At 41.1% G+C, this 129,938-nt stretch overlaps 3 protein-coding genes and 1 long non-coding RNA gene across 6 annotated transcripts; 3 read left to right on the forward strand and 1 right to left on the reverse strand.

Annotated features, from left to right (window-relative positions):
• Positions 1-9,272: 9,272 nt before the first annotated feature.
• On the reverse strand, positions 9,273-13,156 carry RPRML (reprimo like). The gene has a single exon (XM_042471510.1). The coding sequence runs from the start codon at positions 12,750-12,752 to the stop codon at positions 12,414-12,416; it is 339 nt and encodes a 112-aa protein (XP_042327444.1). The 5' UTR covers positions 12,753-13,156; the 3' UTR covers positions 9,273-12,413.
• Positions 13,157-22,262: 9,106 nt separating this feature from the next.
• Positions 22,263-80,658, forward strand: ITGB3 (integrin subunit beta 3). Of its 2 annotated transcripts, XM_042475539.1 has the most exons (15): positions 22,272-22,428; positions 33,779-33,864; positions 46,726-46,915; positions 48,955-49,207; positions 54,488-54,659; positions 54,962-55,123; positions 56,845-56,940; positions 57,548-57,637; positions 58,940-59,074; positions 59,691-60,120; positions 64,431-64,659; positions 66,423-66,523; positions 69,222-69,341; positions 76,042-76,208; positions 78,056-80,658. In XM_042475539.1, the coding sequence occupies exons 1-15, from the start codon at positions 22,371-22,373 to the stop codon at positions 78,122-78,124; spliced, it is 2,358 nt and encodes a 785-aa protein (XP_042331473.1). In that variant the 5' UTR covers positions 22,272-22,370; the 3' UTR covers positions 78,125-80,658. The 2 variants fall into 2 exon arrangements, with proteins under 2 accessions (XP_042331474.1, XP_042331473.1); XM_042475540.1 differs by lacking the exon at positions 33,779-33,864 and having other exon boundaries at positions 22,263-22,428.
• A 2,922-nt stretch (positions 80,659-83,580) lies between these two features.
• LOC121934634 lies at positions 83,581-110,042 on the forward strand. Of its 2 annotated transcripts, XM_042475280.1 has the most exons (14): positions 83,581-83,728; positions 84,703-84,843; positions 85,509-86,015; positions 87,291-87,497; positions 89,226-89,301; positions 91,751-91,858; positions 93,690-93,850; positions 95,611-95,652; positions 98,972-99,066; positions 102,017-102,178; positions 104,577-104,648; positions 105,508-105,651; positions 106,688-106,759; positions 109,201-110,042. In XM_042475280.1, exons 2-14 carry the CDS (start codon positions 84,815-84,817, stop codon positions 109,638-109,640), a joined length of 2,115 nt encoding a protein of 704 aa, XP_042331214.1. In that variant the 5' UTR covers positions 83,581-83,728; positions 84,703-84,814; the 3' UTR covers positions 109,641-110,042. The 2 variants fall into 2 exon arrangements, with proteins under 2 accessions (XP_042331214.1, XP_042331216.1); XM_042475282.1 differs by lacking the exon at positions 83,581-83,728 and having other exon boundaries at positions 84,370-84,843.
• Positions 110,043-113,957: 3,915 nt separating this feature from the next.
• On the forward strand, positions 113,958-115,350 carry LOC121934145. The gene is made up of 3 exons (XR_006104578.1): positions 113,958-114,033; positions 114,190-114,269; positions 115,290-115,350. It is a non-coding gene; the product is annotated as an uncharacterized LOC121934145 (long non-coding RNA).
• Positions 115,351-129,938: the final 14,588 nt, after the last annotated feature.

The following is a 129,938-nucleotide window of genomic DNA, read 5'->3' on the forward strand; positions in this document are numbered from 1 at the left end:
TGACTTGAAGGTCTCTTATTCACAGGGTCACCATAAATCGGAATTGACTTGACTGCAGTTAACTTGCAGTTAACAAGTTTCCACAACAGAATTGTTCAAGGTTAAAGCTGCCTTGTTTAGATGTGGAAAGGACATATGTATCTTTAAGGCACTGGCCAGAAGCAATGAAAAGTTATTTCTACTGCATATGGTCGAATGTTTCCTCTTTGTGCAAGTCTTACAACACTATATATTACAAAATTCCATCATAGATGGCTTGATATTTTAAAATGTTGTATGTAGGTCATTGACAGTTGCGTATCATGGAGAAAATAAAAAGGCAAAGCACATCCAATTAATTCATCTCTATTCCAGGAGAAAACTGATTATTAATTTCAGTCCTCTTGTAATTGTTAAAATGTACAGTCCTCTCCTGTGATTAAGAATTTGACAATTGTGTTTGATTTGGGTTATTAGAAAACGAACCTTTGGTGTTATTTTTCATTATTCAGGTTAACAAACAACAGGTTGGGAGACAGAACTGTTTTATAATTAGCTCTTTAGAAGAAAGCATAGAGATAGAGTAGAGGAACTGTACACCATTTTTATATCATGAAATAATTAACACTGGGGAGGAGGGAAGAAATCAAGCCATGAGCCTGGGTTTGTGAGACCTGAGAACTAGTGACACGCACACAAAAATATATATGGGAACAACAGCATAAATTTTCATGAATGGTAGCCCACTTCATTAAACGCATGGAATATTTCCTGAGTAGGTAGGCATTTGGACACAGGGTCCGATGGGATTGATCCACAGGGGAATAAAAATGCAAAAAGTACAAACAATTTATTATTACGTCAACTGTGGTCATTTTATAAACAGTTGTCAGGAGGTGAGCGAGATATCTTAGTACATATAGAAAGATTTACATGTGTAGTAATAAAAAGCCTTTTTCCAGTTCCAGAATTAGAGACAGTTTCACCAAGGTGCCTCACATTGTACTTGAAATAATCATATAAACCTATCATGAGTCAAATGTTTTAAAGCTTTTGAACAACGGCACAGCAGTAATTTTCTTTTACAATTCAGAGCACCTCATACTTTAAATAAAACAAGCTTAAAACCCTACGTGAGAAAAACAACAATAATGCAGAGCACTCCAGATATTAGTCTGAAGTATAAAGAAGCAAAGAGGTCTTCAAGGTCCAAAATAGACTGCAGAAATAATCCACTTTGAGACCGCTTTATCTGCCCTGGCTCAATGCTAGAGAATTCTGGGAACTGTAGTGTTTGTGAGACATTGAGCCTTCTCTGTCAGAGCGCTCTGGGGCCACAATAAACTACAGTTCCCATGATTCCCTAGCATTGAGCCAGGACAGTTAAAGCAGACTCAAACTGTATTATTACTGCAGTGTGGATGCAACCTGTGAAAAGTTAAATTGCAGTGGCACACTTTCAAAGCACTAGCCAGTGTTGGAAATACCAACGCCTTGATCTACTTATTCAACCCTGTCTAGAGCTGGGGTCTAGGGAGCTGTGTGATGAACCCTAATGTTTTAAAATACAGCTCTCATCTTGCTTTTGGTTAAGATTATTGCTGTGTTACTACCTTTAAACAGCATCTTATTAATTATAATTGCTATGGCAATGATGAGCCAAGCTAGATTGCTATGGTAACTGTTTCTTTTCTTTTTTTTAAAGTTTTTAATTGGATATATATTTTTCCCCTTGTAATTTACTCCTCCTCCTTTTCCATTATGCTTCATTCTGGCCTCAAATTTAGCAACAGAGAGGTCCATTTCTCAATAAATAAGACCAAATGACTTGCAGTGGAAGAGAGGTGGGATTGAATGACACCACCATTTTGAACACATACGTTACTGTGTCATCCTTTCACCAACCTGTCACTGCTGTTATTGCACCAATATTATAAATGGGAGATTGCAGCAGAGGGATGATGGTGAATTGCCATGGACATCTCTTTGAGTTCATAGAGAGTTGGAACATCTTGAATGATAGCTCAGTCCCTTAATAACTATGAAGCCACTAAGGGCAACTCTGTTGATTTAGCAATCACTCATCTTTATGCCTTTTGGAAAACCTTTGTTGTGTTGTATCCTTCAAAGTTCTTCAATTGCAGTGGTGGTCGGTGGCCTCCATGTCAATGAAGTATTGAATCCACTCTCAATTTCAGTTGGAACTTTAAATGAGTTATCCAAAATGCTGACAGATGACACCTCTTGGATAAGTCATTTCAGATTTGGACTAAAACCAGAGGTGGACTCACCATTTGGCCATAAACCTTACTAAGTACCATTGGACCAGTTATACCATCTTTCAGCCTGATCTACTCAAAATGATGTTGGAAGTGAAAACATGAGGAAGCGGACAATGTATATTGCATTGCTTTGAGTTCTTGGGAGGAAAGATATACAGAATGAATAAATAAATTTATTTTTGTGAATTCTAATTACACTGACCTGATCTGTACCTCCAGAATTAATGTGTGGATTGCAAAGTAATTACCCCTGAGTATTCCAGCTTGGTTCTTTGCTCAAAGATGTATATAAAAAATACATTTTAAGATATGAATTCTGAGACAAAGATTTAGAAATATGCATTTTGAGAGACAGTGCATCCAAAATTAAGGTATATTTAGAACTGCCAACTCAATGCAGATACAGGAAGGAGCTAATTTGTAGATAAAAACTTAGAATGACATGGATCAGAAAGAGGTGGATTAGTGAGTCACCTAGTCGAAATGGAAAGCAAAGGGAATGGAGCAGAGCTGGGAAACTTGCAGTCCTCTATATGCTGAGCTCCTGTTTCCAACAACCCAGGATGACATAGATGGCAGCAGCAGTTTAGCAAGATCTGGAGGGCCAAACGTTCCCTAGTCCTGTATGGTGACCTGGCCAGGCAGGATGAGTTAACCTTGCCCTTTTTAATTCCCCGATGACTATAGCACAGGTACCAGAACATCGGGATATTGTCACCCTAAATATCCATTTTTGCACATCCTCCAACTACTGTATCTTGATTTGTCAAGGGCAGTCCTGATTAATTTTCAGCTGCTTTTACAATATCCTGGTTGTTTTTTATGGGTTTTCCTGGCTATCTGGCCACCTTCTAGAAGAGCTTGTTCATGCCGTTTTGCTAGCATCCGTGGTTGGCATCTTCTGAAGATGGCATCTCTGAAGATGCCAGCCACAGATGCTGATGAAACGACAGGAACAAACTCTTCTAGAACATGGCCACATAGCCTGGAAAACCCACACAAAACTGTGGATGCCAGCCATGAAAGCCTTCAACTTAACAATGTCCTGGTTCCTTTTGCCTTCCCCCACTTTTCCCTTTGATCCTTGGCTTACTTCAGTTGGTGCAAACTGAGTTCAAAGTGCAGAAGTAATTTGCATTCATTTTGTCATTGCTGCTGCTACTACCAACACCAACACTACACCAGTAACATGCTTTACACCCCTGCTATTAATCTCCATAACAATCCTATAAAACAGATTTGCAGACTAATAACGATGGCCCAAGGTTTGTAGAGTGGTAGTAATGGTATGTATTCATCTTAAAAAGTAACTTTTCAAGTTTGTGAGATGTGGCCCACCAATATGGCTTTAAAATACATTAATATTTATTATGAGAGCCAATGTGGTGTAATGGTTAACACATTGAACTAAGGAGCTGGACAGCAAGGTTTGAATTCCAGCTCAGCCATGTAAACCCACTGGGCGACCTTGGGCAAGTCAACCTTCGAGAATTGTGTCTGAGAGAAAAAGGCTGTGTGGGATAGTAGCTACTGGCTGAGTTTCCTGCCAATAGGGCCCTCTCCCTCACCTTTCAATCCAAATATGCATACATTACCCATGTTAAACCACAGTAGAATATGCTAACTTCCAGTATAATGTACTGTACTATTACACTGCATTTAATATTAGTGCATATATTAAAACAGCTTGGTCATTCAGTATCAGCACTGTTACCAATAATAGTACAGTAGTACGTTTTTCAGGTATAGGTCCTCATCATGACTGTCTCTGTGGGGACACCCACAAGAGGACTAAAAAAAGATGCAGGCAGTTGAATTGATATATATTAAAACACACACACATATCCTTAGTAATTTGCATCTCCATCAGAAATAAGATTATTATTTTTTTTTGTAAAAATAAATGGCTTTGCTGACTCAAGGCTAGGCCATCTCAAAATATTTGGGTTTATATAGGAATAGTGTATGCTGATATATTCTTGCTGGGACAAAACAATTTCATTTCCAAATTACTGTGGGGATTGCAGCTACATTCAGAAGGAAACGAGGACCCCAAAGAGGGTGGCAGATGATATCATAATCCCTGCTAATCCAAAAGTGCTGGGGCTTTGACCTTTGTGAGCCCTGGCTCCATTATTTCTCACTACTGGGAAAGACCATGGTCTCTACTAAGGTTACTGGAGCCTTTCCAGACAAAGGGCACCTCATTCTAACAGTACAACTGTTCTGCTTTTTCTTCTTAATAAAATTATAACCATGAGCAAAAGTAGATAATAGTAGTAGTAACTGTAGTAGAAAAACAGGACAAAGTTAAAAGTAGAGGATGATGTTATCTTAACCTCCTCATCCCCAATATTTAGTGAATGCAACAGAACAGAACAATCAGAACAGTCGTGATGAAATCTTCATACACAATACTACAAGTTTCATGTTTTTTTATGGGATCACTAGGGGAAGAATTAGAATCTCACAGAAAAAAGGTGAGAATCAACAGGCTGGTTGTTTTTTGCTTTGCCATTCGCTCTATCCTGGGTATATCAGGTAGAGTCTATTCCCAAACAAAACTAGGGTCTTCCTCTCAATAACATAATACATTTTCTGCCCTCATCAGGTACTACTGTCCCTTGCTTATGTCTCACTATATTCTGTTCTATTTAACCTTTTAGTCCCCAGGTTCTTGAGGGCATGAGTCCTGGAGACGTTGTTCCACTATTAGACAGAGTGAGAACCAAATGAGACAACACATCTAGCCCTTTTGGGTTAATACCGTAGTGCACAATTTTCCTTGCATATGTGACTTGTATTTAGCATACCTTTTTGCCACTGATCTTTTCCACTTAACTCTGAGGCAACCATCTCAGTCAGATTTCCTAGTGAGTCATGAAAGGGCCACAAATTATTGTCGGTTGCATTTTTGCTGTTGTTGAGCCCTCCCTAGAATGATCAAGTCTGCTTGCAAGCTATCCTATGTGTGCTTACTTAGGAGTAAGCTGCACTGAACACATAGAGGGTACTTTTAGGTTAGTGATTCCCACAGTTTGGTCCTTCAGGTGTTTTGGACTTCAGCTCCCAGAAGTTCCAGCCATCTTGGCTAATGATCAAGGATTCTGGGAACTCCAGTCCAAAACACCTGCAAGACCAGAGTTTGGGGAATTTGGGGATCACTGTTCTTGGTAGACACTGCACTTGTACAAGCCTTCATATTTAAGCATTTTAAAATGTTAATTGATGTTGAAAGGTAATTTGTCTTCCCCTGCAAGTACTTGCAAGTGTGCAACATTAAGAACAACCTGCATATCAAAGTGGAGCCGCCCCTCCTCTAAAATGGAGTCCTTAGTGGTAGATTTGCTTCTTGTTCTCATCCAACTTAATGTCTTGTGCTGTCCTGTCAGATGTGCTCACACGTTTTCCCTGCTCCCTTGTGTTAGTGTCACAGCATAAACACAGCCCTGCTGTGAGAGCTTCTTTTTTAAAAAATTATTGCATGAATGTAAAAATAACATTTGAATTTTATGATCCTGGTGCTTTTTCAGTTTTGCCTTGCTGTAGAAATATAATTTGTCTATTGACCTGCCAAAGTCATCTCTGTGCAAATTATTTAATGGAACTTACTCAAATACCCATCTCGACATGGTGACTTCATTAAGGCCTTTTGTTATACCTGGATGCCTGCTTCCCCATGCCCCTGCCAACCTCTGTCTTGTCATTGTAGTGATAAAGAAAGGGAGAAAAGCCAATTATAACATCCTCTAACAATCTACCTCTGGTTACAAGCACGAGAGACTCGTCTTTCTTGCTTGCTTGGTTCCATTTTATTGAACTTGTTTAAGTTATGTGCCTGGCATCAGGTGTCCAGAACCAGCTGCCTTCCACCACTTACCCACCTCCTTGCTCCAGGGAGATTTTGTGTCCTTTATTCTCTCTCACATGCCAGCATTTGGCTGTGAAAATATCTCATTGCTTTTGAATACTTCCAATGCACTTAGGGCTAAGCTTATACCAATGCTCAAGATAGTGAACACTTTTCTTCTGGTTTTAATTTATTGAATTATTTACTAAGTGTTTGCAGGAAGCTGCTGATTTCAAGATAGGAAATCATGGGTGAGGAATGTTTTACATCTTTCTCATCCTCTCAATTGTCTACTCAAAATTGCTGAGATGTTTGACCTTACCACCCTTATCTTTTAAGCTTTTTATTTGAAACAAAAGCGGTTTACTCTTCATTCCCCAGATGAAGCAATGTTCAGATCAGTCTTTTCAGGGTTAGCTTCTTTATAGCATTGGAAGTACATGGGTGCAGGAAACTACTGTAGCAGAGAAATGAGGCAATGCAGGTTCAGAAACAGATACCTCCCACCAGCAGGAGGAAAAGTCATGGATAGGGATGGCTGTCGCAGATATTCTCCTCTCAGTATATTTGAATTAGTCCTTCCTGGTATCAACTTGAATGCAGTAGAAAAGAAAAGAACAAGGATAAGGGATTTGCAGAAAAAATGTTTGTACACTTCTACAAATACAAACTTAAAAGCAGTATGCCTCATGGTGAACCCAGTGGTGATCCTCTAGCATATGGCTGAGGGATCATAATTACCATACCCTCCAAATGTCCAGATTTGGCAAGGCCAGTCCTAATTAATTCTCTGTCATCCCACCTTTTCGGCTGCTTTTAAAATATCCCAGTTTCTCTCTCCTTTGCCTACTTGCCTCCTTCATTTGCATCTTATTTCAGTTCTTGCAAATTGAATTCAATGTGCACAAGTAGTTTGCACTCCATTAGCTCAGTGGGGGCAAAATCTTACTCTTCCCAGAGGGTCAGGCAAAACCATACTGCTTTTGCCTTCCCTGGCTTGCATGTTCGTCCTCATTAATACCTTTTGCCATCTTGACCACAATCTGATGTTGCTTGGCCACACATGTCCCGTTTTTTACATGTGCAGTGTTGGAGGGTATGCCTCGCTGTATGACAATGGGGAGAGTGTTAAATTTTGAAAGCAACTAATGGCACAGCGAAAGAACTATGCTTTGTTCTCAGAAGAATACTGACAATTTACTATATGTAAATAACTGAATGGCCAAACAGAGAGCAAAATACAACAAAATCCAAAGTAAACCACACAGTGATACTAAATACTATTTTAAATGACACAAATATATGATAGTTCCTTGCTAGGAAATGGTTTCCACCTTTGATCTTCAGCTTCTCTATGCGTGACACTCAGAAGAAAAATTATAAAACAGCAGAAACAGCAGTAGCAGTATTTGATGGTGCAAAATAAAATAATTTATTAAAATATCCTATATTTCTATAATTTCTACAGTTTGCAGAATCTAGCTTCTTTTGGGACAAATCTTGGACTGCTTGTACTCAGGTATATAGATCTATTTATGGACCCTTTCTGAGAGCAATGAATACAAACTGATATGGAAAAACCCGCATGCAAAAACCTCTTGCAAAGGTAGTGCTAATACCGATATGGCTGTTAATATACCAGTGTTAATGCTGATGACTCTTTCTCTCCCTTTCAAGCTGGAAACACAACATGACAACCCTGAATTTGCAATCAGTGCTGTAGACTAGATAAGAATTACATATGTCCTTTCATATTTATTACTCTGTCATCCTAGAAATCCAATCCAGTGGCAATGCTTTTTTCTTTTCTTTTTTAAAAAATAGAGAGTGTCAAATGGAAAGAGTCTTTAGGCAATGCTAGGACACCAGATCTTGTTATTTTAGAACTTAATTTCTTAACAATGACTTCTAAATTGGCTTGTATTTTGCCTTCTTTACCTTCATTAACATATGTTCACCCTTTTCAGTGCATCTTAGTATAAAATTGGCCCGTTCCAAATATAGAAAGAAAACCCAAGCCTCTGAATCAATGTTCTCTAACTGGAAACAAAGAACTGAAAGGGCTTTCCCCCCATAATGTGTGTGTGTGTGTGTGTGTGTGTGTGTGTGTTTTTCTTCAAACAGGAAACAGGCCCATATGACCTATATGAGCTGGATATATATTTACTCTGTCTCATGGAACAAGGAACTCCATTCATTTGAGGAAGTAGACCTACATCTTTCACACAGTCTCAAAGGTACTGCAAGATCCCTTTCCAAGTATCAAAGAATAGTGTTCTAGCTTCGTGGGGATTTTTTTTCCAGCTAGGCGAGCTGCTTCTCAGTTACCAATAGTCATATTTACAGCAGACTTGCTATAATAAACAGAGATTACATTACTCACACCTATGACTAAATTTGGAGCCAAACCAATCCCCTGAGTGATTTGCCCTGTGTCATATTTTCTCTGAAGTGATAAAAACATAAGAAGAGGCATGTTGAATCATACCAAGGGTTTATCTAGTCTATAGGCCTATTCACACAGTGGCCAACCAGTGGTTTATGGGAAACCTACCAGCAACACTTGAATGCAATAGATCGAACCCTCCTTTTCATGTTCTTTAGCAACAGTTATACAGAGACCTATAGCACCTGTTACTGGAGGAATATATATCTAGCATGATTAGTAGCCAATGACAGCTCTAGCTTCCATTAATTTATCTAGTCTTTCATTTTAAGCTGTCCAGTTTGGTGATCATTACTATATCCTTTTGCAGTGAATTCTACAGTGATACTATATCCCGTGTGAAGAAACATACAGCTCACAGCACAGTCCTATACATGGAGCATGGTTCTATATACAGTCCTTCTTAGAATGGGGGGAATGACGGGGTCCAGTCTAAAGAAACTTAGCATATGGCAGCACTGGGACAGAGTTTGGCTTTGCTTAGTAATAGCTGGTGGCTTCAGTGCTAATGGGTGTGTGAATTCACTTCAGGTTTTATGAGCTATGCAAGGTCCTAAGCCTATTTTGAGGATGGAGTTCTACCCCTTGATATCTCCTTTAAAGTTCTGACTGAAACTCCATCTCCACAGACACGGAAATTGTAAGACACCATGATTGTCTCTTGTCTAATGACTGTTGGATGGAGTATTTGTATGCACAAATAAGTCCCACTAGGTTCAATTTACTTATTTTATTTAGGAACTGATACGCTGATATTCAAAACAGGAATTTTCTCAAGACAGCTTATAGTAAACGTGACGCAATTTAAAAACAATATCTACAAACATCTTAAAGCCACAGCATAAAACAATTGCCCAGTCAGAACAGTAAAAATCATATTACAATTTAAGAGCAGAGAGAACAATGACAGTTTAAAAGTTCAGCTCATTCATTACAGTAAAAAGTGGATTGAAACAATTTTTTTTAAAAAAATAGTCTTAAGATCTAACCCCTTTGAAACTAACAAGGAGGGAGCTAACTTTATTTCCTTCAGTAGAGAGTTCTATAGATGTGGGGCACTTATGGAAAAGGCCACTGTCTTTTATGCTTGCTGACTCAACTCATCCTAATGGTAAGACCACTCATCTTCTCAATGGCTCATTTTCATGTGGTTTTGCAAGGTGCAGCAGTTATTCCTTGTTAAGTATGTATACGATTGCAACTTCAGACTGGGATTCTCACTTCCAGATTTCTAACTCAGGGTTAGACTTCTTGCGAGCTGCTACACTGAACAAAGTCTACAACATAGGTTGTTCCACCTCTTTTTGTTGCATGCCTGGAGAAGGAAAAAGCTGGGCTTATTAAGCACCTAACAGCACATGGTGCATGGTGATAGCAGTACTTGGTAAAGTCCCTTTTCTGGACTACAGCTCCCTGAATCCCTCGCCAACATGGCCAGTGGCTGAGTGACTCTGGGACTTTATAGTCTCCCAAAATAGTTTTTACAAACGCTGATCTTTCTCTTTAGAAATGCGATGACCAAATGGGTTAAGGGAGGTATAGATTGACAGTGTTTGAGAAGAGTTTTTAAACTGGAAAATTATAATGTTTTCTTTTAAATAGCTGCAGCAACCGAATGTTGGATTTCCACTGAGGAGGGCCTGGGTGAGAATTCCAGTCTAAAGTTGCAATCACATACATAGGACAAGCAATAACTGCTAGCAACATGGCAAAACCACATGAAAATGAGCTATTGGTAATCTTGGGCAAACAAGGTGCTGTTTATGTCTCAGCCTGCCCTACCTCATGGGATGTCATGAGGACAAAATGGACATTACTAACAGGCTATTATTATTATTATTATTATTATTATTATTATTATTATTATTTTCTTATATCCCGCCTTTCTCCCTATATAGGGACTGTGCTCTGTAGTTGGCAGAGTAACTTTCCACTTGCTTGCTGATGCTTAAATTTCAGCATAGCATTTTTTTTAAAAATAGGAACAACTTCTAAGTTAACAATTCTTAAAGTAGAATAAAATTTTAGTATTTTCCCCATGTCTAGGAGTTCTACAAGGATACAAAACAAATGGTGAAACAAATCAAATATTTGCATAATTTCATACAATTTGCAAATTTACAAATTTATATATACAGATCAATGTTAATTTCTACTGTATTATAGCTGTTTAGGGAACCCCGACCCCTACTACATCCTGCCATCATCTCTGGTCACAGGTTGTGGTAGCTGGGGCTGGTAGAAGCTTTAATCTCAAACATCTAGAGGGTATCATGTTGAGGAAGACTATGGTTTCAATATTCTCCCCCTTTTTAGCTGCCATCACATTAATGAAAAAGAATATACAGTAAAAGAAACAGGAACTGAGTAGTTTATTTTCTGTGCCCATATTAATGGAGATAATTTTACTGAGCAAAGAGAGGCCAAGACCCTTCCTCTGTTAATTTTTCTTCAGATTGGATTCTGGATTTTTACATCTTATAAGGTTAGAAGGTAAAACGAATATCAATTTGCAGGCAGTAAAGCAGACTAATCCCTTTCAGAGATACCTTTGCAGGTTCTTCTGTGAATCCCTAGGTCTTTGCAATTTGACAGAGCAGCCTTCCACTTACTTGCTGTTGCTTAAATTTTAGCATAGCATTTTTAAAAACAGGAACAACTTCTGATTTAACCATTCTTAAAACATCTGAACAAGAGTAACGTATTACTCGACTTGTAGGGTAGAGATTCAAAAATAGAGGAACTCCCACCTTGCTATCCCCTTTGCCATTATTTATAACAACATTTCCAAAGAATTAACGTATTATTACACTGTATTGGGGGGGGGGGAATCTCTGTGTACATTTTATTACAAAAATACTTCAAATAATTCCAGATAGAGGGCTCTTAGCATTATGAATCAAAAAGCATTGTGTAGCTATCCCCTCTTTAATGAATTTTTGTTTGTGTGGTAAGCAAAAAAGATGGACAAAATGGGAAAAATATGGAAAGGTTCTAAATGGAAGACAAGCATAACTGGGCACCTACCCTTCAGGAACAATCCCAAGAATAAGACAAGCACAATAAAAACTTTGTCTGAAAACATCTCCATTTGAGATTAGGTGTAAGCACATATGCAGGCACATGCACACACTCACACACTGAAACTAAGACCCCTCATTTGTGGCACAAAATTTCATCCATGAGCTCTGCCAATTTACAGAACTTTCCCACCCTGCATTCCATACACATGTACAAAGAAATATACAAAGACCTCAAATTTTTGCATCATATTAGTATGTATCACAATCACTTTAAGATACTTAACAGGCATCTTTCCTCTGCACAGAATCACAGGAGTTTGGGTTAGGCATCTGAATGTGAACACCTGTCTCATGTAACAAAAGCTTTGTGTGTCCAGTCACCGGTATCCAAGGGAAACAGAATAAAAAGACTAGTACATCTTCACTTTTTTCTTTTCCTCGCACATAGACTGTTCATGCAAAACATATCACATTTCTACATGCAGCATTAGACAGAAATTTAACTTTGCACAGAACTTGATACACAGATTTCTCTCTCTCTCTCTCTTTTTGTTTTAAACACAAGGACTTTACCACTTATGATGCACACATACATACGCTAAATCTTTCCCTTTCACTCCCTCCCTCCCTTCTTTTAGTTTCTTCTTTCCTTCTTTTTCTTTCGTTCTTCTCTTTTTCCCCCCTTCTCATTTCTTCCCTTTTAATGTTACTCCATCCAGCAGCATGATGCTACCAGTCTCTTCTTCTTCTTCCAAACTCTGCAATGGAATTCCATACTTGCAACAACACTCCACATGCCAGTCACATATTGAGAAATGCTCCAAGTTATTTTCTTAATACAGTCCCATGATTGAAATACCAACGTCTTTTGACGGCCGCCGATCTTTGACCAAAAAGTTGATCATGCTCTCTGATTTAATGAGCAGATTGCAGCCCAGAAAGAAGACCCCAAAGACCACAGTCAAGGATAGGATGCAAAGAACTGCAATCTGGACCACCCGGGTGATGAAAAGGTTCCTTTCATCAGGGATCAGGACTGAGGCTCCCCCATCGCTGGCCACCACTGTTCCTGTCCCATTGCAGCAGCCAATCAAAGTGCTGCCCAGATCTTGGGATCGGTTGGAATACACACCTTCTTCTACTAATGTCTGATTAAACAATGTACCATTCATTTTTATATTCAAATCCACCAGATTTTCCAGAAAATAAGAGGTAAGCAAAGAAACCTCTTTTTATAGATGGCCCTTTATATATATAATATGAAGACTCCTCAGCAAGCAGTTGGTCTGTCTCACTCCTTGATTCCTTTTCACAAAAACAACTCCAAAAAGATGAAGAGATGGAAATGATAAACCAATACAAGGAAGGACCCTCTGATCAGCACTGTTCTGCCAAATCTTTAAGGAAAACAAGTCAATTCAGGAACAAAAATTTCCAGGCACTGGAAAGAATGTGCAGTCAGTCAGACTAAGAACTCAGGAGATGCACGTTGTAAAGTCTCTTAAGCAGCACGATTAAAAAAAAAAACCTCTCTCACACAAAAACTCCACCCCAACTGCTCCTAAGCACCACCTTCATCCACCACCACAGGCTAAGAGTTGTCAGCTCAGATTCTTCTTTCACTGGAGAGAGAGCCTATTCAATTTAAATAGCTGATGGGCTAAGAAGAAGAAGATGCCTAGCACTACTACCAAAACATATCAGAAGTTCTCTCCTGAAGAGTGAGGATTGGGTGAAAGATGTTATCCCAGACCAGAGCTACTCAGCTTCAGTGAGGCTAGACCAAAGCTTAGAAAAGTTCTTGTTTTAGATAACAGCTCCCATGCTGGCTAGGGATTCTGGGAACTGTTGTCCAAAACAGCACCAGCATGGACATCCCAACAAAGTATCATTTTAGAAATGTACTAAGCAAGGAGGAGATGGCTGTCACCCCACCATGTGCTGTGAAGTGCCTATTGCTCTATCATGAACTACCTACACAAACATTTCCAAGCTCTTGGCTAAGTATCTCATCCAGTAGTTAGTTGCTTGTAATGCATGCTGTCCATTTGCTGTTCCCTCTGAGGTCTGTAAATAAGTTTTCCTCTGATGGGGTTCTGATCATCTTTGAGTCATACTGGTCTAGTGTATGGTTTTTGTTCTTGAGAAGTTGTTTTCTAATGCACTGAGTACTTCTGAATAAGACTTATCCTTCACTAACCCTGCCTCAAACATAGAATTGTATTTGTGAGGAGTGAATGTGCGTTTTCAGACAATGCTGTCTTCCATTTATAACTCTCCTGCCTTTCCCACTACTGCTTCTCTTTTCTCTACAAATAAAAATCCATTCAGGACAGAATAGCTGCCCAGTGCCTTTGTATGCTCAACACTAGAAGCCCACCATTAGGAAAGCATTTTTAGAGGCTTGATCGCCATAACAGTATTTAGAAAATATTAACTGGTACGCTTTGGTTTCAGTTTGCCTCAGTGTCATAGCTCACCATAGGCATTTGCTTACCAGTTGATTGACTTATTGCTCAAAGAATGTGTGGCCATTACTCTGTTGCTACAAAGATTTCCACGTGTGTCTGTTCTGACAGAACCCAGAGACATTGTATGTGTTCCCACAGTTCCATTACAGAATACCTACCCCTATCTGTACAAGTGTCACAGAAAGGTGGATGGGGTCAAGTCACACATACTTCTAATATGGTTGGAAACAAGAGGTCACAACTTTATCATTTACAGCTGCTGGCCTGGTTTAAGGCATAAATTCAGAAATTGGATAATCCACCTATCATCTCCACAAGTATCGATACTTTATTGGGCAAACTCCAAACCATAAAATACATTATGTAAGCTTTCAAAACTTTACTGGCTTCTCCTTCAGACAAAGATGTTAAAAATCATACAGGAGAAAAATTATAGTGATGTTAGAGTAGGAGTGCCATATTCCAGTCCTTCATATCTGGCATATATTTTGTATATGATGCAAATTATTATAATTACACATATTAATAATTTGCATTCTGATTATACAAATTCAACACATTAATCATTGCCAGCCAGGATATATTTTAGTCCCTTCAAGCCTAGGTTTTCCAGGTTTTCCAGAACAAATGGTAACCCTATGTTAGAGTCACAGAGCTACATTCTTTCTGAGATGTTGTCAGTAAAGATGACATTGAGGGATTTCAATGCAGGCAGAAGCCACTCCCTTATTGGCTCCCCTTATTACTGTGTGGTTCCCCATCACCTGGGAGTAAACCAGGTCTGACTCCCATTGAGCCAGGTCTGAGCCTGGTCATCTGCACCCTTTTAGGGGACACCCAATCGGGGAAGGAGAGGAAATGGATGGAAGGTATGCAGAGCCTGTTCACTTGCCCCCCCCAATTGGATCTGTCCTCATGCTGCACTGCCAAAGTTATGACAAGTAAATAATTACATAAATCAAAATTGTGAACTTACACAAGGCAATTCTGAGGGTGGAAGGGTGGGAAGGCAGGCTAAACCTGAATTCTGGGGAAGTGTCAATGGGGCTTTAATATATTCACCCCGCATAGAACACAGTGAAGCTTTCCTCTCCACCTGAGTGAAGTCCCAGCAAGCCAGCCAGCCCTCTGATTATCTGAGCCCCCAAAGAAAAGCACGTAGGTCCTTGGAAGGAGGACTGGCATGAAGAGGAAAATGGTGTCTCCCTGCCACACCGCTCTGCAAACTTCAAATGAGCAATTAAATGTAGAGAGATCTTGTAGCACCTTTGACATGATGCCATGCTACAATTTTGCCCCATTTGCTTCTGGTACTCCCCCCACTTCCATTGCTGCTGAGGGGAAATGTGGTTGTTTCTGATGCCGCTGGGGAAAGGGCAGAGAGCTACTGGGGAATGAGGTTGGGGGGGGGGGTACCAGGATAGAAGCAAAGTTGCATTCCACACCAGACCGATTCAGAGTGAAACTGAAGTGAGCTTAGAAGCAATTCTTGTGAATTCGCTTGTTACCGAAATCACCAAAATGAGGAGTCACTCCAGCTTCACTTTGGATCTGGCTCGGAACTACCCCCCCATAGAAAGCAATCAGGTGTGATAATACATCACGTTATTACGTGAATTTGCATGGCTGGACCAGGAGTGACTCCGGATCTGAGCTGCAAAACCCCTTGTGTGATAAGGGCCTACAACTGAAAGAAAGAAGTCGGCAGCAAGAGCTTTTGTAGACTTAAGGGGTTGTACAGACAGCCCAGTAAGGGGCGGTTCTATGCTGCCCCTGGAAGCCTTGGGTTGGGGATGTGGCAACTGCACACCACACCCCAACACGGTATAAAAAGGAGCCGCGAAACACAGCTCCTATTTGCACCATGAAAGGAGGGCCATAAATGCCTCAGTGCGGTATTATGATGCCACTCATGTGCGGTGCCCTTTGGGAGCTGTGCACAAGAGACATCATCATGGCATGCACCATCTGGATGGGTGCATGCCAAGATGGTGCCCGGGCTGCGCAAATAGGGCTTTGAGTGTGTGAATACTCAGCCCTACCTGAGCACTAGTTCGCTTGCAGGCCGGCCCAAAGTGCTAGTCTGTATAGGCTCTTAAGTCTATGAAAGCTCATACTGCCAACTTTTTTCTTCCAGTTAGTCTCAAAGGTACAAGATCTTTCTACATACTGATTTTATAGGCTAACTTAGCTATATCTTTGAATGAACAATTTAAGTAAATCTCCTGTCCAGATATTGATTCATATTCTTAAAATGACCAAATACACCTTAAACATTGAGCAGAAGTATAATAAAACAATAATTAAGGGCATATTATCAATATAAAAACATCAGGAAAGAATTAAAGCAAGTAACTAACAATTATATTGCACAAAACATTAAAAACAAGGTATGGAAGGGTAGGAAAGTTTTCACTTGGTGCTGAAAGAAATCAGTAAGCAAGCCTTTCTGGAGAAGGCATCCCACAACCAGAGTGGTAGCACCAACAAGATCAGCCACACTCTGAGAGTGAAACAGTTTAATTCACTGGTGAGGGTACCTATAGTAGTAATGGGAAAGGGAAGGTGATCCCAGAGCATGAAGTTAAAACGGTCCCCACACACTCATGCTATTATCCCAGCAGAACCTGCTCTTTTAAAAAGAGCAGCTGTTACAGCCGGCAGTGGTTCAGGACAGATGAATAGTACGGTAAGTGTAGCAACCTTCAAGTCACCTATCAACTTATGACAACCCCATTAATTTCATAGGCCAGGTATTCCTTGGCAATCTCTCTTCCAAGTATCAACCACATCAGACTCCACTTAGCTTCAAAGGATCTGGTGTCTTTAGGCTATTTAGTACTGTACCTGGACATAGTAAATCACAATATCTTGTGTGAAATGTAGATCTGGGCACAAGAGGGCAGTAAAGGAGAAGTGTGGAAAGGAGGGATGTTATGGAAGAGAAGCTGAAAACAAAACTTTAAAGTTAATATTAATGCATTTGACTTGCTATTTGAAAAAATGCTACTAATTATATAAACAGCATATTTCTCTCCTCCCATTTTCTTCCTATTCAGAAAGGTGCAGATCTCTAGTGTCCTGTGATGTTTTTGGTGATGTATATCTAATTTATTGTTGTGTTCCTTCAAGTCGACTTAGGACAACCCTAAGGGGATCCTATCTTAGGGTTTTCTTGGCATGTTTCTTTAGAGGGGGGTTGCCATTGTCATCCTCTGATGCTGAAAGAGTGTGACTTGCCCAAGTTCACCCAGTGGTTTCAATGACAGAGCCAAGATTCGAGCCCTGGTCTCCCAGTGTTCTAGTCCAACATTCCTAAATTGCAAGCACCAGGCATTCTTACATCAATTAAACTTTTCTGACTAAAGCTTTGCAAACAAAGGCTAATTTGGGATAGCTTCTACAAAACTGGGTGGCATATTGCCTCTTCAATATAGTCTATGTAATCTTCTTGGTAGCATACTGCATTGAGCATTCTAATGAAGCAGACAATTGCCTTGTAATCAAAATGAGGACTGCAGTCAAGAAATCAGAACAAGACTAGGACTTGGAAGGACAACAATGAATGAAGCAGAGTAGATCTCAATGTAAAGATATATAATTGAATACCAAAGGCAGATTTGCCATGCTATTTTCAATTTTTATATATGGTTGTGAAAGATGGACTATGAAGAAAGTTGACAGGAAGAAAATCATCAAATTTGAGATTGATGCTGGAGGAGAATTCTGTGGATACTTTGGACTGCCCAAAAGAAAAATAGATGGGTCCTAAAACAAATCAAGCCTGAACGTTCCCTAGAAGCCAACTTCATTAAAATGAGGCTGTCCTACTTTGGCCATATCATAAGACATGACTCACTAGAAAAACAATAATGCTTGGTAAGGTAGAAGGCACTAGGAAAAAAAGAAGACAGCATTACAAATGGATAGACTCAATCAAGTAAGCCACAGTCATGAATTTGCAAGACCTGAGTAGGGCTGTTGATGATAAGGCAACCTGAAAGTCTCTCATTCATATGGTCACCTTAAATGTAAGTTGCTGATGACAGCAGTTAACCACAAAAATAAATAGGCTTGTGTGTATACTGTAGTAGTATTCTGAAAGAAAGCAGACTAGACTAGTACATCTAGAGTCCAGTATCTCAGCTCCCATTTTCTAACAGCAAGCTTCTAGTCCTTATGGGCAGAAAATATTTGGAAGTGTGTGTGGAGTGAAAATTGAATTCTCAGAAACCAGACAAGTGGCTGTGGGTGAAGCATTAGCAGGCTGCTAAAGTTCATGCTGCTCCCCAGATCTAACAAAAGCAGAATAAATTACGTAAATCAGCAAAAACTGGCAGGACAAAAAGTTAGCCAATTTGCAAAATTTATGCAAGTAGTAGAATTCAGCTTTCCCTGGTAATAATGCAGACAGCTTAACTACACAATTTTTTAACAGTTGATATTTTGACAGTTGATACAGAAAATTAGACTTACATTGTCCAACTCCAGCTTTCAGAAATGATATGGTAACATTTCTTCTTGAGCCTAGTGTTATTTTATGGAGCCAGTTATGAATCTGAATTAGCAGTACATCAGTTACTCTTTCAGTTTGTTCCTCTGTATCAGTGCTCAATCTCATTTGAAAGACATCTGGGCAGAATTTGTAACTATGGGGGGATACAAATGGGCAAAAAGGGGCAGCAAGATGGAGGCTGCAGCAGACAAGGCCTAAAAAGGTTCCCGGCGGGTTCTTTTTGCACTGTGCACCGGTCGCCATTGGCATCCTCGCGTGCAATGATGACGTCTGTGCGGCGTAGCATTGTAAGAGTATATTTTAATGGGAGGATACAACAGAGTACAAAATACACCAAAGAGTGATATTTTTATTGGCCAACCATAATTTTAAAAATGCATCATTAATGCTTTCGAAGCTTCACTGGCTTCTTCATTAGGCAAAAATGTTAAAAATCATACAGGGGAGGGGAGTAAATATGTTAACTGGGCATTTCCCATCCAAATACTAACCATGCTGAACACACTTAGATTCTGAGATCAGAGAAGACTGGACATGTTCAAGATGAGGTAGGGCCATACTTTTAAAAAGCATCAGATTTACAGAATTGTGTGAACTAAGAAGACCTCAGCCTTGCGTTGCTGCAGTGAAAAAGAGCATCTCTCAATGTGAAGGCTGCCATCTGGAGTGCTCAGAAAGATAAGCTTTGGGTATATCTGCCTCTTTGTAGTGCTGGGGCAGGAGTTCTCTTTTAAATGAATTACAGGCCTCATTTCCACTACTTTTTAAATAGGATCGCAAATCGGTTTGAACTGGTTTAAGTGACCACTAAAGCAATTCGGAGAGGAGGGGCCACATGCTACACCCATTTAACCTGCGTCTTTTTGATGCTGATTTTTTTCTGCATCTTTTTGGATAAATTGATTCTGCGCAAGTGTGAACCAGATGCGCATCGGAATCAATTTAAATTTGCACTTTGGCTGGCTGGAGCGGGTCCATTTTGAATCAGTTTATTTGTCAATGTGATCCACAAGTGGTTTATTTTATTTTATTTTGCAGCAAGAAAATGCGATCGGGGCAAATGTAGTGTGAACCACACTCTGCTGCCGAACTGAACCATCGATTCGGATCGCAAAGCGATTTATTTGTAAGTCGGAATGCGGCCACAGTCTTCCACATCTACTATAAATATTGCTAGGCCAAAAGATAATAGTTTTCACCTGTAGAGAGTATATGTGGAATTGGGCAAAAATATGAATATCTTTTTTTTTTTGCATTCATCTCAGAACAGCCCTGTGGGGGTTTGCCATAGTTGCTGCTCCCATTTTACAGCTGGGCTGTGATGCTTATTAAAAGATTGCACAAGGTTACTTCCATGGCTGATTTAAAATCAGAAGCCTCAAAACCACCTAGCAGGGATGGCCCAAGACATTTTGCTGCCTGAGGCAACAGATAAATTGCTTAAACCCCCTCTTCTCCAGCTTCAGAAACTGGTATCTTAGCATACTAGAAAGCACTGAGCAAGTACAGGGGATGTGGGACAGGCCACATGTCATCCTCCAACTGCTTGAAGCAGCTGTCTCATTACTTAACAGAAAGGTTGGCCAGCCCTGCTGGTTTTTGGTTGCATCTCCACTGCAGAAATAATCCAGTTTGATACTACTTTAAGGGCCATGGATCGATGCTATAGAATTCTGCGAACTGTAGTTTTGTGAGACATTTAGCCTTCTCTATCAGAGAGCCCTAGTGCCACAACAAACTACCGTTCCCAGAATTCCACAGCGTTGAACTATTGGAGTTAAAGGCTGCAATTTGTGCTTCAGAACTAATGCAGTTTGACACATGTTGCTATGGCTCAGTGCTATGGAATTCTGGGATTTGTAGCTTTGTGAGATATTTAGCCTTCACTGTCAGAGTGCTTTGGTACCACAACAAACTATATGTCCCGGGATTCCATAGCATCGAGCCATGTCAGTTATAGCGGTGTCAACGTTCCTTAATTCTGCAGCCAAAGTGATGTCAAACTGGATTATTTCTGCAGCGTGGATGTAGCCTTCATGGCAAGATTGTCCCTCCCTTTTCTTCAAACAAGAGTGCTCTGTCCTGAATCCCAGAAAGGGGAGCAAAGCCAAAAAAGTTTAAATGGGGATGAGGAAGAGTTGTAATATTTCTTACTTAACTATCAACACGAGACTTGAACAAAACACTGTCTCCTTGTTCAGAAGGGGAAGAGAAAAGCCCTCTCCTTTCCTGCTTGTTTCTAGCCCAGAGCATGAGGGAAGGGGTTAGAAGTCATCGTCTTGCCTTTGGAAAGAAATTGTTGTTGTTGCTGCTTGTGCCTTCAAGTTGTTTCTGACTTACAGTGACCCTAAGGCGAACCTATCTTGGGGCCTGAAAAATCAGTCTGCAAAGAGATCTTGTAGCACCTTTGAGACTAACTGAAAGAAAGAAGCTGGGAGCATGAACTTTTCTCGGGGTGATCAGACGCCCTAAGCACAATGGAGGACAAGGCACCACAAAATGTAGGACATTCAAGAAAAATGTGGCACATTCCAAAATAAAAGCTGAAAACACTAACATCCCATGTAAATTTGTGCTTCTTAGTCATGCTCAAAATGGAGGACATTTTGGAATTCCACCTGGACAGAGGGTCAAAATGGAGGACATGTCCTGGAAAAGGAGGAGGCCTGCTCACTTTGGCATTCATACACTCGAGCCTACTTCCTCAGATGCAATAGTCTCCAGTCTATGAAAGTTCATGCTAGAAGGTTCTCTCTTTCAGTTAATCTCAAAGGTGCTACAAGATCCGTTTCCATGCTATTATGGGATTTTCTTGGCAAGATTTGTTTGCTGGGGGGTGCCTTTGCCATACTCTGAGGCTGAGAGAGTGTGACCAGTAATTTTTCACCCATAGCCATTTTTCAAACCCTGGTTTCCAGAGTCACAGGCTGCATTCACACTGCAGAAATAATCGGTTTTGACATCACTTTAATTGCCATGGGATTGCAGCCTTTAACTGCAATGGCTCAACGCTATGGAATTCGAGGAACTGTAGTTTGTTGTGACACCAGAGCTCTCTGACAGAGAAAGCAAAATGTCTCACAAAAGTACAGTTCCCAGTATTCCCTAGCATTGAGTCAGGGCAGGTAAAGTGGTGTCAAACTGGATTATTTCTGCAGTGTGGATACAGCCATAGTCTGCAGAGTCATAAACTGTGTCCACACTGGAAAAATAATCTGGTTTGGCACCACTTTGAAGTGCCATGGCTCCATGCTAGGGAATTCTGAGAATGGTAGTGTTCTCAGAATTCCCTAGCATGGAGCCATGGCACTTCAAAGTGGTGCCAAAGCGGATTATTTCTCCAGTGTGGACTCAGCTGCAGTCCACCAACGTTGAAAGCACACCACACAACGCTGGCTCTCTTTGGAAAGAAAATAAAAGCCAAAAACAAATAACAGGGGGCAGTCTGTGGCAAAGGGAAAAGACTCTCTAGCAGTGAGGGGGGAAAGTCTGCCCCAGAGGTCATATGAAGGAGCTGGTCTTTCTTTCTTTCTTTCTTTCTTTCTTTCTTTCTTTCTTTCCTAATTCCTTCCTTCCCATGGAGCTCCAGGGAGGGGAGGCGACCAGGGCTGAGCTTTTGGAGAGAGGCAGGCACAGACACGCCAGGAGGAGGGCTCCTTCCCCTCACAGCTGGTTTCTCACAACCACAACCACACACCCCTCTTTCTGTCAGAGGGAAAGCCCAGCCACTCGACTCTCTGTGCGCATAAGCTAAGGAAACTTTCCTCAAAGCCCGAGGCCAGGGCTCCTCTGGGCAAGAAAACATGGGCACTCTCTCCTCCTTCCCTCTCTCTTTGCTCCTCTTTGCTGCCAGCTGTTGGGGTAAGTGGTGCTCCACTTTAATGGCTCCACAAAACACACTGCAGAAATAATCCAGTTTGAGACCACTTGAACTGCCCAGGCTCAATGCAAGGGAATCCTGAGAACTGTAGTGTTTGTGAGACACTTTAGCCTCCTCTGTCAGAAAGCTCTGGGGCCACAATAAACTGCAATTCCCAGAATTCCCTAGCATTCAGCGATAGCAGTTAAAAGCAGTCTCAGACTGGATTATTTCTGCAGTGTGTTTTGGACCTTGCACACAGTTGTGTTCTTCTGCACAGCGATGCCTCCCTTGGTTACTTTTCTTTCTTTCTTGATTTGTATTTTATTGATTTATTATTATTATTATTAACATTTATTCATAGAGCGCTGTAAAGTTTGCACTTTACCTTTTTCTAGATGGATCCTTTTTCTAGATGGTTTATCTAGTTTCATTATGCCGCTGGATGTTAACTGTAATAAACACAAGCAGCTAATGAGTTTAATAAGGTTTTGTGTCAATGGTCCAAAACACACACTAGAGAAATAATCCAGTTTGAGACTGCTTTAACTGCCTTGGCTCAGTGCTAGGGAATCCTGGGAACTGGGGGCCCAAACAGACAAGCCAAAATAAAGCTGCTTCGAGTCACTTTGGAGGTATGATGTCTAAATGACACACAGTAAGAATTCAGAAGCTGTGCCAAAGCTGTGCTCCGTTCCTTAGGACTGGAGCATGGCTTTGGCATGGCTTCTGGCCTCTTAGGATGCATACATGTTGTGTGCCTTCAAGTCTTTCCCGACTTATGGAGACTGTAAGGTGAACATGTTGGACTATGACTCTGGAGACCAGAGTTCATATCCCTGCTTAGCCATGAAACCCACTGAGTGACCTTGGGCAAGTCACAGTCTCTCAGCCTCAGAGGATGTCTGTGGCAAACCCTTTCTGAACAAATCTTGCCAAGAAAACCCCATGATAGGCCTTAGGGTCGCCATAAGTCAGAAATGACTTGAAGGCACGCAACAACAACAACTAAGGTGAACTTTGCAGGATAAAAAAAAACTAACCAGGAAAGTCTGGTACCTGTGAATTCTTATTTAACATTGATTCAAAAGTGAGGTCGAAGGCTTTCATGGCCGGAATGCATAGCTTTTTGTGGGTTTTTCGGGCTATGAGGCTGTGTTCTAGAAACGTTTATTCCTGACATTCCTAGAACATGGCCTCATAGCCTGAAAAGCCCACAAAAAACTATTGATGCAAAAACACATTAAACTCATACACTGCATGTGCTTATTACAATGATACAATTTAAACATCCAGTGGAATAATGAAACTCTATAAATCATCTAGAAAATGATCATGCAGCAAAGATATTGAAAAGTAGCAATGACGTAAGATATTCCGTCTCTAAAACTAAAAGAAATTGTCAAGGGAACAATCAGAAATTGATAAGAGAATGTCCATAATTCAAATACATGTCCATTTAAAGAAGATAGAAAGTTTCTTGGTTAGCCTTTTTGGTTAGTCCAGGCTTTCCTGGTCAGTCTTTCTCACTTAGTTTAGAGACCTTCTGTGTGTAAGGGTATATTGCCTTGTATTTCCCTTTTGAACTTAGCATGATGCCACTATCCTTCATCTTTGTAGAATTTCAGCTTGATTTTTTTTGTCTTTAAGAATGGTGTTTCTAGACCTCATTCCAATGTTTATGCTAAATTGGTTTCCTGCGCTGCTGTTGTTGTGTTTATATGCTAAATTGTTTCCCTAACTGATCTGTTGTTGTGGATCTTCAAGTCATTTCTGACTTTTGGCCCTATCAGGGTTTTTTCTTGGCATGGGTTTGCCATTGCCATCCTATGAGGCTGAGAGAGTGTGACTTGCCTAAGGCCACTATGAGGTTCCATGGCTGAGCTGGGATTCGAATGCTGGTCTCAATGGTCATCCTCCAGTATTCCCTGAATTTTGGCCTACCATGTTACTCAGAACTTTAACATTTAGATGGAGGGGAGAGTACCTGCATTTTCCTGTCACTCAACACTGAAAACATTGGCAGTGCAACCGTGTTTCCAGTTAGGAGAAAGTGGATTAGCATTCTCTATTTTCCCCCCTTTGGTTAGAAGGAAAATTAAAAAATAATAAAAACAAGTACCGACCAGAGATTTGAGGAAAGCGGGTGGAAATCTTAGGCAGCGAGTGTGAGAAAGTGTGTTACTGGACCATAGTGAGATCAGTAGCAAAGCAAATTGAGTAGGATTGCAGCACTACTGTGTATTTACCCAGGGTCTGTTCTTATCACTTGAAACAAAGCCAGTCTTTAAAAAAACCATCTTCGTATAGGAAGGGTGTGTTTTCAAAGTACAATTAAAAAGTCTTTGGAATATAGGTAACTCTGTATTGCTGGAAAGACTATTAATTTAGCCCTGCGTTAGGTTTCCAGACCATAAATGGCAGAGAAGCCAGCTCAAGCAGAACAGCACCAGGGTTTTTTCCTGGGTTATGGCTCCTGCTGGGATATTAGAAGACTTCAGTGGGAACAGAGGTATCCAGATGGCAAAGAATGAGGTGAGATCCTTAGAGAAAGCATTGTTTCAGGACATCCAACTATTACTAGGAACAGTGTTTTAAATCCAGCAGAAGCGCATTGTAAATTGCTGGTTGGTTTTTTTTTTTTTTTTTTTTTTTTGCATCTGATAAAAAATGATAGGGAAGGGGTAGTTATAAGATACTGAAAGGAATAGGCTATGGCAGAACTATCAACAAGTAATTAGGGCTAATCAATAATGAGAATTGTAGAGCAGCAAAAACTAAAAAGCAACCAATACTATATGGATATGTTGCATTAATCCACTGTGAAGACCTGTTGATCAAAACCTAGGATGCAACTCTAATAGAATATAATAAATACACTAGGCTCAGTTTATGAAGGAGCTCCATGCCTTCCAACTTGGCTGCGGTTTTGAAATTGAGTATGTTTATGCAGATAGTCCCACTCCCGCTTCCAAATTTGGTTCTCTTTCTTCTGAAACTTGGGTGTGACTTTCCATTTTTTTGGATCGCATCTCCCATACTCTGTCACTATCAGACTATTCTGCCTAGGCCTGTAGACTTCTTTACCTTCCATTAATTGTTTCATTCAATTGTCGCATTGTAGATTGGACACAAGACACTTTTAGCCCAACATCCTCCCTCTAAAAAGGCCAGCTACAGCTGGATATGAGAGCAATGTCCTTCTCCTTATTTTGTTTTGTAGTGGTTTGAATGCCCACTCGGCCATGAGAACCCACTGGGCGACCTCCATTGAAATGTCAAGTACTGGAGGTACTTTTAGCTACAGATGAGGGCATTGCCTCCCCCGCAAGAACTTTGCCAACCCATAGGAAATTTTCTTTTAGTCCTCAGATTTCTAGCTCACTGCTCACCACTCTTGATGCTTCCTTGTGAACTGTGAGGAGCATATAAATTCCTGCTGTCTCTCGCTGAAAAGTGTGCTGGGTGGCTGCTGTCATGAGGAGCATCAGGGATGCAACAAGAGGCTGACCTGTCCTTTTGTCATCACTCTCCAGTGCTATGCTGTAGTGTTGACAGAGGCACTAAGGGCAATGTAAAGGGGCAGCACCTTCCTTTTCTACAGTCTCATGACATGAGCTTCTGTGCCATTGCCACCTGCTCTAACCAAGCACCAGTATTGCTGAGTTGTGGCTAATCCCAGGTTGGTGGGTTTGTGAGTCTGCTACAGACTTCAAAGGAGCTGAATCTCCAAATCAGTTCAGCACTTTGGATGTTTCCTTTAATATTCAGATTGAAACTCGGAAAGGATTTGTTACTACAATGATAGCGACTACTGACACTGCTAATACCAAGTGCTATTTGTGCAACTGCAGTTATTTGTCATCTTGCCTGGCAGTGCCTCCCCAAGCAGTGGGTGAGATGGCACACCTCTCATTTGACATGTGGAAGCTAAATGGGATGCCAGTTAACCTTACCTTACTGAAAATAGTATTAGGATCCTCCACAACAACTGAGGGTAGTGGGCCAGATTAGGGTAGTAGCAATAGGGAGACTGCCCTTGTTGCCTGACCAGGAACCACACACTGGCATTGAACCATGGGTGAAACATCATCTTATTAGTGGGGAGTTTACCTAGCATTCTGCCTAAGGCACTTCAAATCTGGATTCAGATCAGTTTTAGTGGATAAACACAAGTAACAAAAGAAACTGCCTTGTTCCAGGTCAGATTGTCCCTCTTATCCAGCATGTTCACTGTGTGGCTGTAGCTCTCCTTTCATGTCACTTGCCACTGGATCCTTTTAACTGGAGGCACCAGACACTGAACCAAGGACATTCTGCATGCAACACACGTGGTCTACCACTAAGTTACAGCCATTCCTCTATAGTACTCTTGCCCTGAAAGATTGCATGTAAAGGATTTCCCAAATTACTCACACGTCCTGCCCCTGTTTCAATCAAATTCAGAGCCCCCTTCATGACTGCTCTGAAGGAACTCAGCAATAATAGAAATGGTAGTGGCTGACACTTTATATGTCTCTTACATTATGACTGGCTTATATGTGTTTGTGCAAACAAATCATTGTACAGAAACATATGGTGAACAAGAAACATTCCATTCTGTTAAAGGCTTCTGCTCTGAATTACAGTACAAATAGAACCTGCAACAAAATGATCTTCCAGACAGGGACGTAGCCAAGGGGGGGGGGTTCTTGGAGTCCGGGCCCCCCTTCCATTTGAAAAATGAATGGTGCATGCTGCTGCACCGCTGCGCCCAAGCCCCATTATAATGGTGGCACTTAGTCTGGACCCCCCCCTTCCTAAAATCCTGGCTACGTCCCTGCTCCAGAGCTTCTTTTCAAAGTGCCAGACAGCTGTGCCTGACTGCTACAAGCTGAGTTACCCAATTCTTGGGGGTGGGCTGGGAGATGCGGGTTCAGCCCTCCTCTTTTGCATGTTCATATTACCATGAAAACAAGATCTGCTCTATATGTGGATGGGGTGGACAGTTGAATCACAGCTCTGTCTCATCTGGTTTGACTCCAGATGTGCAGCTCTTGCTTTGAATAATCATTCTTTCCTTTACTGTTCAGTCAAATGGCATAATTCATTTTGGTTGTTCTATTCACTGCAGAGCTAGTAAATCCATCCCAGGGTTGTTTCACTGACACGAGGTGGCTAATGCATTTAAATGTTCCTTGATTTAAATGAATAAAATAACATTGCCTACACATTTTTTTTAAAAAAAACCTGTAAACAGCTAAGCAAGAACCTTTTCTGTTTTCTAATTTTCTATGGGTAAGGATTCTTTTTAAATATATATATATAAACACAAGTTCTCCCTCTGTAGTTTTATATCTATGTGAAATCAGATGTATCTTACAGCCTAATATACCTCACAGGATTGTTGTTGACAGAATACAATGAAATACAGGAAACATAATGCCACACTAAAATCCTATGGAAAGGTGGTATCAAAATATGCTAAATAATTGTATTTCATAGTGAAGGAGGTAATGTGGTTTGTCAGCATCAATTACGTGTAGTGTCACCTGTGTACAGAACATAAGGGTTCAGTATCTACCCTCAAAGGGCTTACAGTCTCCTTTGGATAGACAAGTTTGGGAAAGGAGGAAGATGTCAGGCAATGGTATAGTCCAGCAATATCCAAACTTTGGTCCTCCAGGTATTTTGGACTTCAGCTCCCAGAAGCCCCAGCCAGCTAGGCCAACAGTCAGGAATTCTGGGAAATGAAGTCCAAAACATCTGAAGGACCAAAGTTTGGATCACTGGCCTAGTCAAACCAGGCAGGGGCATCACTAGGGGGTGTGGGGAATAGACCGTACTGGGTGACACCTCAGAGAGGGATGAACATCCTTTGGGGCAATCACTCACCATCCATCCCAAGATCACCTGGCCAGCCTCTTCCACCAGCACAAATGGTTGCACAAATGGACAGCAGAGGTGCCCTGGCTGGTGGAGGAGAGTAGCTGGTGTGTGTGCCAAGAGAGCAGCACAGGAATCAAGAAGGGTAGAGCAGATGGCAAACACGTCTCCCTGCCTACTGTTGCACTCTCTCCCCGTCCCATTCTCCCCCCCCTGACACTGCCTGCAGGAGGCAGTTTTAGGACATCAGGCTGGGTGGAGCTGCTGCAGTGGTGATGGCAGCATTCTCTTCTTCCACCACTTCCTCCCCTTTTCTATAAGATTGGGTGGGGGGTAACCCTGGGGTCCCTGGTCCAGATCCCCTTGCACCCCACCCCATCTTTTCTCCATGGGCAGAGGAAGGTAAACGACTGAATCCTTCCTTCTACCAGCAGCTCCCACTCACTGGAAATGTAGGATGGCTGCTTGCCTGGGAGTGACAACATGGGGTGCCACACTGGGGTGACACGAGCCCTAGCCACTGGGAGCAGATAAAAGTGTTGAAAGGCATCACACAACTCCAATGGAACAGCAGAGAAAGGGAGGTCAAGTGGGTCAGGGAAGATTGCTCACCAAAACAAAGTTGGGAGAAAGAGCCAAAACATTTGACATTTTGGGAGCCTAGATTTGTTGGTGATAGTTTCCACATAGGGACTTATGGTAATGTGACTTTTATGAAAAAACATTAATAATGCAACCCACCCACACACTTCTCACAGAAAACCAGGAAGAAAGATTCCAAATTAGCCTTTTTGGCTAATTACACATTAATTTCCGACATCAGGGTATTTTGATATTTTGTTTTGGTTGGAATGAGTGATTTGGAAGAATATGATTCTTGTGTGTTTTCACCACCAGGTGACTGGAAAATGTCACTTCATATTACAGAGAAAAGGGAAGCAGGGAAATACCCGATGTGGATCTAGCTGGATTTCTGCTCAATTAGGACATGGACTAGCGGAGCGCAGAGTTCACCTTATTTTTCAAATATTTCCACCTTGATGGTGCTGTAACTCAGTCTGTGGCAATAACTGGAGCTGTTTTGCATTTGAGAACTCCAGGCAAAATCTTCTCTCTGGTGTAGAAGTTATATTTCTGGAGACTCCTCCCTTTCCATTCCTTTTCTCTCCTTTCTCACAGTTTTGAAACCTAATGGGGTGGTTATGGAGCTTTTTAGGTAGCATTTATCTGGATGAGCGGAGATTATGTTACCCTCTGTAGCAATGGTACAGTCTGGTACAGTCTTCTCTCTCTCTCTCTCTCTCTCTCTCTCACACACACACACACACACACACACACACACAATTGCCTTTGACTTCGGTGGGAAGTGGATTATGCCCACAATCTTATAGTGCTTGTGGATTATAACATCTAAAATCTACAAAACAGTGCTACCTTTATTGGGCCAACCAAAATGAACAAAATACAGCTTGCAAGCTTTTGAAGCTCCACTGGCTTCTTCTGCCTAACAAAGTAGCTTGTAGCTTCACAAAGTTTGGAGTCAACTGGGATCTCATGAGCACCATCTCTTCTAATGGAACTTAAATTTTATCTCCTGGAGTACCCACATGGACAGAAGGAGGAAGGACTGCATGAATGTCCCTCTGATACCTCTTGAACTGGGGACAGCTACATTTTGATAAAATTCAGCTTGTGACTAACATTGTCATATTTTTTTTTCTCTTGTGTGATTAACACCTTTGCCTAATGAAGAAGCCTGCAGAGTCTCAAAAGCTTGCAACTTGTATTTTGTGCCCAATAAAGATATCATTGTTTTGTGGATTTTGGATGTTATTATACTTTGCTAAATGGCCAACATGGCTACCTTTGGATATGTCTTATGGACTACTGTATAAGAGAAGCGTTACTGTCTCCTTATGGCTGCCTCTTCCCACTCTATCCCTTGTTTCTTGACTATCTCCTGTTTCCACCCCCATCTAGATGTCTTCCTTACCACTTTTTTATCTTTTAAATTGTTTCCTGTCATCATATTTGTGACTAAAACAAGAAAAAGGAAAACGGATCCCATGCTATCTCCTGATAAGAAAAAGAGACACACACACCCATTTATCATGTCTTCAGCTATGGGAAAGGAGATTGGGAGTGGGGTGGGATGAGAATGCAGGAGACAGATCTCTGCAGAAACTAGTGGCCAACCTTTCTGAAAACCACATATCAGGAAAAAACGGAAACACCGCAGAGAACAGGGGAAAGCAGGCTTCCACTGACAAGACTGTATAGAGTTAATAATAACCCAGGGCATTTAAACAACAGTTTCTCAGAGATGCGTAATCCTCAGCCTGTAGGACCTGCAGAAGCCACAGCCTGTGAGTCAGCAGACGGATATGGTTATTAGAGAGGGGGTGCAATTGCATGCATCAGAAAGAAAGAAATTACAGAGAGGGAATAAGGGCCTACCTAAGACTTGTGAGTGCTGTGTGCTTCATCCACCTTGAATTAAGACTGTCTGAAACCTGTTGTGCTAATCCTTATAGGCATTATTTAGGCCCAACCCTGGCATAAGCAGTGTGAGGCAGCCGCTTCAGGTGGAAGGAGCAGCACAGAGGTGTTGGAGAACGCAGATGGTTTATTATCCTTACATGGGACAGAGGATACAGCCACCACTGTATCTATCAGTTTAGTTAGTTTCTGTATATAAAATGAGAGTAAATATCCCTTTATTGTTTACCTCAGGTAGAAAAATCTGTTGGGTCAACCTTGACAGTGTATGGTCACTGGCTGCAAAATTGATCCACAAAAGATTGGTCCGTTTACTTTACAAATTTAGAGTCACAACTTGTACAACAGGAGTGCTCTAGCTTTTTTCTTGTGCCAGTTATTTCAGTGCTGTATCGATGCTGCAGAATATGCCCGATTCCCACAGGTACTTTAAAAAAAGCAGATAGGTCAGCTATACAAATTTCTAAACACTAAACAGAAAAATCAAATAAAAAAAAGGGAGGGGGCAAACACAAAGCATTCTTTGTTACCTATGCCATGTGTCAGTGACAGTTTCTCTCTAGGAATCATTAACTCTTACATAAGCAGCAGTTCATTTATGTCTTAGTTCTTTACTAACAGGACAATCCAATGCCTCATGCACCAGTGTAAATCCCAATCTAGTGACACATCAGTTTATGAGTTGTTCCTACTGCCTCATCAAAGTTGTACTGCCAAAAATGGAACAGTACCTCTCCAAAACTGGGGTTTTTCTGGTTTCACTAAGATTGTCTGATAAACGCTTTCATTTAGATGCTTAATAAACAATGTATAAGAAAAATGCACATTTATTGTGTCCAAATGCTTCCCCAAACAAAACTAAACCCTCAAATCCTGTCCACAGAAGTGCACATCACTAGTGATCCAGCAAAATAAAAACTACAGACCCAAGGGGTCCAACCTAGATTGAAGCTATAGTGAGGGGGACGGGTTAAAGTTATCGCAGAATAGTGATCTCTTAAACAAAAGATGTCATAGTTTTAAACCAAGTACACCAGTGAGACAAAAAAAATGTAATTTCCAGTTATGTCTTCAAAGTCATGTCTAGCTTGGCCCCTCCTTTGGCTAATGCTCCTTTCTTACCTGTGAACTGTGCCGACTGTAGTGAGTGACTTCATGAATTTATTGGTTTGACAGTCAAACAAAGAGGTAAAACCAGCCATATCACACTGCTTCCTACATCAGTGCTTCCCAGGCTTCTGAGATGAGATAATGTGTATATTAAGAAAGCACACATTCAATATAAATTTAGGCAAGACTCTAGTCACTGTATAATCAGTTGTATACAGTGGGTCCCTGCCATGTAATGTGTCAGGTTGCTCAAAGTTAGTGTCTTTTTTCTTTAGCTGAAGGGCATCATTAAGATAAGAAATATTTGGCTATGTGAATACATTGCTTGCTTTCTGCATTGCTGTCCAGATATTGCTGATAATCCCCTGAGGAATGCATAGTTTCAGCTATACTGGAATCTGGCCATGTAAACTTTCAGTACACAGTATTTAGTTTGTGCTTTTTAAACGCCTAGGTATGTTTACAGATCAGTCTTGTAAAATTAAAAGCATGTAAAGGTTTCACTATAATTTACAGCTCGGGTTATTTTTATTCTGGATCAGGAATTAATATTTAAAGTGCTTGCTTCCACTTAAGATTTGGAGACGGGGTGAGAAAAAGTAGGCTCTTTTGAGCTGTTACCAAATTAAAGCTGTTGTTGAATTATTACCAAACAACACGCTTGTCTAAAAAAATTATTCTGAAATCTGTCATCTTTATCATACTATGCAACCATACTTTAGGTTTGTTTAATGTTTAATGACAGGAATTATATTACATGTGAAAATAATTATCACTAGCATTTGAATATGGACATGCGCACACATTAAACCCATTCCTTAGTGAGGAAATCTGTTCACATCATAGAACCCAGATATCACATGTTTAGAGCCTGAATTTTAAAATTTGAAATGCAGGTTGATGCATGGACACTTAGGATTGAATCCAGTTGCTAATCCTGGTTAGAGTAACCCATTAAATCAATAGGCTTTATATAAATGTTTTACCATCCAGCAGTCAATTCAGTGGGTCTTTATTAATTTGGGGTGCATCAACACTGTAGATATAAAGCCATTTGACACCACTTTAGCTGCTATAACTTCATCCCACAGAATCCTGTGATTTGTAGTTTTGTGAAGCACCAACACTCTTTGGCAGAGAAGGCTGAAGACCTTGTAAAGCCACAAAATCCCAGGATTCCATAGGCTAGAACTACAGCACCTAAAATGGTATAAAACTGCATTATTTCTACAGTATAGATACACCCTTAAACTAGCAGTTGGAGTTAGGCTTCAGCATCTAGGAATATGAACATAATTGAGTTTTCATTTCTAAAATGTTTTTAAGATCTTAATTTTGCTCTAGATATCATGGGGAAGTTAGGCTTCACGTTGGTACTGTGCTCCTAAACAGCCTATTGCATTAGGATAAGGATGAGACACACACAAAAACTAAATGAATTGCTATGCCATCTTTGCACATTGTCTACCTGTGTATGAAAATGCATGGTTTCTTGTTAAATGCTTTAACATGTTTAGAAAACCATCTTTATCCTCCCCAGATCTGGCAATGGTTGATAAATCTAGGATCCCTTACATTGGAGAAAGTGTGGAAAACTAGATGCTCTTGAGTATGATGACTGTGAGGGCAGGGTTTTTATGAAAATGAAGTGCATTCTTAATTACTGTTGAAGGAGCTCAGGAAGAAAGTGGCAGAATACTAACAGACAGAACCAGTATGGATTGCCACTTATTTCAAAGGCCACCTACTTCAAATGGGTGTGTGTGTGTGTGTTACAGGGCAGCACTCTTTGTCACCAGTGTGCTTTGCCACCAGTGTCGTCCATGAAAGAGCCATGTGGGGTGGTGATCCAATGCTGTTCTGTTCTTTGTGTTTCAGGTGGTAATATCTGTACTACACGAGGAGTGAATTCATGCCAACAGTGCTTAACTGTGAATCCACAATGTGCGTGGTGTTCCCAGGAGGTGAGGCAAAATTGAGTCTAAATTATACCATGTTCACATTCACTTTAGCTATTGGGTCACATCTGTGTTTTTGTTCCACATGAGCTACAAAGAGGTCAGTTTCTGTTTTGCATTAATCAGCTTATCATTCCTCTGCGGTAAGTCCCCTGTTTTATTTACTGATTTTTCAAAGCACTTATTTTTCACCCTTACATTTCTGACTAAAACACCCTAGAGAGTCACATCAACCAATAATTATATTTTTAAAAAATGTCAAGGCAGGATTGGTGGACACTCCAGTCAGGAAGCTGACAAGAACTTTATCGCTTCTTTCTAACCTGAACAAACACCAAACAGAAACTCCTAACTCTTGATACAGCCAAGTTCAGTGCCACCAGTGGCAGCTGGTGATTCCTGTGTCAGTCAGATGGTAAATCCGCATTTTGGACTGAACATTAAAGGAACTAATCAGTGTTGAACCAATTTTTAATACACAGTTCAGCACCATGGATAACTCCTTTAAAATGCAGACTAAACCCCACAGCAGAGGGGCAAGAAGGAGCAACCTCTGGCTGCTAAGGCCACCATTGAGCAGTGTTCAGACCAGGGCTGCAGCAACTGTATGGCCTGCTCCCAAAGCAGGCTACCACCTGCGTGCCCAAGCCACACTGGCCAGCAATTGGTTTAAACCGACTTCTTTTTGCAACAGCTTCTGGCTCAGTTTCACAGCGTCAGAGCAGCTTCCAGCACTTTGGGGGCATGCATCATGCGAAGTCCACACACCCCAACGCGGCCAGAAGCCACTTTTATCAACCCATGTATTTTGGGCTCTGGCCTCTGAACCACTGTTATCTGCACCATTTCATAACTAAATTATATAATTAGAAAGAAAATTAAAAAGAACAAATTAAAAGCCAATACTGAAGAGTGAGCTAACAGTAATCCATTCAAATGAAAGCTGGATTCTCCTTCTGTAATAAAAAAAAGTGTTCAAGTGATATTGAAATTTCATCAGAGCAGGGACCAGCCAGATCTTCTGGGACAGGAGATTGGCTAAATTACTGTAAAATCACAAAAAGTTCATATTGTAAATGCTGACAAACCACAGAATGTTGAACATCTGCACAGCTTCTCTAAAAAGAAAGATATATTATTTAGGAGGTGAACATAATGATTCCTCTTCCCATTCCAGCATTGTAAGCAAATTAACCTATCATCAGTTGGCATAATTTCACTATGACATTTATGGAGGTTGACATTTTATAGCCCTGTTTCTTTTTTATATCACTCTTTCAATTATTGCTAGAACCTTCTTCCATGCATCAAAAAATCAAAATGTTAGGGGAAAAGCCCCTAGATTAAATGTTGCAAGTGAAATAAATTATTTTTGTAAAACAAACCAACTATCTTTCTGGTCACCCTTATTTTAGCAACTTTTTCTCCCTGTAACTTAAAACACACCTTGTTTAAAACACCTCCTACCTAAAAACACATCCAGAACATTTGATAAATAGTTGGTAAGATGCAGTGTACCTCCCTGTTCTCCACCAATATATCTTCCTCATACCCATTAGTGCGGTTGGATTGTAGCAGATTATGCATACAGGAAAAAAAGAAATCAGTCAATCACAATTCCTTTCATAGTTTTACAGCAAAAGATTAATGTTTGGGAAGGGCTAGGACCTATCCTTCTAGAAGCATCCCAAGAAAGACATGGTAAGGAGAGAAGGAAGTGCTAAAGTAATCTGAAGAATGTCCTTCCTTTAAATAAGAGAAATCCAGTTAAAAGTGGAATCCTTTTGAAGTATTGCAAGAATATTTTTCATGGCTATTAAAATCCCAAATAGTAGGATTGCTGGGTCCAGGAAGAAGTCTACATCCTGCTTATTTTTCTAGAACCTTTGGAATATTCCACAAAGTGTTTTTAATTAACTGATGATGCATCAGATTCAGAGTAATTGGTTCTCAGCAAGGAGAGGCTCACCAGATGTATCCATCTGTCTTCCCATCAAAAGATGCTGCTTTGTTGAAGCAGTTGTTAGCAAGTTTATGAACTAAGTAATTTGGCTTCTGTTGGCTGGAATAGATTATAGAGTCACACACCCTGACATCGTTTGGTCACTTAATGAAGCAGGTATTGGAAGTTTCCTTTCTGGCCCTTAGGCTGGGGGACAGCTTTATCGCCTCCCCTTCATCCTCATGAACAAGAAAAAAAGAAGATAAACCAGGCAGGAAACCCCACAGTTTCCAGTCAGGACTAATGGACGTTCTTTCACATACCTCTGCAAAAAGGGAGGAGTTTGCCTTTATAGTTCTGCAGGTCTGGGTTTTGCCCATGAGCTGAAGAATCTTTTCCTCTGTTGTATTGCAGTTGGACAGTTAAAAATTCAGTAATGTATGCCCTTACTTGAAATTTGCCTCCAGAATGAAATGCTTGGGACCAGAAGTGTTTTTTATTTTGAGATTTTGTTTTTATTTGGGGTTTTTTTTTGTTATGTTTTGTTTTGGATTTTGGAATATTTGTATACACATATGGAGATATCTTGGAGATGGGACCCAAGTGTAAACATGATATTCATTTGTATACACCTTACACACATAGCCTGAAGGCAATTTTATCCATAATGGTTTTAATAATGTTGTGCATGAAACAAGGTTTGTGTAAACTGAGCCATCAGAAAGCAAAGGTGTAACTATCTCAGCAATTCATGTGAACAATTTTGGATTTTGAAGTATTTCAGATTTCAGAATTCTGGATAAGGTATTTGTTGTTGTTGTTGTTGTTGTTAACTGCTTTTAAGTTGACTTCGACCTATGGCAACCCTATGAATGAGAGACCTCCAAGTCATCCTTTCCTCAAGTACCCTGTTCACCACTTGCAGACTCATGCCAGAGGCTCTTCTGATTTAATCTATCCATCTCATATGCAGTATTTCTCTTTTCATATTGCCATCAACTTTTCCAAGCATTATAGTATTTTCTAGTGAGTCCTTTGTTCTCATGATACAGATAAAATATGACAACTTCATACTTCAGTCATCTTTGTTTCTAGGGAGAGTTCAGGGCTGGTTTGTTTTAGAACCCATTTACAGTGGTACCCCGGGATACGAATGCGCCGCCTTACGAAATTTCCAGGTTACAAAAAAAATCAATTGAAAAAAACTGTTCCGGGTTACGAAGGTTATTTCGGGTTACGAAAGAAATTTTGGTGCTTTTCGGCGCTTTTTCGCACCAAATCGCGGCTTTTCCCCATTAGCGCCTATGGGTTTTCGGCTTGCGAAAGCTTTTTGGGTTACGAACGCGGCGGCAGAACGAATTAAATTCGTAACCCGGGGTACCACTGTATTAGTCTTTTAAGCAGAACGTAGTAGTTGCAGAATGCTTCGCCAGCACCACATCTCAAATGATTTGTTTTTCTTCCTATCAGCTTTTTTCACTGTCCAGCTCTCACAGCCATTCATAGAAATGGTGAGAACTGTGGTGTGGACCATCCTAACTTTAATATTCAATTATATATATTTGACAGTTCAGGATCTTGTCTAATTTCTTATAGCTGCCCTTCCAAGTTCAGGTCTTCTGATTAAAATTCTGGTTCCCATTAAATTTACCTTAGTCCCCAAATTTGTAGCATTGCAAAAATGTAAAGTTTCAGTTAACTATTTAAAAAATACAATACGGTCATCTAAAGAAAAGGGGCAGACAAAGTTTCCAAGGTATGCAAACACAGCAAATGCAAAGATTTTAGGGATGAATGTTTTGTAAAGTCTCACTCTCCGGTGCTAGAAATTTGGGGACTGAAGGAAAATGTCATTGTGGGGCATAATTCTCATGGGGCAGTGCCTTCATTTTGCCCCTTCCGAGCAACAATATTGTTGCTACACTTTAATCCTGCTCCCTGCTCTTCAGAGAAACTTGAACTCAGAAGTCTTAGTTCAAAGCTTTCTTCGTAATTTCAAGTTTTCCGTGGATTTTTGTTTCTATAACAGGACTGCAAATCACATGAACCACCAGCAGTTTGCAGCGTATAGCCCAGACATGGTTTTCCATCTCAGTGGGAAATAGCCCTGTGAGAATCTTGCATGTAATTAATAAATACTGCTTTTTGCAAGAGCTCCACATTCCTTGTCCAGCCAGGAATGGGGTTAGAGGGAATGTAAATAAATAGAGGAGATTAACTAGAAAACTCAGGATTGCTCTTGGTGCATGTCTGACTGATCTGAAGCATTTGCCTCCGTTTTGTATGGCAGGGCTTAGGTCTGATACAGCTCATCAGACATCCTGGCTCTTGATTACACAGGAAGAATATTTGTGGGCGTGTGACGACGGAACCACAAGGCCCCATGCCAGAAATACTTGCCAGTTTTGTGTATAATATGATGGGGAGACGTCTTTAAAAAATTGGCTAGTTTAGGCTAATACGTCACCATTCCCTCCCTCTCCCACAGCTGTCTCAGTGTTTGGCCTTCCATGTTCCTAGACAGCAGCTATGGCTACAGAGCTGTTTTGCCTACCCATGACAAGAGTTTCCAAAAATGGCAATATTTTCTCTGCTGGGCCTCCAGGCTCTGTTTACTGAAGAGATGTAACAATTAGCGATGGAGCCGTCTCTCCTGCGTCTTGCCAAAAGCCACTCCGCCTCCCGCTCGGGTGTAAAACTTGCTAGAAGAGCAACTTCCTAGCATGTTGTATTAATTTAGTCAATTATATTTTTCGCTCCCTGGGGTCCTCAGGCCGCCTCCTTGACTCATTTCAGAACAAAGAGCCTTCCTTTTGCTTGTACCTCTTTTTCTGCATGGAATCACTCTGTCTGCATGTATTATGCTGAATTAAGTATTGCCAGAAGGAGACATTTCTTTTCATTTTCTTTTTTAAAGAGCAAGAAGATAACCAGGACTGCTGTTACACTTGAGAATTAATGGAGTTTGAAACCAGTTTTAACTGTCATGGCTACATGCTATGGAAGCCTGGGATTTGTAGTTCAGTGTGGCACCAGAGCTCTCCGAGAGAGAAGGATAACTATCTCACAAAATGACAGATCTCAGAATTCCATAGCAGTGGGCCAGGGTCAATTAAAGTGGTGCAAAAGTGCATTAATTCTGCAGTACAGAAGCAGCCCAGGTTTCCCCTTTCCTCTTTCCTTGATATTTGCAAAATAAACTCCCCTCAGTGGTAGAAGAGAAGTCAAGGATAGTAAAAGATTTTGGAGACAGTAATTGGATAATTAATATTCAAGTCCTGTCTTTGTTATCTGAAATTAAGAGAGAGGGGTGAAAAAAACTGTGCACTAAAAAAGAACTAGAGATCCAGGAGGTAATTGTGGATTTGCCACCAGAATCAGTCATTTTCCTTCTTTTCCACTTTGTATTGTTGTAACCATGTACCAGAGCTATATTGGAAGGGTAAATTCTCTGCATCACACATACAAATATCAACATACAATATCCAGCCAGAGAGCATTAAGTGTCATCTTGGAATAGTGGGGAAAGGGTGGCCAGGCTTTAAAGCAGGGGTGCACAACTGCAGAGGGGATGGGGGCATTTCTCTACCACACCCAGCTGGCAGTCTGCACCACTATATTGTGAATGGTTTTCTCTTTTGGGGTTTTTGGATTTTATTTATTTATTAGCAGGGTCGAGGAAGTAGAACACCACATATACAGGCAGTTTGGGGGCCAAAAATTCACCTGAAAATTAGTTGTCCAAAAGATTAAATTTAGGGGAATTGGGAGACGTCAGGGGTCACATATGGGGTCCCAAGTGCTACATGGAGCCCATGGACCGCATTCTGCCCACCTCTGCTTTAAAATTAACTCACAGACAAAAAACAGACTTACTCACTCTGAGGTTTGCCTCCCTGCCCATAGATCTGGCTTGGTACAGCTGTTCCCTGAGACTTCGGGACCACCTATGTACCCATATCACTATTTCTTTACAACATCCAGGTGCAGTCAAGTGTATTTCTGAATACACCTGCCCAGGGAAATGCAATGTAAAACAAGCCTCAGAATTATTTGACATGCCCAGTGCAAAGGTTCCCTAAAGGAACAGTCATATTTTTTTAAAAAAAATTGGTGGATAAGGGAATTAATTCATATTACTATGAGAAGAGAAAACAGTGAAGCTGTAGATCTCATCACTGATAATATGGCATTTATCACACGGGAGAAAAACTGCCAAATCCCATGCAAAAACGGGGTTTAAATCCGGGGAAATCCTGCAAAAGTGGGATTGTTTTCAGACGACATCACACACATTGAGCATTAACGTGACATTAACCTGTGCAGAAAGTGGGCAAAATCGACTGCTTTTTACTTTCAGGAAAATCCCAAAAGTAAAAAAGGGGCTGATTTTGCCTACTTTCTGCATGGGCTAATTTTGGGTTAATTAGCCCGTGTCTGAAAACAATCCCACTTTTGTGGGATTTTCCTGGGATTTAAATCCACTTTATCCATGCAATTTAGACACTTTGCCTCTCGTGTGATAAGGCCCTATGATTATGCAGAAATTTCCTTTGCAGGAGGGAGGGATATTTCTGGTCTATATAGACCTAATCTGCCAACATCCCCAATCCCCAAATCTCCATTGTGGAGATTTATCAATAGTCCCTTCCTCTACCCAAGACCTTGCCCCCCTGAAAAGGGAGACAGGGCAGGAGAGAAATGGGGAAAGCATTGGTTGTGTGTACCCAGTTTCACTACCCTCTCATGTTGCTTGCGAAAAGCTATTATTTTAGAAGACAGCTGAGTCAGGACCAACTGAGTGCACTTGGTTTCATGCTCTGTCTAGTTGCATTTAGGTTTTGGTGCCAATGATGTCAGAAGGCTTAGTGAGTTCCTGCAGGGATGCTGTGAATATTAATAATTTGCTGTTGTAGTTAAGTGACTCAAATTAAGCAACAGGTTTTGCAAATAACTTCTGCAAATTCTGTTTGCAGAGGCCTGGATATCACTTAGTACTGCATTTGAAGAAGTGGTAAAATAAAAACAAGTTAGTCTTAAAGGTGCTGCTACATTCCTTCTCCCTCTCACCCTTCCTGCTTTTTATGCTGCAAGAGACTATCATGGCTACTGCTTTGAAAACATATGCTAATTCTGCCTCTTTCCCACACACAGTGGCACCAACTGAACCCTAAAAGGGGGTGACATTGCTCCTCAAACATCTGTGTTTTGGCAGAAACAGGATGTGGCATTTGCCTGTTTCCCTTTAAATTTTGCTGCCATGTTTTACACCATTTGAAGTTTCTGGACTTGATACAGAGGTAGCCCAATGTGCAACACTCTAGGAAAGGGTGCAAGGTGGGATATCAACTGAAGCTGATAGTTACCACTCCTAGCCATTCTCATATCTATCTGGGCTGTTATTTGCCATAACGGATCCAGAAGCACCCGCAAGCTGTGGACACCATTATTGAGGGTGATCTAACTTTGAGCATCTGAGGAAGTAGGCTCCAGTCTCAAAGGTGCTGTAAGATCCCTTTGCATACTAATTTCAGGAGGAGTATAACCCTATCCAGGCCTGGTTGATACTCCTTTCACCTCAGGTTAGGATGCTTAACAACAAGCAACTCAGACTTGTCTGATTCAGTTTGTTTTTCCCCATCCAACCCGTTACCTCCTTCAGGCATTCATGCAGATGGTCTTATTTTTGAAGGCATGGAAAAGTGTATTTTGGTGTCATCAGCATACTGATACCACCCTGCCCCATGCCTCCAGATGATCTCACCTAGTGGTGTCATACAGATGTTAAACAGCATTAAGGCTAGAAGGGCACCTTGTATAGCAATAATATCTATATTTCTATACCACTTATCAATGAACTCAGCACTCTAAGCAGTTTACAATATGTAAACTAATTGCCCCCAACAAGCTGGATAACCATTTTACCCACTTAAGAAAGGATGGAAGGTTGAGTGACCCTTGGAGCCCTCCTCTAGGATCGAACTTACAACATTGTGGCTGTGGTACCAGCATTTGACCACTGCACCACCAGGGCTCCTTGGTATGTTGTAGTATACCATATAACAGCTCCTTTTTTGAGAAGCAGCTATCCCTAATGGAATCTACCCAATTCCCAGTTCTCATGAGGAACTGCCACAGGGAAACAGATCTTGTGATGAACCACCACCACTGCAGGGAAGCAGGGCCGGTGTGCTCATGCCTCCTCCCGCAACAGGAAGAGGACCCAGCCAGGTGTCACCCCTCATTTGGGGTGTCACCCAGTGTGGGCAAGACCACTGCACCCTCTAGTGATGCCACTGGGTTGTACCATTTCTTTTAAACAAGATCTAAAACATCACTCCCTGAGAATTGCATTAAATAATACATTATAGCTGAGATCTAATTGTATTTCCTTGGACAACCAGCCAAGAAAGACAAGGATTGAGGGGACAGGTTGTCCTCCTTGCTCATCCTAGCAGTTTGTCCATATCTGTTTTACTCACCAACTGAAACCGATCCAGTGTAAACCGACTCTCAGAGTTAGACACTCCATTGTCAGGTTCTGATATAGTGACAGACTCTAAAGCTGCACCCACACGGCAGAAATAATCAAGTTTCACACCAATTTAACTGCCATAGCTCAATGCTATGAAATTCTAGGATTTGTAGTTTTGTGAGACATTTAGCCTTCTTTGTCAGAAAGCTCTGGTGTCACAACAAACTGCAGTTTCCAGGATTCCATAGCGTTAAGCCATAGCAGTTAAGTGTGGTCAAACTAGATTATTTCTGCAGTGCAGATGCAGGCTAAGAGGGCTCTTACTCAAGAGTTTCTATTTAGGGACTAACTAAGGAAAAATATTACTGGTTAGGAAGTAATACTACTAGTGGTAAGGCTTGCAACAAGATAATTAATGTGAAATGTTTTCAACGGGATATAGGTATTGTATAGATGTATTTACACTAATATAAAAGGAAATGGTTCACATTTCCTTGAGTCCCTGCCCTTTACTTTTAAAGCCCAAGATACAGGGCTGACTCTACCAATAGTCAGACAATGAGGCAGCCATCTCAAGTTTTGAGTATTCAGTGGGTTAATGTTACTTTTTTTACTGTCAGAGAGAAGGAGAAGAAGTGTGTTTGTGGGATTTTTTTGCCTTGTGCATGAAAATAACTTGCTTGGTTTTAGGCATTAGTATGCACACTTGGTACATTTGCTGCTTCGCTTCAGGCAGTGAAATATCTTGGTACAATCCTGCCTAGATAGTTGAGAATAGGAAGGTAGTGCCTTTTCACATGGCCAGCCTGAAGAGAGCCAACCAGATACAAGCAGCTTCAGGAAGGAATTATTAGGGGGAAGTCAGTTCTCTTATCAGCCCTGTTACTCAGAAAGGAAGAACAGCACAACAGTGGCTGTTCCAAAGAAAGAGGGGAAGGGTGGCCCTGCCTTTGGAACAAATTTGGTTTTACGCATGTCTTCCTGTCTCAGGCCTGCCTTCTTGACAAATAAAGCTATGAGTCCAACATTTTTCTCCCAAGAATACCTTCAGCTCAATTTGGTGTTAATCTGAGGAGGTAATAGAACTGTGTAGAGTGGCCCTGATTCACACTTAAACAATTTGCTAATCAAAATATTCTGGAGGACTTTATAAAAATGCTGTGTTGAAAGCCAAATAAATGACATTCACAGCATTCTCATCATCTACTAAACTAGTGACCTGAGTAGAACTATAGATTCTATCTCTGTAGCTTGGAGCAGCTCTGTTGATAAGCCATTTGTCCATGATTATTTATTTGTCCCAAGTGTTCTAAGTGCAGCTTCTCCTTCACTAAATCTGGAGGTTTGTCATCATATACAAACCATGGCCCCCGCCATGTGCAAACACATTTTACACAGCTTCCAGATTATGTGGAAGCCATGTGGGGAGAACAACAATGCCCATGCACCGCACTGCCACATGCACACACCCCATTATTTCCTATGGGGCTTGAGAATAGGCGGATTTTTCCTTATGTGGGGGGATCCATAACGGATCCCCCTGTGTAAGGAGAGGGCCCACTATAGTTCTCTCTTTAATTAATCTATCTTTTTTCCTCTCTTTATATACTTCTTCAGAGTATTGTTTCCATCATCTTTTTATTTCTACTTGGTCATGTAATGTGTTCCCCTGATTGTTTGCAATATCCCTACTCTTGATTTATGTCTCCCTTTGATTTCTCAGATCTTGTGGAAGAGTTTCCTTGTTCTTCCTTTTTGTTGTCACCTTCTAATCCTCTGCACTTATTATAATAGTTCTCCTTGTCCCTGCACACAAGTTGTTGTACAGTTGCATTCAGGGTTCTGTATCTATTTCTGTAACTGTTTACTTTTGCTTCTTGTCTGTCTTTAACTGCTTTAAGAGTTTCAGTGGATGACAGAAGAAATTTAGGGACTATACAGACCACCCCAAGGGGCTGTCTGCAGCCACCTCTTTACTGGCTGTAATGGGGCCGCAGCAATCTCATGCTGCAGCCCCAATCCGGCCTCTGTAGAGCGCAAAAAGCAGCTCCTTTTTGCACCCTCCAAGGGTCACCATAGCTGCGGCAGCATGACTTTATGATGCCCCTTCGGTGCTGCATCATGTGGATGCAGCACCGAAGGGGCGTCATGATGGTGCACACTGTGTAGACCGGCACGTGTCAGAATGGTGCCCTAGGGAGAGGGTTAGGGCATCCAGCATGCAGACGCTGCGCCCTAACTCCGTCCACAGGCCTGCACAAAGTGCTAGTCTGTATAGGGCCTTACCTTTCTTTTTGGCTGCAGTTAGTGCCTTTTTGCATTCCTCCTGACAACATCCCTGGTTTCAGCCTAGAGTCCTTCTGGCTGCTAATCAGTTGGGTTAATAGTGCAAATCTATTCTTTACATTATAGTATCTTTAAATTCTGTGGAGATGTTCTTCAAATTGTATTTTGGCATGACGGTTGGTTTAACTTTACTCTTTGATATTCTACTGGTTTTAACAGAAAGAATGAAGCTTCTCCTTCTTCTGCTTCCCAATATGAAGTCTATTTGATTTCTGTATTGGCTATCAGGTGATGTCCACGTATACAGTCACCTCTTGGGTTGCTTGAACAACGAGTTTACGATGAACAAAATTAAATCAGTTGCTCTCTGATTCATTTCTTTATCCTAGGCAAAAAAATTTCCTACAATGTTTGATTCTGCTCTGTTTACTACTTTTACATTCCAAATGCCTATAATTAACAAGTAACCCTGTTTCCTTCTGTCTTCCTCGCCTAGCGTTCCCACCATGCTGCATGATCACTCTTACTCCTTTTTTGGTTCTCCCCCCTTCTTCACCAACCTAATTTGTTTGTGGCTAGTGAAAATTAACCCAGGGGTTTATCACACTGTTCTTAAATAGTGGAATAGAAGCAGGATAGGCAGTAACTATTCTGTAGTCAATTTTTGCATCTGCTGCTGCTTTTAATGAATGGGAAAATCCTGTGAATAAGCTGTCAGTCATGATGTTATTGAAGTGTGTGATTTGATAGGTCATTCTACTGTAATTCAGAGAGAAGGGGATTTGAACAGGTTTCACTGTGCACACACCCATTCCCAATGAAGGCAAGACCTCTTACTCATGAGGCGGCAATCTTTTATCTTTGGCAGGAGAAAGGGGTTTAAACTAGTTTCACTGCACACACTCCGCTCCCAGTGAAGGCTAGACTGCTTACTTAATCTCGCATAGCTGATGAGTAAATGGAATGGTAGTGTGATAAGATACATCACCAACCTGTTATCAATTTGCAATTGTGTGGTAATGTGAAAAGAATTGTTGCTGTTTTGGGTGTTTAAAAAAGCTGTGACTGTATCAGGAGCAAAGCTTTGTGCGATAATCTCCCCAGATTCATGTTAACCTGATTCTTGGCCTAAACAGAAGTTCCAGACTGATTCAGACTTTAAAGCACTACACAGTTTGGGTCCTCAGTATCTCAGGGAGTGGCTTCTGAATAAACTACTCCTTCCTGTGCCTGGTTTTATGTATTGCCAACGAGGCCCTGCTGCAGGGACCATGATTCTTAGAGATTTATTTGTTCTTCACCAAGCTCTGAACCTGTTCTGTGATAAACCAGGGGCCCTTTCATACTAAACAGTTTTATAGTGCTATAGTGCTGCGGTTCCACTTTAACTACTGGCAGAAACAGTGTAAATATGGGAAGCCATGCTTGAAAAATGAAGACACAAGTATTAATTGCTTGCTGCTGCTGATGATGATGATGATGCTGATGCTGATGATGATGATGATGATGATGATGATGATGATGATGCTTTTGGCTGGCCTTGAAAGATGCCAGTTGTAGAGCCCTTTCACACTGCAGTTATAACATTATGGTTCCACTTGGACTGTCATAGGTATTTCAAGGAGGTACTTAGGATGTTCAGCCAGAGAGTTCTGGTGCCTCATCCTATTATAAAACCCAGGATTCCATGGAATGCAGCCATGAGGGTTAAAGTGGAACTGTAGTACTATAACTGTGTGGTGTGAAAGGGCCTTTGGGTATTCTTTATCATTAAACTAGAATAACATTTCTTGACTTCTTTCAAAGCCAATTGAAAATATATCTGTTTCAGAGTCTATCTTTTTAATAATAGGGGTTAATGATTTTTTAAAATACAGTAACAGTGTCCAGTCATTTCACTTACTTTTTAAGTGCAGGGAGCAATCATTTCTTGTACAGCGTACCTCTAACAAAGAAGCTCCTTAATTTGGCATTAGGAGCAGAATTGCTGTAGAGATGTGTTTTCTGGGAAGGTAGAGAGCCCTGTGACGCCTCTCAATTTAGAAAGTAATTACAGTATTGGCTTCATATTAGCACAAGGACCAAGGTAACTGCATTGTTGACCTTCCCTTGGAAAACTTTTCATCTTATTGCTGGTTTTCACGTTTATTTCTCCATCTAACAGGGCCTGCCACAAGGATTCTCTCGCTGTGATCTGAAGGACAATCTTCTTCAAAATGGCTGTACAAATGATTTTATTGAATATCCAGTCAGCAGCACCCACATCCTAGAGAATAGACCCCTGAGCAGTAAAGGCTCAGGGAGTGGAATTACCCAAATGGCTCCACAGAAGATCGAGCTCATCTTGCGGCCAGGTAAAGCAAGATATGATTTGATTATTTAGCTCACTGGCATGCTATCTCCTGAATCTTTTTCTGCTTTTACGGACCTTGGGTTCTTTGCATCTTGATACTTCCTTCCATACAAAGATGGTAAGGAGAGATATCAGCTCACCAAATGTTCTTTTTCTGCAGATGCCCTGGGTTCACTTCCCAATGGCCTGTTACAGACTGCCAAAATAAAGCTGCTTCGGGTCTTCAAAGGTACGCTATTTAAATGATGCATGGGCCCTAAGAGTCCGGAGGTCGCGTCAAAGCCACACTCCATTCCTAAGCACTGGAGTGCAGCTTTGGTGCAGCTTCCGGATTCTTAGGATGCATGCATCATTTAAACAGCATACCTCCAAAGAGACTCAAAGCAGCTTTATTTTGGCAGTCTGTAACAGGCCAATATGTCCAATTAAAACATGGTTCTCCAGTAGAAGGGCTGGGTAAACAGCCTGAGCCTAAGGACATTACCATACGAGACATGTTCTTACAGCTTTATGTCGTTTTTTTAAAAAAAATGGAAATATATCAGCTTCAGAGCAGCCATTATCAGACATCTTCACAGTTGCATGACTGGGGCTGCTTCTGCCATCATGCTCTTCCTAACTCCTATTAACCCTGCCATCCTTTTCTTGGTCTAATAGTGGTTTTAAAGCCACATGCAGTAATCTCCGGAGAGTCTGGAAGACTGCTTCAGTGAAAAATAGATCATTTGGGGCTGTAGGGAAAAATAGTCTGAAACAAGTTGAGGCTCCTCATACCTATTTTTTAGCAGTATATCCACTGTATATTTTGAAAACTTTTTACTCACCACATTTCAGGAATACAGCTAAATTCAAAGTGGATCAGAGGTTGTTATTTCCAGTGTTATCACAATAGCAATAGCAAGTACATTTCTACACTGCTTATCAATGAACTAAGCACTCCCTAAGAAGTGGCTTACAATCTGTAAGCTAATTGCCCCCATCAAAAGGATGGAAGGCTGAGTAAACCTTGAAGCCCCTGGGATCGAACTCACAACCTTGTGGCTGCAGTACAGACATTTAACCACTGCTCCACAACATATTATTTTTTGGAAACAGAGGGCATAAAGGCATTCCTTTTGAAAAATAATGCAATGACTGTTTTGTGTGGGTTTGTGTGTGTGTGTGTGTGTGTGTGTGTGTGAAATGTACTTAACTTTTTAAAATTATAGACCCCACTGAAAATCTAATGAAAGCTATGGAATTGCTTTCCAGAAAAATACATATAAACTCAAAAAATTGCATACAATTTATTTTATGGTGTTGGAAATTGGATTTTTTCCAGTCTGGAAAGAAAAAAAGTGCATGAACATTTGGAAAGACCTTATGTTTAACCTTACAATTTACTATGAATGAAAAAATCAAAGTAACTGGAAGGAAAATGAAGTGTTTTTTTTTAAGGGTTAACGTCACAATTCATCCTGAGTGGAAAAATTGAAAGCAACAGGAAGAGAAATAGAAGGGGGGGGGATTTCCCCTTTCACAGATCCCACCTTGATACCACTACTCCATCTCTATCAACCCCATGTTAGAAATCCCTGGTCTAATCAGTATTGTTAAAAACTACTTGTTTATCAAAGTATGGGGGAGTTGTTTTCCTTTGAGGGGCATTTTGAATTTTTTAAAAAGCTTTTACACCATTTAAACCCTTTTTAAAAAAAATTCAAAGACAGTGAAAAGCAGCAGAAAGTAATAAATAATTTGGCAAGCTGCTAAAAAGAATGCAAGTGCATACCAACTGTTAACATTTACGAGTTACTGTAGGAATGGGAGATTGCAACCAATTATAAGCTCTAAAGCATGAATCCCAGTATCATCTCTGGTATTAACCATCAGTGGTCAGAAATTCCCATGAGAAAGAAGATTGTACATTTTTGTATGTGTGTAGACCATTGCTAGGTGGGCAGGCATGGCTGGTCAAGCATTTGGAAAGAAGGAAGGTGATCGAGAATTTCTCAGACATAACTTTATCTCTTCACTTTGTCAATGCTTTTAACATTTCAGACGATTCCCAAACCTTCACAGTGAAAGTGCGTCAGGTGGAAGATTACCCTGTAGACATCTACTATCTGATGGATCTGTCCAATTCCATGAAGGATGATCTCCGTACCATCCAAAATCTAGGTACCAACCTAGCCTTGAGAATGCGTAAAGTGACCAGCAACCTAAGGATTGGCTTTGGAGCCTTTGTGGACAAGCCTCTGTCCCCTTACATGTACATTTCACCTCCAGAAGCCATAGAAAATCCATGCTATGAGTAAGTTATCTACTGAAGCATAGTTAATTGCTGTGTGTCTATTTGTAAAAACATATCTTCTAGAATATAGAGAGTTGTCAAATTCATATTCTTGTCGTCCCCCCCCCCCCCCTTTGAGGCAGTATGGATACTGTGGGCCTTTCTAAACTAAATTTAAAGAGCCAATGATTGTGGTGGACATGTGCTGTCCCTCCTCTCACAAGCATTCTGTCTTCATAAGCATTAGTTATTAAAATCTCTCAGCTGTTTCTTTTTCTGAATCCTACCTTCATTTTCACCCTATCCTTGCTTCATATTAAATAAGGAGTCATCATATATCTCAAAAGGGACTTTAGGTATGTGGTTCTTTTTCATTGAAAAGGTTTGTATTTTTGTATGCATATTCCCCATTGGTGAAAGACGTGTTGATATATGGCCCAAGACAGATGAGCCAAAAGGAGTGTGGCAGAACACACAGCAACCGCACGGTCCGGAACCCTAGTGTGTAATGGTGGCGGCCTGATGGCGGCCTTCCATCCACATGGCTGCTGCCATCTTGAGATAAGGGATGCGCAGCATCCGCACATCGCTGTGTTGCTTACATCACAAGTGTGCCAGTGGTGCACTCGCGATGTAACCCGAACACTGCAAAAAGAACCTGGAAGAACTGGGTTCTTTTTTCTCCAGAGGAATATCATGCTGTTTGTCAGCTGCAATGTCCCTCTGGAGTTAAAACAGTCACCTGCAGACTGCTGTTTTTGGGCAGTCTGTCTCGGCCCATATATTTTTAAATTGTTTCTACAACTTTGCCTGCCTGCTTATTTAAAATGTAGACACAGTATTCTGTGTATTTTATTTCTCCCAAACATGCTGCAGGCCTTGCACATCTGGAGATGTTGCAGGTAAGGTACCCTTCATGTTTCAGTATGTCATAAGAGGTGGAAAGTGGATATTTTCAGTAACATTTTTGTATCTGGTGAATTTTTTTTCCTATCGTATGTTAAACAATGCAGCAGCACTAATACTGAGTGCTGTTAATGATGTTCAGGTAACCCAGTGAACCAGAATTCTTATTCCAAGATCCCATACATTTTAGTGTGGCATAAACATGATAGTGTGGTTAAACTGTATCCTATAGCTGTGCAACTTGAGCTCTCGCATTGTGTAATGGTTGATCAGCTCTCCACCTAGTAGGTCAAAAGTGTGAGAGAGGGTTGCATGTCTGCTTGCAATGGAATAACTACACTAGGGACCAGCCTTACACAAGTCTCAGAAAGTGCAACTCCTAGCATAACTATTTGTATGCTAGAATAGTGCCTTAACAGGATTCTGCCCTCAATTAGCTACTTAAAAAGAAACCTGTTGAACCTTATTCATGTTTAATGTTACTGAAGACAAGAGAAAGTGTACCTTTTAACTGCTATGGAGGGAATATTTCACTGTTGAAATAAATGTGGCTGGCCAGAGAGACTGCTGTAAGAGTGCCTTTCTGATGGAGGGCTCCTAGTACAGCCAGTTAGAAAACACTAGGCACCATCAGTTACTGTGTTTCAGACATTAAAGGTTTCCCCCCCAGTAAAACAAGAGGAAAAACCAGTGGTAAAACAGACATGAATTACAAATGGAAGACTCATTCCCCCTCTTTCTTTCCTAAAACTCTGTGAATGAGACAGAACAATTTCACATCAAAACCTTATCTGTCAACTTCATGGACTTTGTTCACCATCTGTACACCTTTCAGCATTGCTGTGTTTTGTTTTGTTGTTAATTCAGCTATATGGGGACAGCTCCTCAGGGCACTCGCTTTGTGTGAAATCATTGCTTTCTCCAAGGTCTTCACAGTTTTCCACAGGCTACCTCCCTTTTTGTGGTTTTGTAATGGCACAATGAACATTTCCAAGTAGTTCTTCAGGCAGTCACACAGTGTACGGCTAAACTGCCCTCACAAAACTGCATTTTAAAACAGTCTGTGTGTCTGTGCAGTATAATTTAATGTAAACAAATAATTGGAAATAATTGTTACATAAACAAATGGCAAAAATATAATTTCTGTAGGAGAACTGTACAAATACTGAAAGACTGTCAGGATTTGTGAAAATTGTGTAGCGGACAATAGGGATTTTCCCTCAAGGTTATCCTTTTATTTAATTACATTACTTGTGCACCAGTTAGGCAGCTTATATTTACATAGGAATAAATCCTTCAAAACATATAGGAGTCCCTTTTTCAAAGATTTCTGACAGTGTCAAAAGTCAGAGGAGAGTGTGATACTGATTTAATGTAAGCGCCTCCATGATCTTTTTCAAATGAAGAGTAGGGTGAAAGCACTTGAAATCAGAGGTGTGCAACTGCAAACACAGCAAGGGTCATTTTTTCTTCCTGTGTGTACTTGATCAGCCACAGCAGCATGCTTCACTGTGCCCAAAGTGACATGATGGACCCTATCGCATGGGGTTTAAACCCAGGCTTACCTTTTCCAACTTCTAAAAATGGGATGGACTCGGGTAGCGGTTTTGGTGGCGATTTCTATGCGATAGCACCCAGCTGCCTCCTGAATTAGCACTGAATTCAGGAGAGGTAAGCCAGGGTTTTAACTCCATGCGATAGGGTCCGATGTCATGTCTGGCTACCATTTTTCCATTTTTGTATTTATTTATTTTTTCCTGTTTTGGGGACATGGGAGGGTTTAGAGGAACAAACTGTTGGACAGTTTGGAGGCATAAAAAATAATCCCCAAATCAATCCAAAACTGTAAATTGGGGTGGTGGTGAGGGGCTTCTGGGAGGTCCCACAAACCACTTTTGGGGTTCCCAAGGGCTGCATGTGGTCTGTGATCCGTACTTTGACCATCCTTGCTTTATATAAATTACAAGAGGCAACAGGGTTTAACTCTGCAGCTTGTGATCAATTTGTGATTTGATTGCTTAGAACCAGCATTATCTTCAGTCTCAGTTGACTTTGTCCTTAATAATGTCATCATGCAGCCAAATCCAATGGGATGATACATGATCTCACATTTCCTGCATGAACCATGCTTGAGATTGCTCCAGGAAGGAAAATAAAAACCCTGAGTAGTGAAAACAAAGAAACTGAAATGGGGGAAAGAGTATCAATCACGGGTGAAAAGGATGAATATTAATACTCCTCCAGGCATATTTTATCCTTCTCCAATGCACTATTTCTTTCTCACAAAACTAAAAAGGGCAGACATTTAGAAAGTCCTAGTAGTACAGTATTTCAGCTTTGGCTATTTTACACTAGGATTGACTTTATATTCTGACTGTATAATATCACTCCTGGTTTATTCTCATCCCTCTGTTGCCATTACATTTCTGGCTATAGGCCTTGGCATAAGAATAAACCAGAGTAGAATTCTTACACCATGATGTTTTCATACAAGAAGATTAAATTAACTTGAACTTTTCTCCTGGCATATATATATAGCCCAAAATGTGGGCTAGATAATACAATTCTTAGGTGGATTTTTAATTGGTTGACCAGCCAAACCCAAAGGGTGCTCAGCAATGGCTCCTCTTCATCTTGGAGAGAAGTGACCAGAGTGGTGCCACAGGGTTCTGTCCCGGGCCCAGTGCTATTCAACATCTTTATCAATGACTTGGATGAAAGAATAGAGGGCATGCTTATCAAATTTGCAGATGACACCAAGTTGAGAGAAGTTGCTAATACCACAGAATACAGGATCAAAATTCAAAATGACCTTAATAGATTAGAAAGCTGGGCCAAAACTAACAAAATGAACTTCAACCAGGAGAAATGTATGATGCTGCACTTAGGTAGAAAAAAATGAAATGCATAGATATAGAATGGGGGACACCTGGCCTAAGGAGACTACATGTGAAAGGGATCTAGGAGTCCTAGTAGATCACAAGTTGAACATGAGTCAACAGTGTGATACAGCAGCTAAAAAGGCCAATGCAATTTTAGGCTGCATCAATAAAAGTATAGTGTCTAGATCAAGAGAAGTAATAGTGCCACACTATTCTGCCTTGGTCAGGCCTCATCTGGAATACTGTGTCCAGTTCTGGGCACCACAATTCAAAAGGGATGTTGACAAGCTGGAGCGTGTCCAAAGGAGGGCCACCAAAATGGTGAAGGGCCTGGAAACCATGCTCTATGAGGAAAGAACTAGGGAGCTGGGAATGTTTAGCCTGACGAAGAGACGGTTAAGAGGTGATATGATAGCCCTGTTTAATTATTTGAAGGGTTGTCCCATTGAGGATGGAGCAAGCTTGTTTTCTGCTGCTCCAGAGACTAGAATACAGAACAATTGATGCAAGCTACAGAAAAAGATATTTCACCTCAACATTAGGAGGAACTTCCTGACAGTAAGCAGGAAGTCAACTGTGAAACACACTTCCTCAGAGTGTGGTGGAGTGTCCTTCCTTGGAGGTCTTTAAACAGAGGCTAGATAGCCATCTTCAGGGGTGCTTTGATTGTGAGTTCCTGCATGACAGGGGGCTGGACTGAATGGCCCTTGTGGTCACTTCCAACTCTATGATTCTGTGTTTCTATATGCGTTTTCTTTTATTTGGAGCTGTAGTTCAAAATTCTAATTTTTCTAACCTCACTTTTGCTGAGCTCCAGTATATGCTATATATACTCGTATAAAAGTATAGAAGTTTTAGTAAAAAAAAATTGACCCCCGTGTCGACTTATCCACGAGTCAATCAAGTATTGCACTTTAACTCTTATCAGAAAAGGAAGCATTATCCTCTTCTCTCAATCGAGTGGCAAAATGCAAGAGCTTACTCCATCCCTAAAGGACCTACAGAAAGCACTGACTCTTTCTACTCTGCTGCTGCTCCATTTCTGGCCTTGTAAATACCTGAGTGAGCAAATAGTGGTGTTCTTTGGCATTATTTGCTTCTTCCTTTACATTATTTGTTACATAATGTTATTCTCGACTTATCCATGGGTCATATCAAAATCCATAATTTTAGCCCCAAAACCTGCCCTCGATTTATACATGGGATCGACTTAAACACAAATATATATGGTATATATGTATTGACTGGAGATGTTTAACTTGTATGTTTGTTTGTTTGTTGTTTGTTGTTCTGTTTTTTTAAATATTGCATTGGATTTAATACTTTTTTAAGGAGGGGAGGGTACCAGCCGGCTGTTTGGTTTTTTGTCTGTGTCAGCTCAGAAACAAGCAACTGTTGTGTGCTGTTAGGGGAAGAGGGTGGCCCTTAATATTAGTAACTATGGTAATTTCAGTTATGCCCTCAGGCATCCAGTTCGCTTTCCTTGTCCTAAATTCATTATGTTGCTTTATAGCTTGAAACCACCTGATGATTACTGCCTGCCAATGTTTGGCTATAAACATGTCCTGGCACTTACAGATGAAGTACAGCGTTTCAATGAGGAGGTGAAGAAGCAGAGTGTGTCAAGGAATCGTGATGCACCTGAAGGAGGATTTGATGCCATCATCCAAGCTACTGTCTGTGGAGTAAGAGCCCTGCTCAATCCTCATGGGTCAATAGATGGGTTAAGAAGAACTTCCAAGTGGTTCATGTATGTCATAGGTAGAATATAGATAGATGTAGTAGCCATTGGATTTTCTAGAGGCACCCAAAATATATTGGACCCGCCTTGCATTAAAAAATTATCTACCAACCTGACAGTAAAGTTAGAAGTGATAACTATTTTATGTCAATTGATGTTAAATCTGTGCCACTGCTTACTTTTTTCTAGACCCTGCTTTTCTGTGTGGATCATGGAAACTATGCTTTCATTCTTGTTTTGCAACAGGAGAAGATTGGCTGGAGACCAGATGCCTCCCACTTACTGGTCTTCACTACAGATGCTAAAACACACATTGCTCTAGATGGGAGACTGGCAGGGATTGTGACACCCAATGATGGGGATTGCCACTTGGACAGCAACAACGTCTATGAAGCTTCAACCAGACTGGTAAGAATTTTGTTTTGTAACTAACGGGGCTAAGACTGAAAGCATTATAAGGATTATTCTACCATATTAGATGGTATATTTGCACAATTAGCATAAAATGTGTAGTATTATATAGGGTTTTTTTTAGCTTCTAAAAAATAGGCCTCATGAATGTAACACTAGAATAATATCTAACATTTAGGATGAATCCAGATTATCCCAATAAGACTTAAGCAGGAGGAAAGGTTTTATACTATCATTTTACCTAACAGTTTTTTTCCCCACTTGAAAACCTACAAGATTTCACAGATGGTAAATTCCTAGATTTAATATAGGGCGGGGATCCTATTGCTTTAATACTTATCCTGATTAGAAAAGCTTTCTTTCAAGTTCCATCACAAAAAACTACAACACCTGTCTTCCACCATCTCTCAACCCACTTTTTGGCTGGTGCAGCCCAGTGAGCCCACTCCCAACATGGCTATTTACTGGGCAGTGGCAAGCAGTGATGACAGTAAAGAACCAGCCTGCTCAATTTGTGTAGCTGGAGGTGCAGACACAGCACTCTCTGTGACTGTTTATGGATTTTTAGGAGGTCCCCAAAGATGATATAATTGCTGAGTATCAATGGCAGCACCAGGCTTGGTGACACTTGGTGCAAGCGGCTGCCAAGATGGGTGAAGTAGCAGTGGCCTACTTTACCCCTCCCACCCTCCTCTCTCTTCTCCTCTCCTCCCACTGCCGTGCTCACCTGCCACCCTCCATCACCACTGCTGCCACCTTGGCTCCCCCAATCCCTCAGGAGAGAGCCAGGCCGGCAACAAAGCCACAGGGGGCACACTCACCCCTCCACTACCCTCACCGCCTGGGGAGAGAGCTGGGCCAGCAACGAAGCCACAAGTGGTGCTCTTAGCCCTCCACCACCTCAGCTCCCTCTCTGAGTGACAAAACCACAATGGGTACACTCATTCCTCTAATGCAGTGGAAGGGGTCCCAACTGGGTGTCACACCTCCTGACACAGCGGAAGGGGCCCCAACTGGCTATCCCCATGCATGAACCTGCTGATGCACCTGCAGTGTATGAAACAGAGCATGATACTTCCTCTCCCTTCTTTCCACTAAAGAGACTATCTGCAAGACCTATTTCTCTATATGCACCTATTTCTCTATGGAAGTCTTAGATTCCTCAAGGGAGGGCTTTCTTTTGGTCCCAACACTATCATAGGCCTGTCTGGAGAGGACAAAGGAGAGAGCTTTCCTTTTCCATGGCTGCTCCTAGGCTGTAGAATCCCCTCCCCCAGGAGGTTAGACTGGCTTTTTCTCCTTTCACCAGAAAGCAAAGACATTTTTTATTTAGACAGGCATTTGATGATTAAGCAGTAGTGATGAGTCTTTTTATGGTGTGTGCGTGTGTGTGCGTGTGTGCCCGCGTGTGTGCATGAAGTATTCTTATCTTTAAGTAATGACATTTTAATATGAATGTGAATTTATTTAATTGTGTTTTAACCTTTTTATCATCAAGTTTTGTTAATGTTATCTTGTTTTAGTCTTGTAAGCTGCTTTGAAAGACATGATATAAAATAAAATAGTATTCAAGGTGTAACTCTAACAAATGGGCTCCACCATTTATTGAGTCAACCAACATATGCCCCTTTCTCCCCATCCCTATAATTCCCAGGTTTTGTTGTTTCCCCAGTGAGAGGCATAAGTGACATAATTTATCTTTCTTGCTCTTTCCCAAGGATTACCCATCCCTTGGTCTGCTGACAGATAAACTCTCCCAGAAAAACATTAACTTGATTTTTGCCGTGACTCATGGCATTGTAGGACTTTACCAGGTAAGTGGACTTACAGATTTTCTGTTTGCTCTGAGATTATTGGACTGTGACCATGGGAGACATCAGCATGAAAGAATAAGGATAAAATTGAGTGAATAAAAGGTTTTTGTAGGTTCTAAGGACAAGCCTCTTTAGTGACGTGCACTAGGTTAGCAAACATTCAGAGTCCCTATTGTTTAACAATGACAACCTCTCACAGAGTTGACCTCACTTCATAAAACTGCTCAAGGGGGGGGGGGATCTTTGGTTACCCCAGAAGTGGATTTCTTGTGTGGAGGTATTGTGAGCTCCATTCATTTGTGGTACTCAGAACAATTTTTTGATTCAGAATTCTGTAATTTATTCTCTTCTAACATGCTTTGATAAGTGAATTTTGAGATTTTAATTAAAAAAACATCTCATAAACCTGAAGTCTGCCTGTCTTTTCAAATGCTTAAGTACTTCCTGTTTTCTGCTGTTCCTTGCAGAAAATTATTAAATTGACATTCTTTGAAGATCTGTTTTATTTGGTACAAGTATTTCATCTATAGATGGCAAGCATTCTCGTTTAGTTTTCCTTAGCTTTTGCTTCTCTGCTTACTACAACCATCTACCATTTTTGTTTCAGAACTATAGTGAGTTGCTCCCAGGCACTACGGTAGGGACTTTGACAAGTGACTCCAGCAATATTCTGCAGATTATTTTGGATTCTTATGGGGTGAGTATACCAACAGTGTAATGCAGAAGATTCACTGTGTTATCAGCATGGCTGATTCAACCATAGAAGCAAACTAGGCAACCACCAAGAGCTCCATAGCAAAGCAAGTATTTTTTGGGGGGAAACCACTGCCTGTGCTTCTGGATGAAGTACATAGATTAATCTTAGTATCTCGATTAGCCTTGTATGGATGGGCCAAAAGGGCCTGTTCTGACAGCCCAAACTCTGGCTCTGGTGTGGGCAGTCTGGATGACATCTGGCATGTCCCATGCCAGAACTGGGGCATAACAAGATTAAGATGAATTTTAAAAAATTATCTGTTGCTCCAGATCTTCCAGGAAGAGCTGGAGCTGTCCATTTCTGCACCATCTCTCTTCATGGGCATCCCACTGAGCTGCCTGGTTCATCCACCACCTCCATAGGGTCACTCATTTTGAGGTCAGAACAAGGGGCCCAGCATGTGACCATTGATGGACACTTCATTCAGACCTCAGAAACAAACAACCCACTTTGGTTGTGGACACAGCCAGCAGGAATGGAGGGCCAGGTAATGGGTGAAACCGGTGTAGCTGCAGGGCTGCCCCTGGAGATTCCTGGGCAGTATGCACAAGGCCTTAGTAGCTAAGTAATATTCCCTGCATTCCAGTAGATATGCCCAGACCCTTCAAATCTCCATCAACTACTTGGCATAGACACAAGTGTAAAATAGATGACATTAGAACTGATAAATTTGAAAACAGTGTAGCAGCCTAACCAACTCCAGATTTCAGGCAATTTGGAAGCAGTTTTTAATTTATTTCATAGAGCACAAATGCATCACTAGTCTGCTCCATACAGATGGGTAAAGTCCTGTCAAGCTTCTGGAGGACATTTGTTTCTTTAATTAAAAGCTTTCTGTTTACTTTGCCCCTTTTAGTGTTTTTTCTAGAGTACAACATCAGTGTTACAATGCAACATTTTGCAGGGGCAACCTTTATGCTTTGCCACTGAGCTATGGTTGTGTTCAGTGAAGAACCTATGATTTACCTAAGGCCACATAAGGAGCTTCATGGCTGAGTAATTTGGATCTTTTTTGATCCAAGCTTATTTACTTTATTTAATAGTTGTAACCCTTTGACTTGTCTCCTGTTTTGATTGACTTGAAAGACAGAGATATGGGAGGTGGAGGCTGGAGTTAACAGTAGAGGTTTGAAAAAATTGTGTTTGGATCTTCTAAATGTCAAAATGGGAAGATATATTGGATTTTTAGTGAAGGTTTTACTCTGCCTCCTGCTTGGCTCAGACATTCTTTCCTCTTTTTAGAAAATCCGTTCCAAGATCGAACTGGAAGTGCGGGATCTGCCAGAAGAGTTGTCCCTCTCATTCAATGCCACCTGCCTGGATAATGAAGTAATTCCAGGAGTTAAGTCCTGTGTTGGTCTTAAGATTGGTGACACGGTGAGTTGCAAAGGGCTGGTGTAGGACAGCTATTTCTTCGTATCTTCACAGCAAATATGCCTATAATCTAGGGGTTAAAATTTTAGAAATTATATTTTTGCTAAGCTTTTACTGTAGAGCCTGGTCTTTATGTTTTTCTTGAGTAGAAAATAAGTTTTTCAGCTACTGCTCAGTGTTTCGGTCTCCCTTTATTCCTACATCCTAGTTCACATTTGGAGTAAACTTGATGCAGTTGTGGAAAAGCATAAGGTAGTTGTGTGTTATCCCATGTCCAGTTAGCTGTGTGTATGCACACATGTCTAATACCCCAAGTCCCAGTATCAGCCATCCGAATATCAGTCCACAGATGTAAATTTGGTGCTCCATAGTTGTGAAAAGTTTGTCTATGCCGCAGCACTAAAATTAATGTCAGAAAAACAGGGGCAGCTGGAATAAAGCTGCATATGATGTCATGCAGCAAGGAAATTGATTTTATAGTTAAGAAATAACATAGATAAATACAAAGACACAAAAACACAGAGAGAGTGAGAGATTAACAGAAATACAGATCTGGTTAGTTTTTGAGTGTTCCCTTGAGATGGAGTATAAACAGTTCTGCTTGTGTTGCCCTTCCCAGGTGAGTTTCAGCATTGAGGCCAAGGTGCGAGGATGTCCCCAAGAAAAGCAGAAGTCTTTCACTATCAAGCCAGTGGGCTTCAAGGATAACCTGACAGTACTGGTGAGCTTTGACTGCAATTGCGTATGCCAGCAATATGCCGAGCATGATAGTGAGACTTGTACTCATGGAAATGGGACCTTTGAATGTGGCATGTGCCGCTGCCACCCGGGGCGGCTGGGCTCCCACTGTGAGTGTTCTGAAGAGGAGTATAGTCCCTCACAGCAGGACAATTGCAGCCCCCGTCCAGGAGAACCCCTCTGTAGCCAGCGGGGTGAATGTATCTGTGGTCAATGCGTTTGCTACAGCAGCGACTTTGGCAAGATCTCCGGCAAGTACTGCGAATGTGATGACTTCTCCTGTGTCCGTTTCAAGGGGGAGCTGTGCTCTGGTGAGTGGAATCTGGCTGATGGGGTGGGGAGAGGTGGGTGGCTTGGGAAAGCATTCAAGAATCAAAAACAATTCTAAAGAGGTATCACCGTTTGATAATGGCAAGACCTATCACTCATCCCATTTACACTTCTGGTCAAGTAGGTTTTGTTGATTTTTTTAAAATTTTATTATTATTGTTTTTTGTAATATTCAAAGTAAACACACTGTAAAACCTAATTGACCAGAGGCAACAGTGAGACAGGAGCACGTGTCTGCATTCTGTAGGAAGCAGTGGCTGTCTCATATCAGTTTTGCTCCTCTCAAAACCTGCTATGTATCTCAAGCCTCAGACACTGAAAAAATTTGGCTTGCCATTCAGAGAGATATTTCAGACTTAATTAGTGGCAGAAGACAGAGTATCAGGAGATTTTTAGTTCTTGTTCTTTATCATATACTAAACACTAAATAGTATATGTGTGTGTGTGTGTATTATATTCTATATAAGATATATGATATCAAACATTCTGCTATCTTTAAGAATCTGTTTTGTAGTTATTTTTTAATTCCATGAATAATTTTGGCAATGTTATGTAAAACTCTCTAGATCTTTTAAGCACATGTATTTTGGAGTTTGGCACACATAAATAAGACAGTCAGATAGTTTCTGTTAATACAGTGTGGACAAAGCCAGCTGGTTAAGCCAAAGTACAGTATAGATGTTCCTGAGCAATAATCATATATGAACCTAAATGTGGGGGAAAGGCCAGACAGGGCTCTTTTTCCTTCATTAAATCAGGGGCAAGCAAAGTATGGTCATCAGGACATGTATGCCCCCAAGGCCCTTTTCTGGGTCCTCTAGCTTTTCTGAACTCTTTCTCACCTGAGAAGGAGTGGTGAATCAAAGCTACATATTCCCTCCACCACCATATGACCTTAAAATGACTATTTTTCAAAACTAGAAATGGACATCTGTCCACTTTTGGGGAGCAGGGCATGCTGGGGATTCTGTGTGTCTCCCAAAAGGTCCCAGGGGCAGAAAATTGCCCCACACTTGCCGTCAATGGTGTCCTTCTCCTCTCATCAAGGTATGTATTGAAAATATGTGGCTAACCAGATGGTGTTGAAGTATAACTTCAATTATCCTTCATCATTGTTGCATCGCACAGGGCTCAAGGGAGTTACAGTTCAACATACCTATCTAAGATTAAGTCTATAAATGATAAGCATTTAACTATAGATGGACTTTGTCATAGTAGTTTGGAACTTTTTACACAATACCTGTACAAAACTCTTCAGGCAGAAACAGAATCTGTTAATTTTTTTAAAAGAATAATTTTGGGTAGATTAAATGCTTGCTATTCATGCAAAGGTGAGAGAGTACCAATTCAACAGTGTTTACAGCAGTGTGTGTGTCTGTGTGTTTACTTTTGGGTCCAAGTTCATGTTATGGTGAGGGAATGAACTGTTTAATTTTGGCTGTTTGTGCAGCTTTACAGGGCTGGATGCCTCCATGAGTGATTCCGGATGATAATGGGAAAAGGAGCCATTTGTGTGGTTCTCTGAGCTAGAGGATTCAGCCTTCCCCTTCATAGAGAACCACAGCACATTCCATTCCATGCGAGTTTCTGTGTAGGCTGTAAAATACAATTAGCATTGTGCAATGTGGCAGTTCATGGTGTTTATCAAACATTGATAAAACAGGCAAGCTATTCATTGCACAACTTGGCCATTGTGATTCTTTTAGTGGGGGAAACACTGAGCTTTTATTATTCTGCTAGCCCCATTCAGTAGATATCAGAAAGATAGAAGATCTAGTATCTTTCCTAAAACGACTTGTTGGACCCTAAATCTGCCACTGAATTGGAAAATGATGCTGTTGTGGGTTGGGTTAAACAGTAACTACATACTACACTAAATGTATAGTGTGGCACTGAGAGGAGGTAGAGGCTCCTGTTGCTTTGTCTCTGTTGGGGATAAAAGAAGGAGGAGGCATCCATTACTATTCTCAGAAACAATTGCTTATTCTTGAATGTATACGATGTCACACAACAAGCAAAGGAAGCCACCATGTAGCTGATCTCTTTCAAATCTGATGGGATCAGATCATACATTTCAAAGTGCAGAAAGGGCTTTTGTAAGGGGCCTGGAGAACATAGGGTGCTAAGGTGACCATATAAATAGGACAAATTTTAAAAGAAATGTCAAAAACATGAATTCTGAACAGGGCTGCCAGTATTTTCAGTGTGCTTGCTCCTCCTGAACCAGCAGCATGGCACTCAATTTAAAAAGACTGTCTATTACATTACATTTTGGGGGTTTATCAAGACTATGGTTAAGATATAGGAGAAAGACCAGTTAAAAAATCCCTAAATGTAATGTTTTGATGTGGATGGCAAGATGCAAATATAAAAATCTATATTTTTTAATGGTTCTTCAAACTATTTCTGTTCTTGCTGTTCATCCTCCTCACACCTCCCCTTCAGTAACATTTGACTAAGCCAAATAATCCCCAGGTTCATTCCATCCGAGTAATTATTTCTCAGGCGTGTGACCAACCCACAACCTATTCTTGAGTATATATCTATTTTTTCCAGCGTCACTAGAGATATATTCCAAGCAGCTGCTGTTTAGTCTCTCTTGCAGTGATTCACTTGAGCTTCTCATTAACCAGCCTTTCATTATTATTCCGCCCCTGCAGAGGAGGTTGCTGCCCCATGTCCAGTGGGTGGGCAGAAAGACAATAGAGGCAAAAAACCCACCTTGGAGCAAACATTTCCTCTCAGATAGTTTTGTGGAGGTATTTTGTGTGAGGCCCATGACCCTTTTCTTGACTGCAACATGTATGTTCCAACACGAATGGCTTAACTGCATCAGTAGCTTAGAAGGGTCAGTGCCCAGATGAATAGGATTTAAATTAATGCAGAGACAGGCCTTGGTGTTTAGCACCAGTAGAGGTAAAATATTAAGCGTACACCCTTTGTTGGTTTTGGCCTTCCCAAAAATAGACAAACCTTGTCTTTAACTAGTTAGAAATGTTAGTTAATTGCCATGTCTATATCTTTGCCCTTCTTCTGAGAAGTTCAAAGCAGCAGATGTAAAACTTAACCAGTTATCATCACAAAAAACCCAGGGAGCGTCAGGATGGGATTCAAAGCTGGGAAAGGTTGTGAGGCTTTTTCGCATCAGGCTTACATGCCTGCTGGATGTTCCTGACTCTATCATCTCTAGGACTTGCCTCTGGGCCTGTTGCCACACTGCAGAATTAATGCAGTTTGACACTGCTTTAACTGCCATGCCTCCATCCTATGGAGTCGTAGTTTGTTGTGGAGCCAGTGCTCTGACAGAGGCTAGCAATCTCACAAAAGTACAGATCCTAGAATTCCATAGCACTGAGCAGTCAAAACTGGTGTCAAGCTGCATTAATTCTGCAGTGTAGATACAGTCAGAGACAGTGTAGTAGCCAGAATTGCATGGGAAAGTTAGTTTTTCAGATAACAACTCCCAGAAACACCCAGCCAGCATGGTCACTGGATTCCGGGAGTTATTACTCAAAAGTGGTAACTTTTCCAAGCCCTATTGTGTCTTGAAAGAGAGGAAAGAGCAGGCAAGTTTACTATGGAGCAGTTTGGAAGCAATATATTAAAGTTATGATGATACATGGGACCGGCTAGGGACATGTTTTTAATATAATTAATAACATTACTGTTAACATTGGGTTTGTTGTTGTTGTTGTTGCTGCTGCTGCTGCTGCTGCTGTTGTAACAAGAAATGTTTGGTCTTATTTCTTACATTATTTATTTATTGTTTTGTTACATTGTTGTTTTGTTACATTGCTGTTTGTTATTTAGAGGATTTAGGGCCATTTTCCTCTTTTAATGATATTTTTAAAATCAAAATGCCCACATTAACCCATTAGGGTTTTTGTTTTTAAAGTCTCCTGATCTCTGGAAACCTTATTCAGCCCTGTTGTGGGGTTTCAAGAAAGCATTTCTTGCGTACTTTCAATCATACTTTTGTTGCCACAAGGACTAAAAACCTTGAGGTCTTTGAAGGAAAGGCAGAGAAAAATGTAATAATGAATAAATATATATATATTTAAATTACAGTAGGCTAAATTTGGAATCCATAACCCTGTCTTACACGTTCTATGTGTTCCAGCAGAATGGTGGCATATGTATGCTCAGTTCAGGTGATTATTTCCATGTCACTAATGAGGGTCTGAAAGTGAGAGAACCATTGTTACCAATCAGTTTTGGGAGCACTGGTCTAGATGGATCTGATGGCAGAATAGTTTAACTCAAACTAAGGCAGTTTTCTATATTCTTGCAGGCCATGGGAAATGTGACTGTGGTGATTGCAACTGTGATCCTGACTGGACAGGGACCTACTGCAATTGTACCACCCGGACTGACACCTGCATGTCTAGCAATGGACTGGTTTGCAGTGGGCAAGGGCGTGGGTATTGTGCCTGTGGGAAATGCGTCTGTACCCAGCCTGGCTCTTATGGAGACACTTGTGAGAAATGTCCCACCTGCCCTGATGCTTGCACCATCAAAAAGTAAGTGAGAAAGGACTGGTTTCAGAACTGTGGCTTGACTGTATGGGAAAGGTCTCTGGTCCTCACAATTTGACTGAAAACGTCAGAGCTAGACTTTTTTGTCAAGGTCTCCATGGGGAGGGCAGCAGGTGAATGGCTAGAAGCAAAAGGGCAGGCCATTCCTCCATTTAGCTTTTGCAGTACTATTAATAACTCCACCACGCCACAGGCATGGCCATGCTCTCCTGCTGACCAAATAGGTACCATCCAAAGTGCCCCCACCTCCAGATTTTATCAGAAAATCACACCTGAGCTCCCAAACTCAGTGTCTGAAACTCAGCATGTGTGATGAACCTGGCCATGAGTACTTCCATAATACTTATGCCCTTGGCAATGAACTGTGTTTTGTTTCTTCCTGTCTAGATAAGGTTCCATGATTTCATGTCATCTGATAAAAACATTCAGTTCAGATTCAGGTCTTGAAAGCCCTTTTTTAAAACTACGACTTCTAGAATCTTCCAGCCCCCATGGCCATTGGCCATATGAGCTGGGTGATTCTGAGTGATTTACTCCAAATAAAATGGTTTCAAGTTCTGGACCTCTAGCAAGAGCAATCTGTCCCAACCCCCAGGACCCGCACTGGATGAGGGGGAGAGAGACTTGTCAGTTGTTGGAAGATTTGGGATGTGGACATGGCACAATTCTTACTCCATCCTGGATATAACATTCCACAGAATCCACATATCAGGCCCTTCTGCATGGTAAACTGAAATGCTTCTGTACCTTTTGTCCATGTGATTGTTGATACAGCCTCCATTTTGCTTGGGTGGTTAGCAGGAGGGTGAAGGAATATGGAAGTGTACTGCCAGCTGTCCCAAAGCTAAAACTTTGCAATTTGAGTTTTGGAGCAGGAGAGTGTCTGAGAAGTAACAGAGGTAGTAGCTGTGACTTTGTGGCACCTGGCAGTTTTGTAGCAGCAGGAGAAGAATGTGACCTTGTGGGTCAGGGAAAGAGCCTGACTGTGTCTGATGCTTTACGGGTGGAGACTGGTAGGCTTAGCAAAAACTCTAATTAAGCAAGCAGGAACTAGCCTGTACTTGTACTTCTGGCCATTCACCCTGGAATTTTACAGTTTCCTATACAGAGCCTGAACCTAAAACCCTGAAATCATCACCATCATCCTTTCCCCTCTTTTCTGACTGTTATAGCTTGTTCTTTATATCTATAAAGTATTGTAAACTTTATACAAACATTTTTTTAACAAATGCAGTTTCTGCCCTTCTATAGGCTTTAGATGTCATGATACAAAAGAAAAAAGGATGAGGAATGAACCAGAAAACAAGTTAATGCAGGCAACAGTATAGTTGTTTTGGAATGACCATCTGGAATAGAGATGGTTTAGGGGGGCAGAGGAGCCAAGTGGCAGGTAGTCTGTCAGCCAGGTTGATTGAATAGCCATACTGTCTCCTCTAGTCTAGCCAGGTGGAATGGTTGCTGACAGATGACAGTTCAGGGAGAGGAGGTATTAAATAGCCATTGATTCAAGCTAATGTAAGGGGCCATGCTGTATCACTTCATTCTTAGCAACTGTCTAGGACAAAAACTGAGACATGGGAACCTTTAAAATATGATATATTGTGGGAGGGATACGTCGCTTGGCTGAATGGAGTCAAGGCTTCCAGTGCTGGTAAAGTCACTCTTCCCCATCCCATTTTCTACAAAGCAGTTTTGAAGTGGCTTTTTTCATGTTCTCACTGCACCTGCCTTTTCTTCCTTCTATACAGAGAATGTGTGGAATGTAAAAAGTTTGAGCGGGGGGTCCTGATGGAGCAAGATGCCTGTAACCGCAACTGTCGGGATGTGATTGAGTTGGTGCAGGAACTTGGTAAGAAAATGGGGTCTCCCTGTGAGAACTGCAGATTATTTGTTATTACTGTACTGCTATTAATTATGCATGTGCTTGATTTGATTTCTATGTGGGTTTTCTCCTGTATCTTCAAAGAGGTCAGGTATCTTCCATGTGAAAAAGAAGATAGAAACCTGGTTGGGGTATAATTTTCTAGAATCAGTTTCTGGAAATTGCCATGCAGATATGAATAGAACTACTGTTATGGCTATTATAGGGATACTAAAAAGTAATTTTTTCCCCACTGTAATTCCCCATCCTCCAGCCAGCATAGCCAAGCTGGCTAGGGGAATTGGGAACTGTATTCTAAAAACATTTCTGAGTGCCATCCTGCCAGGTCCAACTCACAGAGCATATACAGAAGGATACCATAGTCAATGGTGTCCAAGGATACTGAAAGGTTCACTCTGGCCATCCATCTCTTAGCAAAGGTCAGGAAAATAAAGGTCATTTCTATGCCAAACCAGGCCTGAAACCAGATTGGAATGGATGGAGATAACCAATCTGATTTTGGAGAACCCACTTAAGGACCTTCCCCAAGAAGCAGATACTTATGACTATCTGCTCATTCTTAAATTCATCAGGGTCCAAGGGGGCTTTCTCAAGGAGTGGTCTTGCAACTACCTCTTTCAATGTGCAACCTTTATTGTATGGAGGCATTAATTATCTTATCTATAGAACTGAATCACTCAGTCCCCATTGCTAAATGCCATCAGACATGGAGAGCAGAATGCAAACTAAAAACTATTCCACAAAACAGGACCAGACAGTGCTCTGCACACATTCCCAGGTCAAACAGATATTGCTGCAGCATGTAGGCTTCTTCAGAGAATAAGGAATTTGTACTAGAAGAGTTTAGCAAACATGTGGAGGTAAAATAATGTTTTTTCTTTTTCTCCATAGAATATGCTTAGTAATGAGCTGTTATTTGAATTTGATTATATTTATTACATGTTTTAAGACAGTGGTCCCCAAAATGTGCCCTTTAAGAGATTTTGGACTTCAGCTCCCAGAAACCTCAGCCATGTTGGCCAGTTGTCTGAGATTATGGGATGTGAAATCCAAAATCCCTTAAAGAGAACAGTCTGGAGACCACTAGATGTCTTAAAACATTGGAAATTATTGCACATGCCTTATCCCATGGTTTTCCCAATGGGATACACACATGTTTAACTGTCAAAGATTGGGTCTTACTGCATTCTCCTGTGGCTGGGTGTATGCAGCCCGTATGCAGCCCGTATGCAACCTGGGCTTATCCTGCAGCTTTTAAGGATGGGGTTTTCCCATCCTTGAAAAGCCACAGGATAAGCCTGGGATGCATATGGGCTGCATACATCCAGCCGTTGGATAATACAGTAAGACCCATCTTTGAAGTTAAATGCGTGTGTATCCCATTACTAAAATGACAAGATAAGGTGCGTACGATAATCTCCATCATCTAGCCTGCTCCTTTGGCCCCAATTTTTTTCAAAGAGCAAGAGAAGTAGCCAAGCTGTTCACAGGAGGAGAGGTGGCTTATAAGGTCAGGCCTGTCATTAGGCATACTAAGGAAATTGCATAAGGCAGAAGGTGTTCAGGGGCTAGCAGAGCCAATCCCCATCTGTTTTGGCTGAGTCCTCTAGACATTCTCCTCTATTGAGGGTCAAGCATGCCATATGACCTATCCAGCTGCACCTCCTTCCATTAGCAGTCTGTCTCAAGTACAGTGGAAAATACTAAATCAGTACCGGTCCACTCTCCATCCACTTGGCTTTTCTACATGGACTAGGAGGGAGTGTCTTCTTGTATTTTGCTTCAGTCACCATGAAGTCCTGAGTTAATGCTGGTTGCTTAGGAACAATCATGTCAGCTGCCAAAGTGATCTCTGAATTCTATGGAGAGGCTAAGATTTTCGATATGAGCCAGAACTTCCTCAATGTTTTCTGGAGTTGTTCAGTACCCATTATCCACCTTATAGGTCCACCATTCTTGTGGAGATAAGGGATGGCTAGAAGCCTAAGGATAGCTTACACTAGGATGTTCTGACAAAAGAGTTAGAATTAAGCCCTCTGCATCTAGAACCCTGTCCTTCTCACCAACTGAGAACACCAGATCCAGAGTATGTCTTACTATGTGTGTTGGACAACTGAAGTCTGTGCAAGAGACCATCATGGCAGCCATGAAATTTTTAGTAACCATGACAAGGCACTTTGTACGTGAAAACTGCAGCTCCACAGGAATACATTCCTAGGAGTCTTCAACATCAATTATGAAATCACTTCCATTGACTCATACAGGGAGACTACGAGGCAATGGGGTGGCTAGTTACTTTGAGAAAATCTCTGTTCTTCAGCTAAAGCTCAACACCATCCACATGGACACTAAAAATCAAGTGGTCAAGAATCCTGGAGAGGGAGCGAGAGAGATGGAGTGGTTGTAGACTACAGCAGCCCTTTTCCCCAAACCATAGGTTTGTTTTGGTGGTGGTGCTGAACTGAAAACCCTAGCTTGCAAATTGAAAGCAAGCATGGTCCTGCTCACCTCAAAGTTACTTACAAGCTCTCAAGTTGGGACAGTTGTTTTTTGTGTGCTTGTGACATTTCAGGTGTTGCTTGTATGTTTCTCAAGCGCGTCTGGATGACCAGTGGTGGATACGCAGTACTGGATTAAATGCTCTTCCCTCTGCCCTCTCTTGTAGGAGACAAGGGGGAAAATGCTGTGAATTGTACTTACAAGGATGAATATGACTGTGTGGTACGTTTCCAGTACTATGAAGACTCCAGTGGAAAGTCTATCCTCTATGTCATTGAGGAACCAGGTGAGAGCTAAAAGCCACTGATATGAAGCTTAATCTTTGGTGATCATATATATGAGGATTGAGTATGAATTCCCAGTAATGGATGAAAGACACTACCAAAGTGGAGAAGAATTGCTTTTTTGAACTACAACTTTAAAGCTGTAGTTCAAGAAAGCAGCTATTCCCTATCTTGTTTCATAATCAGAGTTGCTTTAATTTCTAGCCAACCTGTGTGTAATTTGCACCTAGGACATGTCATGGAGGACATCAGTTACAGAGCTTCAGAACTGCTTCTAAAACCTGAATTTCTAGGGTGAGGGGAGAGAGCCAGTGTGTTGTAGTGGTTTGAGTGTTGGACTAGGACTCTGAAAGACCAGGGTTCAAATCTCTGCTCAATCATGGGAACCCACTGGGGGACCTTGGGCAAGTCTCATATTCTCAGCTTCAGAGGATGGCAATGGAAAATTCCCTCTGAACAAATCCAAGAAAACTCCATGTTAGGTTTACCTTAGTGCTGCCATGACAGAAGTGACTTGAAGGCATGCGACAATACAATTGGTTGAGGAGAGACAACAGAAGTAGGGAGAAGTAAGAAACTTGTGAAGATAAAAATTAGTAATATGTGCAGATGTAACAACCTGCATTCAAACTTTGTTTCTGTTGGATGAGGACAGAGAAACATTGACTCTGGGCATAATTCTTTACCATTTGTCATGTTACCATGGTGCTTCTGAGAGTTGGTTGAAATGTAACAATGCATTCACACCTGCATAAAAATTCAATTCCTCTGTGCATTATCCTTACCAACTTTGTCTTCTCTTAGCATTGTATACATCTATTATAATCTGAACAGTATATTGACAACAACATATTCCCCTCACTAGAAGTCACATTGGGACAAAAGTGAGTGTCCTTCCATGTCCATGTGATTGCTGCATTGGAATGCTGTGGATGTAGCATAAGGCCTTTGACAAGGCCCCCCATGATAATGTTGCTAACAAGCTAGTAAAATGTGGGCCAGACAATGCAAGTACAGTGCGCCCGCATCAAATGCGGGCACATTATATGCTGTTTTCAGCATATGCTGAAAGCAGTGCCGCTTCTTCCGGTGCCATGTGCTGGAAGAAAAAATGGTGCGTGTGCACCGCCACACACCACCACAAGCACGAGCCCCATTACTTGTAATGGGCCTCAAACATACATGCTTTTTGTTTTATGCGAGGGGGGGGGGTCTGGAACAGATCCCCCATGTAAAACAAGGGCTGTATTAGGTGGGTTTGTAATTGGTCAACCAGCCAAATCCAAAGAGCACTCAGCAATGGCTCCTCTTCCAGTGTGGTGCCACAGGGTTCTGTCCTGGGCTCAGTGCTATTCAATATCTTTGTCAAGGACTTGGATGAAGGAACAGAGGACATGCTTATCAAATTTGCAGATGACACTAAATTAGGAGGAATAGCTAATACTCCTGAGAAGAGGATCAAAATACAAAATGACCTTAATAGATTATAAAGCTGGGCCAAATCTAACAAAATAAATTTCAACAGGGAGAAATGTAAGGTACACTACTGCACTTAGGTAGAAAAAAATGAAATGCATAGATATAGGATGAGGGACACCTGGCTTAACAAGACTATGTGTGAAAGGGATCTAGGAGTCCTAGTAGACTACTAATTGAACATGAGCCAACAGTGTGATGCTGCAGCTAAAAAGGCCAATATGATTCTAGGCTGCAATAGACATGTAGTGTCTAGATCAAGGGAAGTAATATTGCCATTCTATTCTGCTTTGGTCAGAACTCACCTGGAATACTGTGTCCAGTTCTGGGCACCACAAATCAAAAAGGAAATTAACAAGCTGGAGTGTGTCCAGAGGAGGGCAACCCAAATGGTGAAGGGTCTGGAAAGCATGCCTTATGAAGAGAGACTTATGGAGCTGGGTATGTTTAGCCTGGGGGAGAGACAGTTGAAAGGTGATATGATAGCCCTGTTTAAGGATTTGAAGAGGAGTGATATTGAGGATGGAGCAAGCTTGTTTTCTGCTGCTGTAGAGAATAGGACATAGAACAGTGGATGCAAGCTATTAGGAAAAGAGATTCCACCTAAACATTAGGAGAAAGTTCCTGACCACTGTGTTCAACAGAGTTGAACCGACACGTTCAGCTCCCTCAAAGTGTGGTGGAGTCTTCTTTGGAGGTCCTTAAACAGAAGCTGGATGGTCATCTGTCAGGGCCATCTGCTTTGGTTGTTTATTCCTACATGGCAAGGGGCCATTTGCTTTGATTGTATATTCCTCCATGGCAGGAGGTTGGACTGGATGGCCCTTGTGGTCTCTTCCAACTCCATGATTCAGTGATTTTGTCATATGACCACTGCGACTTTGTTTCTTTATTCCTGGCATGCATGTCAACATCTATCAACCAATAGCCTGTCTTCTTTTCCTGTCAATATTTCCATCTACTCGCATGGGATGGCTCTCCTTCTCCTCCTTCAGCCCCATTGAGTGATCATGAGTGAGTGAGGGAACTTTAAATGTCTCTCACCCACACTCCTCCTGCTCCAATAAGAGACTTTGATTGGAGCATGCACTTTTGAACTTTGCCAGCTTTCATGTCAGAATTAAATGTTGTCCATCATCTGTTGCTGCAGAAGCTTTGGAGTCATGCCTAATTCTTCATCAGACTGCTGAATAAGTCTGTTAGGCTACCAGATGTAGGCCCTGTCTCTGCTTGTTGATAGCAGAGCAAAAGGGAGTGAAGGCATGAACTCTACAATAGCCTTTAGCAATTCAAGAACTACTTCCTCCTTCTTGGAAGCATGATGAGACATGTGGGTATAGGTCCTAGAGGCCACCCTGGCCCTCACAGAGGATGCTAAAACCAACAGTTGGTTGCACAATGCTTGGGAAGAGAGACATACCCATAGCCACAGGGGATATAAATTTGGTTGGTGACTCAGACTGCATGTAGGAGGTTGACATCTAATGAACACTTGGATAGATTTGACCAGACCTCAGTGGGGAATATGAGACTAGCTAATGCTTGGCGGGAAACCACAAAACCTGTGACTTTTCCCATAATAACCTGGGATTGTTAAACACCCCATCCAGGAACAGAAAGGCGTGTACACAACAGTGTGGTTGGGGGCAGTAGATGTTTGGCTACTCCATAAGCTTTCTGGGTGATATTGTTTTGCAAAGTAACAGATTCATGAAATCATCAGCATGAAGCTGTCGAGACATATTATTCACTCGTACTATTCACTGCTTGCGTCATTGTTAAGAATCCATTGCCCAACTGTGCCTTAAAGATCTCCTGAAGGAGGTTCCACTGTCATCCTGGGCAGTCTACACAGTTTCTATGCTGATCTGGCTGTCAGGAGAGTTTTCTTGAACCTGATTCTGTCACTTAAATGCTTGTACTGGGCAGGCTTCTGTCGTGGTTGATATGGTGTTCTTGCACTAAACCTGAATCAGGGAGAATACCAGTATAAGATAAGAACTACTCAGAATATGGGGGAAGAGAAAATCTTCATGGGATTCACTTATGTTACTGCAAAAGTCTATAAGCCTTAAACTCCCATATGGGGTATAATGACCAAGCAGTAGTTACAGGTATGCTAAATACTAAATATAATATTGTTAAAAACAATTTAAGCTATATTTTTGACATTATTTCACTCTTCTCCATCACATAAATGCTTGCAGTTTTCTTGGATATCTTGGAGAAAAAGGCCTTGTTGTCCTTTAGTGTACCTCTGCAAACCTCTAAACTTCAATCGTTTTAATTTTTAAAATCCATTCCATTTTTTTGGCACAAAAATGGTCAAAAGTGTACTCAAATCGGTGTAAAAAACAGTTTGCTTCCCAGTTCCCGTGAAAGATGGTTAGAAAAGCAGCCAAGAATGAAACACAAAGTAGTGATATGTCGCTTCTGGCTTTGGTGTGCTGGTGCAGCAGTTCTGGGAATGGGATGAAAAATAATGGCCCCTGCTCCTGGCATAGTTGCCCACCCCCATTTTATATTGATATGCTACTAGCCAAGTAACCTAACAAAAACACAATTTTTCTTCATGGCCTCTATCCCCCTCCCTCCCTTCAGAATCCAGCCCCTCTCCTTTGTTTTCATTTTAAATATAATCCTCTTTGATTCTCTCAACCCCTCTCTCATCTCTCCAACAGCACCTCTCATTGACTCTCTCAGCTAATCTCCACCCATAAGCAGATTCATTGGGCCTCACTTTCTACACTTGTCACTCTTTCTTCATATACCCTCTTAGCCATATGTACTGTCTGATGGTAGCATACAGAAACACAAACCATTGATACAACTTCTGTAATATCACACTTTACCAGCAGTGTTTTCAGAGGTCAGACCAAGGATATAGTTCACTTCCTCAAACAGGAGGTCAAAAATATAGCAAAGCTCTCCCAGACTGCTTATTATACATACATTTATTAGATTTTTAAAAGTATGATCACACAGGGGAAAGAAAACAAAAAGAAGAAAGAAAAAAGGGGGAGAAATGCATAGGATGTGGGTGTGGGCTAGGCATATACATTAATATAACTTTATTCCATAAACAGATTTTCTTGAAGGTGACATAGCAGAGCTCTCCCAAAATATCTTTTCAGTTAGGTTTGGCCTGCGACAAATGGATGTGGGGGAGCAGCTTCTGGACAATGTCTGAGAGCTGGATAACTGATACACATGCAACTATTGATGACTAGCAACTGGGAATGTATGAACTGATTCTGATGAAAGGTGTGGCAATTTTTAAGTTCCGGGATGGCTGATTCACACATACAGGTCTTGCTGTTGCAATCGTGAAGCAACATTTGGCATGCATATGTCAACCAGAGCAGTATGCAGAGCACAAAGGCCACGTACTCCTATTGCAAGATAGGATCAGATCTCTCCCCAGATTTATTCACACCATTGAGACATCCATGGATCAGAAGCTGACATACCCTCCAGTGGTCCCAATTTGGCAGGGACTGTCCTACTTTTTCAGCTGCTTTTAAAACATCCAAGTTTCTCTCTTCTCCTCACACTTTCTCCCTTTGTCTTCATCTTACTTCAGTTGGTGCAGACTGAGTTCATAGTGCAAAAGTAGTTTGCACTCAGTTAACTTAGCAGCCAGGAGAGCAGAAGAGGGGCAGAATTAATGCTGCCTTTTTCCCAGAAAGGGACCCAAGGGCTCACAACTAAACACATTTTTAAAAAACTTTACTACAACAATTAAAAAAAACCACACAATTAAAAACATCAAATAAAAACAGTGTATCATTACATACATTAAAAACAAAAAACAAACATAACTACAACACAAACACCCATATAATAAATGCACCATATAAAAGCCATCACATGATTATGTATTAAAAGCCTGCCTGATAAAAAACATTTTTGCTTGCTGACAGAAAGCAGGAAAGGGGCCAGCCTAGCCTCTCATGGAAGAATGTTCCAGCGGGTGGGAGCAGCCACCAAGAAGGCTCTCTCTCGTGTCCTTACCAAGCAAGCCTGTGATGGTGGTGAGACTGAGAGAAAGCCTTCTTCTGAAGATCTTATGACTCTGGCAGATTTGTATGGTGAGATGCAGTCTCTCAAATGGTCTGGACCTAAGCCATATAGGGCTTTATAGGTCATGACCAGCAGTTTGAATTGTGCCCAGAAACAAACTGGTAGCCAGTGAGGCTGCTTCAACAAGGGAAATATGTGCTCCCTATAACTGACCCCAGTCAGCATTCTAGGTGCAGCATTTTGAACCTGCTGAAATTTCCAAACAGTTTCCAAAGGCAGCTCCATGTAGAGTGCATTGCAGTAGCCCAAACAGGATGTGATCAAGACATGTGTCACCATAGCCCGATCTGACATCTCAAGGAACAAGCACAGCCGGCACACTAATGCAAATACACTCCTGGCCACTGCTGAGACCTGGGCATCCAGGCTCAGAAATGAATCCAGGAGAACACCAAAGCTGCAAGCCTGCCATTTAAGGGGGAGTGTAGGCAATGTCACTGTTTCCTAATGTGCCTTATGACTGACCAGGATCACATCTGTCTTGTCTGGATTAAATTTCTATTTATTTGCCCTCATCCAGTCAATCACTGACAGCAGACAATGGTTCAACCCAGAGTCAGAAAGGAGAGATAGAGTTGGGTGTCATCCTCATACTGGTGACATCACTCTCCAAAACTCTGGATGGTATCGAAAGCCCATGAAAGATCAAGCAGGACCAACAGGGACCCATTCCCCCTGTCCAGTTCCCTGTATTGTATAGGTCATCCACCAAAATGACCAAAGCTGTCTCTGTCCCATAGCCAGGTCTGAAGCCAAATTGAAATAGATCTTTCTTAGTAGGCTTAGGCAAAGACAGACTGCTACAGCCTCTCCTAGCTTGTGTCTTCCTCCTCATAAAGAATTTTTGCCGTGTTGACCACACTCTGATGTTACTTGGCCACATGTGTCCTGGTTTTTGTTTGTGAAACATTGGAGGCTGTGAGCTGAACACAAGTGTCCCAAGAGGGTGTGTACAAACTAGCTATTCAGGACACTCCTGTTTCAGACAACAGTTATTGCTCATCAATATTAATTTAGATGTCCTCTGGCATGGGAGCTGGATTGTGTATATGTGTGATTGAATGTACCAAAGCAAGGAACACCAGGGGACAGAGCTGTGAGGAAAATGCTTCACAGCTTTATATGAGCATATTTCTCTTATAGATTGTCCCAAAGGCCCTGATGTCCTGGTAGTTCTTCTTTCGGTGACTGGAGCCATCTTGCTTATTGGCTTGGCTGCACTTCTCATCTGGAAACTGCTTATCACCATCCATGACCGGCGGGAGTTTGCCAAGTTTGAAGAAGAGCGAGCCAGAGCTAGATGGGACACGGTGAGAAACATCAGATTGATGTGATGGGTCCAGGAACAGATGACTTTCCATGCACTCATGTCCTTAATAAATACTGTGCGTCATTCACATGACAAATTTAATCAGTTTTATACCAGCGTTCACCTGAAACTAGGTGTAGAAATATATGGATATCAACAACACCTTGTCATTTTTCTTCACAACATACTGAAAAACTCAGGGCTGGACATGATTGCATGAGCATTTCCTTCTTCTGCCTCGGCTTAAGTGCCTACAATTCTTAGAGAAAGAAAGAAGAAATAATAATGTGCTAATTATGTATGTGAAAATTGTGAAAAATAATAATGTGCTGATTATGTTTTCAACAATGTTTTACTGGGGAAATGCACTATCATGTAATATGGGCCTGATACAACTTCTACTTATGAGAAGAGAATCCTGCCTGTAAGGAATAAAGATGTCAAATTCTCTTCGGCTGCATCCACATTACAAATGCAAGTTGACACTGCTTTTCTGGCATGGTTCAATGCTATGAAATTCTGGGGTTTGTAGTTTGTTATGACACCACAACTGACTGAAAAGGCTAAATATCTCACAAAACTGCAGTTATCAGAATTCCATAGCATTGAACCATGGCAGTTAAAGTGGTGTCAAACTCTATCCTTAGACTCTAATTCATTCTTTTACTCCAAACCCCACATATTATTATTCCTATTCTTGTTTTGTATACTGTAGCAATATTTTGTATCACTGGGGTTTTGACCTGGAATGTTGTGTGTTTTGGTGTGCATTTTTCCTCATATAGCCTAGAACACTGTGTCGACTACTTTAAGTTTTAAATGACTAAGTTGTGGTCATGAATATGAAATGGTTACTCAGATTTACTCACCTGTAACTGTTTTATATTCATAATTGCTACTTAGTCATGGTTTTGACACTAATGCCAGGTTTATACCCCCCCCCCCCCCAAAAAAAACCCTACTTTACTGGGCATCAGCTGCATGGGGAAAAGGAGAGCCATTCTGCAGGCATGGATGAATGACATTTCTTTTTTAATGTACTAGTTCCAATCATTGACTTAGGTTCCCCATGTACCATGTTTCAGATTCCTATTTAGAGCTGTGTATATTTGCATAAAATTTTAAAAGGAGAAGAGGGGACATATGCTACTTGCAGTTTCTACCCAATAAGGAGAACCAAAAGATAGGGGCCTGTTCATGCTAATAGTCTCACAGGCCACAAGTTGGATAAATTGTGCTTTTAAAATGGTTAATGGGATTGTCTTATTCATCTCTAGTTAGATGAATTACCTAGGGTTATTCCTACCAAGTGTTCACTGAGGTGAGGACGAGTGTTACCAGGTGCAATAAGGGACAAGACACCTGTTTAAAGGTTGTGTAAAAGAAATTTCTGCAGGTGTTGGTTTTCACACAAGTAACACCTGTTGAAATTCCCTCTTCTACACACTATTAAAGTGATAGGAGTCCTGTCCCTTATTTCTCCTGGCAACCTTAGATGTTAATCAGTCGTAATCTATAGTGTTGACCAGGCGTGGAGAAAGGGTGACCCTAGAATGTATGCATCACTCAAGGTCATTTTTGAGGCCCATATGGACCCTCAATGCCCTTCAAATACTCTTTCCCCTGAAAAAAGGTTTCCCCTGAATGTTCCCCACTGCTCTTTAGGGAGTATCGGAGCACATTGAGGAACATACAGTACAATGGAGTGAAAGCCAGTAGAAGTGTGTCTGTGAGGCCCTCTAAGGTCCTCTGGGGACCCAAGTGATAGTTGCCTACTATTAATTACCAAATGCAGAACATGGTTTTTTTTTTCTTCTCACTTCTTTCTCTCCCTTTTTTATCTTTCAGGCAAACAACCCATTGTACAAGGGAGCCACCTCCACATTCACCAACATCACATACCGTGGAAATTCATGAAGGGAGAGAGTACTGGGGTTTCCCTACTCATGTTTACAGAACAGTCTGTGTTGTGTTGGCAAGTGTGTTTTGTGTGCGTGAAATTTGAACAGCTTTTGCTCAAGTTGTTCAAGAGCTTTTGCTCTTCATTGTTCTGCTATCACTTGAGGATCTTTGCACTGTGATTCTTCCAGTTATTCTTTTTACCTCAGAACTGTGGACCGAACCCATACACTGAAGGAGAAAGCAGAACTTGATCTTCAGTAGGATCAGCACTGTACAAATCCTGGAGTGGGCAGTTACGGGACATTTTCCTTGAATAAAATTAGAGGGCAGGAGTGTTGAAGTATATAATCTAATGCAGAAGGTTTTTATTATGATGAATTTGGAAAGTGAGGGGGTTAGGAACAAAATCATCCAGTTAGAAATTATTGGAGCACATTACAGACCCCAAAGCTCTTCTGTCAAGATTGCTTGAATTGGCTCAGCTGGAGACATCTATCTCTTTCTGCTGCCATCCAGACTTGCACGTCTGTGGCTAAAGTAGATATAAGAAAGCTTTAATTGCAGCCTGAGCATTGTTGGGCAGCATTCCTTTTGCAAGGAACCATGGGGGATATGTGATTCTTACTAGAGGTGGGAAAGTTTTGGGAAAAGAAGACACATAGGTGTTGTTAGGACTAGCAAGCTCCAGTCTCATATGTGTTGCTGATTATCATTGTAACCACATAAGTATTGTATTTCAAAATGGGCTTAGGAAGAAAAAATATTGTCTTCTGAGGTTTTAGAAAATATATACTTCCATGATCCATCACAAGCTGATCTCATTTTCTTGGACAAGGACAAAATATTGCATCTTATTTTGAAAATCTCTCTCTTGTTGTCCTTATTCCTACAGTACGAGATCATAGGTGCTTGGTATTTAAGTTTTAGAAAGAAAAAAAGAAGGCATTGTGGTTATGTGCATACTCACAAGCTTTTTGGAATACCTTGTGATGCTAATTATTTGTGTCTTTTTTTAATGGCAAAGTTGGGAGAAGAACATTCTTGAAGGTACTTCTTTTTCCATTATGACTTAATAATGCTGAGCCTTGGCCTTGGCTCAACCTAAGATCTTTACAAAACATGCATAGCTATATACCTGCTTATGAACAATACCCAATACAATGTGTTTGGAAGAATATATTCACAGTGAAGGAATAAAAGGAGACAAAGTCTCACATGTCCTTTCTTCTGTACAGAGAGTACAGATTGGAACTCCAGAAATTTCTGAGGATTGAATAGCTCCTGAAGAAGGCCAATTGGTGACAAGGCTGAAATGCATCATACAGCATATGAGATTTTGTCTCCTCTCATTCTTCCACCATATACCCACTTAATCATGCTGAGGATTTGCAGAAGGACCAATAGATGATGGTAGAACATAAATGGTTTCCATGCAAACAGTTTCAAATGTTATCCCCAGCACTCTGGGTTAAAATAATATTAAGGGTGGAAACTTAAGAGCCTAACTCTGTCTCTCTCTCTTCAGTCAGAATGGACAGTTGTGGTTGAGATGGTCTGAGAGCATTGACTCAGGATAAGTAAAGCAAAACTCTCCTTGTTAAGTTGTGATATGTGTCTCTCTGAGTTATTAGTGTCCCTGCCCTCAGAGGCTCCCTTGTTTCTTCTCAGGTTTGACTCAGGGAATCAAAAATTCAGCATAAGGAGATGAAGCACATCACTGTCTTGAATGACTGAAATGTTCCCTCAAAAATTGTCCTCAGGTGTCTTGAAAGGGGGTGGGGACATGTTGAAACAACGTGACTAATGAACCTCTCCTTTATTGGGCCTTTTTTGGTTACCCAAGATGTATATAATACGGGTAGAAACACTGCACCCTCCTCCTTTGGCTGCAAACTGGTCTGGCAGTCCTTTTCAGAGTTGGCCGTTTTCACAGTAAGGCCTCTTGTGGCTGCTTGACCTCTAGAGACCCACAGCAATGTCTAGAAATGGGAAAAGGATCAACATTAGCAACCCTCTCCTCTTATTTCCAGTCTACCACTCACACCACCATTTCGATTACCCTTATGCATCCCTTACACATAGAGAATGCACTCCCCACATCAAGCCAAACTATTGTGTACTCAGGTCCTTCCTTGATATTAAGAAAATAAAGACTCGGCATTACAGTTATAACTCTATTCTGTGGTACAGAGGTGTACTGTTAGAAGAAGCTGGGTTCCTTTTCTAGTTGTCTTAAGATAACAGTTCACATGGTACCGATTTAGACATTTTCCTCATTAACACAGAGCTTGTTTCCCCTGGGATTGTTCAGCCTTCTCCACATCTACAATTCTGTTTGCCCTCCTTGCCAGCAGGCATGGGTTTGGATTTGTACAAGGAAAGATGGCAGGAAATAAGGCTACTTTCTCCTGAAGTCAGGAAAGTATTTAGAAGAGATGGGGCAGGACTGTCATGTAGAACTGGTAAAACACAATTCTGTGGTGGCAGTGTTGTCTTGAAGACATACCTGTGGCCCATGCAAATGAAATAAATTTTCTCATGTCCACTAATTTGCTTGGTTTGTCTCTTTTATTCATTCACCATTGTTTTGGTTTTAGACTGTGGCTTTTTAAAATACCAACACCAGTCTTTAATAATAGAAGATGTCGTTGGCAGCCATAACTCAATGGGATTGTGCTAGATGCCTCAAAAATTTGATAGCTTTTGGTGGTTGTCCAAATTCCAGTGTCCAACTTCAGGATAAACTTTCAGAGGGGTTGGGCTTCCAAAAGGAAGGGGTCTGCCATAATTGATAGGGAAAGATTTTTATAAGGGCTGGAAAACAGAAAAAGGCTCTCTGAGGCATTTCTGCTAAGGTTCCTGAGGCAGAAAAAAAGATGGCTGGGGTTTTCTTAAAAGTGGGGAAATGGGTGAGGGTTCTCTAAGGTTTTGGTGTTAAGATTTTTGAAGTAAAAAAAGTGAAGGAGCAGGAAAAGAGGCCTCCTGTACTGTCTGCATGGGCTTAGAGCCTCATTTCCTCTCTGTTCTGGCATCATCCCCTTCAGACGACTTCTGGCATGTTCCACTCTAGAACCGGAGTTTGTTGTTGTGTGCCTTTAAGTCATTTCTAACCTAAGGTTCTCAGAAATCGCAGCCTCTGGAACGGATGTAGGACGCAATTGGAATGCCCGGGGGCAGCGGTGGCATTCCCTTGTGTAGTAAGATGTGTTCCTAGCCCCATCCCGTTCCGTGCACACCCCCGTTTTGGAATGCAACAGGCCCGTTTCAAGGCCCGTGCAATAAACTTCATAGTCTAACACTCAAACCACTATTCCCAAGTAAATCTGTACAGGACCAACCCATATAAAGGAAAGATGAAAGTTAAAAAAAATGTGTTGGAGGGTATGATAGTGATTTATAAAACAAAAAATGTGGAAAAAATGGATAATGAAAAATCATACTAGAATATGGAATTATGCAATGAAATAGAACAGAGAAAAGGGGTAATTTCATCTGTTCCAGGACCATGAGAAGTTGCACCAACCCAAACCCTGCACAACTATTAATGGCTACAAAAGCCTTGTTCTCCATGTGTCTCCCACAGTTTTTTCTGTGTGGTGTTCTGTGTTCTGGAGTGAAAAAGTGACACCTTCAAAGCCCTCCCTCCAGAGTCTAGAAGAACCTTCAATTTTGTAACTGGATTCCTTCACTAAGAGCATCTGAATCTAGAGTTAGAGAAATAGTGACATCTAAGGGTATTTTGTGGGATTTCATCAAAATACGCACTATGTTTCTGCATCCAAAGCACATCACATCTTTAATATAATTTAAATACTCTCTGTTTGTTATGTTAAACCAATTATCAAGCTTAATCACAGGGCCAGCAAACTTGATATGTTATGTGACAGTTGTATTATCTAATAGATAACAAACTAGATATATTATATCATAATACCAAACCAAAAACCATAGTAAGATTTTCAACCCAGTCCATCAATTGTTTTGATTATCTCTGGAACAAACAGTTCAGATTTCTTAGTTTTATGAACCCATTTTAACCAAACTTGATATTTAAACATCCTCCAACTTATAGTACAAGTTTAGGACCAATCAACAATTTATTGCGCTCCCCTCTCCAGAAAATTGCCTGCATCCTAATGGTTAGTCCCATTTGAGTAAACCAACTAAACTGATGGCTAAGTAGTGAGCCTACATGTAGTTAAATCTCACTGATTCAATTAGTCTGTTTCTGTTACTGGCTCATTTTGCAAGGTGTGAAACACATTTTAAAGATTTTTGGTGCTAACAGTCAAACTCCTGTTTCACTTAAATTATAAAAGGAATCATCAGCCTGAGAAATGCTGGGTAAATTTCCTAGTTAATGTGCGCATGCATGTCTGTGACCTTATACTGCTACTGGAACATGTGTTTGTGTATCTAGAACCAGAACCACGAATCTGGTACGTATATGGTATTTGCCATGCAGATGGAGGGCTAAGTCATGAGTCAACTTATATTCCCTGAATCAATAGCCTTGGTGAGATCTTGCTATGCTACGATAGCCCTCACAGCTGCAAGTGACTTTCCCATAAAAAAAAGATGATTAAAACTCAATTACATTTAAAACGATAGAATTTTGATTGAAATGTCATAAATATTTCCCATCGTGTTGGAAGAGACAAATCCTTTATCCATGGAATATCAGGGAATTCAATTTTAAGTTTATGTAAGTTTAATAAGGACTGAGGCATGTCAGAGACTGTTTATTAAATTACAGTTGTTTTGCTACCTGGTGAATATTTTTGTCGCTGTACAACCTTCTTCTTTTGCTTGATGTGTCACAGATGATTGATATGAATTCACAAACTGCACATATGTTTGATAGCAGGTGTCTTTCTCACAATGTGATCCTGCCCAGGGATGTAAAAATCTCTCCATCTTGAGTTTATTACTTTTCTCCAAACCCCACCTGCATTTCCTTCCTATCCAGGTTTCATATCAATTGCAAGAGTTTTTGTTGGTTTTCCAAATGAAAATTCATGTGCAATTTAATTTAAATCAACATGTGCATTTATTTACGTAGTTCACCAAATTTATGCATTTTCCCCGTTGTCTAAAGTGTGTTGCTGTGTATTTGTTTTCTCCCAATGGAGTCGTTGGGGCTGCAAAAGGCTTGTTTTTCTGAGACTGTTGAATGCACATGTTAATCTTTTACTACTTGGGATGATGGTGATGTGGTCAACAGGGAACAGCACCTTGGTATTTACAGAAAGTGAGGATTTTCTGTATTTTCTACAACATGAACTCAGCCTAAGGAGGTTCCTGCTCTATGACATCATAAGGATGGAATCTCTCATACAACAGTTGCCCTCTCGATAGTGATGAAGAACCTGCCTTGGCATGGGGGAGCGATGTGGCTTCATCCCCACCCAATAACCACTTCCCTGCAACTGTTGTAGCCCTCCCCCTGCTAGGCTGAGCACCTGATCTGTCTTTATGGTCCTCTGGGTTAAAATGGAAATCCTGACCTTTGCCCCGTGTTCATGCTTGTGGTCCTAGCTGTCACTATTACTCTGTCCGTTACTCTGCTGGACCATCAGAACGCAGCAAAGATTGTTGATCTCTACTGCATATTAGCAAGTGAGTTGCAGCAACAAGTGGATTAGAAAGATTAGCCAAGTGGACTGGACCTGGACGTAGCCATGCTTAGAACATAAATGTCCGTCCCGCACAGTATGGTCCTCTGGAAAGAATTTACTTCAGCCTAAAATATCTAGGCTGACCACAGTTACCCAGAGGGCCTTCTCTACTGCTGCTCCAAAGCTATGGAACGACCTGCCGGAGGAGATCCACCACATTCCCACACTAATGGCCTTTTAAAAGGCCATTAAGATGGATCTCTTCTGGCAGGATTATCCATCTTAGTCTCCCCTCCCCAATTATGATCATGATCGATGTTATGCCATCTCCTTCCTTTCATCCTTCCCCTAGTTTTTAACCGACTTTATTGTAATAATTTTTTCATAGTGTAATTTATTTTAGATTGTTTCTGTTTTAGGACTGGAATGGAGGGGTGGGGAAGGGATTATCTATGGATATCATTTGTAATGTATTATATCATTTGTAATGTATTCTTTTATTGCTGTAACCAGCTCTGATTCTTTGTGCTTGGGCAGGCTATAAATAAATCATTATTATTATATTATTATTAATTGGCAAGACAGTCATAGTTAACTTAAGACCAGAGTTTGGTAATGTTGCTTTTTGAACTGGCTAGGTCTTCCAGCCAGTATGACCACTGGTCAAGATGCAGAAAGATTCTAGACACTGTAGGCCAACCCAATGATTAACCAAACCAGAGCAGACCACTGAATCAATGGGAATGTGGTAAGTCAACATATACGTAAGTTTAATTCATTCAGTAGGGGCTACTCTACCTGATACTAACAATTAGGTGCAAGCCCCACAAACGTATGTACCACTGATGTCACATTTACTCAAATCATGACTGAGTCTCGATCCAATCCATAGTGCTCTTAAGCATATTTCATTTCATTTTGGGGTGACAATGAGCTTTTGGCACAAGTGAATAACTATTTATTTTTCACCTGCAGCAGAAACCTTCATGCAGCCTTCATTTTTTTCGGTTGGCCTTTATCTTTGGGGTTTCAGCAAACACCCCATTAGCCAGGAAAGAGCAAAACTCTCCTTCATCATTCCTGAAAAATGGAGGTCCCCCCTGACAGTGCTGGCAGGTAATAGATATAAAAGAACATGCATGATTTTTCATTGAGCTATATTTGTTCAACATACTCCTTAATAACAGTTGGGCTTTACTCCTAGACCCACCAAGGGATCATCCAGCTGAGGCATCTAGATGCCAGCCACAGATGCTGGTGAAACGTCAGGAATAAACTCTTCTAGAACATGGCCACATAGCCTGAAAAACCCACAAAAAGCTATAGCTTTAAAGTTATCCCTTATAGCTAACAACATCCAAAACTAAGATTATGTTGTAATTGATAATCACATCATTGTTTGTTTTTAATTTGAATCAGATTATTAGAACATCCTCTCTATACTGTAACTGTAAACCATTTGGAATTGACCTGTAACTCGTGTGAGAGCACCAAGAATGTCTTGTTTAAGCTCTGCATCCCTTCACAGAATTATTGTTCCAAGGTTAGGAATTAGGACAGTTAAGGACTGCAGCTGGTCTCATACCCAGTCAATTCACATTTTTGGCATTAGGCTTCAGTAACAATGGCAGTTGTTCCTGTTGTTATTGTTGTTCCTTCATCCTCTCAAAATCTCACCAAGTAACTGTTTTAAATATAGTGCTGCTAACTAGTTATGGCAAAAGTATTGTCTTATTCTTATCTGCATCTGTGATGGGGCTTTTTTCTTTCTTCCCTTACAGCAAACCTCTTGATGAAGACACAACACCCCAATCCCCAAATGGGCAATCCAAACCCAAAGAGCTAAATGAGAATGTTGATGAAAACAGCAAGCCTCAAGGCCCAAATGAAGAGGCTGGAGAGGGCAAATCCCTAGCTCCTAAGGAGGAGGCCGAAGACATCAAATCCCAAGGCCCAAGTGAGCAAACTGAAGAGGCCAGACCAGAAGAGCAACATGAGAAGAGTGAAGAAAATGGCAGCAAAGTCCAAGACCTAACTGAGCATACTGAAGACAGCATACCTGAAGAAATAACTGTGGTTGAAGACGGTAAATTACAAGAGTTTAATGTGGAAGCCAAGGATGGTAAACCCCAAGATTTAAAAGAGTGGGCTGATGAACAGATGAAGATATTAGAAGAGAAGCACCCTGATGAGGCGCTACCTTCCATTTCTAATTCAGATAATATTACAGTGACAGAATGGCAAGAGGAACTACTTATTTCTCCCATCCCTGAAGCCAAGGTGGATGAGTAAGTAGACATCTAAGCAGTGTAGCAACTGTGAAGCTTATGCTTAACATCTGGTTCTTGGGAAGTCCCTATCTTTGTCCCTTTTGGTTACTAGTAAACTCCTCGATGCCAATGTGCTTCAATTGTTATGCTTTGCTTTGTGCTGAGGGATGCCCTACCTGTGTTTATTCATTAATTTCATTTTTATTAAGAATTTCATTAATGTTAATAATTATTATTAGATTAAGAAGATCCTTCTTCTCCTCATTTTATTTTCTGTTATAGTGGCTATCCTATTGCAGTATTAAGGTATTTGGCTGTTGACTATTTTTACCAAAGAATTACTGTAACGTCTAGTTTCACCATAGCACTCTTATTCATATCTGTGTTTTGACACTAAATTAAGTTAATGCACGGGTGATTTCTGAACTAACATTTTCATATCCTCATTTTGACGGCCCAGTTTAGGACTATAGCGGCAGCCCGGATTACCACTGGGCACATGCCATTTGGCGCCGGCATGGCCGTGCACTGCTCTTTTCAGGCCCATCTATTTCAGGCCCATCGATGCCTATGACATAATAAGACAACTTTATGACTGAGAAATACTAAGAAATAATAAGTGACCCAAAGATATATCATGCTTAAAAGGCCTGTAAGCATTTCCATATTTACTCAGTTTATACAGAAATCCAGCACTGGCCTTGAAAAATTTCCAAGAAGAGTACCATCGAACTACCATAGCCCCTTGATTCTTAGCTATTCATAATACTTCCATGGTGACTTATGAAGTGCTGCTGAGAGAGTCAAGGAACTCAAAATTGTCCCACTTTTCCAGCTCTCTCCTGGTACAGATTATCCATCGTGGCGAACAGGAAACACATCTCAAGGTGCTAAGTGAAGAGAGCATATACAGAACAAAATGTGTTGGGATTATCAATAAATCATCCATCCACTGAACACCTTGAGAAATGTCTTCTGTTCTCTGCTGATTATATTGGATTCTCCCCAGTTTTTGTTTCCTTCCTCTCCATCTTGGGGACAAAAACAAAAGCTGTTTTTCTCCCCTCAATGGAAAATAGGGTCTGATGGGGAATTCTTCCCTCATTAAGACTTTTCCCAATCAGAACTCCCTTTTCATAGCATCAAGACAGAGTCTTGGGTTAGGCAAAATGTTCTTTTATTCACGATAGAGACCTAAAAGAGTGAGGAATGGAAGTGAAAGCCACTGGAGATGTTGTTAATTAATTAGACCACAGAGATCTGATTGAGGTTATATTTTCACCCTGACTGCAGAACTCCATCAATGGAGACTGAAGACAGCAAACCCCAATACCCAAAAGATCAAACTGAGGAATATATGTTGACTCCAGTGGGTTCGTATCAGGGAAAGGAGAGGAAGTCTTCTGTATACAGTTTTGCCCGGACACGGAAGAAGCCAATTAAAAAGCAGGTGGACCGAGAAAGCAACACTGAGCCCAGGAAATATCCCAACGCTTTTAGGTACTCCTTGTCTGTCAAGTTGATAGAAGCTGGATGTTGTAACTAAAGGTTTTATATGATACACGTCTGAGCCCACAATAATGCCCTTTCTTCTCTATTTTTGGATATGGTATGTGGGGTTTCCAGGTTATGAGGATATGTCACAGCTTTGGAATAGTTTTTGTTAAAAAAAAATCATAAGTACAATTTGGCCTTCTCCAAGCCCTGATAGATCTCAAATGTCTTTTGTGTCGGAGAGGTTTTCCTACAGCTTGTTTGCATGCTATAAAACTTATTCAGACTTTGCTTCTCACTTTTTCCCCATAGTCTCACCATCTTTGACCTATCAATTGCCCTATTTCCAATGAATCAGCATTTTATCAAATATGGCACTCTTTTGGCACTGGCTGTTGCTTTTGAATTTACCTGGATATATACAAGACTTTGTTAATGCATAGAATGTATGCTGCCTCTTTGGCCTCCTTCATAAAGACTGACATGAGTGAACATTATACATTGACGTCTAAATGAATATGGGTCAGTCAGTCTCATATCGTATATCTGACAGAGCCATCTAGATTTTAAAGTAGGAATGGGTGGATCTGTCAGGTTTTGGTTTCTCTGTGTGTCTTTTTTTCATTCTAAATTGCTTAGATTCAGCTTGTTCTATTGAATGTCAATATTTTCAGAATGTAACAGCACCTTTAAAACAAACTGGTTTTCATTTTAGCATGAGCAGTCATGGATATCAATCCACTTCTTCAAATGATATTAAAGTCTCAAGTTATAAAGCATATTTACACCGTTTTGTGAGTGGGGTATCCTGCAGGAGACTAACACCACTACTTCTTTGAAAATTAATATTTTCAGACATTCACAGGAATATTAGTATATATCTGTGCGTGTTTTTCGATATGCCCTTTTGAACAAAAGTGGGTCTAACACATACATTCTTGAACCCAATTTTTCTACAACCATTACTACTATTAGTAATAATATTTTAACATGTTTTTGCTGTCTTATAGGAGATTTCCTCTAATATATGCATCTTTATGTGCATATATTATGCATATAATGCTTTAGCAAAAGTGTTGTGCATTAAATATTAACTACAGTTGCTCACGACCTGTCATTCAGACAAATGCAGAGAACATATTTTCCTGTTTCAAAATTAAGGTAGAGATTTTACTGAAAAAGGCTGTTTCCACATCAAAATGGGATGAGAGAATGATTCATTCTCACTTACTTAGGGAGATGGCATGAGGAACATTTAGTCAGGCCTACTTGCTTCTAGACAGGTGGTGAATGCAGAGCAAGCAGAGGGTAAGCCCTGATGCCACAAAGTTAACAAAGTAAATTGCGGAAAAATCAATTGCAGCAACAATCAATTAATGCAAATTACATGAAGCTGCTGCTTTAATAGCTGAACTGGACATTTTGCATGCAAACCTTTCTTTTCTCCTGAAGCTGAGCTTGCCCAAACTGGGGAATTTGCACCATCATCTTCTGCCTGGAGATGATCCATGAAACTGGGAGACTCATGACCAGGTTCTGAGATCTGGCAAGTGTAGCTGTGGCCCTACAGGTGTCCAAATATGTCAGGTACTGGTGTTAGGTCTGATTATTACTTTCAGTAATGAGCTACATCTTGGTTCACAAGGAGGGAATCCAGTTCTAAAATGTCAGATTTGTTGATGAGAAAAATAGAGAGAAAGAATTAATGGGTTCTTCTTTTCCCATTTCCTCTAGAAATCCACGGATGCCTCCAAAATCACCACTTCTCGCCCAACCAGTAAAACCCAGAAGTGTTGACAAAGCAATTCAGGTGAGAGTCATGTCTTACACAAATAAGATTTTGTCAGTCTATCTAGTCAGTCTCATGGACAAACTATTCATGAAAGGGGATGTAAATTTTGGCACTTCCTTTCTGTACTGGTGAAATTGACTGTTTCATGAAGCAAGAGGTTATGCTGATGGTAACACTGCTGCTGCTAACATCAGCTTAGCTTTTGCTAAGAAGCCAGACTAAGCATGTCAAACAGCTACCAGACAGCAGCAGCAGTGTGTGTATGCGTAAATGACACTGGTGGTGGGTCTCTCAGTGATCACAGCAGTGGCACCATAGCACACGCTTCTTAGTACTACAGAGAATTGTATACGTGGATATGATGAAGAAGCCAGTGGAGCTTAGAAAGCTTGCAATATGTATAATGTGCATTTTGGTTGGCCCAATAAAGGTATGACTGTTTTGTGGATTTTGGATGATACTGTAATTTGTATACATAGACTGCATAATTGGAAGCAGAAGATGGAGTAGCTCTGTCTTCTCTACAATAGCAAGACCATGAGCAGATTGTGGCACAGACCATGAGCTGCTTATATAAAAAAAATATTGGCACAGTACAGGCTGTTTTTCCTCCATAGAGAAGCTGCCAAACTGTGCGGCTTCCCTCCAGCGGAAAAAGAACCCGAGAAAAGTAGGTACTTTTAAAGCCTCAGGGGTGGTGTAACAATTGCGCCACTGGCGCACTTGTTACGTAAACACTGCACGGTGACGTGCAGACGCTGCACGGCACTTACGTAACAATGGCACCCCCCATGTATATAGGGTGCCACCATTATTACGCCACTGCCATGTACTAGGGTTGCGTGGTGTGCGTTTGCTCCACCCTGCGCAACCCTAGTACATGGCCAGGCCAGCACAAAGCACCAGTCTGGACCGCACCATAGTAAAGCTAAAGAAGAACATTAAATCAGTGGTTGTGCTAAAATATAACCTGAAGAACATCCCTTTAGAATTTAAAGGCAATGTAAAAAAAAAATTGCATTATTAAGCCTAATTGACTGGGAGCTGGAACTCTGGACTGAAGCCAGGAACAGTGCCAGGAAAGATTGTAAAGAAAGGTTCTGAGAATACCATGGACTGCTAAAATGATAAATAAATGCATTCTAGAGCAAATCAGGCTTGAATTCTCCATAGAACCCAAGATGGCTAAACTGATGCTGTAGTACTTTATAGCATCACTAAACCTTAAATTTTCAGTCGAGCCTTTAGAAATACAGTTTAGGCATCCGAGGAATAGGACCAGGCAGTGTTATCTAATGAATTCAAATACAGTAAATATACAGGTTGTAGGTGTGCATAATTTTCACTGTCTCACATCCACACTGCAGGATTAAGGCAGAGTCACACCACTTTAACTGCTATGACTTTGTCCTATACAATTCTGGGATTTGTCGTTTGGTGAGGCATTCAGTTAGATCTGTAGAAAGCTCTGGTGCCTCAGCAAACTACAAATCCTAGGATTCTGTAGGATAGAGTCATGGCAGCTAAAGTGGTGTCAAATTGATTTAATTCTGCAGTGTAGACACCTCCAGTCTCTGCAATGCTAGATTAAACATTGAAGGAAAATTTCATTTTGGGAGCAGAATTTTTATTGGAGGGTCAGTGGCCCCATCTCCTCCCCAATATAGGTTCACTTTTAAAATATTATATATTTTGTTATTGTTGTATACTGCTTGGAAATTGTACAATCTAAGTGATTTATAAGCTTTCTAGAATGACACAATCACTTTTCAGACTGCATTCATGCATATAGAAAACTTGTGTGGAGAGAGGCCCTACCCTTCCAATCAGCACACATTCATTAGAATCCTTGTGTGTTTACAGTTTGTGCATCAAGTCAGGTTCCCTACTTCTGCAGTATTCTTTGTTCATGCAGGATTGTATATACCAGGGATGGCTACACTGAAGAGCCAGGAGGGCAACAGTGCCCATTTTTGGACTCCTCTGGAGCTTCAGAAAAAAGCCACAGTGTTGTCACATGGCCATCATTTTGAGTGACTGATAGCAGAATGTAATGTCTCCCCACTAGCTCTTTATATGTGGTGTGGTTTTTTTCCAGCTAAAAATAGGACTTGTTTTAATTGAAATTACTTTGGGAAGGTGTCAGGGCCTTTGGGGTGGTTAGTGGGCCCCAAAGATCTGCCCTGAACCCTCCAATAGGCCACATGTAGCCTACAGACTGCATGCTTCCCACCCCTGGTAAATACAAACTAGTGTGGATTAGGAACATGGCTCACTGCTCTGATCTTGTTCTCCCCATCCACATCTGTGCTGACTCTGTGCATCTTTGCCATCTGACAAATGTCTTCCTAAGGAACTGTGAAATAGACAGGTACACTGTCACATAGCAGAGTTCTTCACTGAAACTTAGAATTATTTTCAATGTAACTTGTCATATGGGAATTGTCATTTATTTTGGATTGAACAGTGTAATAAATTGCTCATGCCACGCCTGCCACTGCCTGGAACGATACCACCTGCAAGAAGCTTAGTCCCAAAAGCAAAGCTCCCACCCACCGATAACAAAGGAACTCAGGTGAGACACTTCTGTATATGAGATTAATCTATCTGTAAGAACCCTTTCCAATTAATCTCACATTCTGTGCTCCTGTACATATCTTCTTCCTAGCCGCACCCTCCTGACAGATGAGACAATGTGATTTATGCTGCTATCATGGGGCCAATGTGGTTTGAGTGTTGGACTAGGTCACTGGGAGAACAGGGTTTAAATCCCTGCTCGACTATGGAACCCCACTGCGTGACCTTGGGCAAGTTATATTCTCCCAGAGGAAGGCAAGGGCAAACCCCCTCTGAACAAATCTTGCCAGCAAAACCCCGGAATAGGTTCACCTTAGGGTCGCCATAGATCAGGAATGACTTGTAGGCACACAATAACATTATTGAGGAGTATTCTTATCAGATTCTCCTTGCTGGATGAGGCTGGTTATTCTCAGAAGACTTCTCAAAGTCTTCATCTCTTTGTTACCTAAATGCTGGCCTACCTTGGGGCAGTTTTCATGGTGTTAATGGAATCTCCAGTTTCTTTTACCATCTCTCTTTTATAAGAAGAAAGAAGGACAAATAAGTAATAGTGGAGAAAGAATAGGGCTCCATCATGTAAGGAAGTTACAACAGTAATGTGCTGATATCTCCTTCCAGAAGGGAAGGAATTAAATTTCCAGGTCCCTATCCTAGAATGATTAAAGATGGGGAACCAAGTTCTGGATTCAATTGCAGAGAGGTTCTTGGGAACAGCATTCTATGAGAAGAGAAGGTTAAGAGGTGATATGATAGCCCTGTTTAAATATTTGAAAGGATGTCATATTGAGGAGGGAGCATGCTTTGTTTTCTGCTGCTCCAGAGAACAGGACCCAGAACAATGGATGCAAGCTACGGGAAAAGAGATTCCACCTCAACATTAGGAGGAACTTCCTGACAGTAAGGGCTGTTCAACAGTGGAACACGCTCCCTCGGAGTGTAGTGGAGTCTCCTTCCTTGGAGGTCTTTAAGCAGAGGCTAGATGGCCATCTGTTGGGGATGCTTTGATTTGGATTTCCTGCATGGCAGGGGGTTGGACTGGATGGCCCTTGTGGTCTCTTCCAAGTCTATGATTCTATGATTCTATGATTCCAGTGCTAGGTGGGGACGAAGGCATGTATTTATTTTAGTTTAAAGCACTGACAACCAAGAACCAAAATGTAGCAGAGGCATTCCATCCTTTTAGAATGGGGAAAAGTGTACAAAAAGTTATAACATTATCAGACACAGGTGTCATTGGGGGAAGTGGTCAACTAGGGCCCTAGGAAAGCTAAATGAGGCCCTGGGGTCTGAGCTTCCCCACTCCTTTACTACATGCTCTTTTATCACAAAAATGAATTTGCATATGTGATAGCAGTGGGCCAGTCACAGAGTCTGAGCTCCTTTTTTCTCAGTTTAGTTACTGAATTACCTTTGACAATGTTTACCTGTAGCTGGCTCCTTAGTGATATTACATGGATGAACTTATTCTTACCATGTTCCATCCGTATAAACAGGGGTGAGCGCCCTGTGGCCTTCCAAATATTGTTGGGCCAAATCTAGTTGGCTATACCACCTTGATAGATGGGTGTTGAAGTCCATTATTGCCCAATGCTTCCTGCAGAATGCTCATCATTTTTATTTTGCCCTTTATTGTGGATATGCCTATATATGTGCATATAGGAATGTATATCCAGGCTTTGGGTTTCATAGTTTAATGAGATCTTTCCAGGGCGGGTGCTGAAGAGTTCCCTATCATTCCAATGCCATCATGCCTTCTTTACCCAAGATTGACAGGTTGTTTGGCTAAGCATGTGCTGTGGTCACAACCCCACCATCCTCACCACCAGATTTCCCCCTCCTTTGAGAGGCTTCGTAGGAGAAACCCTCCTTGGATTGTAAAGAAGAAAACAGAGGACATCACAATTTCCCAGGTCTCTCCAAGCAAGTTCAGCTCATCCAGCATGCCCCAAAGGAGTGGAAACCGTTATAGAAAGGGAGTGACATCCAGGTAGGAATCCCTAATTCACTAAGACAAATCTCTCACTCTCTACATTTTCCCACTTTCCAGCCCCATTTAACTGTCTCACCGTTCATCTCTCCCTACATTTGTGCAAGTTTGCATTCTCAACTGCTTAGATTGTGAGACTCACACAATTAGGCCTGGTCTTCTCCTCTTCTATTCTGATGTCCATACTTTACTCCTATAATCAACTCCATAGATTGTTTTATGATCCATATGTTGGACTGAAATTTCCATCAGCCCAAACCAGTGGTGAGGAAGGATGGGATTTGCAGTTCAACAATATCTGGAGAGCTACAAGTTAACCACCCCACCCTAGATTAAAGTAAAAGCACTTTACCATTACGATATAGAGGGTCAGTAGAGGGAGTTCTTGAAAGGCATTTTATATATGCCACAAAGGGATGAGTGTGATTCAGAACTGATTTCTTATTCTTCCTTTCCGCTTTTCCACTACACTTGTGTATATGAGGTGAGGTTATTCTTCTGTGTTGTCATGCATTGAGGGTAGGGCTTTCTGTGTGATTTTGGAGCAAACATTTCCTCAAAATTATACTGATTTTTAAAAGGTGGGGTTGTAGGGACTAGCTGAGGGCTTTAGGGCCCCCAAAAGCTTCGTGCTACACTATGACTACCCTATCCTATTATCATTGTAGAAGGCGAAGCTGAAGATAGTATCAGGGTGACACAGATGAAACCCTGGAATGGCAGCAGCCATGTTGCTGCAAGGAGTGACCATATAACACCAATACTGAAGTCACTCCACTGGCTGCCTATCAGTTTCCGGGCACAGTACAAGGTGTTGGTCATCACCTTTAAAGCCCTACATGGCTTGGGCCCAACCTATCTAAGGGATTGCCTGCTTCCATATAATCCGCCCCATACACTCAGGTCCTCTGGGAGGAATTTATTATAGCCCTTAAAGACCAGGTTGACGGCGACCTCCCAGAGGTCATTCTCTGCAGCCGCTCCCAATTTATGGAATGGCCTGCCGGACGAGATCCGTCAAATTACCAATCTAGAGAGCTTTAAAAAGGCCATTAAGACGGATCGCTTCCGGCAAGCCTTCCCGGAATAAAATGCTCGGCCACAAATAAGACTTCCCATCCAGCGAACTCTGCCCATGATTATTTTTATTTAGCTTAGTCGGTTTTAATATGTAGTTTTTAATCTTACATTGTTTAATCTTGTTTTAAGGGGGGGTATTATGTATATATGGATGTATTTTAACCTGTTGTACGCCACTTTGATTGCCTGGCAAAAAGCGGGATAGAAATAAAAATTTTATTATTATTTATTTATTTATTAGATATCATATAACAAAATGAGGATGGGGATTTAGGCTCTGCAAATAAACTGGCCTCCCCCCCCCCCCCATCTTCATGGTGGGAAGACTGGATGAAGCAAGGCCCATACCCTGGTTATGGTACAGCTTCCAACCCATTCAGCACCAGAACTGGGATATACATCTCTTCTGGATATGTTGTGTACCTTCAAGTCGTTTCTGACTTATGGTGACCTTAAGGCAACAGTATAATGGGTTTTTCTCAGCAAGATTTGTTCAGAGGAGGTTTGCCATTGCCTTCTTCTGAGGGCATATGACTTGCCCAAGGTCACACAGTGGGTTTCATGGCTGAGCTAGGAATTGAACCCAGACCTCCAGAGTCATAGTCCAATACTCAAACCTCTATGCCACACTGGCTTAGGACCTTAGGTGATAGTAATCCCCTTCTCTCCTCTCTCTGCAGCACTGTTGCCCGGCCATCCTCCATGACAGCAAAAAAGGAAAAGTGAGTATTTCAGACTCTTTACCTTTGCTTTTCCCTGTTTTCATCTCCTTTTCTCTTGTTTCCTTGTGCATCTGTTTTTCTCTTTAGGGATAGGAAAGAATTTTATTGGATTTTACAGTCCTGATGAAACTAGCCTTTTATTGCACCTCTTGAGACTTGTTTTGAAAAGATATACACCTCACCTTGAGAATTTACAAGGCTTATGGGATCTTTTAGAGAAAGAAATTGTGCACAAAACAATGCACATGTTTTAAAACATGATCAGCTAAAATGATGCACAGTTGAAGAAAGATCTACATGGACACCCTGCTTTAGTCATTTTTGAGAAACAAATAGTTAGCATTAGTGAGGTAAAATGCATAAACACTCAGAAAAAGTGCTATGACATGTGCATGGAGTTTTTTTATTTTATTTATTTATTGGTTGAGTAGAGTCTCAGAACCTAATACAAAACAAGAAAATGCCAACAGGGAACAAGAGAGAGACACACAGGCTGCCTCTGCACTGCAGAAATGCCATTGGAAGGCTAAATCTCACAAAACTATAAATCCCAGAATTTCTTCACAATAAGGCATGACAGTTAAAGCAGTGTCAAATGGCATCACTTCTGCAGTACAGATGCAGCCTAAAATCAAGACTGAGATATTCATATCCCTATTTCCTTCCCTCATCTGTGGAAAATGCCCCCTTTCTTCTCATCCTTTCTTTCTTCATCCATCTGGTTTTCCTTCTTTCTCAGTCCACAAGACCCTATCTCTTATTTCTGCCCCTATAGTTTGCTTGGGAGAACACCTGAACAAGACACTAACCCTATTTCACATCCTGTGTTGCTAGCGGGAGAGTAGGTGGACATCTAAAAATAATTCATAGCTACTGAAATATTTATATATTTATTTTATTTATATCTTGCCTTTCTCTCAATATGGCACCCAAAGTGATGTACAATATAAGTTAAAACAAAATGTCTGAAACGGCATTCTCTGAAGATGCCAGCCACAGCTGCAGGCGAAATGTCAGGAATAAACTCTTCTAGAACATGGCCACATAGCCCAAAACCCCACAAAAAACAATGTATGGTACTTTTTTTAAAAAAAGAGCATTAAGCATTAATTTAAAACAGTTAAAAACACACTAAGCATACAGTTGGCCTTCGATAACCATGGATTTTCTTTATCCATGGATTCAACTATCCACAGCTTGAAAATTATCTATCTGTCTATCTATCTTGCAAAAAGTAAGCCTTGATTTTGCTTTTTTATATAAGGGGTGCCATTTTACTATGCCACTTCAGCATCCATGAACTTTTATATCCACAGGGGCTCCTGGAACCAAACCTCAGAGGTTACCAAAGGCCCACTGTATTTTAGACATTTTAAAAACAGCACACCCATTACACATCCTTCTGCCCCAACCAGTTATAAGTGGAAGGTCTGTTTAAATAAGGTTTTTTGCCTTCTGGCAGAAATGGAGTACAGAGGAGGGCAACTGAGCCCCCTTGGGATGGACTTTCATAGCCTAGGAACTCCTGGAACAGCCTTCGCTATTTGCTTAAGAAAACAGTACCTAAACATATCATGGCCAATGAGAAGGCAGCTATGGGGATCAAACAGCCTGACATACTGAAAATAAACACAAAAACTGAAAACATTTTATGGTTGCCAATTGGGTAAGACTTCTGATCTGAAGAATCTGGAAGGTTTTAATAATTATTTGGTAGAGATCAGTGTGGCACCAAGGCTGTGGTTACAGCAAGACCTTCACCTTTCATGGCTGTCTTCTGTCTAATGATGAGTCCTGGGGATTATTCAGACAGTGAAAATAATCCCAATAGAATGTGCATTGAATCTTTGTTGTTCATGTGCTTTTCAAATACACCCAAGTAATTTAGGGAGCGTGGGCAAAAAAACCCCATTTAACCCAAACTAATCAATCTCAGTGGAGTTTTTAGGTTTTCCTAAAAGATTTGCATTGCTGGCTGTGTGAGTAACCGATGTGAATAGATCTGGGATAAACCGGGATAACATGTTTCACATACCTCTGCATCATTGGCTTCATCTTTATTTGAGTGCTGATACATGTGAGCAACAGAACACACAAAGATGCACATAGATGCGGTTCCGATAAAAAAGTAGTGTGAACAACAAAACTAGAATGCCTGAGTGAGATTATTAGCATGGTCGCACTGAATAGCCCCCTGGAATGAAAGGCCAGAGATGCTGGCACATAGATTTGATGCCATCACTGTGTGTCATAGGATGAACTTGCGGTTGCCTGGCAACCAGGGAGAGCCGCAGCTGCGGCAGGAAGCATCAGGCTCATGTCGGGCAGGCTATTTAAACATGCCCGACCACACAGGGAGGGAAAGTCTGGGAGCAAGACTCTGCCCCTGCAACAAGAAGTAAGGCCAACTAGTCGGAATGGAGGCGTCCCAAGAAAAGTGAGCCGGTCCGGTGCCCGCCCTCCAGTCACTAACAGGAAGCCTGAGAAGGCAGGCAGAAGTGACCTAGAGAAGACCATGCCCCAGTCTTCTGCCACCAAGCGACCAGGGTCAGCCAACAGCAGCCCCCCCAGTTCCAACAACCCAACTGATCCAAGGTACTGGGAGTAATGACCCACAGACTTTTAGGCAGGTTCAGGCAAATTCTAGGTCCTAGCTACTAGATCCTGTTGTTTTTGCTGCAAAAGACTAACCCAGCTACCCCCTTGAAAACCTTAATCAGTATTCCTTTGTGTAAGAAAAACATTCAAAGCAAGTGCCAGTCCAATGTATTCCCTCCTCAACAGAGACCCTTTCTACATCTTATAGGACTTTATCACACAGAGAAAATCAGGGAGTGCCCAATTGCCACTAGGTGGCACTTCTGCTTGGATTGCCTGTTTCTCCTTGCCTGGAGCCCTTTATGCAGTTATAGTGCTATGGTTCTACTTAAATTGCCTTGGGAACATCCTCTGGGATTTGCAGTTTAGGGATGAGTATTTGAACTTTTCAGCCAGAGAGCTCTAGTGCTCTTCTCCAGATTACCAACTCCAGGATTCAATAGGGTTTAGCAGTGTCACTTAAAGTGGAATCCTCGTGCTATGATTGTGTTTTGGGAAAGGACCCCTGACTCCATGACAGTTCCACATGTTGATCGGTAAATTTGATTTTTAGGCATCTAATCTTGTGAGTATTTATTGGTTTTCATATGATTATGGCTGGGGCAGAGTTTGGGGGTACAAGCCTAAGAAGTAGGTACCTTGCCACAATTACCAGTAAGGTCAAAATTGTGGGGAAATCAATCAGTTAATAGCAGTTGTGTTTTTCCCCATGTTTTCGCAGGAAGTTTAATGTTACCTACAATCTCTACATAAATGTCTGTGATGATGAGTGGAAACATTTTGATCCAGGACTTGTTAAGGAACCTTCCTGGGAAGGTAATTTACAGGATCCGGCATTAATAGAAAGGATCTGTGTGACTACGTGTGGAGTTGAGGGAGGGCATGCAATTTCTTTATGTACTGTACATATCTTCTGCTTCTGTTGTTGTTATTATATTATTATTATGATTATTATTATTATAAGCTTGCGAAGGCACTTGTAACAAAATGTTTTTGTACATTTATTTGACAGCAATTTTAAAAAAACACACAAATAGAGATGTATTTGGTTGTTACGTGTGAGGCAACACATGTGTATCTGTTGGTAGTCATGGTTAGTGGATGATCGTTTCATATAAAGGAATTCATGTATATTATTCTTAAAGTAGTCAGTTCATTAAAAGTAAAAGCTTTTAGAAAACATGTTACATTAATTTGGGTACTTGACTGTTGTGAGTTTTAAAAGAAACCAAAACTTTAGAATCCTGTACATCCCAGGCTGTTATTTTCTTTGCAAGTGGATGTGACTTCCATTTGCGTGCTTTTGTTGATTTATAAAATTAAATTATATAGAACAATTAACAACATTTGTAATCCTTATAATTTATTAATTTTCTTGAGCTATATGCAGTTGCTAGTTTGTACTAGATTAGTCCAGTGTAATCAGCTGAACTTCCATAAGTGCTGATTTGCCAAGTTCCTCTTCAATCATTGAGTCTTTTCTGCTTGGGACTAGCAATTTGATTTAGTCCTTATTAGCTATACTTAGTTCACACTTCTGAAATCAATATGAAAGCTTAGTGAATACCAGTTTAAGTCACCACTGGATTCTTTGGGGAGTTAAGCACGATTAATCTAATCAGGATCCAATACACTGTGAGTAAATATAGCACAGTTTATGCTTTTTTATATAATTTGGATGCAAATACTATAGAATAAAATACGTATTTTACTTTCTTGACACAAGATTACAACACCCATCAGGTCAGGCTCCAGGTTTGCATGGGCCTACAGAACTACAGCTCCCAGAACTCCAGGCAGCATGTTCCCATTCATAAAGAAGGAAGATCTTGTTCCTCCATTTTGCAGTGCCTTGAATCCCATCAGGGAAATATAGCTTGAGAGGGTGAATGGTTACTGAACAGTTAAATATTTCCTCCCTTCCAGTTTTTCTGCTACATGACTACATGAAAGGGGCTCCCAAAATGAAATGATTAGATAGAAATTATGAAAGGAAAGGAAACCCCATGAAAATCTCCTAGTGTATGGAGTAAAGGAATGGTTCTAGAGAACACAATGTGTGCAGAATATGGTTTTGTGGCAGACTGACAATTATTTCTTTGCAATGTGCCAGAGACTGCTAATACACACACACACACACACACACACACACAGACAGACAGAGGCAACATTTGTTTGTTTCTTTCCTGGAAACTTACCAAGAACAAGCAGCTGGCGGCCTGTGGAGCAGTACAGCTTCCTGAACCACCAGTTTAAGTAGCGTTGACACAGAGGTCATCAGCTTAGCTTAAATATATGTGCACTTCTGCACACAGACAAGTTTTTAGCACTTGTGGCTAGGAATGGATGAATCGATCCACTGCAGCTCTTCATAGGTGCAGTACAGACCAGCAAGGAAATGCCGGTCTTTTGTGTTGTGCAGCATTGCCACAGCAACCAGATTGCGCGGCACAGCTGCGCAGTAAAAAAGGAGCCGCCTGGAGCGCTCCTTTTTTGCGATGTTGTAACAGGTGTGCCACAGCCCTTACAGCGCCACTTCCTTCAATAGGCGTGTGGGCACTCAGAAGCCTACATGTCATCATTACGTGCCTCGTGTGGGTGGTGCCGCTCAAAAATGGCACTGCCCACATGTAGTATGGCTTGGGAGCATGTGGTAGGTGTGCACTCCCGAGCCCTACTATCGCCGCCAGGATGTTGCTTCTGGGCCACAGTTTCTCATTTTACTAATCTTATGTTTGGTTTGTCCTGAATTTTCAGATGTTTTCTCAACTTTAAATGTAGTCAAAGTTCTCATTTTAAAATAAAATTGCACATTTATTCATTTGAAGTATTTTGCCCTACCCATTGAATCTAAAGGCTCCTGGGACTTTTTTTAGCAAGGGAATAGAACTTTGGTAATACATATTCCATGACGTCACCTCCAACCTCCAGCCCCTTTCTGCTGTGTCTCTAGAGCACTGTTAAAGTGCATCTTTTCATTGACTTGAAAAGCTATCAATAAGCAGTCAATTGCACTGCCACCCCATTATTCCACAGATGTCACTCTGTTAGAGAAACATGGGATAATAAAAGCTTCCAACCCAGTATGTTTTCATTCTCTTTAAATAACAGAATTGCAGCAAGAATGAGGCAAGGCCAAGGTTCATGTGATAAAGTCCCTAGAGTGGCTTATAAATAGTTAATTTGATAGTCCCCTTGGAGCTACAATCTAAATAATAAATAATACATAAAAAGAAAAGGATGGGGAGAGTGGGGGGGATTAATTTCAGAAGCATCTAGATCCCAATGGTGTGAAAATGTGGCCAACAGTGGCAGTTGAAAGCTGGAGAGAAGGGCTTTCACCAGCAGCAGCACCAGGTACCATGGTGGTGTCCCTGACTGATGTTATTTTGGGCACAGTTCTCATAATGTGTGAATTGTTGCATGCAGTTTTCCCTAACACAGTACAGTATACACATTTTACAATGCCATTAGTACAGTGTACTGTAAGCACTATTTTCATCCATATGTGCACTCTTGTGTGCACTTTTCCCTTACATGAATATTTTTGTACATTTTTTAATGAAAGTTAGAATTTTGAAGGCTAAATTGGTTTAATTGCACATGTTGATTGGCAAATGTGAAATTAAGCATGTTTGCATCAAGTTCTTCCCACTCCCTACTTATGCTGTAGTTCTTCTTCTAAAAAGTAGCTTTGCCTTTAGTCACATTTCTAGGTTATTGCATCCATTTGTGGCACTGATGTATTTGTATATTACCTTTCCAGAAAATGTCATGAGTTCAGGTCTTGCCAAGGCTTGCGCTGTTTTCTGCAACATCAAATCTGGAAGGATTCATGTTAGCAAGCTCCGTCCAGCCCTTCACACACTGGAGGTCCTAGTGACTAGTGACGAGATGTATCAGACTCTGAAGTCAGTCAAAGTGGATGGTATGTGACAACCTACAACTTCAGGTTTATGGCTTCATTGCCAGCCAATTTATTTTCATGACATAGAGGCTGGGGTGAGCATAGAAGTTTTGTAAAAATCAGAGGAATGTGTGAAAACAGTTGCACACATGTGTCAGACCCAGAGCTTGGAAAAATTAGTTTTTTGGATTACAGCACCCAGCATCTATCCCTGCCCATGCTGGTGGTGAGATTTGGGGAGCTGTTGTCCAAAAAGCAACTTACTTCTGACTCTTGTCTGACTCAACTTCTGTGTAGATGAGGCCAGGTTTGTGGATGAGAACATGTCTCCTTCTTTTTCAAAGAGTTTGCCTCAGTGTTTGACAAAAGTAGTTCTCCTCCATGTTCTGACCAGTTAGCATCTCTGCACCTATCAAGTAGAGAGGAATGGAGGAGAAATCATCTGATTTGCTTTGGTCTATTGGGGGCATCACTGACTGCTGTCCTTTACATTGCTCATTTGAACGGATGGTAAAAAGCCTGACATCTCTCACGTTATTTAGCTTTCAGCTGTTTCACATTTCCCAAGTCCTCACCAGAAAAATTCCATTGACCAAACTTATTCTGTTGTCTCACTTAGGCCTGTTACAGACTGCCAAAATAAAGCTGCTTCAGGTCTCTTTGGAGGTATGCTATTTAAATGATGCATGGGTCCTATGAGTCCGGAAGTCACGCCAAAGACACACTCCATTCCTAAGCATTGGAGTGCAGCTTTGGTGCAGCTTCCGGATTCTTAGGATGCCTGCATCATTTAAACAGCATACCTCCAAAGAGACCCAAAGCAGCTTTATTTTGGCAGTCTGTAACAGGCCTCTGTCTTCTGTATCATACTGCCTACTACTTTCCCCTTTTTGTTGCTCCTCCTCCGCACCTAATTCAGCAGCTACTTTGGCCAGAGCATCACTTTGAGAAAAGAGCACCAGTTGTATATAACTCCAAGCTCCCACATTAGTCATGAGATTTTACTCTCAGCACTTACTACAACTTCCAAAATGCTTCTGCCAGGCTGATGGAGATATTCTGGGAGTCCAAAAGTAACATGTCTAAGCTCTGCTTACACCACAAATCTTTTTCTTAACTATTGGCTCAATAGCATTTTGCTAACTGTAGTCCAACCTACTCTCCTCCTAAATTCTTCACCACTTCTTTCTTTTTGCATTTTTTGTTCTGAAAGATATAATCTGGAATGGAGGTGGGTAGGAGAATGACAACTTAAAAGAAAGCCAAAACATGATTCTTCATTGGACATGGGAGACAAGACTACCACAGTGAAAAGTGGAGACATCTCCTGTGCTATTAATGGTTGTGTAGAAGAAGCAAGATGTGGCTTGTTACCTAGGTAGATTAAAAGCAATACCTACCAAAATTCTCTCTTCAACATAACCTCTACACGACAAGAGTTGTCTCCAGTTTTCAAACTGACAGTCCTACAGGTGAGTTTTTGATGGTGGCATGAGTGCTAAATCACACACACAGGTCTTCTCGATTCAAACTCAAATCTGGAAAACTATTTTTAAAAACTGAAAAATTGAATTTGTAAGAGTGCATTTCTAAGATCCTAACCTAATGTCCAAAGTCTGTTAAAACAGGGCACAAGTACGCTTCACAGCTGGGTGGAGAGGAAATATTTGTTTTGGAAGCCTACTTGTAGGCCCAGTAAGGTGGCATTCTTTGGATCTACAGGATTCCAATCCCTTCTGTTACCCTATGAGGCCCAGGGTTAATCTGTGGCAGTTTATCATAGATACTTCCCTCTCATAGCTTTTAAAGAGAAAGTCTTTTTTAAGAAATAGAAATATAGAAAAAATCCAAAAATACCAGGAGGAGTGTCAAGCTCTGCCCTGGTCAGTCAAGAACATACTGTGATACATTGTAGTGCTGGTATCATATCATATTTTTATTATTCCTCAGTGTACAACATGGTTCTATAGTGTAATTTAATTAAATAATTTCAAAATACAAAGAGCTCACAGTTTGAACATTTCATACTTGATATTTTGGTTTTCAGCATCCAAACACTAAAGGCAAGAACTGAAATGATGCTACCCATAGCAGAACTTCCACACAAACATCAGCACAGTCAGAACTGAAAAGTATCCCGTTATCCCAAAAGAGAAATGTACAACATTGAAATCTTTTGTTCTAAAATCTAGAAGTCAGAATGTGGTGAAATCTGAGAACAGAAAATTTGAACTGGATTTTTTAAAACTGAGTTGAACTTTAACTAATAAAGTCTTGAATAGGCTGGGAGGTATAAAACACAACTCGTAGGAGCAGCATACTGTATGCAGCCTGTGGGCAACACTTTCTCCCTCATTTCAACCCAACTCACATTCCGCATCTTTTTATTTTTCTTTTCTTTATTTATTTTGCCTTACAGAATCGGGGACCATCAGTTTCTCTGAGTTCTTGGAAGCAGTGAATAAAACTTCACCTTTTGCCGAAACAGATGGTATGATAAAAGGAATCTAATATTGAAGAGAGATGGCTGCTGCATCCTTGCCTGTATTAGCTCTTATTACATTAAATTCTGACCTTTGCAGTTATATGAACAGGCTGAGAAGTTGGCAACACAATATCTACAAGCCTGTAATGTTACATGCAATCTTCTGGGGTCTAAAAATGCTCCCAAATGCCCTATAGAGGGCATGGGGACTTTTTCTATCTCATTCCCACCCCTGGTCTCCCACAGTTGCCCACCTCCTTTCCCAAAAGATCTCCTTGCTATTCTATATAAATCCCCATATCTGCCCTTGAGACTAATATTTCTGCATAAATTAATGAACAGTAACATAGCCAATTAAATTGTTGTAAATATAACAATGTTGTTGGTGATAAATATATTCCACAATTTCTAGCATTTATTGTTATCAAGTTAATGTTTGGATCTGATATTCCAAACCCTGCTCTCTCCAGGCTATTATAGCACATTATTTTCGTCACCTACGTATCTGGCCTTTAGTGTGCTCAGCTGTGGAAGTAAATGTGCTTAAGGTGCAGGTCTGATTTCTGAAGCATGTATCTTTCAGGAAATCATGTTTGGGAGGGAAAATGGATTAAAGAACTTAATGTCTAGTTTGACCCACAGTCATCTCCTAAAAGCAATCCAACAACATGCTAATCAGTTTCCTAAGGGATAAGAGGCTGGAGGAGGTTGGCTGGACCTCGCCCATGGTGTGTGTGCGTCCTCATCTTTAGTTTAACGGGAGCAGACTAAAAGAATATTGTTAAAGGTTATTCACTGTGCCTGCCCACGCCCCACTCATTCACTGAGATCATATCAGTAATGGTTGACTTTTTTTGTCTTCAAGCTTTTCAAAATACACTTCGGGCTTTCAAGCAAATGAAGAATGGTGCAGTGGGTGTTGATGAACTGAAGTCAGTCCTAACCGACTTGGAGGTCTACATGACTTCTGAAGAAATACAACAGACACTGGATCACACTCAGCTTAACAGTGAGTATATCAGAAAATAGATCAGGTTCTGTTGCCCAGTAAAGGCATGGTACTGGGCTGGAAAATTTAGCCAGACAAAACTAGTGGAATGTCTGATAGCTCTAATTGCTTTGTTTAGTTTCCTGTTGGGCTGAAAAACCTCAGCAGAACTGCATTTGATGCTTTCAGTATGAGTGTGATTCCTCCACATCTTTCCTTCTTGTCTTCAAACTATGCCACAACTCTGGCAATGGAGATACTGTCCATCGCTCTGCGCCCTTCTTCCTGGATCCGTCTCCCTGCTGCATATGTGTTATTAAAAATATCTATAAGTAACCTATCATTCAACACAACATGGATAAGTCAGACCTGTCAAAAAATAAAATCACTGCATAAATTATGAAATACCACATTTTGGCTAAACATAAATGAAAAAGTATTTCCCCTGAAACTAAAATGTTTAAACCTCAGTATACAACATTTTAAGAAACTGTTTGTGATGTTTAGTATTTTAAAAAACAAACAAATAAGATGCAAAAGTAGATGTATGTATGGAAAGAATATTAAATGTGTTTTGTTTTGTAAAATTTCAAAAATATAAATATAAACAAACAAACAAACAAACTGTATCCATTCCCTTCTAAATAAATTTAGGAGCCTGGGAATTAACCTGAGAAGGAAAAATGCCTCCTCGTGAATGCTAAAAGAAATATGTGTGTGTCAAAACCATCATCTAATTTTAGATGGGAATGACATGTAGTGCAGGGCTTCAAATGAAGATCTAACCAAACAAATGTGTCTATTCAATGTTCTTCTTTGAAGTACCCTGGCCTAAAAGCTTAGAAAAATTGCTCTTTTGGACTTCAACTCTGGTCATGCTCTTTGGGTTTTCTAGGAGCTGTAGTCACTGAAAGTATCTTTTTCATCTGTTGCCCTGTTGGTTTGGGGATGTAAATGTCACAACTAGCACTTTGAATTGTGCCTAGGAAGCTACTGAGGTTGCTTTAGTACTAGATTTACACATTCAAATACTGTATTCCTTTTTCTCTATGTGTAGAGAATAAGAAGGTGGATCTTTCAAAATTCCTGCGGGCTGCACGAGACCTGCAGACACATCTTGAAGAAGAGGGTGAGTTGCCCAATGTTTTCTAACTGGGCTGGGAACTACTGGTTGGATCTGGACGGTGCTCTTCTCTCTGTCATTGAGCAACAGTGCTGAAAGTGTTTTGCGACTTGCTGACATCGCCCCAAAAAACCCACAAAAAAACCTATGGCTGCTGACTGACCATGAAAGCCTTCGACTTCACAACAGCCTGATAGTTTTTGTTTAAGTCAGAAATATAAGTCTACCTACTTATATTCTATTACTATGGAATCCTGTGATGTGGAGGTGCTCCGGGTGAATATCCCAGGCATTTAAGTAGGGAAAGGGCAAGAACAGTGAATCCCTGATGACGTTTATAGACAGATATGATTTACCAACTGAGAAAAGCAGGCTCTAGAGTTGGTGGTGGCTTATTTCCTTGAGTATTTGCCAGAAATCCTCTCCAACTGTCTAAGCCTATCCCTGAGGGGGGTAAGCTTCAGAATTTCCAAGAACGCCTGGCTTGCATATAACTATTTGAACTGATATATGTAATCTTAGCATGAGTAAGCCTGGATAAACCTGAATTGAAGTATCTGGTTCAGAGAGGTTATCCAAACCAAATAAACAAGTAGAGCTTGAAGTGAAGTGGGTTACTCTTGACGCTTTGAACTCACTTTGGTGTTTCAGGAGGAAATAAGTCCTTTTAAAGTCAGCCTATCTTGCTGTAAGTGTAGAAAGAAAAATCAAGGAAGGAAAGAAAGAGGGATATAGTTTTGTCTCTAGCAGTGTTGGTGAATCTCTCCAGACACAATACCTTTGGGGAGAAGGTTGAAATACAGTGCTATATCATTGTTTTCCAATTGTTTTCCAAGTTTTTTTGTCAGCTTGCTCTCTTACAAGCAGTAATCCAATTTAGTTCTTAGAAAATTGTATCTAAAAACTCCAGTCCATCCCATCCTGATTTGTAATCATTTAAGTCTCTTCTACAAAGTTATAGCACTATGATTCCATTTTAACTGCCGTGACTACATCCTATGGATTACTGGAGTTTGTAATCTGGTGAGGCTTCTTAATAATAATAAATAATAAATAATTTATTTATATTTTCCCACCTCTCCTGGATGGATTGAGGCGGGATTACAACCTATAAAAATACAAGTACAGGCAGAACAATAAAATGCATAAAAATTAACAATCAAAAACAAGTTATCAATAGTGACTATGAAGTAAAATATTCCAATCCTGTTCAAAGGAGGTGGATCATTAATATCAACTTAATATCAATTCCTTGATATTAAGTTTACTGTTCTACTACAAATTCAAAACAGCCAATCTCGGCCTCTGCTCCCTTTGTACCTGGTCCCTTTGGGAGCAGCAACTGAGCAGCTGCCTCAGCAGAGACTGAGAAGCTTCTTATCTGTGCCAGCCTTGCAGCAAAGGCCAGCTGGCCAGGTGAGAAGCTTCTTGGTCACTGTTCAGCCAGTTGCATGATCGCTATAAGAGGTGGGCACTGTTCCACCATGTCTAGCCCAGAAGCAGAAGAAAGTCCCTCCTTCTGTTCCAACTGTCATCCTGGCCTTGGAGGGAGAGAATAAGAGGAGTTTCTGCTGGACTTATTCTCCTCTGTCACTACCATCCCTTTTCCTTATGTGTTGTGTCATTAAACTGTAAGCCTGAGGGCAGGGAACTGTCTCATTCCAAATTTGTAAGCCACTCTGAGAGCATTTCTGAAGATTGGAGTATAAGTACAATAAATACATTAATAAATAATCACTGCTTAATCACTGCTCCAACCCACCAGCCAAGTCCTGGAAGAGCTCACAAAGCTTAAGCAGAGTCCCAAATTTGAAAGCTCCTTTTTACAGCCACTTCCCAATTACCACTAATGCTTTGCTCCAGACAGTCAGTCCATTCCAAAATGGTGACACCCCAGCCACCACCTCTAGTGGGAGAGAAGACTAAGGGAGGTGAGGCAAAGAGTGGGAGGCGAAGAGTGGGAGACACTGCCACAAACAGCATTCAGTGAGGCTACACATTGGTTTTAAGGGGGTTACAAAGAAATTCCATGCAAGCCTTACCCCCAGCATGGTCCTAAAGGATGCTCATTCCCCTTGTCTTTCTTGCTCACCAGTACTTTGATTGAAGGCCCCCTGCTGCCCCCCTTTTCCTCACTATCCCCCTCGATCTTTCCACCACCCCGGGGGGGGGGTCTTCCTTTAAATTTCTTCCTTTAAATTTATTGGAAATTTTTTTAACATTACAACTGGAGTTAATGGTGAGATAGCATGCATTATTTTTTTCTAAGTTTCTAATCAACTCTGTGATTCTATGATTCATGTAGTTATAAATTATATGTATCACCCACTTTGGGAATCACTGGTATAGTTCACAACATTTCTTCCAGTGTGGAATATGTTGGTGGAATCCTTTCTCATGCAACTCTGCACAATCCCTGATCAGTATCTCCTTGCTTCTCCTGACAGCGTTCCAGATTGAATGCTCTGCTCTGGAAAGGAGGCCTTTCCAAGATGTGACTGAGCTGATCAATGCAGAATCTAGATGGAGAAGAAAGTACCGAGACTACTTTGATGAGGACACGTCAAGTGCAACATCATTGTTTCCCTTTCTGGCACTGCCAAGTTCAGATGAAAATATTCTTCTTGCTCTACCACCGAGTAATGCTTCTTCAAAGACACAAAACCTCTCTGACTCCCAGGCTGCATCTAATAATGTAGAAGAGGAAGGGGGAGAGCCAGAGAATGACATCACAGGAGTGAAAAAGTCTCAGTTGGACATCACTGAACTAAGTAATGTAGAAGGGGAAGAGGGAAACCAGGACACCACAATTGCACCAAACTCTCAGTCTGATGCCACTGAAGAGAAACACGAAGGGCATGATGACACAGAGGGGCAAAACTCATAGTCCAATGTGAGCCCCTCCAGCTAGGACAATTAACACCCAGAAGACTCCTCTCTTTCCAAATGAAATGACTGATATGAGAAGCTGGGTATCCTGTGTGGGAGATTTTCTAAATAGAATTGATCCCAGACTAGCTATAGTTACTCCTTTCAGTCTAATGCAGGTGAATCTCTGTATTTCTCTTTGCTCTCCCAGCACCATGTCCACCAACCTGCATCCTTTACTCTCATACTGATTATCAGCTGGGCATCTTTTCCAAATGAGAAATGGTAAGAGATGGGGTCTTTTCCTCCTGAATCTGGGATCATTGTGGAGGAGGGAATAGGGCTGTTGGGGAGTGATTGGGGCTTACTGTAAAGGACTCATTGGCAGACTTGAATAAAATCAACCAACCCTGTGTGCTTACAAAACATTTTTGTTTGTAGCCCTGTCTATTTATTCTGTTGCTGTTGCCTCTTTCGTGAAATACATTGAAAACCAACACAAAACAAGCACCAAGGATGGATCAAAGACTGTCCATATACCTGAATCACAGACTTCTACTGGGCCCCTTGAAACAAATAGGTTGGGGAGAACAGCATTGCACAGTCTAGGTGAAGCATGTCAACAAGGAAGTGTGCCAAACCTCTTGTATTTTTAAGATCACTTCCCAATTTTCTATGGTGTAACAGTTAACGGTGTAACTCAGATGATCAGCTGTGTGGCCTTCTAGGTGTCATTGCATTGCTGCTCTCAGCATTCATCATCATTGACTATGCTGGCTAGGACTACTGGGAATTGCAATCTAACAACATCTGGAAGACAGTATGAGTCTCACTTCTGGTGTAACTGGAGAGCAACTTTACCATCCTGTGTATCACTGCTGCCAACAAGCAGATCCCCCTGTTCCAACACTATCCATTTAACTTAAGAATATTACAAAACATCATACTTTTATACTCTGCATTTTGGAGTATAAATGAATCATAATCTGTTTCTGTGCTTTGATACAGATATAGCTCCAAATGCACTAAACACTGCATAATCAAAGCTGCTTCAGTCCCAAGCCACCTTTTTGGTTTCATTATCAGAAGGAAGGAGACACACTAGCCTTGCAACCAGTGAACTGGACCCTTAAGGAAGATTGTCCTTCCTACAGAATGGAGATTGGGAGAGAGGGACTGGATAGACTGGGGAAAAAATTAGTTCATCTCTGGGAGGCCCTTTGGACAGAGTGAGTGATTCACTTGGAGCTGTCCATGGTACAAATAACTCCAGCCTGCCTTGTTGCCATCTGAAACACCTATCCCCCCAAAAAACAAATCAAGGGGGAGCCGTGTTGGCCATATAGGAAAGTACAGTATCATCCAGAATCCACAACACAGTGATACCTTTATTGGGACAACCAAAATGCATGTTATACACATTGCAAACTTTCAAAGGTCCACTGGCCTCTTCATCAAGCAAAGGTGTTAAAAATGATACAGGAAGGGGAGGAATGATGATGGTATTCAAAGCCCTGCATTGGTCAAGATGTTCTAGTTGTTGTCTTCAGTTCAGATGTTTTGGAAGTAGGCACTCATGGGAACAATTACAACATCTTGACCAAATGCTATGACTAACATGATAAAAAAAAATCCTGTATCATTTTTAAATCCTTTGCCTGGTGAAGAAGCCAATGGAGCTTCAAAAGCTTGCAGCATGTATAATGTGCATTTTGGTTGGCCCAGTATAGATATCACTGTCTTGTGGATATTGGATGATACTGTACTTGCCTATCCCCCAAGTTGTCCAGTATATAACATACTTCAGGGCACAGTCCCAAAGGGCTGCACTTTTGAGCTTTAAAGGTCTTAAAGGACTTATTGTTGGGCCATCAGGTCTGACCCCTGCTAAATGTAGGCTCTCCAATTAGAACATCCCCAGCAGGTAGCCTCATTTTAAGACATCCAGAGAAGGAGCCCCACCATCTCTCTAGGAAATGGGCTCCATTGCCAAGCAGCTCTTACTGTCAAGTTTTGTCTAATGTTCAATCAAAATCTAACCTTCTGTAACTTAAAACAATCACAGCTAGTTCTACCCTCTGAGGCGGCAAAGAGCAAGCCAGCACCTTCCTCTTTGTGGCAGTCCTAGAGTTATTCAAAGAGTTTGATCATGTTTTCTCTTCACCAAGGTGAACATGCCGAGCTCATTCAACCACTCCTCATAAGTTTTGTTCTCCATACCTCTTATCATCCTCTTTGCTCTACTTTGAATTTGCTCCAATTTGTTTATATCCTTCTTAAAATTAGGTGCCCAGAAGTGAACACAGTACATTCAGCCCTCCATATCTGATGGCTCCACATTCACAGATTCAACCAACTGTGGACTGAAAATATTTGCAAAAAATACAATATTCAGGGGAAAATAAAGGAGATCAAATGCCCTTACATATGAAGAGATGACTCTTTCGCTCACCTCCAGAGTCTGACTGAACCCCACATGCACAGGTAGTCCAACAAGCAGATAGAGAAGCAATCCTAAAACAGCAGTGGAGGTAGCAGGAAGCCAAAATGTAGGGGGACTATTATTTCCCTCAACTTGGGACCTATGCATCTCTGTTCTTTGCTGCAGCATCATACTGCTGGCTCATGTTAAATTTATGATCAACAATAATCTCAATAATCTGTAGATGAAATACATCCCTGAGTACTGAAGGACTACATCTGCTCCTTGTCACATGTAGTACTGCTGAGCCAAATATTCACCACCCTATACATTGGGGCTTTGTGGCCTAAATGTGGAATTTTTTATTTGTCTCTGTTGAATTTCATTTTAGTTTCAGTCCAGTTTTCTAGTTTATTTTGAATTCTGTTCCTATCTTCCAATGTGTTAGCTACCCCTCCCAGTTTTGTTTCATCTGCAAACTTGATAAGGATTCCCTATACCTGTCATCTAAGTCATTGATAAAAATGTTGAAGAGTGTCAGCCCCAGGATGAACCCTGAAGCACTCCACTTGAGACTTCCTTCCAATCTGAAGCGGAGCCACTGATGACAACTCTTTCAGCATGATTTTCTAACCAGTTATGGATCCATCTGATGGTGTTCTCATCTCCTCCAAATGTAGTCAATTTGCTAATCAAAATATCATGGTGGACCTTATCAAATACTTTGGTTTAATCTAGACTGGTACATCCACAGCATTTCCACCATCTACTAAACTAGTGACCTGATCAAAAAAGAGATAACATTAGTTTGACAGGATTTCTTCCTGACAAGACCATACTGGTTTCTACTGATCACTCCTGTTTAACCTATTCTAAAAAAAAAAAAAATCCCTGGTATTGAGGTCAGGCTAACTGGTCTATAGATCTTCTATTTTGCCTTTTCAACAAAGAGAGGGACAATGTTTGTTCTTCTCTAAACCTCTGGCACCTCACCCATTCACCAAGATTTCTCAAAATCGATGGCATGTGGTCCTGTGATACTTCAGCACATTACTTCAATACTCAGGGATGCAGTTCATCTGCTCCTGCAGATTTGAACTCAGTTAGATTAATTAGGTGATTCCTAACTCCTTATAAATCTTGATTTGCAATCTGAATTCCTTGCAAAAGTCTCTGCTGATGCATGGAAGTACACAGCCCTCTTTGGGGTGCAAATACTGAAGCAAAGAACCAGCATGGTATAGTGGTTTGAGCACTGGAAAAAGCAAATGAACAGATCATGAAGACCCAGTTATGATTTATATTTGACTTAGAACAAAAATGGATTTGGGGGAGAAAAATGTTGACTGCAAATCTAAACACCAAAAAGTTTGTATAAAGATGGGAAATGCCTCCTAAAAATGAAGAATAGCTGAGCAATGGAACAATTTCTTGGAGACACTGAGAGATCTTCTTTGATGAAAGATTTTCAGGAAGACTCTTTCAAGATTCCCAGTCAATAGCTCGATGTTTTGGCCTTCAATGAGACTGAGTTATATGGTACTCATAGAGATTCTTCTGTGTCAATGACTGCACAGTTATAGTCCCCAGAATGATGTTAACTGCTTTATGAGACTGACTATTTTTCTTTTCAACTGAGGATATGGGAATTTTTTTTATACCACTTGGGTCACCTCCTACTCTATGACATCATTAGATCAGAACTTCTCCATGCAACAGTTGAAATCAAGGTAGTGGGAGAGAACTTGCTGCGAAGGAGGGCTGCACATCCATCTCCAGAGAGCCAATTCCATCAAACTCCTCTGGCACCTCCTTTCACCCTGCTGGGCACCAAACCTGAGATCTTTTCATAGTGCCTGAGGAAGATCAGAAAGCCGAGAACTCCCCTTTACTCACATTGATTGCCTTGGCTGTACTACACCATCATCTTTCTGTTTTGAGTCCCCACACATTGCCAACCAATTTGCAAATTCCTGCATCTCCTTGACAAGTGAGTGGCAGCGGGACATAGCAAAGAATGGGCAAGCCACTGTTAAGTGGCTATTATGCTGGAGGAATGACCATTTCCAGAAGTGACCTCTGTTCCCTCTCCAGCTGGAGTGGGAGGTATCTTTTACCTTTCCATTAGTTTTCTTTTTCTTTTTAGGATTTACTCTACTGATGTGGAACAAGCAAAACTTTACCTGCCAGGAGGAGAATGGAGACCCCACTCAAGAATGCTGGCAGGTAAATAATCATTAACCAATATAAAAAACTATAGCCACTTTAGTATGATTTCATTCTGTTTCCTGTGGCGTGGGCAGATACCATCAGTTGTATTTTTAACAATTTTAAACAATTATTTCAAGGCACATTCTAGTAGTGATTTGCACACGGACAAAGGCATATTATGCATGTGTAAGTAGAGGCTATGTTCCATCCAAAAAAAATCCCACCATCTGGAAGCTGTCAAACACCAGGAGGGACCTTGCCACTGTCACATATCAAAGAGGAAGGGAAGGAAGGGGGAGGCAGCTCAGGTCCAGCTGCTCTTACCTGCCAGGGAAATGAAAAGGCAGGTGCACCCCATTTGAGAGCACAGTCTCATTTCTTCCCCACTGGCCAAGCTGAGATCAGATGCTTCTCCTTGATCTGAGCTACCTCCTTCTCCCTCCCATATGTGAGAGCAGCAGGGGTTTCGCACAAGGTTTGGCAACTGCTAGGCACTGAAATGACATGAAACATACACAGCTACACACCAGTGCAGGATCTTGGCTATCATGTGGTAACTTACAGGGAGAGGCAACAGGCAGTGTTTTATAGGGGTGGTTAACTCTATCATGCCTCTAACAATTGACTGAATGTTCCAATAACACTGAAGAGAAGGGTTAGAGTAGTGTTTCACAAACTTTGGTCCTCCAGATGTTTTGGACTTCAGCTCCCAGAATTGCTGACCGCTGGCCAGGCTGGCTAGGGCTTCTGGGAGCAAAAGCCCAAAACACCTGGAAGACAAAAATTTGGGAATCACTGGGTTAGAAGGACCTGCACCCATTAGAGTCTAACTAGAGATGAGGATAAAGCCAGTGTAATTAGCACATCTTGGACAAGTTACTTTTTTTTCAGCCACGCTGGCTAGGAGTTCTGGGAGCTGTAGTCCAAAAAAGCCACTTTTCCACACTCCAGTCATGAGGTGTAGCAGCTTGATATGGTACTTAAGCAGCATTCTTCATGTCTATAGCTACGTTTATTTTTTTTCCTCCTTCACAGTATATCCCAAGGACTAAATGAGCAGGCCGAAGAGGAGGGCACATCCCAAGAAATAAGTGAGGAGATTGAGGGGAGCAAATCTCAAGAGCAGGGTGACGATGACTGCAAATCCCCAACTGAGCAAGCTGAGGACAGCATACCTGAAGACCTACCGAAAGAGAGTAAGAGTTGGACTGAGACCGTCCCGGAAACATCAGAGCAGCAACCCCAAGAAGAAAGAGATCGCTCCTATATCCACCCTTCAAGTTCATGGGGAAAGAGCACAGCAGATTGGAAGGATGATCTGTCCAGCTTTCTTGCTACCGAACCAGACCTATCCACACACTTTGACACACTTAGTTTAGACAGGTAAGGACACAAATTTACAATAAGTGGGTTACCTGTTAAGACTTCCCTTCCCCACTTTGGACTAAGAGCCGCATCCTTCATGTCAGGATGCTTTTTCAAATGGCCTTCAGTCTTACATAGCCATTCAGGCTTTTATAGCTTTTTCATAGTCCTTTATTCGTCATCATCAGTCACGAAACTCTCAAGTTGAAGGGAATTTCTGCCCAGCACAGTGGCATGCATCTTATGGTCTCTGAACATGGTCTGCATTTAACTTGTAAGGCAGTGGTGGGCAACGGCCAAGGGTTGGGCAACTGCATTGGTCCCCTGTAAGACCTCAGACGGCCACACAACAACCACAAGACCCCTACCTCTCCCTGCCATGTCCCCTCAACCTTTGGAATTTTTTAATTTTCAATCCCCTACCACATTTTTAAAGAAATAAATACACTCTGCACACTTCTTAAAGGGTTACTAAAGCCTCTGCTGGACCTAGAACAGGCCTAATTAAATACTGTAAAGGCATCTTCTAGAGACCTAAAACAACCCAGGCTTAACCCTCTAATGTGACTAGATTACCTCTTCACATTCTGTAGGAGGTGGAGAGCATTTTTAATTTTAAACTGGGGAGGAGGACAAATGAGGGTGGCATGCATTCCAGCATTTCACAGATGAAAACTGGGACACATATCTCAAAAATTATTCATGAGGAAGAACACACAAGCTAGGAGAGGTTGCAGCACTTTGCTTTTGCCTGAGCCTACTGGGAAGGACAAAATTGTGAATTGCTTCATCTATTGTGAATTGCTTCATTATTTTATTGTTATTGTTTATTTGCTTTGTACTTTCTTTATCGTTGTAACCCGGTCTGTTTCCTTGTGATTGGGCGAGCTATAAATAAATCCTTATTATTATTATTATTATTATTATTATTATTATTATTATTATTAGATTCTGCTCCTCTTCTGTTCTCCCTGTCACTGAATTCATTGAATGCAAACTCCTTCTGCACTTTGAACTCAGTCTGCAGCAACTGCAGTAAGCAGAGGACAAAGGGAGAGAGTGTTAAAAGCAGCTGAAAAAGTGGGGTGACAAATGGGGACTGTTCCTGGCGAAGTGGGACAGTTTTAGGATATTGGATGGGGAATTTATGAGAGCCTCAAAAGTAACCTTAGTGTGGCCTCACGTGGGCCATATTTTTCCCACCACTTCGCCAATTGCTACCCTACTACAGTGGTTGTTTTGTAAGGCTGCCATTCGGTAGTAGCATAAATTTATCATCTATGTTTGTGACTGGGCAAATTTTTCCCTCCATCATAGCCAAATCAGTGACATAGAGACAACATCTTCAATGGAACCACAACTAGAGATGCCACAACTTCAGTTTGGGTATGGAGAGGTTCCTTACTCTTTATGGAAGAAGACCAGACAAGGATGGAAGGACCGAATACCCAGATGCTCTATGACAGAGCACAAACTTGCCTTCCATGACTGCTGCAGCTCTAGTGCAATTGAGTAAGCTGAAACATCCCAATGTGGTAGTTCAAGTTTTGCATCATGTTGTGGAACTTCTCTGGTACCTTTGACAGTGAGAAGTCCCATGTTGTTTTGATGTTACAAACAAACTGAGTTTTCTTCCCATGCATTTTGTAAAAACGGCCACTTGTTTGCCAACCTCCTCCAGGCTGCAGACCACAGTGAGATGAAGTAACCTTCTGCCAAATAAGGCACATCTCTCCTTGTCACTGAGACACTTGTATGGTCTTTCTCTAGCAGGATTACAGCCCTGGTTAATGCTCTAACCTGTTAGCTCTGACTAAAATTAGTGGAATTGATTTCTTGTTAGGGAACAATGAAGTTGCTTGCATTTCCCCACTTTGCCTCAGAGTGTAGCTAAGAGAAATGTCAGGATGAGTGTCTCCACTTTATACTTTCCTGCAGCATTGCTAAAAGCAGGGGTGGGTGGCATGTTACCCCTAAGCTCCTTTTTTTCTGCCTGTAGTACCCCAGAAGATACTCAAGCAGCTCCCTCAAATGTATTTTTTTGTGTGACGGGGAACGTTTTAAAAGAGAAACTGGGACATTTTAAAAGCCACTGAACAAGTGGGGTGATTAAGGATGAATAAGGACTGTCTCTGCTAATTTGGGACAATTGGAGGGTATGAGAGAGATAATTCCTCAGTGATTTACCCTCTCTCCATTTCCCATTTCCCACAGACGGATGATCACGCACAGTCCTATCCATCCCCCCAAGCCACCACGTCACAGAAGCTACTTCCAGAAATATCAGGCCCAGAGGTTCAAAGGAAGTGAGGTGAGAATGTAATATCTTCGGAAGTTGTTTAGGTTTGGAGTTTTGAACTTCCTCTGAAAGCAACAAGAATTCCTCAGTGAGAAGACCAGTAATGGTGGACTGATTTCCATATAAAATAGTGCACCCTCTCTACCGCTGAAATGTGTAGCTGCAAGGGAGCATTAGGTATCCTAGGCTAAAGGTGAACACATTTCAGGTTTACAGGTTGTACATTTTGTGGGGGGGAAACCCTTAGCTAAGGCAACCCAAGATATTTTGCTGTCAGAGGCAAAGTAGCAAACAGTGTTCCCCCACACCCAGAGGGCATATTTTTCAAAGCCAAAAAATCCCTCAAGCATTTATCCTCCATTTCTAACAATAAAAACAGAATAATAACAAAATTAAATAATAAACAATGTATTGCCTTTGCATGACAGCCACAAAGTACTAACTCAAGTGGCCATTTCACTCTGTCTGATGGTAGGGCTGACTCTAAATCTCTGATCCACACACTAGAACCTAGTATAAAAGGCCATAAATTGAGAATGAAACTGATGAGCAAGCCATACATGTGTGAAGGTAGGAAACTAGTACTTTCCATCTCTTCCGACTCAGAATGTACAGCTAAGCATATCTTCCTGTTTTCCCCACCCCAGACTTCTTTGTCCTCTGAGCAATGGCTGAAACAGATGTTAGGAAGGATCTAATTAGGGGGATTTCTGAATTTAGCTCAAATGGTTGAGAGGGAGGGTCCTAACAACATCCTCGCGAGGCTGTGCCCCGTGATGTATATGAAAGGTCCACAAGAATCCTTTGAGAGACGAAGCTGAGACAGACTGCTCCAATTAAGTCTAAATATTTATTAAAAGGGGAAAACAAACATACAGCAAAGGGCACATGCATACACGCAATTCTCAATGAAAGTAAAGGAGGGAAATTGGGGAGAGAGTTGAGAGAGGCAAATCTACGGGAGATACAGTACTTACTTCCGAAGGCTTCTCCAGGAACCAGATGTGGATGTAGATGATGAAAGGACACGGCTGCCGAAACGTGGGGGGGAAATGGCCGAGGGAGCAAAAATCAGAGTTCGGTTTGACGTGAAGCCAGGCTGTATTCTGAATATAGCACACTAGTGTGTGCTTAGACTGAGGCTTATATAGACAATTTCTAGTCTCTTGCTATTGAACTTAATGGCTTAGCTGCAGCCAAGACAAAGAGCATAAAGACCTGGGCTTTTGTTAAACCAAGGTGAAGAATAGACTTAGCCAAGGCACTTGGATCTGAACACTATCAAGGAAGGCAAAGAGATGAATAGATGGCCATTGACTTAATCACTGGGCCATCAGGTGTGAGGCTGAAAACAAACAACAGGTATTGTGCTGGTTTTGTGAGCAGGTGGTTTTTCTTGTCTAGAAACTCCCAATCCTGTGGGGAATTTCTAGTCTTATCTCTAGGGCTCCTACCCCTCCTTTGCAAGCTGCCTACATGACATCTCTGCTTTGGAGAAATGTCAGTGCCCCTAGTAGGTTAGCTTGGGGTCAAAGTGAGTTTCACACATACTCCAAAATTTAATATAAATCGATATGCTCTAACACAGAGATTTCCTTTGGGTATAAAGAAGAAGAAAGAATGCAAGGGATTTTCCAAGACTCAGCCACCCAGAATGACCTTATCTGGCATATCTACAGGAAATGGCAGGTATTATTATTATTATTATTATTATTATTATTATTATTATTATATATCCCACCTTTCTCCCAACATAGGGACTCAAAGCAGCTAACAGCAAATTTAAAAACAATACAGTTTAAAACAGTACAACATTAACATGTATAAATATGAAAATTAAAAAGCAATTAAACAATTTAGAAGGTTAAAACAGTTATGAATCAAAATGTAACTTGTTAAAAATACAAATAGCTTGGCGTAAGGGTGCTATATGATACATATGTCTAACAAATGCTGGTTTGGCCCACGCTTTCAGGGCTGAACCAATGATAGTCATCCTTGGATATTTTAATTGCCTTTTCAGAGTTTGTATTCAAGCATTTTTTTAAAAAAAGTCATAGGATTGATTCCCAGAAAAAGGATTTGGCTTGGGAGTCATCAATCCATTATGGGCATCACATAAATTATTGGGAATAGGATCTGCTTTAATACTTTGCTCTGTATAATGCCTCCTATGTATGTTTTTTTAATGTAAGATTTTATGGAATTTTTATTGTATGTACAAAAAACAGAGAAGAAAAGAAAGCAGGAAAAGTAAAGCGGGGTTAAAAGGAGAGAAAATATATAACATCCTTATTGTTACAGGCTAATAAAAATTGATCATATGTCTGAATAAAATCTTCTTGAAGAGCTGTCTCTGAAATACATATTCATACATAGATAAAACCATTGGATTCTCTGACTACTGAATGATGGACGGTGCATATTTCTCTTTCCATCCACGAAGCATAAGTCTTTTTGCTACACTAAAAACGTATAAGTTCACAAATATTGTGGAGTGTGAATTAGCATTATCATCCCAACCTGTGGTACACAAGTCTTCACACAAGCACTGCCACAACAACAGAAGCAGCTAATATGGATGCTTTCTATGCCAGTAGCAAAATCACATGGTGCCAGAGTGAGTAATAGGCCACCAAGCAGAAAGAGTACCTCTGGGTCCAACAGCTTTGAGAACCAACCAGCTCTCTGTGTCCACACTTGACACAATTGGAAAGAGTGGGGAAGATTACATTATAAACCTGCTGACTAGGCAGGAACAGAGATTTAAATAGTTGTGATCATATGCTGCTTATGTCTCTCTTGGCAGGAGGAGTAAAGCTTTGTATAATCTCTACACAACCTTCTACGATGAAGAAGAATTTGACCCATATCTTGTGGAAGGAGCAAAGGGTAATGAAACAAGAGAGTGTCACTGACCCTCTCTGGCTAATGGAGATGATTAAGGTCAGCAGACTGTAGGCACACAACAAGAAAGACATATGGGTGTACACTAAAATTTCAGCCTCTGACTTTGCTAACATAGGGGCTATACAGACTGCACCTTTAGGGTGGTCTGCAGCTGCCCCTTTTCACCCTGGACTGGGGCCATGGCAACCACACACCACAGCCTCGATCCGGCCTTCAGAAGACGCAAAAAGGAGTGGCAAAATGCAGCTCCTTCTTGTGTCCTCTAAAGGGCGTCATATCAACTGGGCACAGCATGATGATACCCTTTTGGTGCTGCATTATGTAGATTTCAATCATGTAGATGCAGCACCAGAGTGGCGTCATCATGGTGCGTGCTATGTAAACGGGTGCATACCAAAATGGCACCATGGTCAGGGCACCGAGCATGTGGATGCTCCGCCATGACTCCACCCATAGCCCGGCCTTTTGGGCCGGTCTATAGAGACTCATTGTCATTTTATCACAGTAGTTCTACTGTTGATAACTTGTCCTATTGCTAGCTGTGGATTGCAGGGCTAGCTGTGTGTAGCCTATTATATCCGCACCTTGGCAACTGCCAAACTTGCCAGATTCCAGTAAACTCTGTAGAGGAATATAGCATCCAGGATCTGAAACACATTCCAGATTGGGCATAAAAAGGAGGAAGTAAGGGGGAGAGGAAAAAAGAAAGAAAAAGAAATGTGGCAGAACCTTAAGGCTAACTGGTTAATTTCCAGATTAGGGTTGTCTTTCTGAAGGACTTCAGTGAATCAAAAGCCAGAGATGTAATACAGTATTATCCTTGCTTTTCAGGACCTTCTCAGACAGACCCATAATATATACCCTCCAGCATTTCACAGAGAAAACTGAGACATTTATGACCAAGCAACACCAGAGTGGGGTCAAAATGCCACTACAGTTAGCCCTTGGTATCCACTAGGGTTTGGTTTCAGGACCCCCAGTGGATACCAAAATCCATGGATGCTCAAGTCCTATTAAATATAATGGAGCAGTGACATGGTGTCCCTTATATAAAATGCCAAAATCAAGGCTTTCTTATTGCATTTTATATATTTTTTAAATATTGAATCCATAGATAAAAAATCTGTGGATAAAGAGGGCTAACCTGTAATTATTAATGAGGAAGAACATGCAAGCTAGCTGAGGCTGCAGCACTTTGTTTTTGCCTGAGCCTACTTGGAAGAGCAAGATTGTAACCCCTCTCCCTGCTACTGAGTTAACTGAGTGTAAACTACATTTGCCTTTTAACTCATTATACAGCAATTTAAGAAAGCTGAGGACAAAAGGAGGAAGTGAAAGAAAGCAGCTGAAAAAGCTGGATGGCAGGTTGGGATAGGTGGAGGGTATGGCAATCTTGTCCTTGCTTTTTTCCAGGACTTTCCAGAGCTTGCAATGTGTTTAGAGCCATCAAGAGAGGAAGGATTAATGTCAACCATCTCCTCCTTACCTTGCACACGCTGGGCATCCTTCTGGCTGTTCCTGAGATGCAGCAGGCCCTCAGGTGCATTCCTGTGGATGGTGGGTACTGTATTCACTTTCACTCTAAATCTCGTGGCTTTTACAAACCATTATTTTATACTCATTGGATTCAAACAGGAGAAAACTAGGTGTGCTTAGATGTCCTGCTAAAAAGGAGATCTATCTGGAGGTATGTACATACAGTTTAGCCAAACCCACATGCAAAGCTTCACACAAACGAAACGAGAAGAGGGCTGAGTTTTGAATAGTCATGTTTTTTTCAATTTAGTTTTTTTAATTTTCTATACTAGAAATGTCAAATAATAATTATACTATTTCCAATATACATTTTATAGCATGCCAAAAAAGCTTCTGTTTTCATTTCATGACACCAAATCTGAGCATCAGTGGATATGCATGAAATGACAGCTACTTCTTTCCAGGAGGAAGTACTGTATGCAGAAACATTATTCTTTGTTTTGATGTTACAATTTTGCAGTATGCCTTTTTGATCCAGTTTTATCTGATTTTAAAATCTGAACTGAAATCCCCTAAGGTAAACCATTTTATACAGTTGTGGATCCCACTTCTCTTACCAACTTTTCTTCCTTCTTCTTTTTAATGCAGCACATGGAAATCTGGACTTTGTTGAGTTCCTGGATGTTGTGAATAATATCTTGCCCTACACTGAATCTGAAGGTAAGTAGAGGGAAAGTGAAGCAAAAAGAGGAAAGATGGTTGTACAGTGGGTCATTGGTATCCACTTGGGTTTGGTTCCAGGATACACACACTCCTGTGGATACCAATATTTGAGGATGCTCCAATCCCATTATATACAATGGTTTAGTAAAATGGTGTCCAATATATAAAATGGCAAAATCAAGAGGTTTGTTTTTTGGGATTTATATTTTTGAGAATATTTTCAAGCCACAAAAGCAAGACTTCAGAGCTTTTTTCCCATTCTCTGGTGGACTCTTGTATATACATGAAAGCTTGGAAAAGTTACTTTCTGCACTACAGTTCCCAGATCCCACAGCCATCATAGGCATGCTAATTAAGGGATTCTGGTATTTGTGGTCAAAAAAGGTAACTTTTCCAACCTTGCTAGTGTCACCGTGAACGTTCAGTTTCACTCTGGTTTCAGCTTCTCAGTTCATAACCAACACTGTTCTCTTAGATCCAGTGGCAACTGAATATGTGGAGAATAAGAGAATGGTTGTTCTTTCTTGTTTGCTAACTCCATCAATTATTCTCTCTTGTTGCAGCTCTCCAGACTGCTCAGCAGGTTTTCAGAAAGATCAAGAAAGATATGGTGAACATTGAAGATCTGGAGCCAATTTTGTCTTCTTTAGGGGTTACCCTGAGCTCCAAGATAGTACAAGATGCATTGGGATGCATTCGGATTACCTGTGAGTATTCACCTGTTCCAACATAAGAAGAAAGGGGGAAATTGTATGGTGCAGTAAAAAAGTAGCATTGAATGTGGTATTAAGCTGGAATGGGTAGCTAAATTTCAGTAGTCTTCTATTATGTGAATTCAATATAAGAATCCAATTATTAATAATAATGTAATAATAATGAAATGTATTTATAGCCTGCCCCAGTTGTATTGCACAGAGAGGCAGGATATTATTATTATTATTATTATTATTATTTGGTGCCAGAGAAGCTGGTGAAGTTGTTTGGGTTTAACCTGGGATAATTCAAACCCATCAAAGGGCAGGTGAGGGGGACAAGCCCTCCATCTCCAGATTAAAAGTCAGGCCAGGCCCCAAAAAAAAAAAAATGGTTTTGCTTTGCCTAACCTTTCATTAAATTTAGCACAGAGGTAAAAGTTCTGCCTGTAAGATTTTTTTTCTAAAATGGAGGTGGGGAATAATTGTGAAAGAAAGTGAAAAATGCTACATGAGATTTTACTTCCATTCTGCTTGCTCCAAGCAACTTTAGCTTGACCAATACAATTAATAAAAATGTGCATTTTGCTGATTAAAACCAACATCCCAATTGACAAAATGCAGTTTACACCAGGGTAACCAAATAGCAAGTACAATAGCAAAAGCTAGTGCATTTCTATACTGTTTATCAGTGAACTAAGCAGTTTACAATGTGTAAGACAGAGTAAATTCGGACTACCAGTTACAAATCAATTGCACCAAGATCAGCCATTTGACCATTCCCAACGTCTGTTAGTTTGGGAGACTAGCAGGAATAGGCATTGCTAGACATATTTGTGGAGCTGTTTGCACACTACTGGGACTAGGACTAAGAAGGCTGTAATCATACAATTAAATATGTGATCGCTCATTTCTTTTGTTTCATTGCAGGGGATGGCAAACTGAACATCTCAGAATTCCTGGCAGCTGTGAAAGGCCCTATAAGTCACCAAAGGGAAGTGGGTAAGTGCCCACTTACCATTAGTTGGACTAGAAACCAATCTGCAGAAATGTCACAAGAATCTAAGCAGCCTATATCAGGGATGAGGAAGGTGCCAACCATGTGTCACATGTAGTCCTCTTGTCTCCTTCTTCTGCAGCCCTTGAAGCCCCTTAGTAGTCTCCCAAAACGCCTTCCTCCATTTTAAAAATACATGGTAAAAAGTCTTCCAAAAGCATGAAAACAGATGAAAACACCCACTCTCCACACATAGTCCCTGACTCCTTCCCAGAACCCATCCCAGTACCCAGTATCTTCATTTTTGTTTGCATCATTCCTGAGATGATTACCAGGCATAACAATATATCAACATATGGGCTTCATATTTACATTCAAGCAAACATGAGCAGAAGCTCTTTTCAGGTCTTCCTGTTCAACACAAGGGATCAAGACCTGCACATGCTGTAACAACTGAGCAGTGAGACCAATGTGGAAAACATGTGTTTTGTATAATATATTGTTTGACAGATTAACTATCTAAATGTCAATGGAAGATATAAAAAGCTGTTGGACCAATTTTGAGAAAAGAGAAACAGCAGAATTTGAATATATCCACAAAGTCTAGTCCATTGACAGTGAGGTGAACAGAGACAATGGTTTTCTGGCACACTATACATAAAATAATGCTACTTAACATCCTAGCTTCCCAAGGGCTCTTTTGGCCAGTTTATCACATCTCCTTTCTTAATCCCAGCCATGTTCACACTATGTTGCAGTAACTCCATCCATCATTCATATGGTTATCTACTCAGTTTAGACAACATCTTTCCTCCTGCCTTTGTTCCCCAATGACCATTGTTAAAATTCATCACCATAACCACACGTTTTGCATTTCTGTTGCCATTTGTACATGCAACCTGTTCATTCATAACTATAAAGATCTGTTCCTAGGCACTTTACTGCATGCATCAGATGAAGCAGACTTAAGTCTGCAAAACCTTATGCTACCCACTTCTATCCCTCAGTCAGTCTTGAAGGTACTACAAGATCCCTTTGCATACTGATCCAAACTAACATGGCTATGTCTTTGAATTGTGAAAATTATTGTTGTTCAAGCTGGAAACTGTGGTTAATACCCTTTTCTATGGTAAAGCCATTTTGGTTTGAATTGCTTGATGTCTGATATGGTTTCTTTGTTTCTATCTCCAATTTCACTAGATGAATATCTCTCTCTGGAGAGAGGACCTTGCCAGGACTTTGCTAATTTGGATGATTTGGACTTTCAGTGGCAGAAAAAATGGTGTTTGCTCGACAAAGAGTTACTGTCAGACCGTGCTGACCTGATTACATTCTATGATCCAAATGAAGAGATTGATCTTGCCCAACTACAAAGGGGAACAAGTATACCCCAGAAACCTATTGTCCTAAGACAAACCAATACTACATCTCCTATATGTCATGTCGAGGAGAAGGACAAAGATCATCAAGGCATCGTGTGGCCAAAAGTCAGACCAGGCTTTGGCTATACCAGTCAGGACACTCTGTTTCCATTAAGCTCTTCCTTACCTGTTAAAGAACTAGATAATATCCAGAAGCAAAAGAAAATCAGATTTTCACTGACTATGGACCAAAATGCTCTTTCTGCTCCTTTCTCAATTGCTGAGAGGGCCAACTCTGAAGCTATCCAGAAGCAGAAGAAAAAGAAGACTTTGTCCTTCCAAGAGCATCTCCCACGGAGGTATGATTCTGAAGATGACATTCCTCAAGTATCAAATTTCAGGAAACCAGGAAGGGAAAGGAAGGCACATTCAAAAGGTCAATCAGACCAGAAAGGTGGGTCTTGAAATGTTGTCCATTCAATGCAATACACACATCAGCTTGCACTTTTTGGATCAGGTGAACTGTAGGGGAGATTATGTGGCCATATATAGCAGGTACCTGTTTTCTGATGAGTACTAGCAGAAAACCTATCTAAAGTCAGCAGGCTTCTTCCGCGATTTCCCGAATCCCTTATTTTTCATTATTTCTGATGACTTGGCAGGGAGAGTAAGGATGAAAATGTGATGAACTTCAGGCAAGTTCAAAACCTGCTGGGACTGAACTGGATACCTTATGTTCTGTATAATGAGGCCCCCTCAAGGTTGTTGAAATGGTATAGGGAATTCACAATTGTCCTCTATCTCATGACAGCTCTATCTTTACATAGTCCATTGGTTCTTCCTGGCTGTTCCATGTTATGCTTAGCTTTTATGTGGCCAGTAGCTAAGCTTGGCATGTTTGTCTCTGTGGTTCTCTATTCTCTTTCCCTGCCCATTGCCTTCTTATCTCTTGTACCAAGCCGTCTGAAAAAGGTACCACAGGGAACAGCATACTGATAAACTTTTCATACAATGCAGTAAGGAAAAGTAAAGAGGATGGCAGTTGGGATGGGTTATTTGTCTACAGGATTAGTCCAATCAATCTGTTTATTGGCTAAAGCAAAAAATATGACGGTGGTGAACTGGGATGGTTAGGGTTATGGAAGGTGACAACAGGATGCAGTAAGCGAGAGTGCAATTCTGCTCCCAAGTCTGAGGTTTTGGTCTCACATCCATCTGCAAAGTCTTGGTGAGGGTGTTGCACTAAATTTGTAAGGAGCTGAATATTTTGAATGAGGGAAAAGAAGGAAGTATTGCGAGATAATAAACCATTTACTATGAATGATTGATTTCCCACCAAATAATGCACAGTGCTTCCTATCCTTTCCTCTTTTTGGCTACTAGTCCAAGTAAGCAAGTAGAGTGGTGTAGGGTATTTGTCTCAGTAATTAGTCCAAACAATCTGTTTATCTGCTAAAGAGGGGAAGAAAGTCAGTGGTTAGTACTTTCACAGTGGAGCTTCCTAACTCAAGGGAATTTTAACACTGGAAAAGTCACAGCTGCATCTTATATGTCCTCCTAATCCCCTGAGCAATAAGGTGTCCCAGTGGGTGTACTTTCTTTTGGATGAAAGAGCATTTATATCTTTAAATTTTGCTTGACAAATATATGAGTAGAGCTTGTTAAAAATGGGGGACATAACTACAGCAAGCAAAAAATCTGCCAACCCTGCTTCAGATTCCTAGAGTTCTCTCCACCATGTACCACCTTCAGCTAAGCAGAACGCTAGACTCTGCATTTTGCTGGAAGGAAAACACTTCACACTGTCATTTCCCAAAGTACGTGGATTCATCATAAAGTGTGTACATGCATTTTTAAAGAGCTCAACATGGTGTTTAATGGTGAATGTTGTTACATGGAGGTATGGAGAGAGCATAGACAGGTTGGTCAATGAAAATGAGGCTCCACAGACAATGCTGATTTACTTAGGAGTTTATGTGTGCAATACACAATTGTGAATATAAACTAGTCCTTACTATTCAGCTTTTCATTTTCAAAATGAAAAGCATCTTGAATTTAAACTAGGAGTGGCCAGAGTACAACCCATAAACTCCCCAAGGCCATTTTTGTAGCTTTCCAGATATCTCCACCCACCCACCCCCCCCACAAAAAAAATCTGGGCTTCAAAAACAACTGATGTCCTAAAGTGGGCAATAATACCTCTAAACTTTAAGACGATTTGCTATTGGCCATTTTACCATGCTTCCAGGCGTTCTCTGTACAGGCCAGTTTGGGCTTTCATTCATGCCCACTTGTGCCAGCAGTGTGAGAATTGTTGTGTTTCTTACCCCTTTATACCACTATTTTTCCACTAGGTGTGAGATTCTGCCTAAACTAGGGGATGATAATGAGAGTAACAACACTCTGAGGTTCTGCAGTTCGGATACCTCTTCTACCTGCAAAGTCTTTGTATGGGTGCTGACATAAATGTTTAAGAAATTCAGTTTTCTGAATGAACATGGCTTTGAGAGAAGGGAAAGAGGTCTTGCTGGATGCAAAGACATTCACCATGAAATATTGCTTTTAACATGAAGGAATGCACAGTACTTTCTATCGCTTCCTCTCATTTTGGTTGCAGTGGTAGTTGCAACACAATCAGCATCCCAACCAGTTTTGCAAAACCTTGGCCAAAGTGACAGAGATCTTAGATTGACAAGGGCAAACTTGCCTCTTTTTTTCTGCAGAAGGCTGCCAAAATAAGTGTGGATTAGGGCTTTTCCCTTTCCCCTCTTCCATTTTGGATAGGGACTGTTTGCATTGTACACTGCAAGCAGGAATAACTTATTGTTGAACATGAACTTTTTAGCCATAAGAAGGTTCACTCAGATTACTGAAAGTGTTTCCAGCAGTAATTTAGCTCTCAAAGCCTAGCTTCAGCCAGTATGATATGCCACATTTGTAGAGATGTTTGGATGCATCTTTGGTCAATAGCCAAGAGAGAGAATTCAGTGGGTTGGCCACACCTCTCTCTGTAACTGTGAGATAGCTACACCTCTTTCTATGTGCTGTCATCATTGCTGCAAGTCATCAGTTGATGAAGATCAATATCAGTGTGTCCATGGAAGGCCCTTGATGCACTGAGAGGCCAATTCAGTGGATGTTGGGTCATCTAGCATGACCATGTTCTACGTGGATGTCCATTATGAAGATGGTGTAGGTAGCCTTGGAGGAATCTGCAATGAGTTGGAAAAGAAATACAATTTCTTCAAAACCTTCCATTATGTTCATTATCATTTATTCTCTTCTATGATCATTTTGATTCCATTTACTGTACATACTCATGTATAGGTCTAGAAATTTCGGTCAAAAAATTGACCCAAAAAACCTGAGTTGACTTATCCATGGTTCAGTTTAAGTATCGTATCTTAACTCTTATTTAAAAGAAGGAACCATCTCCTGGGAAAAGCAAGAGTATAATATATGAAATACTGACCCCCCTCTACTCTCTCATCCATCCAGTCTTAAGAGTAAGCACAAAGAGTTATGTCTGCTGGAATTTTGTAAGTTCTTTGACATTGTTTTGCTTTGCTTCATCCTTTAGATCCTTTGCTATATGCCCCTAAATTTTACCCTCGACTTATCCATGGGTCATAGCAAAATTCTTAATTAAAGCCCAAAACTTGTGCTTGACTTATACATGAAGTCAACTTATAGTCGAGTATATATGGTATTTATTATTATTATTATTACATTTTTGTAAGAATTCTTATTTACTTTATGTGACTTTACTGCATTCTTAGCTATGGGATTAGCTTCCAGTCACGTCCCAGGTTTACAATCTCTCCCAAAGATAAGGATAAATACACTACTTCCCAGCTGGCC

This window comes from Sceloporus undulatus, chromosome 6, assembly GCF_019175285.1.
Source record: "Sceloporus undulatus isolate JIND9_A2432 ecotype Alabama chromosome 6, SceUnd_v1.1, whole genome shotgun sequence".
NCBI lineage: Eukaryota > Metazoa > Chordata > Lepidosauria > Squamata > Phrynosomatidae > Sceloporus > Sceloporus undulatus.

Coding starts and splice junctions, on each gene's coding strand:
- RPRML (XM_042471510.1), bottom strand. CDS start 12,752: ATGAATGGTACATTGTTTAATCAGACATTAGTAGAAGAAGGTGTGTAT.
- ITGB3 (XM_042475539.1), top strand. CDS start 22,371: ATGGGCACTCTCTCCTCCTTCCCTCTCTCTTTGCTCCTCTTTGCTGCC. Junction 60,121..64,430: donor CAAGGGGGAGCTGTGCTCTG/GTGAGTGGAATC, acceptor ATATTCTTGCAG/GCCATGGGAAATGTGACTGT. Junction 66,524..69,221: donor TGAGTTGGTGCAGGAACTTG/GTAAGAAAATGG, acceptor CCTCTCTTGTAG/GAGACAAGGGGGAAAATGCT.
- LOC121934634 (XM_042475280.1), top strand. CDS start 84,815: ATGGAGGTCCCCCCTGACAGTGCTGGCAG. Junction 84,844..85,508: donor CCCCCTGACAGTGCTGGCAG/GTAATAGATATA, acceptor CTTCCCTTACAG/CAAACCTCTTGATGAAGACA. Junction 99,067..102,016: donor TAAGGAACCTTCCTGGGAAG/GTAATTTACAGG, acceptor TTACCTTTCCAG/AAAATGTCATGAGTTCAGGT.